Source organism: Canis lupus, chromosome 7, assembly GCF_048164855.1.
Source record: "Canis lupus baileyi chromosome 7, mCanLup2.hap1, whole genome shotgun sequence".
Classification (NCBI taxonomy): Eukaryota; Metazoa; Chordata; class Mammalia; order Carnivora; family Canidae; genus Canis; species Canis lupus.
In genome coordinates, this window is record NC_132844.1 from 15,317,085 (window position 1) to 15,461,263 (window position 144,179).

Sequence of the window (144,179 nt, forward strand, 5' to 3'; positions counted from 1 at the left end):
GAAGTTCTGTATGCTTCATTTCCGCCACGTTTCTATTTACAAATACACCTCAAAATACAGAGGTGTGCCAGGGAGATTAGGTGAGCCTATGTGGATTTGTAACCCACATAGGTAGTGACTTGCTGAACATTGTATGACAACCTGCCGTAGAGACGCATAAGGTGAGGTGCTCCCACACAAGCTTTCCTTACCTCTATTTTCTGCTCTCGCCCCTGCTGCAGTTTAAAGCCTCTTCTTTCTCAGAACCAAGATGGAACTGTTCATTTGGAAAGGCCAGAAAGTAATCACCGGAAGAGGTTCTAAACAAACCCCAAACTATAGCATGTTTTCCCAGCGTAGAAGAAAATATGGAAGTCTCGTAACTCTAAACTAGGGGTGATCAGTCCTTTGTGTTTCTTTCAGTGAGACTGACATGTTTTTAGGTATGTACGCTGTTACCCAAAACATACAAATAAATGTAGTCATTTTCACTGATAGAACTTGAGCATTCGAAGGAGTGTTTTTATCAGAAGAAAAAGTAGATTTCCTCCTGTAAGTGTTATGTCTGTGAAGTGGAGGTTCTCAAGTAAAACCTTGTCATCTTGCTTGGATCTAAACTTTCTCCACAGAAACTTTCCACTGGTAGAGCTGTGGTCGCAGAAGAGAGTGTGCTATTGGAGAACACCGATTCCCAACGCTGCCATATCTTCCTGGGTGGGAGGGCCACCCACGAGGAAGCTCTCAGCCTCTCTCTGCCCTGTCACTCAGGGGCCTCTCTGGCTGGCGCACTTGAGGAAAGCCTGAGCTCTCTCCCCTGCCTAGCACTTCGGGGTGCCTCTGCCTGGCTGCCTGGAGAGACTGAGCTCCCATCTGCCTCTGGAGTGGAAAGGTTAGATCTCCAGCCCCTCCTGAGGCCGAATGACCAAAGCTGTGCCTGATTCTGAGTGGCAGCGTTAGGAAGCCTGTTGTTGCCACGCACCAATGCCATGGTCTTCATGCTTCTGTCAGAAGTTTGATCACCTTCCTCTTGACTCCTTGATCTGTCAGTTGGTTCAAAACTTGGATGAGCAGGAGAAGTGTATTCATATGAATAAACAATGAAATTTATTTCATTGATAAGACCTTGATTTCGGGAATACATTTCTGAACAAAATAGCACAAATACATTAAAAGAGCTCGAACTCAGCTGGCTCTGGTAAGTTCAGAGATGCCAGGGTTGAACAAAATTGAGACGGGACCACAGTAACACACAACTAGCTTTGCTGGGGAGTGCTGGGACAGGCAGCCTGAGAGGCGAGGGACCTTCCAGAAACAGCAGCCGGAGGCCACCACCCAAAAGAGGAAGAGGGCAAAGGAAGTCCTGGAGAAGCCGGGGGAAATCAGAGTGGGGGCAATGTGTTTATGTGCTTTCCTTTTCAGTGGTAAGGTAGGGAGTTTCTGGGTCAGAGAACTCTGAAGGGCAACAGGGGGTTGGCTTCGTTTAATAGCTACAGGCTTTGTCTTATCTATGGTTAGCAGATATTGGGTGCAGTTTCACGGGGTATGTAAAGTAGGTAGGCTCCAAGTGGCTAAAAATATGTTTATTTGGATTCTACTTAAAGCAATTCAACGTGTGAAAATTTGAGTTTGGGCCTGGCAGGCTTTGGGCTAAAGGTCTTAGCCTGCTGTGAGGAAGTAAATAGCAGTGGGGCCATTTTAGGCTATCTGGGGCTGTCTCTGGCTCATTTACATAACTCTAGCACAGTCCAATTTGGTTTCTTTTACATGTAAAAAAGTCTCTGTAGGACTGATGCACCAAGCTTTGTTCTCTCACTGCACAGAAATGTCTCTAGGAATGGGAGCTTTTGCCTTAAGTTGTAAGGTGCATGAAAGGCCTGAAGGGGAAAGCACTTTTCTGATCAAATGAAGACAGAGTTCTGAAATCACTCTAAGCACTTGGCTGCTCATTTCACTTCCCACAGGGGCTCAAAAAGCACATTTCTTGATGGAAAGCTTCCTGAGGGTAGGGGAGCCTTAGGGATTGGAACACATCATTCCCCTTCAAAGCTATGACTTTTGCCTCAGCTTCCACTAGAGATTCGCAGTTTTCCTTTGACACTGAGATTACATGTGTGAGTTTGTCGAATCAAACCTGGGTTGGACCAGCCATGTTTCTCATGCTGTCTGTAGTCAAACGTTGGAGGCCATAGCTGCTCCTTGCAAGAAATCATCTTCTTTGCAACTGGGCTTTTGCTGAAAAAAATTGTCGCATCTTGCATGGCAATTGCAGTCTACTGCAATTATATGATAAATATGAAAGGTGCTGCTGTTCTGGTTTGTCCCCCAAATATATCCCCCTACAAGCTTGTCTTCATCCAGGTGACTCTCTATTGAAATGTTTATGAGGTCATCTCTAGATGAGAGGATTATGGGTCACGGGTTACCTATTTCTTTAGCCTTGTTTATGTTGTCTTTCTGCTTTGCTGTATTTATTTTATAATCAGAAAAAGATATAGATTATAGAGTTATAATAAGGAAAAAAGAATCAAACAATATCATCAGTTGCTCTCTGGCATCTCTCTTTATGGCTTGTGGATAATGCAGAAATACATATATTGGTCTCTGCTCCCAGGTCCTGACACAGAGCTCCTAAAACCCTCAAAAACTTCTAAGTGATAAGAGCACTAGGAGCATCTTTCATCCTTTTGAGGTGACTGTGGGTGGGCTCCTGGATGGCTCCTGGATAAGGGCTGGTTACTGGAAAGACCAAGCCTTGATTAGAAGCTGGGAAAAGCCATATTTCCAGGGCTGCTCCTCATTCTCCAGAAAGAAGAGGGGCTGGAAATGCAGTTAATGACTGATCATGCCTCCAGGAGAAGCCTTTGCAAAATCCCAATAGTAGTGGGTTCAGAGAACTTCTAGGCTGGAAACGCCTTCATATCCGAGAAGGTGATGCACCCCCAATTCCACAGGGAAAAAAGCTCTTGTGCTCTGGAGCTACCCAGACCTCACTCCATGTATCTCTCCATCTGGTTGTTCACTTGAATCCTTTATTATATCTTTCAGTAAACTAGTAAATGCAAGTAAGTGCCTTCCTGAGTTTTGTGAGCTGCTCTAGATAATTGATTGACCCCAAAGAGGGGGTTGTTGGAATTGGCCATCTATAGCCACTTGGTCAGAAGCACAGGTGACAGGGGCACTTGGGTGGCTCAGTGGTTGAGTGCCTTTGGCTCAGGTCATGGTCCTGCGGTCCTGGGATGGAGTCCTGCATTGGGCTTCCTGCAGGGAGCCTGCTTCTCCCTCTGCCTCTCTCTCTGTGTCTCTCATGAATAAATAAATAAAATCTTTAAAAAAAAAATAATAGAAGCAGTGCAGGAGACAGCCTGGACTTGCAACTAGTGTCTGAAGGGGCAGGGGTGGGGGAGAGAAGGAGAGTATATTCTTGTGGGACTACTACCTTTAACCTGTGGGATCTGGGATTGGATATTATCTCCAGGTAGATAGTGTTAGCGTTGAGTTAAATTATAGGATAGCCAGCTAGTGTCACAGAGAATTGCTTGCTATTGTGGGGAAAAATCTCGACACATTTGATGACCTGAAGTGTCCAGAAGTGAAGTGTTCTATGTGAGTAGTAAAGGAGACTCCCAAGGGAAGGCACTGGGTTTTTCTCTATTTAAGATGGTAGAAAACCGAGTTTCTCCAGTGCACTGTTGAACTGTGTTTCATCTTTGTTGATCTTATTCTTGGACTTGAACTCTTCTTGTGGTTGTAAGCTGGCTACCAATTGCCCTTGGGGAATAGTCTTCATGGCTCACGCCTACCAGGGAAGTATGAGAATATTTGTTCCAGCATTTTCATTAAAAGTCGTGACATTAACTCTGATTGGACCAAGTGAGGTCATGAACCCACCTCTGAACCAATCACTGTAGTCATGAAATTTGACCTATTGATTAGTTTAGTCCTGAGTTTACCCCCTCGGGCCAGGAAAGGTCTCATCCGTCCTCTGATAATAAAAACTAAAAGTAGAGAAGAGATGCGTCATTAATCAAAAATTATCCAAGCAGTGGATACACGTCTACTCTTTCTGGCTACTTTCATTTGCAATGATCAAGAGAATATTTACTGAAGCCACAATGTTGATAGCTGTCTTATGACTCAGCATATGCCTGAATTACCTTTCCTGTGTTAGTGACTATGATTTTTGTCATGAAGAGTTTTAGATGTGTGGTTTTTAAAAAAGATTTTATTTATTTATTCATGAGAGACACACAGAGAGAGGCAGAGACACAGGCAGAGGGAGAAGTGGGCTCCCCATGGGGAGCCTGATGTGAAACTTAATCCCAGGACCCTGGGATCACGACCAGAGCCAAAGGCAGATGCTCAACCACTGAGCCACCAAAGCACCACTAAATGTAATTTTATTTTCTAGAAATTTCTTATCATTTAGTGTGTAGCATCTTGAGTCCCTGTTGCAGGTTTTTTATTTTTTTCTATAAGCCTTCAAAAATGTAACACATATATGGTCAGTCTACTTTTTTCAGAGGGTTAATTAACAATGATAATTAACAATGGTAATAAACTCTTCACAATCTAACAGTGACTTTTCTATCCTACATATATCTTCTTATAAATCATGATAGAAATTTTAGGTCACATTTGGCATATTTAGCTAAAAGTTTTGACAAGAGAAGGAAACGCCCAAATTATTCATATAACAAATTTAATGAGGTTAATGCTTAGAAAAATCAGCATATGTACTCTAGATGCTTCTAGAAGTGAATTTTTAAAAACAGCAATTCATTAAAGTGCATGTAGGGCCTTGTAAACCATGGAGACCTGCTAAATCATCTTTTGATAGACCTATACTGCAAGATTGAATATGCACACAGGCCATGGCCAGGCCATATGTAAAAATAGAACTCTGACCCACAATGTGCAGCAACCAGCCCAGGCAGTGCATCTATCACCCACAGTAACTAGCCTAGGAAGTTAATCTGCCCTAAATCAGACCTGTGGAAAGTCAGACCACTCCCCTTAGCAACCAATCCAGGAAACCAAACAATCATGTCTGTAACAAAGTGGCCGGGACTTGATTAATAACTGACAGCTTCCCTAATTTTTGTCTCTGCTCCCAACTAAAGGCCAATCAGAGAAAACCAAATATGCACTCTAAACAACTCCCTTAGGATGTTCCACTTCTAGTTAGCCTATAGCTTCCCGATGTTAACAGCCTCCAGTTAGAGCACACCTAGAAGTTCCCTTCTTTCTACTATGGCATTTTCCCACTCTTTTGCTTGCCTTTGAGTCTCTGCCACAATGCAAGTGATGGTGGCTGACTCCCTTGTGATAGCAAGTTCTGAATATAGAGCCCCTGTTTGTTCTCATTTGGGTGGTCTTTGGTTTTTTTTCCATAACAGTTACTGGAGAAGTCACCCGATTGTCTAATATGCTAATGCATGTATCCTATCATGTTTTCTATGCATGCAATGAAAACTGTAATTATGTTCACTTAACTTATATTTTTCAGATGCATGATATCAGATGTTCTTAAAATATTAATTAATTCTACCAGGATCCTCATACAGGTATCTCTATTTTACAAATGGAGCAACCTAAAACCACTAAATTGAGTAACCTGTAATAAATGAAAGGCAGAGTTAGAATTCAAACTTGACATTTCCGTTTCACAACTGATCTTTAAACAAACATGTAATAGGAATTGTAAGAGAAAAATATAGCTAGAACTGGATTTCATTTTTCTTAAATCAAAGTCTGAGGAGAGACAAGATTGAAGTTTATAAAATAAAGAAAAGTCTGTTTACCATGGGCATCCTCTGATATTTGAAAGGCAACATAAGGACAAATGAAAGAAATTGCTATTTTATTTGACTGCTTATAAAACATATTTCTTAGTTGCTGTGTTCTTTGGACTGGTAAAGCATAATAGGCAAGTGGAAAAATTGTGTATTTAAGTAAAAATCAAAGACCTAAATCCTGTCCCAGGACTGATCATATCTGCCTGAATAACCATGGTCATGAGACTTCACCTCTCTGGACCTCAATTTCCTTGGCTTCTAAAATGAGACTTATAACCTCTATCTGCCAGGCTATTGTAGGAATTAAATGAGATAATGTGTAGCATCTAATGTATAGTGGTTCTTCTTTCCTCTCTATTCAGAGTGCTCTGTCATTCGCAGAATCATAGCTGTATACAGATCCTAGAGTATCACTGTTATTGATTTGCCAGCCATTTTCTCTCCAGATGGAACTCCTCCAGGATAGTGACAAAGTCTTACTCATGCTTGTGTACCCAGTTATACCTAACTGCAAAGGCTATTTAAATATAGATGAACGATTTCAAACTTTAGGAAGCACATACTCTATGAGAAAAGCGTAACATGCATGATGTAATAAAGGCACGACACAAGATAGCAAATACTCAAGGGATAAAATGTGTGGCCCTCAGTGAATGAACCAAAATAGGTAAGTGAATTTAAGGAAAACATCACCAAGGATAGATGAACCAAGAGGTAGACCTTAGCGAAGGGGAGGATTTTGCTATCGGAATAAAAATACAAAATGTGGTGCCATGTGGAATGTACAAAGGCATAGAGGTAGAAGTAGACAGGAATGGTTTAGCAGGATGGTGCAAATAGAGCTTAACAAGCAGAAAACTCATTTGGGAGATGAGAGAGTGAAGAAAAGTTTGCATAGGAATCAAAGGTCAATTATGGTTTGGAGTTGTCAACGGGTATTTCAGAGTACCTATCCATGCTTATGCTTGCAACAGCCTACATTCTCTGCTAAACCCCCTAAAACCTCCCTCCTTGCTGTTTCTGGAACATTCTAGGCAGCACTCAGTCTTAGGGTCTTTCCCTCTTCCTGTTCCCTCTGGCTGGAATGCTCTTTTTCTCAGTTATCTTTCTGGTTATTTCCCTCACCTCCTTCAGGTCTATTCCTCCGTAGCCTACTCTATACTTTTCTTGTTCTCAGAGAACTAATCACCTCCTCACATACCATAGATATGCTAACTATTATGCTTATGATTTTATATCCCCACTCAAGCATAAGCTTTATGAGTGAAAGGTCTTAGTTTTTAGTTACTGAAGTATCCCTAATACTGGGCACACAGTATGCCTGAAAAAGGAGTTATTGAATGAATAAATGAAGAGGTGGAAAATATTCAGTTTTACTCAAATGAAAACAACACTGAGGTCTCAAATTTAAGTAAAGCCTCTGCCAGCCAGTGTTGGGATGATTGACATTTTAGCTTCCCAGTTTATGACTCTGACCATTTTGGCAATATCTACTAAAATCTAAACACAATCTAGACTTGTATTTATTCACCTGAAAGTCAGTTGAACTTTATAGAGGTCAGAGGAAAAAAGAGAAAGCAATGGATAAAGAGTGACAGACTTCACACTGACACTGGGTGAAGCTGAGGAGCCAAATGCAGAACAGAAAGCTCTCAATCAATGAGCTTAGTTTCAAATGTGTATTAAGAAAGCTTGAAGTCTTAATTCCTTTTCTCAGAGATGTAGAAAGGTCAGGAACCTTTGTGACAGAATTTTGTTTGATCTCCCAGCTGAAGTTTCCAAATGTTTTTCAGATATTTAAATGTGGATAAAAGGTCAAGCATCTCCAACCAGAAGTTACAATCAGGCTTTAAAACTTGATGCTTTAAATGGTTACACAAACTAAATCCCCATTCATCAGGGAGCAAGAGTAACCTAGAAACAAAAGCTATGGCACTTAAACATCATCAGCCCAAACAGGAATTTGGCAATCAGCTCAGTTCTGGGCAAGTAAACTTCTTTTCCCAATGGGGATAATGGTTGTAAGTATAATGAGACTTTTCTGCCAAATGGAGAGAAATGATTTAGCCATACAACAAAATTCAAATTGAAGTTTCTTATTGGAATTAATAATATCATTCATCCATGGGACTCCAGTCATGTAACTTTGCTGCTTTGCCAGGAATTAAAAGTTGGAAGTGTGACTCATCCTCACTGCCCCCCACCCCCCTTATACATTGTATTCTACTAATCAATCATCAGAACTTATGGATCTTTCTTTTGAAAGTTCAGTAGTGCTTATGCCTTCTCTTTCTGTCACACCCGAATCAGGGGCTCTCAAGTTTTGATTTCACCTCTCTCTGGGGTCTGGGACTTAACTGCTTTCAGAATAATTTTCCTAAAATTCCTCTTCCAACAATCAATAAAGATGTCATTAATCCCTCCTATGTGTTGTCCACCATGCAGATGTTACACCTTCCTGTGTATTCCCTCCTGGAAACCCGAGACTAAAGCATTCTCTGTCTTTCTCTCATCTAACCCAGAATGTGGCCATTATGCTAGATGCTTTCCTGCACATCAGTTTTACTCTCTGAATATCTCTCCTCCAAACTCCTCTCCACTCCTACGGTTACTGTCTTTGTTCAGTGCTCAGTGTTGGCCTTAATTAATGCAGCAACCTCCTAAATTGGTATCCACTCCTGTCTCCCTCCATCCTCACTGTGTTCAGAGCAATATTTTAAAAATATAAACCTTAGTCTGCTGTGGCCCATGTAAATTCCTCCGATAACTTCTCACTAACTCCAGGATAAATCCAACGTCCTTAAAATGACACACACTATTTTTCTTGGTCTGGCCTTGTCTAACCTGAAATATCGAGGGTGGGCCTTAGGGGGTCATTAAGAGTGGCATCATTCTCAGCCCCACCCAAACTTTTGTGTCCTGAACCCAAATATTCTGGTTATGAGACAGATGGGGTATTGCCAACCTAGAGTACATGCTTCGTTCAGTAGGGTCAAATCCTACTTAGCCTTGCAAAGGATCTAAGGTAGTCTAGTTCAAGATTAATATTTTGCTTAGTTCCAAAGAAAGAATTGAGAGCAGGTTGTTTTTTTCTAACCAAATGGATCTTTTCCCAAGAACTCCAACTCACCAATTCCCAATCAAACCCAGGCAAGCTTCTTTATGGCTTCCCTGGGCCAAGGGGATGAGGAGGGGTTGCATTTCTAGCCCAGAGGATAGTAGAGGGCTTCATTTTGCATCTCTCCCAGCAGGGTACAGTGCTAACTAGAAGTAAGGATGAGTTGGGGGAGTTGGAGTGATGCCACCCCAGGAATAATGAAACAACCTAGTATGAGCAGAGAAGGGTCAGCATTTTAGCCACTGGGCGTTTCCTGTTTCTTCAGACTGCCTGGGAGAAAGAGTGCTCTTTTGCTTCTCATACTACTTGGTTGTAGACCAGGTACTTACCATAGCAGCTGGGTGCTCAGGACTTGAGCTATGGGAGCAGAAAAGAGTTAACTCAGCAGAACTCATGGTTCAAACTCCGCACATTCCAAAACCAGAGCTGTCTTCAGGGCTGGCCCTTGGCTAACTGCTGGGAGATAACTTCTGACACCTTAGAATAATCTACCTAATTGGAGTGTTTTTTGCATGCCCAAGGCCTTGGGCCATGCTTTACCTGTTTGACCAAATAAGGTTCCTCTAAAAGTGTGATTCCTATAAGGACCTACAGGAACTCTCATTCGTTGCTGGTGGGAAAGCAAAAACCAAACAGCCATTTTGAAGATGGTTTGGCAATTTCTTACAAAACTATACATATTCTTGCCGTGCAATCAAGCAATTGTGCTCCTTGGTATTTACCCAAAGGAATGGAACACATTTCCACAGAAAAACCCATACGTGGATGTTTATCACTGCTTTTTTCATCATTGACAACACTTTGAAGGAATCAAGATGTCCTTCAGTAGGTGAATGGATAAATACACTGTGGATCATCCAGATGATGGAATATTATTCAGTGCTTCAAATAAATGAACAGGCCACTAAAAGGTATGGAGGGAAGTTAAATGCATATTATCAAGTAAAAGAAGCCAATTTGGAAAGGATAAATCCAAATGGGTCCAACTATGTGACATTCTGGAAAAGTCAGAACTATGGAGACAAGTATAAAGATCAAAAGTTTCCAGGGGTTAGGGAGACAGAGGGATGAATAGGCTGGAAACAAAATATTTAAGGCAGTGAAACTACTCTGTATGATACTATAATGGTGAATACTTGTTATTACACATTTTTCCAAACCCATAGAGTGTACAACACGAAGAACACAACCTAGTGTAAACTATGGACTTCTAGTGTTAATGGTATGTCAATATAGATTCGTCAATTGTAACAAAGGTACCACTGTGCTGGGGGGGTGTCTTTGCACATGTGGGGCAGGAAGTATATGGGAAATATTTACACCTTCTATGCAATATTGCTATGCTTCTAAAATAGCTCTAAAAAGGGGCGTCTGGGTGGCTCAGTTGGTTAAGCGTCCTACAGCCCTGCATGCCTACATGACTGACCTCCAGTAAAGACACTGGACACCAAAACTCCGTTGAGTTGTTTACTTGAGAACACTTCGTAGGTGCTGTCAAACATTGTTACTGAGAGCATTGCATGTGTCCCTGTGCAGTTCCACTGGAAGGGGACACTTGGAAGCTTGTGTCTGGTGTCTCCCAGACTTTACCTTACGCTCATGTTCATCTTTATCTTCTCACTGTAGTAAACTATGGCCATGGGTATAAAAGCTTTCTTGAGTCCTGTGTGTCCTTTCAACAAATTGTTCAGCCTGACAGTGGTCTTGGGACTCTTGAAATAGCTGCTTCTGCATGCAAACCACCAAAGTGTGTGTGTGCGTGTGTGTGTGTGTGTGTGTGTGTGTGTATATATATATCTTTATATATATATAAAATATAGATATATACATATATATTTAAAGATTTATTTATTTGTGTGTGTGTGTGTGTCTGTGTGTGTGTGTGTGTGTGAGAGAGAGAGAGAGAGAGCAAGGGGAGGGGCAGAGGGAAAGGGAGACCAGCAGATTCCCCACTGGGTAGAAAGCTGGCCACGGGGCTGGATCCCAGGATGCCAAGATCATGACCTGAGCTGAAATCAAGAGTCAGGCTGCTTAACTGATTGAGCCATTCAGGCATCCTTCAAAGTGTAATTTTTTAAAATTGTATTTATTTATTCATGAGAGACAGAGAGAGGCAGAAATACAGGCAGAGGAGAAGCAAGCTCTCTGCGGGGAACCTGATGCGGAACTTGATCCCAGGACCCTGGGATCACAACCTGAGCCAAAGGTAGACGCTCACCACTGAGCCACCCAGCTGCCTCCTAAAGTGTATTTTTAAAAGGTAATCACGGGATCCCTGGGTGGCGCAGCGGTTTGGCGCCTGCCTTTGGCTCAGGGCGCGATCCTGGAGACCTGGGATCGAATCCCACGTCGGGCTCCTGGTGCATGGAGCCTGCTTCTCCCTCTTCCTGTGTCTCTGCCTCTCTCTCTCTCTCTGTGTGTGACTATCATAAATAAATAAAAAAATTTAAAAAATAAATAAAAGGTAATCACGTGCTTAGATTTCAAGCATCATCTTGTCACTTCGATTTATATTCATTGCATTATAAACAATTTTAATCCTCTACTATTAGTTTAATGCCTGCAGGCTCCACTCTAAGGCTGCCTTTGCTTCTTATACTGTCCCCTTCCCCTGTCAGCCACTGCTAGAGTGGCAGGTGGCTTTTCACCTGAAGCCAGAAGCACATCTCATCCCAGTGCTTGAAGAAAGAAAAAAACAAAAACAAAAACAAAAACAAAAAAACAAAGCAGTTCCAGAGACTCTCCTTAGGAAGTGGCCGTGTACCTGCAGGCCCCAAGGTCTTCAGCACATCCCTCTCTCTTTACCTTACAAATTCTATGATGAACTGAATTAGAAATAAATATCCCAAACTAACGCGCAGGCCTAGTGTGGTTCCAGGGGTGGCTAAGGTAATGATTTTTGTCCTGCCACACTTTGGATGCTCTTCTTATACTGAGCAGGATCAATGCCTTTTTTTCCATTTCCCACTGTTCAGGTCCTCTCTCACCTACGCTAAGGGATCACCTCTTCACACCAGAGCTGTAATGTCAGTTCCAGAGGATGAACAGCTCTTGCATTGGCATTTGCTCCATCAGTTGTATGTCTCCCTGACAACATGCTCATTAAAATGCCTGCCGATCTTCCTGCTTTCCCCAAGTGGGGTTTTTCTATGTGGCCGGTGTTCTGTGCTCCCTGCATCGTCTATACCCACTGTGCTCCAGGGCAGTGCTGTGCAAGGGACTTTACCTTTCAGTTTCCATTTCTGGGAGGAGAGAGTTAGAGTTGGACTGAAACAGCCTCCTCCCCTGCACAGAATATGTGAAGTTTATGATACCTGGTGACATCTCAGAGCATCTCCTTTAACTATTTCATACCCATTTTAAGAGCAGGTGATAATTATGCCAAGCACGGAATATCTGTGCATTTTCTAAGTTCAAGTTTATAAAAATAAATGCCTCTTCTTTTTTTTTTCAAGTACAGGATAATAATATGATTTTCCTTTTGATCTATTAATATATTTTCCACTATTGAACTATCCTTGCATTTTTGAAATTAACTTTGCGGGGTCATTCCTTAACATTTAAAACATTTAAAGTAAATGGGTTTATCTTTCACTTGGGAGTTTTGTGTCAGTTCCTTCAAGGGCGATTGGTCTGAAGTTTGTGCTCTCCTTGTTAAATGGATGCTAACTTCATATAAGGAAAAGAAACAGTTTCTTTCTTTATCTATGTTCTGGACCAGTTTATATAACATAGAAACAATTTGTTCCTGGAAAGTTTGAAATAATTCATCTGTAAAACCATCTGGGTCCTGCACATTTTTAAGTAGTAGTTCTGTGACAACTTTATTTTTTTCCATGAAAATTGATTTATTTAGATTTACTACCTCTTCAAGGGCCAATTTTGGAAATTTATATTTTCTTAGACTACTGTTCATTTCTTTTAGGTTTTATTATTATAGAGCTGTGCAAAGTATTTTCTTGGTGTTCTTTTAATATCTTCTTTGTTCTCTTTTTCATTTCTAACTTTGTGTATAGGGCACTTCTGACAGCATAATTGGTTCTTATATGATTGTTAGAAGTCGAGTCATTCTTAGACAAATTCTTTTCATCTTATAGATCTAACATTACAAATCAGAGCTCTAGTCCTCTTTATACTATAAAAATATCACTGTTAATCATAGAAGTAAACACCAGGAAAATACAAAATATAGTTGTTAACTAGAAGCAAATAGTTATAAATTTAAAAAACAAATATTTAGAATAAAATATAGGTTGCAAACATCCCTTTTGGAGGATGTTTTCCCTGTGGAATTATATGAGGTAAATTTTCTTTTCTTTCTGGAAAAGAATGCAGGGCTTGAAGTCAGTCTCTGAGATCAAGACCCAAGCCAAGATCAAGAGTAGGACACTTAACACTAGGTAAACTTTCTTAAAAAAAATAGAGAAAGTTTTTTTGGCATAGTTTCTTTTTTTGTTCTTTGAAGCTGATAGAGATGGTCTTTGTTGATTAGGTTAAAATCTTCTGCCTTAAAAATTCCATTGTGCCAAGGTTTTGAATGATAAATTCTGTGGGGGGGGGGATTATTTCATGATAAATCCGTATGACTGATAATAGGGTACGAGGGGTAGAGATGAATCTGGAGAGTCATATATGCTGTGTACTATCTATAGAATTTTGGGTTAGATCCTATAGATCATGAAAAGCCACTGAAGAGTCTTAACCATTTGTGCAATACACTCATATTGCATTTTACAAATGTAATTCTGGTAGCAATGGGTTAGGAGGGAGAAAGCATGAAGGCAGAGAAATCAGTTATGAAGGCAGGGAAATGAGTTAGGAGGCAGAAGGGATGGATTAGAATAACATTTACAAGGTAAAATGGCGACTCTTAAAGATCAATTAAATGTAAGGGGTAAGAAGAGACATTTAGGTTGGTTTCCAGATCACCCATGGCCTGAATGATTGGGTACATGATGGCATCATTAGTTACAGTAATTGGGAAAGGAACAGGTGTTAGTGGGAAGATGATAAATTGCTTGGCACACAGTGAATGTTCAATGAGTGTTGTGTAGAACATTCAAGAAGAGCTGTATTTGGGACCCAGCTATATATACTAAAGCTCAGCAGAGAGGTTTGAGCTGGATTATGAATTTTGACATGATTAGAATGTGCTAACCGTAGCCACAAGATGGGTTTATACAGAGAGATTGTTTGGGGGAAGAAATGCAGAGGGCTCATGACCAAATCCTGGGAAATATCAAAGTTTAAAAAACATTTATATTTAAATAAAGCATTTTCATTATTTCCTTCCCAAATAGAGTTCTCTCTTCTGAAAAATTTCTTTTTTTTTAAAGGTTTTATTTATTTATTCATGACAGAGAGAGAGAGAGAGAGAGGGAGAGGCAGAGACACAGGCAGAGGGAGAAGCAGGCTTCATGTAGGGAGCCTGACGCCAGGATCACACCCTAGGCTGAAGATGACACTAAACCGCTGAGCCACCTGGGTTGTCCTCTTCTGAAGAATTTCTTTTCAAGTACTCAGGCTCAAACTTTGGGGTCAGAGTCCTCGCTCTCCTTTTGTGTACAGTTTTTAGTTACTATTGAGTTTCCTTCTATTAAGTCTCTTATCTCTGCTGCTTACTTTCCATTCTCCCTGCCTCTGCCATAGACTCCTAGCATCCCTCACCTGGCAAGAGCCCTCCAGATGGAGAAGGATCTCTTATCTCAGATCATTGGGACTAATGGCTTGTCAACGTTGTTTATAAGTCTGTTTCAGCAAAGAATTATAAAAAAATGATACACTTATACCTTGTGAACATATGATAATGTAGCCATAGCATTTTCCTGAATTAATCCATTTACTGGTATTCTGCTTTTATTTTTTAATTTTTAATAGATTTTATTTATTTATGAGAGACAGAAAGAGAGAGAGAAAGAGAGAGGGAGAGCATGAGCAGAGAGAGAATCAGACTCTCCCCTGAGCCAGACACCTGATGTAAGGCTCATTTGCAGGATCCTGGCGCCATGATATGAGCCAAAGGCAGACACTTAATCCACTGAGCCACCAAGGCGCCCCTGCATTGTCCTTCTTTTAAAAGTCATATTCACGGTGCATAATAATAATTAATAATAATAGCCTTCTTTAATGCTTTCTATATAATGGATATTCTTTTATGCACTTTATTAATTTTAACTCTATTAATCCTCATACAAACTATGATATAGATACTATTAGTAATTCTGTTTTATAGATAAGGAAACTGAGGCATATACAAAAAAAAAAAAAAAGAAAACTGAGGCATATAAAAGTTAAGTAAATTGCCCAAAATCATATAGATAGTAGATGATAGAATTGGAACTGGTTTCACTAAATTTAGCTTTATGGGCTCTTAACCACTGTGCTATACTGTACCATCTACTCTGAAAGAGCAAGACTGGCTACAGAATCTTTCCAGGTTTTCATTTTTTACCTCAATCTTTTACCTTTCCATCCACCCTTAGTCCAACAGTAATTATTAAACCCTTTTTTAGTCTTTCCCAAAGCAGATAGTTTGGTTTTCACAGAACAACAACCTTCTTTCCTTTCACACCTATCATTACATTTGTTTTAAAATATTTAATTAAATTATGTAATTGAAATTAAAGCTCATAAACAGATTTGGGAACAAACATCCTGACTCTTGGTAAGCAAGCAACTCATCTGGAAGGAGTAGGAATACAAAGGAGTGTTAGGGTATGTCTTACTGGTCTCAGCATCCAGAGTGTCCTGCAAATCAGTCCATGGGTTTTGGAGACAGCATTGAGAACTAGAATCAGTTAGGCATTTCTGTTAAGAGGAGGTCAGTTAAGGGGCACCTGGGTGGCTCAGTGGTTGGGCATCTGCCTTCAGCTCAGGTTGTGATCCTGGGATCCTGGGATTGAGGCCCACATCAGGCTCCCTACAGGGAGCCTGCTTCTCCCTCTGCCTATGTCTCTGCCTCTCTCTCTGTGTCTCTCATGAATAAATAAATAAAAATTAAAAAAAAAAAAGAGGAGGTCAGTTAAAAGAATTTCTGTTTTATTTTGGTGTGGTCCCAACAGTTTAATTTTGCTTTTGTTTCCCTTGCCAGAGGAGACATATCTAGAAAAATGTTTCTATGACCACTGTCAAATAAATTATCGCTCTGTTTTCTTCTAGGAATTTTATGGTTTCAGGTCTCACATTTAGGTCTTTAATTCACTTTGAGATTTTTTTTTTTCTGTGTGTATGGTGTGAGAAAGTGGTCTAGTTGTATGCTTTGGCATGTAGCTGTCCAGTTTTCCCAAGAAGACATACAGATGGCCAACAGACATATGAAAGGATGCTCAGCATCACCCATCACCAGGGAAGTGCAAATCAAAACCACAGTGGGATATCATTTCACACCTATCTGAATGGCTAAAATCAAAAACACAGGAAACAACAGGTGTTGGCAAGGCTGTGGAGAAAAAGGAATACTTATGCACTGGTAGTGAGAAGATAAGTCAGTGCAGCCACCATGGAAAACAGTACGGATATTCTTCAAAAAACTAAAAATAGGGATCCCTGGGTGGCGCAGCGGTTTGGCGCCTGCCTTTGGCCCAGGGCGCGATCCTGGAGACCCGGAATCGAATCCCACGTCAGGCTCCCGGTGCATGGAACCTGCTTCTCCCTCTGCCTGTGTCTCTGCCTCTCTCTCTCTCTCTATCATAAATAAATAAAAATTAAAAAAAATATTAAAAATAGAATTACCATGCGTTCCAATCATTCCACTCCTGGGTATTTACCCAATGGAAACAAAACACTAATTTGAAAAGATATAAGCAAAGCACTCCTATGTTTATTGCAGCATTATTTACAATAGCCAATATATGGAAGCAAACCAAACATCTATCCAAGGATGAATGGATAAAGAAGATGTGGCTATACACCAAAACAGAATATTACTCAGCTATAGAAAAGAATGAGATCTCACCATTTGCAACAACATGGATGGATCTAGAGAATGCAATGCTAAGTGAAATAAGACCATCAGAAAAAGACACTGTATGATTTTACTCATATGTGTATTGAAGAAATAAAACAAATAAAGAAAAAAAGACACAAATAAAAAACCAGACTCTTAAATATAAAGAACAAACTGGTAGTTGCCAGAGGGGAGGTGGGGGGGATGGGTGAGATAGGTGAAGGAGATTAAGGGTACACTTATCATGATGAGCACTCAGTAATGTACAGAATTGTTGAATCACTATATTGTACACCTGAAACTAATACAACACTGTACTAATTATACTTGAATTAAAAAAAGAGAGCTTCTGTTTTCTCTCAGTTTCTAATTCCTGCCCGAGGCCTTAAGAATGTCTCATTTTCCTAAATGATTATGTCACTCACCTGATCCAAACTCTGCAGTCAGTTCTCCACTGCCACAAAACCAAGTCCCAAGTCCAGCGTAAAACCTAAATTCTCAGCATGACATTTAAAGTTCTCAATGATTTATCCCAAGCCACCTCTTCAGATACTTTTATCCTTCCCATACTCCAGGAATATTAATCTATATTGAGTTTGAATTTTGAAAACTCATAATAAGCTAATAACCCATAATTCTCCTAAGCAGCGTCCAGACTTATTAATCCTCTGTCTCTCTCTTCATTTAAGAAACCACCAACAGTTACAAAGGTATAAGAGAGGGAAAGAGAGGGATGGGCAATAGTATTTGTTCTATGAGCTCTATAGGGCCCTGTGGCAGATCCTTTTTCCAAATATGACTATAGCAGTGTTTCTGGTTTGACATGCTCTTCAGAACCTTGCCATTCTTCCTCCCAAGAGGTGGTGTCTCTGTTTTCTCACTTTGGATTTGGGCAGGAGCTTGCAACCACTCCCACAGGTAGCATCACAGAAGTGATGCTATATAACTTGCAAAGCTAGGGCGCATAAGGACATGTGGCCATATGTGGCTCTGTCCCTTAGGATGCTTGCTCTTTAAACTCTGCCACCATATTGTGATGAAGTCAAACGAGCTTTTTTGCAGAGAGACCACAGGTGGAGAGGAACTGTCCAGCCAACAGCCTGCGTAAATGCAAGATATTTGAGAGAATGAGCCTTCAGCTGATCCAGTTAGTCCTCTGCTTTCAAGTCTTCCAGTTGAGGCCCAGATAGTATAGAGCAGAGGCAAGCTAATGTCAAAAACTTGACCCACAGAATCTGCAAACATAATAGTTATTTTTCTCCATGAAGTTTTAGAGTAACTTGTTATACAGTCACACTAAGTGGAATAGGCCCTTTGAGCAAATAAGTCAATAAATAGTATGTTTGAGGGTTTTATTCCCAGAATCTTGAGTTAGAAATGGTTGAAGAAACACCTTGGTTTCAGCAATATTTGCTCCATGCCATCCCAAACTCCCAGTCCCCGTCACCACAGGGCTTCAACTGGAGTATGAATTGGTACTTGGTGCCTGGACTTGTGTCTCAGTTGGCAGATTCTCATCCAGTGGCCTCTTAGGCTTTGCCGGTCATCTTCTCTGTGCACTGGGTTGGTCACATGGTTGCCAACATCATATTATCAGATGATTCTTTTTTCCTTTTGGGTACTCCCTAGGCCCCCATGAATGTTTACGTTAGGTAATGCCATCCTCAGTTGTCTTTGGTGATTCAGAGCAGTGAAATTATTGTGTATGTTCTCCCTGGGGAAATCACTTTCCGCTATAGAATTTCTTCACATATCAATCTGTATTCAAAACCAATTTTTCACAGCATTGATGAAAAGGAGGTAAGATTATCACAAAGTGCTCTGTGTAGAAAAGAAGTAGGAGATACCTGGATAGTCTTTGCAACTCTCTCTCATCACCAATCCCAAAACACTTCTTGCTTTTTTTCCCCCCGCAAGCTTTTTTTTTCATGTTGTTCTCTTTGCCTGGAAATCCCCGGAATTTTTTTTTTTTTTTTTTTTTTTTAGCCCAGTTAACACGCCAACTCCTTTAAGCAGCCATGCTTAGTGACAGTTTTGTTCAACTTTATGCTCACACAGAATTTTGTTTATACTGCTTCTAAGCTGTCCTCTTGTGATTAAGATATTTGTACACATGGATATTTGTACATCTAGATAGTGAGGTCCTTGCTGGTTTTTATTTACTCCACAACATTTAGCAGAGTGCTTTTCACATTATAGATTGTGATATTATAATGTCACAATATGATATTATTGAATTAATTTCTAAATGAAAAGGAATGGCAAAATATATATATATATATAATGAAAAGCTTCAGAAATGTAAAACTGATTAAAGGCCTCAACTTGAGTCCAGGCTGTGCGTGTGTACACTTATATATAGGAATACATGTACATACATATATATGTACATGTGATGTAAACTGGTATCTCATCTCACTCAGCATTTCTATAAATTATTGTTCCCACTATTTGGGTTTCCTTTTGCATATAAAATCAAAAAAGGCTCTGAGAGACCTACCTGAAATAACTAAGGGATTTTAGTGATGGCAAGCTATCACTCACATCTAGTAGTATTTTATCCGTATAGTTAGTGAAGTGTCCTGTAATTATCCAGATCTGATCAGGAATTAATAAGACTGACAGTGATGATGTGAAAATTTGAACACAGGAAGTGATAGAAAACATAGTAAGAAGGAGCGAGGAAGACATTTCAGTGTTTCAACATAGTTTTTGCTTTAAGTTAAAAATATGCTAGCATAATTCCATTTCAAAATATTTCCTAGATACATTGAATAGCTTGTATTTTGGAAGTGAGATAAACTACATAAAATAATTGTTTAGAACAAGTACATGTGAATGAATTATTTCTTACTAACAATATGATATACATTTTCCATTCAAAGATATTAATATCAATCCTTTCATTATGCAAGATTTTTTCCAGCTACAGCATTCCAATTAACATACCCATCTATTTCCATATGAACAGGGATCTGTGCTAATTTTACACTAATTCCTAAGATGAATAATTGAGATATTGGAGTCAATGTCTCAAAAAACTGAATCTTGTTTGGTGTTTGAAGTAACAAGTCCTGAGCCATGAGTTAATCAAGAAAACTATACATAGGTCTTCATTAACATACTAAGAATCAGCCTACCAATAAAGAAATCACTGAACATGCACATTTCATGGTATAAAATTCAATCAAACTCAACTCAGCCTGAAAATATCAGTATCTTAATAATTCCTTATATTTATATAGACTAGAACCTTTCCTGTGGAGAGAGCAAAGTTCTTTTGCATATCTTCTTTGATTAACCACATTTAAGAGGAGATGCTATTATCCACACTTGACAAAATATCAAAAAGGTGAAGTAACTCAGCCAAGGTCACATTGCCGGAGAGAAATCTAAATCAGCTCTAGACGTCTTGGCTGCAATTAGCACTCTCCTGAATCTAGAAATAAACAGGACAAAATATATTTCTATCCTTGGATGCTTCCAAGATATTATAAGGTCTCATTTGGTCTCACCAACCTCTGCTTCCCTCCCAGTGCTGTTTGTGATGAATGAGGAAGTGTGAAAAGAGATGAAGGAGGCACCTGACAGGAGTTTTTGATTCTGGAAAAGGAATTAACTGGAAACCAGAGATTTATCTATGTGTCCCACTATTGTGAGCTGTGGCTTGGTCATAAATATTTTATAGTATGGTTCAAAGGTTGCTGTAACATAATCATTCGGGCACAAAGCACCCATAGTAATATGGACACCTTTGGAAATGCTAGAGGACAAAGGCTGCTGTGGAAGTGGTTCTGAGAAGCCCCAGGTGCTTGGTTAATAATGGAATAAGTAGAAGAAGTTTGAAGGGAAGTGAAATTGATAGAGTTGTCTTAGGCTCTTGATATGACCCTAATCCTTCCTCAGATCTAATTTTGAGGTCTGGTTGGTACTTGTATCTAGGTAGAGAGTGTCAGATAAAGAAGAAAGAAAGAAAAGAAAAGGAAACAAAAAACAAGAGAAGGGAAGCATGGACTAGAAGTTAGGGTTGTTACTAGTTCTCTATCAGAAAATAAAAGGCATATCTGCCTTCGTTCCTCTGTCCTATGACACTAGAAGTGAAATCTATGTTATCCTGGACTAGATGCTCTTTAGAAATCCTTCTAGTTATATCATCATCTTATCCTGCTTAAGTAAAGAGCTTTAAAAAATGATAGAACAAAATTTATTTCCCACATGCTATATTCTGTTAATTACCCTCCCTGAATGCCCAGAAGTGCGTTTTTCCTTAAGTGATAACTTAAGGCAAGTGAAGTACTACAAAGTCATCTCAGCAGCAACAGGTAAAAGGGCAAGATGTCCTCTATTTAGATATGTCAACAGCAAAGCTCACGGAGAACGTGAACTGACTGATTCAACACGTCTCCAGAAGATGAAGGTATATTAAAGTCCTGAAGAAAACAAGGCTGAGAAAACTTTGCCCATAAATCAGCAATTACTGGTAGTTAGTCAATATCACAGGTTTGATAAAGTGCCAGAGCCCACTAATGGTATGAGAACATTAAGTCTTTGGTCACAAAGTCACAGCAAGACCTTGCTCAGATTTACTTTGAAGCTGTCTGGGCTTGGAGCTGTTGCTGTGAATAACAAATCTGATGTTTTTCTTATGCCCTCATTTCCCTGCTACACTTGAGCTGGGTGAAAACAAAGGCACGGTGGAGCAGAACAGCAGCTGGAGACATGACATTACTGGTGGACAACTTTGACGTATAAAAAGTTAAATTGGTCAAGCTCATGCAGTGTTGGCATATGTCAGAATTTAACCCCCAAACTGTTCTATTATTGGCTGCTGGATTTCTCAATTACCCTGTAAGATGGGCTCACCACAGTCTTCTGAGCCTAAAAGGATGCCCGCTTACGGCAACACTTCATAGATTTTTCTCTTGAACCTTACTTTTCAGTAAAACAGAAAGAGAATATGGATTACCTGTCCCTATTCCCAAGGAAATCTAAAACCATCTAAAGGAGTCAACACAAATGTTTAACAAGATTCTATCCATTTACTTTATTTGAGTCTCCAGTTGAAGTTGAGGTATTGCTTTGTAATCTTAGTACCTATTCATGGTAAGTCTTCACAGTTCAGATATAATCCTCTGCAGGTGAAATGGCCTAAAGCTTTCTACTGAAAGTGTATTGCATGTTTCAGTAGCATCTGGATCATCTGGGAGCTTGTTATAAGTTTAGAACTCAGGCTCCATCCAATGAGAATCGTATGATTCTCAGGAGATTCATATGCACATTTAAGGGTTTTTTTTTTCAATGGATGAATTGGATATGTAACATTGTGTGAGTTTAAGGTATACAACGTGTTGACACATTTATATATTGTAACAGGATTGCCAGTGTAGCAATATTTATGGCATTACATAATTATGGTGTAACACTATTATCTGTATTCATGATACTGTGCATTAGATCTCTATGGTTTATTTACTACCTGTTAAAAGTTTGTTCTCTTAAACATCAGCATTTTAATCCTTCCCATTCCATTCCCTGGTAACCAATATTTTGCTTTTTTTTTTTTTTTTTTTTACAGGTTTAACTTTTTAAAATTCCACATGTAAATGGGGTGATAGTCCTTGTCTTTCTTTCTCTGACTTATCTCACTCAGCATAATGTGCTCAAGATCCTTTCACGTTGTTACAAATCAAAGACTATCTTCCTTTCTCATAGCTGAATAATATTCCATTGCACATTAAAGTTTTAGAAGTATTGACATATAGGACCATTTTTACCTAAATTGTATTTGTCAAGTATTCCATGGAAAAGAATGCTTGCTTAGATTTCTGTTTGTAATTGGAGGCACAGACAAAATTGGAATAGAAAAAAACATCAAGTACAATTCGTATGTGAATCCCAACTCTCAGTCTAAATGAACATAAATTATTTGAAGAATGAAAACTAATATTGCTCATAGAAATATCAAGGTGCCTCTTCCCATCCTCAAAATATGACCTTCAAAGGAAGTAGCTCAAAGACCCACTCTTCTAAATTTCAAATACTTGTGTTGGTTCTCTGAAGAGGTACTTTTGAGCAATTGCATTAAGCTTGTTTACCAGCTGCACTAAAGGCTATGGAAAAATATTCATTATTAGGGAAATAGGACATGCAAATATGAAATTAGCTCAAGATATCTTATCCTATAAAATAGCCCAACACTATATGAATAGCAATCTACTTAGTAAATAGTAAATAAAGTGCCCAGTTCCATAACAGATCGATCCCAACTGACCATCGTTAAATCTCGTCTGGCCCATCTCCAAGTTGTTTGTGTTGTGCTGGCAGCTGCAAGCATTCTCAGGGGGCAGGAGGCCAGGAGGCGAGCGGAAGGGGGGGAACACTGCCAGCAGGCCATCCTGGCTTCTCACCCTCTTCTCTCAGTGACTTGCTTTATGACTCATTTGATTTAGAGGAAAAGACCCCTACTCAAAAGCAATCAAATCTCTCACCATTAGAGGCTGAAATGATAAGCAAGGAAAAAAAATAGCTAGAGAATAGTATATATTAGGGAGCTTTATCTGAAGTAACATTCTGAGAAACCTATTAAGGAAAAGTCAATTTCTCCTGGAAATTCTGGAAACCTTCTACCAATTTATAATGGGGGGTGGGGGTGGTGGGGAAGGCAAGCCTTATTAGTAAATTTGTTTTCTATGTTTCTTTTTAAATAACTTTGAAATATAGGGATTTTTCTCAGTAAGGCACTGAGGAATCTAACCAAGAAATCCCAAATGGAGTATCTCAAAGAATGTTATTTATTTAAATATTTTATTTATTTATTTATTTATTTATTTATTTATTTATTTAAGAGAGCGAGTGGGAGAGAATATAAGGGGGTATTGGGGTGGAGAGAGGCAGGGGCAAAAGCAGACTCCCCACTGAGCAGGGGGGGCAGAGGACAAGGATGATGAGGGGCTCAATCCCAGGACCCATGAGATCATGACCTGAGCCAAAGGCAGCTGCTTAACCAATGGGGTCACCCAGATGCCCCCTCCAAGAATGATGCTTAAAGATGTACTTTTAGGGAGCTTTTTGCCAGATGACCTTTGTTCTTTTATACACTGTCCATGAGAGATGCAGGATTGTTGGATGAAAGAAGTGCCTCAGCAAAGAGTACTGGGTTTCGTGGAAGCTTTATAATAAAAGTTCAGCAATTGTAAGGATTTCATTTTAAATTATGCTTAATAAATTATTCTTGAGTCATTTGTATTTACTATATACATTTTATTACTCCTATTAACTAGATGGGGAACATATTTATGGCTCAATAACAAAAATAGGATATACTTCTTTGTATTCCAAAGGATTTGGGTTACCCAGAAAATAGCATTTTCCATTTTTTGTTTTAAATATACAGCTTATATTACAGTGAGGAAGGGACATGCACAGTTGTGCAAGGGCATGAATAAATAGGTGAATGATACGTGTTTATCTGGATAATCCAGTCCCCTCAAATCATCCATTGAGGACAAAATAATTCTGAGGGATTAAGGACTGAATTATATGGAACATTAACATTGAAACTCTCAGATATTTGTTTTACCTGTATGGACAGAAAATCTTTGCTTTTTTTCTATTGATCGCCATGTCACTCTGTGAATAGACCACAGGGTTCTGCCTAATATAAATACGCAGGAACTCTTTCAAAAGCACCTTTACTTAAAAAAAGGAAAAGTAGGAAGAAGAGAGATTGTAGCCTCAGTTGGCCTTACCAGAGCCCCTGCCCACAAGCATCATTTTCGTGGCTGTGTTTTCCATCCTCATAGAACAATAGGCAGGAAGTTACATCAGGAAGAGATTCGATTTGTCCACTGTCTCCAGTTGGTCTTTCTCCTACGTTAGTCTCAACCACCGACATTTTTTTTTTTTAAGTTGTATTTATTTATTTGAGAGAGAGAGTGCACAAACATGGGGAAGGGTAGAGGGAGGGGGAGACGCAGATTCCCCACTGAGTCAGAAGCCTAAGTCTGGATCACCCAGGCACCCCAACCACCAAAGATGTTTTATTAATGCAAAGTTTTTAAGTAAATGACCCAAGATACAGGAAAAGGAACATTACAAGGCAAAACAGCACAGACAGTATGAGTTAGACAAGCATTTATTTTTAAAATATATTTAAAAACTACTTTTGAAAAGTATTTCAAGATATCACTTCTAGGCCTGTGTAAATTCAGTCTTAAATTTTATCAGGTTGTTTTAAGCCATCTTACTGATAGGTACTTAGTGTTCACTTATCAAACACATTAGAAGTTCATTGAAACTGCACGTTGGGAGACCTAATTCAAGTCTTGGTTTGCCAGCAACTTGCCTTAAGTCTTTGGATAAATTATCCAGTCTTTCTAGGGTTTTCCCTCCTCTGGTAACAATTGAAAGGATTAGACTAGAATGGACGTGAAAGTTCTATTCTGACATTTTGTGCTGGAAAGATTCAATTTCTTATCCTCAACATGTTTTAATAAATATTAATAATATTCATGCATCTGCATACTACTTTATAGCTCACAAAGTGCCTTCATATATATGATCTTTTTGAATCTCTCCAGTGCCTGTGAGTTAGGCACATTTCATTGAATTGAGAACAAGCTCAGAGAAGTTGTAACTTATCCAAGATCACAGAGTTACTTACATAGCAGAGCTGGAGACACGGGTCTTCCTACTCCCAAGTTCAATTTTCTTCTACTGTATTCAGAGTACTTCAAGGTTATGGTAATAGGACTAGTTAAGCTTCTGTTAAATCATAAAGTAATGCTGTATTGTTAAAAAAGAACCCTCCACATGTAAAGTCAGAGAACTAGGTGTCATGGACAGTCTGATAGAATGTTTTGGAGAAGTCAATCTCTCTGAGTCTTAGTTTTCTCATCAGCAATACAGGGGTTTGGACTACATGACTTTTGGGCATACTTGCTTAAAACTTATTTTTTTTCATCAGGCTGTGACTGTTTCTAGGTGAATATTGTGGTAGATTAATATTAAAATAAAACTTGCTATAGATTGTAAGAGGTTTAAGAAAGTATGCCAAGAGATTACCCTAAATGGCTCTTATTCATGCTGTTTGGTCCATGGCTTAATAAAAATCTTGGCTAATATTACTCACCAAAAGCCACTCTTCAACAAACTAGTTAACTTCAGATTTCACAAAGAGGTAAAAAAAAAAAAATATTTTTTTTGGCTGACTTAGGCAGAAAATGTATAGAGTTGCATTTTCTGAGATATCTTGACTGGACAGGAGACCTTACTTGGTACCAATGATGGAAAAACATTTTTGATTCTCTCTGCAGTGTGCAGAATAGATGCTATCTCTGCCCCTCTGATCCAGTGTTTTATTGCCATGCATACTCCTCACCCTGAAAGTTTATAACTGGCACATACTTCCTTTTAAGATAAAGACAAATCACTTGAAACGGGAGAGGCTATGATGGTGAGTGTTTTAAGAGTTAAGAGACAAAGAAGAGTTTTGAACCTGCTGCTTCTTTGCCCGCCTCCCCATCTGAGTAGAACATTGTAACTTTTGAAGCGAACATAGAATGGATCATAACCAGCTTGCTGAGCTGGTTCTTTATGCACAATTAAGCTTTGTTGGGACTTTCTTTATTTGTAATAGTGCTGTTATGGCGTGGGATGCTATTCAGCTCCAAACAACATTCCATTTAATAACTAGTTCACCCATTAAATCAGCGCCATCACTAACTGATAAGTATCACCCCTTTCCTTGGCCCTACTTGGCTCTTCTGCTCAGCAAATGAAGCAAGGCAATGTTATGGCACTTGAGACAAGAAGGTTGGAGGGAGGGTAAATTGAGCAATGATGACCGAAACTCTGGTCACAGAAATGGAATTTTGCCCTAGTCTTTCACTTTCCTAAAATATAAACTTTTATACTTTCCAAGCAGCACCTTAAGTGCCTTAAAAAAACCAAACCAAACCAAACCAAAACACTAAACAAATAATAGCACCAACTACTATATCTCTTATACACCAAGGAGATTAAAATGTATGGGGGGCATGCAAAAGATATGCAACAGAAGATATGAATAAGAATGTCATAACAGCACTGTTTGCAATAATCAAAACCAAAAATAGCTCAATGTTCACCAGGAGTAGAATAAGTAAGTTATGGTATATTTATACAATAAAAACTCAAGAAACCACTACTACACACAGCAACATGAGTAGCTCTCATAGACCTAATGTTGAGAGAAAGAGGCCAGGCCCCAAAGAGTATATAATGTATGAATGCAACTACATAAAGGCAAGAATCAGTCTAGTATTTGTCAGGAAAATGTTTACCTTTGGGGAGGAGTAAAGGATAGAGATTTAAGAAAATAAGTTGGGGTTTCTTCTTTTTTTTTTTTTTTTAAGATTTTATTTATTTATTCATGATAGAGAAAGAGAGAGAGAGAGGCAGAGACACAGGCAGAGGGAGAAGTAGGCTCCATGCAGGGAGCCTGACGTGGGATTCAACCCTGGGTCTCCAGGATCGCACCCCGGGCCAAAAGCAGGTGCTAAACTGCTGAGCCACCCAGGGATCCCCCATAAGTTGGGGTTTCTGAGTGCTAGTAATGATCTTTATTTTTTTTTAAAGATTTTATTTGGTTGATAGAGAGAGCAAGAGAGAGACACAAGTAGGCAGAGGGAGAGGGAGAAGCAGGCTCCCTGCTGAGCAGATAGCCCATTGTGGGGCTCCGTCCCAAGACCCTGGGATCATAACCTGAGTTAAAGGCAGATGCACAACCAACTGAGCCACCCAGGTGCCCCATGATCTATTTTTGGATCTTAGTGATAAATACATGGGCATGTTCATGTTTCATCAAACTTGACATTCATATTTTGTGTTCTTTTCTGAATACATTTTATAAAAAATATATTTTTATTAAAAAATTAGAAATAATATATTTTTAAAAATTAGAAGTAAGAAACTGTTTTAGTTAGACTGGGTCTGAGTGCCTAAAGACATCAACTCAATTAAGTCTCATTGGCAATCATAAAAGCAGGTTTTGTTTACTCATTAATAAGTTTATTTGTAGTCCACGTGTGATTTTAGAATGGACTTGAGATTTGCAGAAAAGTTGCAATGGTGGTACAGAAGATTCTACATACCACTCATCCATTTTCCCTTTACTTATTAACATCATATATTATAATAGTACATTTGCTACAATGAAGAAAGCAACATTGGTACATTACTATGAACTGAATTCCTATTTCATTAGTTTTGCTACTACCATCCTTTTCATGTTCTAGGATCCCATTCAAAATACCATGTAACATTTAGTGGTCCTATCATGCAAATCCCCATCTGGTCTGTGACAATTTCTCAGTTTTTTCTTGTCTGTTTTGTTATATTTTTTTCCATTAACCTGACAGTTTATTCAGGTATTTTGTAGGTTTTTCTGGGTTTTCTGACGTTGTTTCAAGGCCAGATGGGGTTTATGGGTTTTGAGGAAGAATATTATGGAGACGAAGTGCCTTTCTCATCACACCATATCAGAGTGCATACTATCAACTTGGTTTATCATTGATGGTGTTAACTTTCATCTGACCAAGGTAGTGTTTACCAGGTTTCTCCACAATAAAGCTACTTTTTCCTCTCTTCCATATTCTTTGGCAGCAAGTCACTAAGCCACCCACACTCAAGGGAGATTGGAGATTAAGCTTCAGTTCTTTTTTAAAATGTCCAGTTTTGCGTACGATTTCTACTGGACATCATGTATTCTTTTTAAAAATGTCCAGTTTTGTGTAGAATCTTTATTGCACATCATATATCAGCTCAGTTCATATGTGTGCTTTATAAATAAATATATTATTTTGCCTCTTTAGGGGCAAATAAATAGCAAGTGATGTGTTAACATCTCTTCATTTTTCAATGTTTTTACGTCTTAATAGAAATCTTGTAACAAGATCAGTATAATGCAAACTTTAAAAAGTTGATGTTAGATACAATATCGACTGAATTAGATACAATATCTAACTGTATCTAACACTGAATTAGATACAATACCTACTGAAAAGAAACAACAGTAACTGAGTAGGGGAGACGTGAGATCATCTTGTTCATGAGAGGTTATGGACAACAGTTTCCAAATGTGAGGGAAATGAGCTTGCAGGATGGATTCGTATCTGGGGCAGAAGAGGTTTGCAAACTTGGTGAATCAGGCCCTCCAGAGCACCTATAATTTTGTTTTCCGCTTTTGCTCTGAGGACCTTAGGCATTACCCGGCTCGCCAACTCTGGACTGCAAAAGCCTTGGCAGGACTACACTACAGACGGCGGCCTGGTGCAAGGAACGCGTCACTCCCGCAGTGGATTTCAACCACTGCCTGCTGGGTAGTGAGTGAGCAATTTATAGGGCGCGGCTGGGGCTGGGGAGTCAGTAGGAAGCTCCTCCCCGCGGCCTGGGAGGGGGCGGTCCTGGCGGACGCCGCGCGGAGCTCCAGCTGCGGCGGCGCCCCGCCTCCCCTGGCCCCGCCTCCCCGCTCGGCCCCGCCCTCTGGCCCCGCCTCCCCCGCTCGGCCCCGCCCTCTGGCCCCGCCTCCCCTGGCCCCGCCCTCTGGCCCCGCCTCCCCGCTCGGCCCCGCCCTCTGGCCCCGCCTCCCCGCTCGGCCCCGCCCCCCCTCGCGGTCTCCGCGTCTTCCTTCCGGGTCGCGCTGGGCCGGCCTCTGAGCCGTCGCGCCGCAGCGCGGGACTCTGGGAGCCGCCCCCGCGCCCGCGTCTCCCGGTGCCGCCTGGGTCGCTGGTGAGGCCCAGGGCGTGCACCTCTCCCGGACCCGGCAGGGTACGGCCCTTCCTTTACCTCTTTTCCTCCGGCGGGTCTCCGTCTTCCTCCCTGAGCGCTGGGGCGGGGCCGGGCCAGGGCGGAGCGCCGCGCTGCGGGGAGCCTGGGCGCGGGCCGAGGTCCCCGCCGGCCGCCCCTCCCCCCGGGCCCGCGCCCGCGCCCGCCCGCCCCCCGCCCCCCGCCCGCCGAGCTTGCCGGGCCCCCGTGAGCGGCTCACGCGCCGTGCGTGCGGCTTCTCTGCCCCAGCGTGTCCGCACGGCGTGCGGCGGCGGCCCGACTCCCACCCCGCCGGGGCCTGTTTACCCCGCGGGGCCCCCGGGCCCGAGCCGTGAGTGCAGCCCGCGGCGGCCGCCTGCCCGCCCGTGTCCTTGTTGCCCCCGTGCGTGTTGCCTTGATTTCCCCGTAGCATCGCTGCTTTGCGCTAACCAGGCCCGTGGTCTAGGACTGCGACAAGATACCGGGCGGCAGCCCTGTTCCCAAGTGCAGGGGTGTCCCTGGGCGTAGTGTTGGCGGTGACCACCCCCTCGGCCTCCCCATCCTCATGTTGGCAGTGGGAGAGGTTTGGGGTCGCCCTGATGGTTCCCAAGGGCTTATTGGCACATAGCCGTGGGCTGCAGTCACTAATCGGGATTTACGAACAAATAGAAAGTCAAGGTGATTAATAAGCCTGTGGTCAGGTAGCGGCGTTGACGGGACACCGTGATTGGCACCTTGCCCTGGAGGATCTGACGCCAGGTGCGGTGATCTTGATTGTTCCACTTGGAGGACAGCAGCTGCCTTTCCTGCTTCCTGGCGTGCGGTTCCTTGGGTTCAGGCACGCTGTATCCTTTAAAGAGCTCGCTTAATGCCTCTGTAGGTCCGCACTCCGTATTGTACCTGTTGGTGAAGTACAGGGAGATTTTCCTAATGCACCCACGATCCTGCAGCTCCTCAGGAGCTCTTTTAGGTTATTGGGGGCGCCCCGCGGGCGGCGATGTGCCCCATCACCCTGGTGGGCACTCTCGAATTGCTCATTGAGTTGGATTCTTCTTTTCATACCTTTTTTTTTTTTTTTTTTTTTTTGAGTACCAACTTTTTAAGCTCCGATGTTGGCTTTTCTGAGCCCTTCAACTTCCGGCGCTTCTCTCCCGGTTTTACGGACTTGAAAAATCAGAAATCATGCGCAGTGGTTAACTTTCTTCTCTATAACGCCGTGATCGAGTAATGCAGTTATCGTACTGCTCTCACCGTGGCGTCTTAAAATATTGCTAACCGCTGTCTTTTACTTTCAAATATAGTCAGCAAAAACTGTCCCTTTGTTCTCTGCCGTCTTAGTCTCTGCCTCGCGCTCTTAAATTTCCTGGGATCAACATGCTGGTTTTACTTCATGGAGCTGTAACCTTGGAGAACTGCAAATATATATGTACCCACCTATTTTCTTCTAGTACTTTTAAATTTTTTTTTTTAAAGATTTTATTTATTCATCATAGACACACACAGAGAGGCAGAGACACAACACAGGCAGAGGGAGAAGCAGGCTCCATGCAGGGGGCCCAATGTGGGACTGGATCCCGGGTCTCTGGGGTCACGCCCTGGGCCGAAGGCGGTGCTAAACCTCTGAGCCACCCAGGGATCCCCTGTTCTAGTACTTTTAATGAACTTAGTCATCATCCAAAACTCTTTAACTTGCCTCACGTATAATTTAGCGTGAAAAAGGAAGTAAGGCGCTTCCCCCACCCAAAATTGTGAGCCATGGACCCCATCATCATTTGTTGGATTCTGTTTTTCCCAGCTGATAACAAATACTTTATTTATCCAAGGTCCTTCCTCATTCTTGTGTGTTCTAAGGACGTTTTCTGAACTTTTGTTCTGTGATCTCTGGCTTCCTGTACTGATCCCATGCTGCTTTTCTTACTCTAGCTTTATAGTGTGTTTAATGTCTAGTGATTCAAACAGTGTCTGGCATATTGTTGACCACTAAATATTTTTGGAATGACGACACTTAGTGGGGTTAAATTGATTTCCTTTTTTATATACCCCCTTTATTTTAAAAGAATTTATCTATCTATCTATCTATTTGTTTATTGTGGGAGCAGTGCTCTAAATAAATAAGGGGCAGAGGGAGAGGGAGAGAGAAAATTCAAGCAGACTCCACACTGAGGGCAGAGCCTAAACCAGGGCTGGATTCCCAAGACCCTGAGAGCACGACCTGAGCCAAAATCAAGAATTGCTCGCTCAACCTACTGAGTCACCCAGGTGCCCTGCCCCCCTTTAAAGTTTCTTCACTATTCTTGAAATTATTATTATTTACTTTTAGGTAACCTATTTCATGGTACGTTGAATCATTAACCATTGCTAAGTAAATCCCTTCTTTTGATACCTCAGAACTGGTGCCGCATAGAGTTGCTCCTTAGAGTTGTATGTAGAAAAGCAGCTGTTCAAAATCTGCAGGTCTTTTAGCTTTGCATTGTGTTGTTCAGAAGTATAGGCTCTCCTCAGCCATGACTCAGGACTTTCTGTACGTGGTTTCAGCAGCTCTGAGGAATAAATGCAGATAGAAGTAACATCCAGGGCAGCCCCTTGTCCATTTGTATTTTACTATCCTAACTGTATGTCTTAGGTGTAAAAACTTAACAGATACTTAGAAACTTTATTAGATTATAAAATGTATACATTCTTCAAAAAAAAAAAAAAAATCAGGTAATACAGAAGTAGCCAAAGGAGAACGTTAGTGTTGTGTGCCCACCTATCTCACCTAATTTCCCAGAGATCATCATTAATCATTTGTTCTCCTTTCAGAGACTAGAAATACATGTGTACAAATCTCCATTTGTTTCATAAATGACAGTGTACTCTATGTAATTTTCTATAACTTCCAGTTAGTAATAATTGATGAGCATCTTTCAGTATCAGTGCATAGAAAATTGTTTTTTAAAGGTCTTTTTTGGTATTTCAGTGTAGGAATAACCTAAAACGTGTTTAACTGATTCCCTATTGATATTTAAGCCATTTCAAATTTATTTCTATCACAGACAAACTGCAGGGATCATTTTTGTATTTATCTATTTGCACATTTGCTTATTTCCTTGGTGTAGATGCTTAGACATGTAATTGCTGGGTCAAAGGCTATATATATTTTAAATAATGATAGATCGTGCCATATTGCTTTTCAAATGTAAAATTTGAGTGACTTGAGTAAATTTTTACACTTTATAAGAATGCTGCCACTGCCATATCATTGCCAAGAATTGTCACAGATCTTGAGATTTAACCCTACTTGTAAGCCAACAGTTTCATGGACACTGGCAGAAGACATGAAACTCTTGGGCCAGAGACAAAGCACAGCAACAGCAGTAGCCAGAGTATTGTCATTTTCTTATGCAGCTTGCTTGAACTCCAATTTCTTCTGGGTGATGTGGTAAGGACAAGATGACTCCAGCACACACAGTAGATTACAGGACAGGAACCCTGAGTTTGGAGAACCTGAATCGTTCATAGAGGGCTGCAAGTAAACTTGCTTAACCTTTTCCCTACAGAGAGGCATTATATTTATAATGCTACAGACTTTCCCATTACTCTAAAGGGAAATCTCTCTTTATCTACCATGGATGTTTGCTATATAGACATCCTTGAAAAGATAGTCTGGAACAAAGGCTATCAGTGCCCCCTGCTTATAAGATGTGCAGAAACATGAGAGACCTGTCAAGAATTGTATCAACATGATACAATCGTTTCTTACATTTTAGAAATTTTATGGATGAAAAATGCTGTTTTTACTGTTTTGATTTTACATTTCTTTATTGATAGAGTTAAAAATCTGTAAATGTTTATCAGTCATTTGCATTCTTTTTTAACTTATGTGTTCATCTTCTCAGTTTTCTATTGAAGTGTATCTTTTTCTTATTGGTTGTAATGGCTTTTTATGTGTTGTGGCTATTAGTGACTTGGTACACCATTTAATAGTATTTTTTTTCATGGTCTATTGTTTTAATGCTGTTTCTGGGAACTTTACAGAAATTTTTATAATATTAATGTTGTCCTATTATTCTCTTCCTTTATACCTCTTAAGTTTTCACCTCAGGATTATTAAAATACTTTGTACATATTCTCTTAATTTCATATTTTGTATCATAAATTTAGATTAAAAACGGTTGCTATGGTAATATTCTAAATTATTTTTCTAAATGTCTGGACATTTTTCTAAAACATTTATTTTGATAAGCCATCCTTTCCCTGTTGTTTTCCCTGACACACTTATTATACTACATTATTTATTTCCTCAAAACTGACAAATCAGTAAGCAAAATATGTTGGTTTCCTACTGTGACTATGAATTTGGTTGAATTCATCCTATGTGTAATTATTTGGATTTTATTCTTACAAAATATAATATACCATTTTGCCATGCTTAATTTTTGCCTGGGAGTCTATACTGTCTGATATTACTCTTGCCATCTCTATCATTTTGTGTATATCAGATCTTTATTGCCCATATTTTTAATTTTAGTAATTCTACATCATTTTACTTGCCTCTTGTAAACATCAAACATCATATACCTGGACCTTTATTTCTTATTCTAGTCTTCCCTCCTCCTAAATTGAAAGTTTGTCTTTGGGTTTTTTTTGTTTTTTTGTTTTTTCATTTTAAAACTTTTTTTAGAAAGATAATTATTGAGGGGTGCCTGGGTGGCTCAGTCATTTAAGCGTCTGACTCTTGATTTCAGCTCAGGTCCTGACCTTAGGGTCATGAGATCAAGGCCCTTGTTGGGCTCTCTGCTGAGTGTGGAGCCTCCTTAATATTCTCTCTCTTCCTCTCTGTCCCTTCCATCCTCTGAAGGAAAAAAAAAAAAAAAAAGAATTATAGATTCACATGCAATTATAAGAGAGAATATAGAGAAATCCTATGTATCCTTCACCTAGTTTCCTCTTGTAATAACATCTTGCATAAAACTACACAGTACAGTATTTTACCCAGGAAATTGACATTGGTACAATCTACAGACTTTATCCAGATTTCATGACTTTTACATGTGCTTGTGTGTGTTTGCATTTAATTCTTTGCTAAGATAATTTTATGTAGATCTTGTGACCACTACCTTGGCCAAAATATAGAACAGTTTCATTACAAAGATCCTTGTGCAAAAGGCTTTATCTTTTAATAGGAAAATTTAACCTATTCATATTTTCCTTTTTTTCCTCTTCCTTGCAATTTCAGAAATTCTAAAATCATCTATAACTGTTTCCCTTATACCTCCATTCAATAGTGACTCCTTGCCTTCCCTACATTCTTTAGGTTTATTGATTTGATTTCTTTTTTACATATGTTCTCTCCCCCCCACCCCTCCACCCCCAGCCATCTTTTTCATCTTCACCAGTACTATATGTGTAAAGATTTAAATTTGACTGTAAGGTCACTAGTTACTTGAATATTACGTCTTTCATTTTAAAAAATAATTTAATTCCTTTGTTTTTTGACTGGAATACTTTCTTCAAGATATTTCTTTTTTTTTTTTAATTTTTATTTATTTATGATAGAGAGAGAGAGAGGCAGAGACATAGGCAGAGGGAGAAGCAGGCTCCATGCACCGGGAGCCCGATGTGGGATTCAATCCCGGGTCTCCAGGATCGCGCCCTGGGCCAAAGGCAGGCGCTAAACTGCAGCGCCACCCAGGGATCCCTCTTCAAGATATTTCTTAAGAAGAATTTGGGAAGTATATTTGTATGTCCAAAAATATTTTTCATTGTGTTGTTTTTCCTATGTGAATAACAGTTTGAGTCAGGTTTTTTCTTTAGAATTCCTGAAATATACATTATCTTCTAGCATTTCCTTGAATTTCCATCAGCTTCAGTCTCTTGCATTTATATAAGCATTAGGTTTCTTGCATCTGTGTTCTAAGTCACTTATTTTTTCATTTAAAATTGTAATTTACTGCAGCCACCATGTTTTTAATTTCAAAGACCTTAAAATGTTTTAAAATTAGTTTCTACTTGTTTTATGAATTCTATACTCTATTAATTCACACTAAAGATAACAATTATAATTTTAAAACTACTCTTCTATTGTTAATCAACTTTTATTGGAGACCATTTGCTCTAATTGCCCAACTTATTTCTTTGTCTTTAAGATGGATAATTCTGTGCCTACCTATAAATGCAGATCTATGTTGGCTGATTTGTTCCTGGTTGGGAATCTCTGTGAAGTCATGAAGGTCACTGTTCTCTCTTCTAGAAAGGTAGTTCCCTAAAGCCAGGTGAGTGGAAGAGTCTCTGTGATCGGGCTTTGTCCTAGACACAATGAATGGGCAGGACATGTCAACTAATAGATATCTTTCAGAGTATGCTGGTCAAGAACAGACTAATGAAGTAGGACCATAAATAGGCCAATGTGGGGATATTAAATCTCTAGCTTGATTTTGTTTGGTCCAAAACAAAGACTGCAATCAATAGCATACAGGATAGTCCTATCACCCTAGGAATTCCTTTGTATGGACCCTTTGTAGTCATTGGAGTTAACCCATCTTTCCTTTGACTTCCTGGCAATCCCTGATCTGTTTGCCTTCCCTATAGTTTTGTCTTTTCTAGAGTATCATATAAATGAAGTTATACAATATGTAGCCTTTAGGTGTAGCTTCTTTCACTTACAAAATCATTTTAAGATTCATCCGTGCTATTTGCTGAATCAGTGGTTCATTGTATGGATAGATGTATGATGGTTTATCCTTTCACCTGTTGAAGGACATCTTGGATGTTTCCAGGTTGGAGTGATTATGAATAAATAAACATTTGTATATGGGTTTTTGTTTGAAAATAAATTTTCAATACACTTGGACAAGTAATATAGGAGTGAGAATGCTGGATGGCTTGGTAAGGGTTTGTTGAGCTTTATACTACACTGCCAAAGTTTTCAAAAGTGGCTATACCATTTTGTATTCCCACCAGAAGTATTTGCAACATCCAATTTGGTATCATCTTAAAATTTCATTAATCTGTAATTAACTCGTTCCAGGTTTAAGATATTAAATATTACCTGTCCCAGAGTTACCCTTTTGAAATTATGCTTGACGTTGCTCTCAAGTAAAATGTTTGCTAGGATACCCAAAAATATGCCATAAAGGGAAAAAATGATAAATTGGGCTTAATAAAAATTGAAAAGTTTTTTCTTTAAAAGATATTATCAAATAGGGACACCTGGGTGGCTGAGTGGTTGAGTGTTTGCCTTTAGCCCATGGCGTAATCCTGGAGTCCTGGGATCGAGTCCCACATAGGACTCCCTACATGGAGAGAATGCTTCTCTCTCTGCCTGTGTCTCTGCCTCTCTCTCTCTCTGTGTCTCTCATGAATAAATTTTAAAAATCTTAAAAAAAGAAAAAAAAAACGGTATTATCAAACAGATGAAAAGCCAGGCACAGACTGGGAGAAAATGTTTGTAAAACATTTATCTGATAAAAAACCTTGTATGTAGAATGTGCAGAAACTCTTACAACTCAATAATAAGAAAACAAAAAAACCTGATTTTTAAAAATGGGCAAAATATACATTTCACTAAAGGAGATACAAATGGCAAATAAAGACATGAAAAAATGCTCCACATCATTACTAGTCAATTGATATTTACTACCCACCCGATGGAACGGCTCAAGACTGATGTTAACTGTTGATGAAGATGTGGAACGACTAGAATTTTCATATATTGCTGATGGAAATGTAAAATGTTGCAGACATTTTAGAAACATTTTGGCACAAGAAACAACCCAAATGTTTATAAACAGGCGAATGGGTATGTCTGTATCATGAATATGATTCAACAATAAAAAGGAGCAAACCGTGAATATACATAACAACAGGGATAAAGATAGGCTGTGCAAAATAACCTAGACACAAAAGGACACATACATATTATTTCACTTATATGTAACTCTAAAGGACAGTCTGATTTATAGTTATATAAACTTCTTGTTATCTGGTGCAAGAAGTGGCTGGATGATTGGGAGGGGGCGGCAGTGAACCTTTTGGGCTGATGGAAATATTCTCTATTTTCAGTTTTGGAGGTGATCGCATTGGTATATATCTTTGTCAAAACTCATTAAACTATATACTAATTTTTTTTTTTGGAATGTGAATTACACACTAAAGTTAATTTAGCAGTACTACAACATTTTAGTTAATTGCTCTTTTAGTATGAATGGTTAGCTGTGATGTACCCATGATCTTTTAATTGGATTTTTGTCAGGAAGGCTGAGTATAAATTCAATATATTTCTATTAGGTAAAATGCTCTATTTTACTGTCCAAAAATGTATAGTTAGTATTTGAATAAAGTAAATTCAGTATACTTTATGGTTTTAGTAGCTAGAGAGTTTTTTTTCTTCTCTTCAGTGAGTCCATTTAAATTGCCCTTAGCCAAATATCCCTAATATTTTAGATTTTAATTAAATAATACATTGTGATTCTGCCAAAGTTTTAGGGTTATTCTAAATTCACAGTTCTTCCCATTCAGATGATTTATTCTTACCCATCATTAACAAGAGAATAAAAGATAAAGATAATATGGCATGGTGGCAGCTTATCTAAAGTACTTTATATATCATACCTGTGTTATTAGAAACACGTCCTTCCTTGTCACTTTGTGAGATGGTGCTTTGGGCAGGAAGAGGGTTTTCAGGTCCACTGTGTTAAATCACCAAACATCTTTCCCTACAGCTCTGCTTTTTAAAAGAAAAGAAAACATTGACTCCTTGATTCCTTTCTCTACTAAAGAAAGTTCATGAAATATTTCATAAGTTAAGATATGCTTGTTGTTGTTGTTGTTTTTAAGATATGCTTGTTAAAGTTTAGGAAAGAGGAGAGAGAACTAACCGTCATCAATTTCTAGGTTAAATTGATTTTAAATCTAAATTTTTTTTAAAGATTTTATTTATTTATTCATGAGACACACAAGAGAGAGAAGCAGAGACACAGGCAGAGGGAGAAGCAGGCTCCCTGAGGGAGCCTGATATGGGACTCTATCTCAGGACCTCAGGATCATGACCTGAGCCAAAGGTAAACATTCAACCACTGAGCCACCCAGGCTCCCCTTCTCCGTTGTTTTCTGACAAGGTTATTCTTGACTTGATTTCTTATGCACTTCTTAACATGGTCCTCACCATTTGTTCATGAACTCAGCAGAAGTTTGGAAATGCCTGCTGCTGCCATACTTTTTCTATTTTTGAGTTCTACTTTGATTCCTGGAAGAGAAAGAAGTACTCTTGGTCTTTTTGTTTTTCAGGATTTTTCCTTGGCCTTTAGGTTTTTCCTTCCTGAGTGGTTCAACTGCCTTTTTTTACTCTATTTGTCTGGATTTTCAAGAAGCTCTGAAGCAGGCTAGGAGGCTGTATTTTCCCTGTCCATACACATAGTTCAGTTAAGAAGTTTATTCTATATCAGAGTCTTGTTGAATAAAAACTGTGATCAGAATAAGTGTTTTAACTGGAGGAGAATTTACTTAGAGGAGGAGAGATGCATGTAAAATCGTAATATTCCACTTCCAATAGTCTCCTTACTGACAGTGGTACATTATTTTAACATAGTACATTGAAATGTAAATAATTACTGTGAAGAAAAAGAGCTGCTTTGCTACCACTCAGCCTTTGCTCCTCCCTAGCTCGTCTAATACCAGAACATATCAACCTGTCTTTTTACCCTTGCTCTTTTATTATTGCCTTCCCTGTCTGGCTTCTGCCCTCTTGTTCCTAGGTTATCACTTTTTCTAAGAACTTCTTTTCCACTCATAGTTTTTCCTGTTCTTCTTAATCATTCTATGGTCTTAACATAGATTTGGAGTGTTAAAAAAAATTCATTGTATTTGAGAAAATAGTTTCCTTTTACCTCTCCAATCATCTCTTTCATGAATCTTTCTTTAATTTCAATCAGAGTTTCTTTGTAGCCAAGGTCAAGTCTCTTTTATGTGTTCAGGGGCTGCTTTTGTACTAACGGAGGTTACTACTTTTTTACATTCTCTTTGAACAGTAAAATTTCAATATGTATACTATTCCTTATTGGATGGCTTCAAAGAAGGTCATACATTTGATTCTTACCTATTGTGTTTCGGTTTTTATTATCCACTTTTCCCCTCTTTTGCTCTGTATCAAGATATGGAATTTTTTTTTGCTTCATTTTTCGGTCGACGTGTTCTTATCTTGAAGAGTCCCTGGTTTCATTTCTGTGTTCATTTCTGGCCATCTTCTCTGCCAGTCTTCAAAAAACAGAACAAATGCTTATTGAGCATATATTGGCATGTGCTAAGCCCTAAGGGTCTAGTTATGATTAAGTCACATTCTCTGAACTTGAGGAATTCATAGTCTGTTAGGATAGAAAAAATCTCTCACCATGTAAGAAATGGCACACAAGAGTGTAAGAGCAGAGAAAAAGTGAGTGGTAGACAAAGTCTGGACCTGACCTTAAAGGATGAATAGAGGGTGCCAGGTGGGAAAGAACAAGTTGTTCCAGCCAGCAGCCCAGCCTCAGTGGAAGACTTGAAGATGCTGAGATGTGCAAGCACACGTGTGGTTGGGGTGAGGCATATATTCTACAGCAAGGGTGCTGAGTGTGGAGAAGTGGAAGGGAAGGGGAGAAGATAGGTGCCAAGGTAGTTGGAACATTCTTGGATCTCATTTTATCAAAAGACAGTCTTCTCTTAATGGTACCTCTGTCTATTTGAGAATGAAGAGGAAGAAGGCCCAGGGAGAAGTTATCAGACAGGCAGAAGGAGACCTAAAAGCATGTGGTGTGTGTGTGTGAGGGGGCAGGCCAAGAAAGAAGGCCGGTTGTGAGTGGCAGCTCTTGTACTGGATTCAAATATAATTCCCTTCTTCTTGATATTTTCTCCATTCACTGATGTCTTGATTCCTAGACTTGTCCAGAAAAGTCCTTTCCTCAAAATAGTGTCTCTTGATCAGTTTCAGCAGGATTCAGAAATGAGAACATTACCAGGTTTGGCCTTTTTTTTTTTTTTAACTGATTTCTTACCACATTATGCAACCCTGTTAGGTTTGGTGTGATGCTGTGGAGCTGCCTAGGCCCTCGTCTTTCCTCTTCACTTCAGCGACTTGTCTCTGTGGGTCATTCTGCAACAGGACTGTGTTGTGGCTTGCCTTCAGTATCTGGCCATGCCTTATTGCCTGTCCTTTTTCCTTTTCTAGATCTTTTCACCTTAAGTTGAGAATCCTCTTGGAGTTGTAAGCTTGTTTCTAGGTTCTTTCATTGCACTGTGAACCTAGCCTTAGCGTGGTCCTGGCTCGAGTTCATTCCGATGGCCTCCTTTTGTTTATTTTATGGAAAGTCCTTTTCCTTCCTCCTCTTTCCTGTGCTGGAGCAGGAGCCGTCTTCTCTGCAGTTCCTGCCATCCTGCTTCTCTCCGCCTCATCGACTCCCCATCTCACTTCAAATCTCAGTAGAAAACATATGTTCTCCCTTGCCTATACCTCTTAATTTCTCTTTTCCACTGTTATTGCTTGCTCTGTAATTGTATTATTTAACTTTGTTAAGCATTTTATAATATGAAAGATGTAGTTGAAAATAAAGTTGTATTATAATAAAATCATGTCGTGTAGAGCAAGTTGTTTCCCAAGGAGTATGAAAGTCTCAGGATAGAAGTTAAGATGACTGTTGTTCTGTATTCCTTGATTGTGCTGGTATAAAGGTTCCGTGTGTTGCGGAAAATTTTTCCCCTCATAGCCATTGTTGATAAGTAATTGGATTAGACAGCTAATAAAATAGCAATCACCCTATTTCTAATTCTGATTTTTTGTTAAATGGAAAACAGTATTTTTATATGTTGTGAGGGTTTTAAAAAGTAAAGTAGCCCTTTGAATGAACTGAAAAAGAACATATCTCTCGAAAGGTATATTTTACAATCACCCCTTTGGACACTTTAGTGTACCAGGTTAATACTTATTTATTTGCGCCAGGTGGGAAAAGTCATTTTGACTTTGAATCCCATTCTCCTCGTAAAGTAGTTATTGTATCTTTTGCATTTGGTTCATTGCCCATTGGGATATTCATTGGTTATCACAAATTGCCTCTATGCCTTGGCAAAAATCCAAACAGTACTTGGACAATTTGGACTTCAGCATTGGCTGTTGCTGCCCACATGAGTCCTGAGACTATGGCTCTATTCCCCTTTTCAGCTTCATTTCCCAGGGAAAAGTAGAGTGAGCTATTCTTTCTCCTCCATATGTTCTTCTCCACCCCACCCCCAAACACTTTTATAGTGTCATCTTAGTTGATTGGAAAGGAGTTGAGAATCAATGAAGGGTGTTAACAGTGGGTTTGCACACTTCCTGTTTATATTTCTATGCCCTGTTTATTTTCAAAAACAGTTTTTAACTTTATTACATTTTTCTGAGCAGTATTGCTGGAAAAGAATAAATATATTTGCTTGTTCAGTGTATCGTACATTGATTTTCCTTCTTTCAAAAACTTGTCAGTTTTAGCTTTATCTTACAAAAAATAATGATTTTTTTATTCATAGTTGGAAAAATCAAGCATCCATTTATATTGCTCTTCTACTCTGCAGAAGTTTGAATATATAATACGTACATTTACAGTTTATAACTCACTTTTACATATGTTGCTTCAGTGTAAAATTTTACTTAACTCTAACGCAGCTTAAAAATGATATTGTTTGTATGGCATTCTTGCTACTTTTTATATTATCTCATAAGTTATAATAGTAAAAGCTAGCTGGGAAACAAAGTCCATGGCTTGGTATGTCAATTAGAATTTGACTTTCAAAAAAAAAAATTGACTTTCACAACTTGTCTCCATCTTTTTGGCAAGAATGGTTGTGAAAGTTCACATGAATGATGATATCTTGTTTTGCAGGTATTCCTTTGGTTTTATAAAATTTTTACTTTCTGATAAATGCAATTTTATAAAGAAAGTGAAAGTAGCTCCTGAAGCAGGCCATAGACTGTGGAGTGAGAAGTGATGTCCAAAGATTATATAGCCAGGGGGCTTGGGTGGCACAATCAGTCGAGCTTCCCACTCTTGGTGTCTGCTCAGGCCATGATCTCAGGGTCATGGAATTGAGGCCCCCTTCCATCTCTCTGCTCTGGCTCTGTGCTCTGTGCAGAGCCTGCTTGGGACTCTCTCTCCCTCTACCCCACCCCCCGCATATCACCCCCCTCAAATAAATAAATAAATCTTAAAAAAAAAAAAAAAGATTATAAAGCCAAACTCATCCATCCACTTTGGCAAATGGAATTCTGTCCTTCTCATGAAGATTTCCAGGAGTAAAACAGGCAGTCTTCTGTCAATTGAGTTGGATGCTTACCAATTGCTTTTTATTTCCTAAATTTCATTTTTGCAGTTTATTTTATCCTTTTTCTTTTAAGAAAGAGAAGGACCAAGTAAATTCTTTGGGCAATTACCCGTGTTAATATACCTGCGGGCCTGTTCTGAAATAAAGTGTATATTGTAAAAGGTGTATCATTTTAAATTTTGACATTAAAGATTTGAGATTAGTGCATTGGTAATTTGTGACAGATTTATACTTGTGGTAGGTGAAATATTTGAATAAAGAAGTGATATACTAGATTGTTTCTTTCCGACACTTATAACATGATCTATACTTTAGCACTTGGTGTTCTATTTCCTGAGGAGAACCTGACTCTTGATTCGTGGTACATCAGCACTAGGAACGTGTGCTGCAGAAACACCTTATTTATTTTAATACATATTTTGTTACTCTTCTCTAGAAAATGTCTTGTTCAGACTGTTCTATTATGTCTTGTTCCTGGGGTGCAAATTCCTCCATTTAGTGAGTCTGCCTACTGAGTGTCCTTTATCGTGGTTCCTTTTCTCTTGTAGTCTGTGAGTTTTTACTGTGATGTATCTTTAGTAAGGGTTTAGTCTGTCTTGTGTCATGTGTCATGAAAGTATCCCTGCAAAGAGGTTTCATATCTACCCCTAATAGGTTCTAAAGTTTTACCAGTTCAGGACTACTTTATCTTTTTAAATTCTTTTGGCTTGGGGTTGGGGTGGAGATTCTAAATCTCATATGAAAGTAGTGTGAATTTAGGTCCATGTTCTGTGCATGATATATGCCTAATAGGATTCTGTTTTCCCATTGGTGACTTTTCCCCATTATCTAAATTGATGTCATGTCTCCTTAGGCTTCCTGGGCAATGAGTTAAGTTTTCACATTCCTGGTTTCATAGATAGGATAATCAATCTTTCCTGATTTTTTGGCTTTATGAAGCTCTTTCCACATGTGACCTATGGCTTGAAATAACCTTTTTGCATGGATGTTAGAAAGTCCCCTTGTAACTATTAAGGCCTATCTATCTATACCTGATTCCAGGAGTTGTATTAACTTCAGCTCCTGCTCTGCACTTTGACTTTCCTTTGTTTCTTATAACTGTGGATTTTCCTCACTTGTTTCAAGCTCAGTTCTTTATTTACTGTTTCACTGGTTATGTTTTGTCAAGCATTTCAGTGTGTTTGAATTTGGCTGGGATTAAGATGCACAAGAATGCTGTTATATAATCTTAAATTATTTAAGACTTTTATAGTGTGTTTTATTTGTTCATCACCTTTCTATCAACACATCAACTATTATGTGCCTACCACATACTGAATACTTTGAGAATTGAAGATCTTTGGCTAGATCCTGCCTTCAAGAAACAGTCTGATTAAAAAATGGGCAGAGGACCTGAAAAGACACTTTTTTGAAGAAGATACACAGATGGCCAACAGACACATGAAAAGATGCTCAACATCACTACTCATCAGGGAAATGCAAATCAAAACCACAGTGAGATATTACCTGACACCTGTCAGAATGGCTAAAATCAAAAAGACAAGAAATAACAAGTGTTGGTGAGGATGTGGAGAGAAAGAGACCCTTGTGCCCTGGTGGTGGGAATCTAATTGGTACAGCCCCTGAGGAAAACAGTATAGAGGTTCCTCAAAAAATTAAAAATAGAAATACCATATGATCCAGTTAATTCCACTACTGGGTATTTACCCAAAGAAAGCAGAAACACACAAAAAGATGCATACCCCTATGTTCTTTGCAGCATTATTTACAATAGCCAAGATATAGAAGCAACTTAAGTGTCCATCGATAGAAAGTAAACACACACACACACACACACACACACAGGAATATTATATGGCCATAAAAAAGGATGAGACCTTGCCATGTACGTGATAACATGGTGGGACCTAGAGCACATTATGCTAATTGAAATTAGAGAAAGACAAATGATTCCACTTATATGTGGAATCTAAAAAATGAAAAAACAAAATCAGACTTATAAATACAGAAAACACTGATATTTGCCAGAGGAAAAGGGGGTAGGGAATAGGTAGAATGAGTGAGGAGTGAGAGACTCGGGCTTCCAGTTATGGAATGAATAAGTCATGGGAATAAAAGTCACAGTGTAGGCAATGTAATCAATGATATTGTAATAGGGTTGTATGGTGACAGTTGGTAGCTGCACTTGTGGTGAACATAGCATAATGTGTCGAGATATTAAATCATTATGTTGTACACCTGAACCTAATGTAACGCTGTGTGTCAACTGTACTCAGAAATTTTTTAAAAATAAAAAATAGGGCAGCCTGGGTGGTTCAGCGGTTTAGCACTGCCTTCAGCCCAGGGCGTGATCCTGGAGACCTGGGATCGAGTCCCACATCGGGCTCCCTGCGTGGAGCCTGCTTCTCCCTCTGCCTGTGTCTCTGCCTCTCCCTCTCTGAGTGTGTGTGTCACAAATAAATAAATTAAAATAAATAAATAAATAATAAAACAATGAGATCAACAATACTGTTTGGTCCCTACAATATATGTCTGCCCACACACTTGGATCCATAAGCTATAGGTTTGTATTGTTTATATAGAAAGGGGTCATTATGATGTTTTTATGACATTCCATCATGAAATTTTAAAATTATAGTAGTAATTCAGAATTGTCCACAAAGTCAGAAATATGTGACCTGTTCAATATGAAAGTTCTGCTTAACAAGTAGCTGTTGTTATCTGTGTTTATCTAAAAGGTGATCTATAATCCTTTTGGGATATTTGACTTCCTAAGTTGGAAATAAAAATATCTTCTAAAACTGTTGTCTTATAGGTAAAAGAATGTGACATTTCAACATTTGAACCTGAAATCAGCATGCAGATTTCAGGCCACATGGATGAATGCCAACTTTTGCATTTCCTGTGTGTATCCTGTGACCATTCTCTCTGGGGTGAGTGATTTCTAAGAGTATCTGGCAGCAAACCAGATGCCAGCCAGCCATGGAAAGCCCTAACAAATACTGCTAAGAGTTATAAATTAAACACTGTCTGGTGATCTGTGATGTGTAAGGCAGTTAATTTAGTTGGTCTGGATTAACTGTCAGCTCCAGAAAACTATATTCCCATAATGTGAAATCTATACTTAGCATGTTTGGAGGTGAGTAATAATTAACAATAGGGCATCATTTGTTAAAATGTGAAGTTATAAAATGCCTTAAGGTTCTTTTGGATTTACAGCAGTGTTTTAGTGGTTGGCCATATTTTTGAAATGATTTTCATTTTAAAAGTTCAAGGACTTTAGTGTTTTCTGAAAGATAGTTATAACTTGGTATAAAATAGGTTTTTTTTTGGGTCATATACTTTCCATTGCCTTATATTACCAGTTTTGCTTCCCATATAGCATAAAATTGTATACATTTTCGATATTTAGGTTTCTTGAAAATTTATTTGATAAATTGTACCAGAGATTTATATTTACAGTGAATTTTGCTTTTTCAGTTTTATTCTGGGGGATTACATTGGGGGAAAAACTTGATTATTACCGTATCCATGAATTTTTCTGCATATTTAAATTATTTTACTTTACCAAGCCATTCATTTTTTTAGAACATCCTTCAAAGAGTTCATGCGTCTTACTGAGGACACCTGACCTTTTGAAGCTTCATAATTCACACCTAGATGTCACCAGTCTTTCCCATGTTAACAGTTCTGACTATGTTTTATTATATATGCCTTCGGCGCCGAGCCAGGACAGCTGCAAGAGGAGAAATGATGAACAGCCATAGAACTATAGAATCAAACAGCCGGACTTCCCCTCTCAACGCAGAGGTGGTCCAGTATGCCAAAGAAGTAGTGGATTTCAGTTCCCATTATGGAAGTGAGAATAGTATGTCCTATACCATGTGGAATTTGGCAGGTGTACCAAATGTATTTCCAAGTTCTGGTGACTTCACTCAGACAGCTGTATTTCGAACTTACGGAACATGGTGGGATCAGTGTCCTAGTGCTTCCTTGCCGTTCAAGAGGACACCGCCTAATTTTCAAAGCCAAGACTACGTGGAACTTACTTTTGAACAACAGGTGTATCCAACAGCCGTTCATGTTCTGGAAACTTATCATCCTGGAGCAGTCATTAGAATTCTGGCTTGTTCTGCAAATCCCTATTCCCCAATTCCACCTGCTGAAGTAAGGTAAGACTCATTTTTTTTTTAATGACCATGGTATATGGCTGAACGGCTTTGGTTGTTTTACTATTAGAAGTCTTTTTGTATTCTTTTAAGTAATTTAAGTAGTTTAGACAAATTGGATTTTTAAAATTTTCCTTGGTTTTCTAATAGGGAAAGAAAGACCACATGTTTAAAGATGTAATGCATTCTTTACACCTTGTACCTTAATGTTCATAGATGGTGAGATTTGTGTGTCACAATTTACTATAAAGAAAATGTGATTTGAACTAATTAGGATGTGGGCAAGTCTGTGAAGTTAGTAGGAAATATGACCTACAAACAAGCATCATGTTATTGCTTTTACATACAGTGAGTAACTCAAAGTAGATCTATAAAGTGATTGTTTTAGGGAGGGTACTTAGGGAATTAGCTTTAATGTTAGGGGATATCTTTGTAACAAGCATATTCATTTAAAAACAAATGTTGCTTTCAGAAATTCATGCATTCTTTCTAAAAGCCTATTTATTTATATAAATTTGGGTAGCAGTGCCTCGTTCTGTCTCTTTTTCTCTCTTTTTTTTGTAGTTCAGCCTCTTCTTTTTCAAAGAATATAATCATTGACCTGGTAATATATTCACATGGTTCAATAATCTAAAAAGTACATAATGCAGTCTTGTATGTTCTCTCTTCTCCATATGCCAATGACCCAAAACCGCTTTTATCCACTTATTTTTTTTACAGTTTCTTTATGCAGGTACAAGCAAATACAAATATATTTTTATTTTCTTTATATGCAAAAATAAGCATACTATTCATGTCATTCTATATCTTGTTTCATTTAGTAGAGTATACTGTATCTTTCTATGTAAGTGCAAAGAGAGGTCCCTCATTCTTTTCTGTGGTTGCAAGTAATGCACAGTGTATATGTATCCCAACTTATTAACCAGTTTCCTTTTGATGGGTACTTAGTTTTCCCATACTTTTGCTACTATGAACATTAATGCAATGAATAACCTTATTTGTCATGAATCAGTTCACACGTGTGTGGGTTGGGTTCCCAAAAGAATTGCTGGGCCAAGGGGTCTATGTATTTGTAATTTTGATATATAGTGCCAAATTTCTCTTCAAAGAAGCTCTGCTTATTTATATTCCTGCTAGCATTTTTTATGCATACATGTTTTGTCCAAGCCTCACCTACAGAATATGTTGATAAATTTTAATATTTTTGTCATTTTGATAGGTGAAAATGTTATCTCATGTAAACCTTAAGTTAAAAGACTATTGTTATCTCTAAGGTTGAATATGCTTTCATGTTTAAGAGCCATTTATGTTTCCTTCTCCTTGAACTATCTGATCATGTTATTTGCTCATTTTTTTATTTGTTGATATCAGTTTTTAGATCTATCACTTTACTAATTCATTCATTCATTAAAATACATGTGTGTCCACCATGTGCTAAGCATTGATTTGGGTATTGGAGATACATCAGTGAACAATGAACAAAATAGACAAAAAGCCCTGTGCTTTTGAGCTTATTCTAACCCCAGAGCTGTTGGTGGGCACATGTTAAACTGTGAGTCCCCAGCTGCCACTGGAAGAGGAGTGGGGACAGGATCAGTTACCACCTGATACACTGCTTCCTTTAAGTCCTTTGTGCCTTCAACATTAAGGGAGTATAACTCCCCAGGGTCAGGAAACATTTGCAGAGTACAGCTCAGCTCAAGCTGGAAACTGCTGGAATAATCTTTACTCGTTCTTTTCAGAATGTCCTTGATAATTTATCGTGAATAATAGTATTAATGAATCTATTTTTTAAAAAAACAGAAAACTAGCATCCTTTAATATACAGATTTTTGGTGTTTTTTTGTTTTTTGTTTTGTTTGTTTTTTTCTGAGAGAAAAGGTGCTTTGGGCAGGATCCTTTCTTACGAGAAAATTGTTTTATTAGATTCTGTCATTCTGGGATCCCTGGGTGGCGCAGCGGTTTGGCGCCTGTCTTTGGCCCAGGGCGGGATCCTGGAGATCCGGGATCGAATCCCACGTCGGGCTCCCGGTGCATGGAGCCTGCTTCTCCCTCTGCCTGTGTCTCTGCCTCTCTCTCTCTCACTGTGTGCCTATCATGAATAAATAAAAATTAAAAAAAATAAAAAAAAAAATAAAAAAAAAAGATTCTGTCATTCTTTGTCTTCTAATGACAAATTTACACACTTTTTCCCTTAAAAAGCTAGTCAAATTTGGGAATGAGATCTATGAAACATGTAATATCTTTAATCTAAACCCTAATGTCTGCATAACTGATTTTAAGTATAAATCATGCTCTTGGATTCCTAGCTGAGAGTTGTAGTATATGGTTTAATTAAAGCGACAACTTTATTTACAGATGTATATCTAATTTGCTTAACTGATTTTTAGCTATATTCCATGGAAAATACCATCAAATTTTAAGAGAAAAAGAATCTAATATATATTATTGCAGGATAAGAAAAGAGACTTTTAAATTTTACTGATTATGAGATCAATAGATATTTCATTGTTTAAAAAAGCTTGTTATAAAAGATCAAGAAAGAAAATACACACAAAAAGCCCCCACAATTCTTCTCAGATTCAGTAACTGTTAATATTTGGTGAATTTCTTTAAGCAGTCAGAAACACCAAACACCTTCTCTGTCAGTTCACTGCTGGGAATGGAACAAAGAACCAGACAAATATGGCTCTTGTTCTTTGAGCTTTATAGGCCAGCCTGGAAGAAGACTGGGAGATCACAGGGAAAGTGTGCTGGTGGAGGGAAAACCTAATCTGTGGGCCTCAGACAAGCCTTCCCTGAGGAAGTGACTTAACTGAGATCTGAAAGTTGAGTGAAGCTTTAGTTTGGGTGGGAAAGGTGGAGGGAGAAGAGCACGTGCAAAAAAGTGAAATCATGAGGTGGGGTCTTGGTGTTTAAAGAAGTGAGAAAGGTTTAAATGTAGAGAACAAGCTAGAGGAGGGCCACAAACATGGAAGTGCCATTCTTAAGATTTAGATGACTGGTTTCTAGACTTTGAGAATCCCAGGGGTTTTGGAACCAGTATCCCAGAAACAGACCTTGAGAAGGTTGTTGTTTCACAGGTGATTTGCCATGAAAAGGCTCCTGGAACCAGTAAGAGAGTGGGGTGAGTGCTGTAGGGAAAGGAAGAAGTCCCAGCCAGCCTGGAGGAAAGGTTGCCAGGGAGCTGGACTCTTATACTTCTGTACCCGTCTGTTTTGGACTGTGGGCTGGGGAAGTGGGAAGGAGAATGGGAATGAGGATCTTCCAGGAACATGCCACCCTCTGGATGAAGAGGCTCTAGGAGCCCAAGTAGTTCTCTGAAGAAGGCTGTAGGTGGAAGCCCTTAGCAGCAAAGCAAGGAGATGTGGAGGGTGGGCCCACAGAACTGACCAGGAGGTCTAAGTGGAGTACAGTAGAAAAAGTTGGCTATCATAAACTAACATAATAATAATAATAAAAATTAGAGAACTGATATAGGTTGTCAGATTATTTACATTGCTAAACGAGTACATATAAAAAGACAAACAAATGAAATACTAACATAATTTATCGTCACCATCACTTCATAAAAGAAACCTCAGTTTATAGTGGGAAATTGGCTAGATCAGATCTTAAAGAATGGTTGGCAATTTTACATGTATACATGTGCATATTTTCATGTATACCAATACGTTCCTTATTTTTCACATTTAGTCGTGGAACACTCTGCCACACGCAGTTGTTTGGGAACCATTGGACTGTACTGCCTGTGATTTTAATTGAGCACATGGTTTTATGCCCACCTTAAGAGTTAGCAAACGAGAGAGTGTGTTGGAGTGGCTCAGGAATTTGTTTGCAGGAAATGGACTCGTAGTCCCAGAGTATTCAAAATTTAAAAGCAATCTTTCCCTATTTTGTCTGGTTGCATTTTTTTGTTCAGTAAGTGAAGCAGACAAGTTACAGGTAGTTCTATAAGATCTCACAGTCTCCTGACTTCTTGCCTAGTGCCCGATTAAGAGAAAAGAAAACAGATAGTATACATGTCCTGGTCCTGAGGATAAGATCTTAATGTATGCTTGTGTAAGAGTCAGAAGTTAGGCTAGCACAGGGTTACACATTGGAAGGAGACAGGAAAAGAGGAGAAAGAAAATAATAAAATGAGGTCATATTAAAGGAACTGATTGGAATAAAGTTATTTGGGGATAAAACTTAGTGGTATGGATTTTTGAGTGTGAAAGCACTTAATTATATAATACTGAAGTCAGAGAAAGCAGGGAGAGAAAAAGTGGCTGTCACAGAGGGAATTTGCTGCCAAAGGAAGTTGCTTAAGCAACAATTTCACAAATTGGTCATGGTCTAGTCCTGACTTTGTAGGCCAAGAAGCATAATTTTGTTAAAGCAGATGCTAGTCAGTTCCAATTAGAGATGGGCTGCGAGGCAGGGAGTGAGTAGGTGTACTATGGAAATACTTTTCTTTTGTTTCTGTTGGTGTTCCTCTTCTGTCTCTTTACTTCCAGCTGATGAAATGAACAGTGTTGGCAAGAGAACCTTCTTTGTGCTGGCTACTAGATACGCTTACTAACCAGGCGACATCTTGGTTATAGAGAAGTTTTTTGCATCCATGGGCCTGGCTTCCAACCTAAATGCTCTGGAAAACTTGCTTTCTCTGGTTTCCATTGGTGAATGTCTCTCTTTCTCTATTTACCAGTTGCTTCTGGGGAGCCCTAGAGAAACTCTCTCAATGGGGAAGCAATAGATCAACATCACATTTGTTTCTTTGTTTCTAAGAACTGGACACATAGTAGGCATTCAGTGCAACCAACAGAGAAGTAAGTGGGCTGATGGAGAGAATGCTGTTGGTTACCATCCCAGAATTAAGTGGTGGGAGGTCACAGGCACATGGGTGGCTTAGTTTTTTATTAGGTGTCTGTCTTTAGCTCAGGTCATGGCCCCAGGATCCTATGATCCCTGCTTTGGGCTCCCTGATCAGCAGGGAGCCTGCTTTTCCTGCTTCCTCTGCCACTCCCCTTGCTGTGCTCTCTCGCTCTCTCTCTGTCAAATAAGTAAATACAATCTTTAAAAAGAAAGGATTTTTTTTTTGAAATTCCAAACTGAATTTTACATATGTGATACTGTAGATTTAAAATACACAGGACTTTGGAGTTTGTCAGATTTGTCCCACATACATGTAGAGAGTGTGTGTGAGCACATATAGTAAACAGTTTAGTAGCATGACTTAAAGCAGTTTAATTTCATTAACACTGCCCTGGGTCTAGAGGATTAAGAGACTTGGGGCCATCTCACAGAAAAGTGTGTGTGTGTGTACACCCACAGGTGTGCACATGTACATTTGTATTTGCTTGCTTGTTTTCAGTGACTAGATTTTAAGATTCTGGCTTTAGTTTTCTAGAATAAAATAATATGGGCATATTCTCTTATGGAATAAAATAGGTATCTTTCTCGTTCTGACTTTGAAATAATATATTCTAGTTTTATTAGGAAATTTTAAATAATTCATTTTACTGTAGACACCTCAGGATCAATTTGTATTGGTCTTATAGTTAATGTTAGTTTAATTCAGAAGGCCACAGACCTATAAAATAATTTTTTCTCTTTTTATAATTTTTGTTACTTTTCAGGTTATCAAGAAAAAATAAAATATAAATAATTCAGATACATGACAGCTTTTCTATTTAGATATATTTTAAAATATTTCTAAAAACTGATGATGTTGATATTGCTCTTTATGTATGCTGTCATATTTACAACTTCAGATATATGTATAAGTAAGTATATAATATTCATGCTACATAGAAGACACAAAAATGTTGTTATGATAGCATTAATCCTGGTATGTTTAAATAAACTAAAAAGGTTAAAGAAGTCAATTTAAAGCATCATCTAACTTGTGCATTTTGCAAGGTAGGTAGTGAGGACTTTAGTAGATTAATTACCGTATTATAATTAACCTTATTAAAATAGAATATTTCTGCTCTAGTCAGTGCTTTTCTTTAAGCTTACATTTGTAAATTTATAATGTAATTTACATGATAATACAGTTCAAAATAAACATGAAGAACACATTAGTTGTGTATTTATTTATTGCAAAGGACCTGGCAAAGGTGATTTCTACGTCACATTTTCAGTGTTTCTGTTAAGCCTCATAAAAACTTCCCACTGAAGCTAAGTAATAAAATAGACTGGTTTAGAGCATGTGTGTTGTAAACCAGTATGGGCAATTATTTCACAGGGTCCCATTTGGTCCTTATTTCCTAGACACAGGACATTCCTCTAACATTCTCTAATGTCATTTTACTGTGGCAACAAGTAGTAATAGTTTACTATTTACAAATAGTGAAACCATTTACCTCATGATTTTTGGAAATATACTGTCTGAAATTAGGAATGCATTTTCCCTTACCAACATGGTTTTAAATGATTCATACCTCAGTTCCTTGTACCTGTATGGGTAGCTCTATTTAACTGCATAGATTTACATAAGAGTGTTCAAATCAATTCTATTGTTAGAAACCCTCAAGATTTTTGCAGTTAAGCTCATGGGGTATCTAGGTCTAGCCTTCTTTTTGTCTGATGGGTTTTATTCCTCATTGTCAGGAGAGAATCAGCAACAGTAGCAGATACGAGGTGGTTATAAAGATTCTAGTGATTCCAAAAGTTCCTACTATAAGGATTAGTGATATCCTTATATTCCCATGAGCTTCTGCTATATGCTTTTATTCCTAAAGGTAGAAATTACTATATTTTCCTTTTGCATTCTCCAGGATGGTGCTGTATGCCCTTCTTGCTGCCATCTTGGCCTAAAGACCGTTAGGGTATGTGCATGTTGATGACTTCTACAGTTTTGATTCACACTCTTCTATCTATTTCAGTTTCTTAAATGCCTTGCTGTAATCAGTGTTTACTTAAATCTTAATAAGTCAGGCCAAGGAAACGAACTGGCAATGTATTAGAAAAAAAACTCATATGATTAGTAAATTTATGGAAACATTTTAAGTGTTACTAATAATCACATATAAATTATGTACCATGGCGATAGACTTATCATGAAATTACGTATTATTTTCAAAGATAAATAATGCTTTCAGTAGTCATTCTTTAAAAAAAAAAAAAAGATTTATTTATTATTTGGGAGAGAGAGAGAGCCTGTATGAAAGGGGAGGGGGAAGATGGAGAGGGAGGGAGAATCTCAAGCTGAGCACAGAGCCAGAGCAGGGCTCAATCTTAGTACCTGGATATCATGACCCCAGCTGAAATGAAGAGTTGTGGGCTCAAATGACTGTGCCACCCCGTCACCCCTCAGTAGTCATTCTTATATGCTATTGGCATAAACTTTGAAAGCAGTTTGTATTGAGGACTTAGAAACACTTAGTCTTTGACATAAAATCTGTATTAAAAAAATTCTGCTAACTAAAGTAATCAGTAATGGAAAGATGCTTATTGAAGTATTTTTTTGTGTTTCTAATTTTCTCTGATATATCTGGAAACAATATTAGAGAAATAGTTACTTATAACACATATATATGAATATTGTATATCTAACAATGCTATGTTACGAAGAATCTTTAAATAATTTTGGAAAGTAGTTTTATAAGGAGACTTATATGAAGAGATGGAATGTGAGTTGGGCCATGAAGAATAATAGATGGGCAGATAATTGCATATTGGGCATTTCAGTGTGGGGAGACAGCATGAGCAAAAACACAAAGGTGGAAATAAATTTATTATCTGGAAGATAATGATTATCTGACTGGAAAGTAAGGGTCAGTTTGGAGAAGTAGGAGAAAATGTTATTTACCTGATATGTGTTAGGTACTTGCTAGATAACAGAACACACACAGATGACTAAAAGAGAAAAAATGGGAATTTAGAGGAAGAACATATAAAAGCAACAGCTTCACGAAAAATTTGACAAAACTTAATGACTGGATAAAAGAAAATCAGAGATAGCAAACGTTTTCAGTTTGTATGACACTGATAACAGAAGTGGAAAAGCTGGAAAAGGAGACTCTGGTGCGACAAAGTGCTCTGTCTAGTTGGGTTAGGATATATGCACACAGCAGAGCTTTATTCATTCTATATGTCTTGTTTTGACTTTGAGTTTCTTTTTTTTTCTGAATGATGTTCTTCGTGTAGCTCTAGTTATGCCACTTTCTAGCTGACCAGTGTGAAATTTGCCAAAAGGAACTTTCTAGGAAATTATAAAAATAGTTTAAGTAGTCCACATTCTTTCAAGGTCTATGACATTTAATTAATTATTTTTTTAATGTACTAAAAACAGTACTTGTGTTTGATTCTGTTCATCTTATTTAATACCTTTGTGCGTCGCACTGTAACATATTGGGCATGGGGCCATATCCTTAAGATGACAGTAAATCTCATTCCAAAGTGTATTATAGGTAAGTTTCTTTCTTTGGCAGATGGGAGATTCTTTGGTCAGAGACACCGACGAAGGTGAATGCTTCCCAGGCTCGCCAATTTAAACCTTGTATTAAGCAGATAAATTTTCCCACAAACCTCATACGGCTGGAAGTAAATAGTTCTCTTCTGGATTATTACACTGAATTAGATGCAGTCGTGTTACATGGTACGAAGGACAAGCCAGTGCTTTCTCTCCAGACTTCACTTATTGACATGAATGATCTAGAAGATGATGACTATGAAGAAAAGGATGGTTGTGGCATGGACAGTCTTAGCCAAAAGTTTAGCAGTACTGCCCTCAGGGAAGGGCCAAATAATGGATATTTTGATAAACTGCCTTATGAGGTAAGCCAAAGGTAATCAGCAGCAGTACTGGACATACCACTGTACGTTTTAAATGTTCAGATATTAATGTTTATTTTGGTAGGTATCAGAGAAATACAAGCACTGGTAAAGGGTACATTATCTAATGTATTATATACAGTTAACCTTTGAACAACACAGGTTTGAATTGTGTGGGTCACTTATACGTGGTTTTTTTTTTTTTTTTTTTTTGATAGTATAGTACTGTAAATGCATTTTCCTTAGGAGTTTAACATTTTTCTCTTCTCTAGATTAATGTCATTGTAATAATATGGTATATAATAAATATAATACACAACTCTGTTACTCAACTATTTGTGTTGTATGGCTTCAAGTCAACAGTGGGCTATTTGTAGTTGACTTTTGGGGGAATCAAAAGTTATACATGAACTTTCAACTGTGGAGGGGGATGGTGCCCTGACCAGAAGAGGATTGGAGAACAGAGACTGTAAGAGATGAAATTGGATGGAGGCTCAGAGCTGCCTTGATGCCTGACTCCACAGAACACCATTCATGTAGATGACAGTGATTGAGACATCCTACCATTGACAGTGCACAGCCTGGATCAGAGAGGGCTTGTGGGTTTTACTGAGAGATTTGCATTTTATCCCTTCAGCCAGTGTTCCTCAGGGTATTCTGTGTCTTCAGGACACAGCAAAATTAATCGGGGGTGGGAGTGTCCTAGTAATTGAGACCTTATATAAATAACTTTTGGGAAAAAATTGGAGCAGATCCAAGATTATAGTTTCACACTCACTATCTTGTGTTCTCTTGTAGTTTTTATAATGCTTTTTTGAGTGGGAGAGAAAGTTATGGCATAGCTAACATTCCAGGAATTACCCATAATATGTAGTCATTTTTTGCACATGTCTTGGCTCACAATTAGAAAAATTGTCCAGGTGTTTGGCCTTCATGTAAATTTTGTCTTTTATATGTGTCATGGTATAAAAAAAAGACTGTACACCTTTTCTGCAGTCAGTAGGGAAACATCAAAGGTTTTATTTTATTTGTTTTAAAAATGAGAATAACACAAAAATGAGGCTTCTGGCTTAGTTTACTCTGCTGGTAAATGAAGAGTAGACCAAGAGGAGATCAGGGTGGGAGGCAGGGACACCAGTCACGAAACCACTGCTGTAATTGAGGGAAGAGATGTTGAAGCCTGGATATTGGAAGATTTGGAAAGGAGATGGATAGGAGAAATATTCCACAGATCAGAAGGTAGAAATTGAAAGTAACTAGTAAATGTTCATATCTAGATGAAGCAGAACATCAGAGAGACTTTCAGGTTTCTGGTTAAAATGACTAGGTGGAGGGACATGCCATTAATCATAAAACAGTGAGTGAAGGTGAGAAGGATATACTGACTTTGAGGTGCCTGTGACTCATCAAAGCATCTCAACTGGTTGAGGGCAGTAGGCAGTTAGTATTTCAGTTTGAAATGCAGGAGGAAGATCTGAGTTTATATTTGAGGGAGTCTACTTGAAAGAGGGGAGGGGCACCATGGTAGATAAAATTAACTGGTGAAAGACTGTAGAGTATGAATAAAGGGTCAAGAGCAGAATTCTGGGAATACTAACGTATAGTCCCATAGAGGAAGACCCATCAGAAAAGGCGCTTGGAATAAAGATGAGAGAGTCTTAAAAGCAAAGCAATAGGAAGAAAAGAGACATAGAAAACATAAAAAGGACATAGTCCACCCTGTTGCTGCAGAGAGCTAAATTACAAGTGCCCACAGGTTTTGGTTTTTGGGAGTCTTTGATAATCCTTTATGATTATTAGTTTAGTGGAGCCATGAACATAAGGTAAGGGATGAGAAAATCTTACCAAATTCGGTTAAGGCATGAAGGAAGGTGAAAGAAAGTTTATTCTGAGTGTAAGCAGAAAAAATATTTTTGCTAATATACTCTATGGGCTGTACCATGGAGAAGACTGTTCACCAGTAATGAGTTATCCTTGTCATCTTGACTAACACTTCACCCCTTTGTGGTGGCACTCAAAAAAGGTATATCAAAATGAGGGAGAGTGAATTATAGGAATTATCTGTGCTAACTTCCCTTCTGAAAGAAGAAAAGAATGGTGGAGGAAGCAGCAGGGTAGTAAGGTTTTTGTTTGTGATGCAAGTTGGGAGAGATTTCAGCATGTTTCTATGCCAAAGGGAAGGAGGCAGTAGAGAGGGAAACCTTCCAGTACAGGTCAGGGGTTTGATCAGTATAACAAAGGAATATGGAAGAAACCTGGAGAAAGAATCTGTAGTCCTGAGGACTTTAACTGGCTCTGACAAAAGCAGAACACCATATCAGTTAATGCTGCAGGACACTGAATGATCTCTCAGTGACTCAAAGGAGAAACTTAAAAAAAAAAAAAGTTACCCAAATTCCTTTAAGATAATCCAAATTATTTAAAGTGAAAAAAAAAAAAAAAACCCACCCCATATTTAAATATGTCAAGTGACACAGTGTTTCCATAGTTGAAAATAATTGGATTATTGGTAGAGTGGGTTTTGAGGGTAGATAGATCAATTATGTTTTGGGAGTCCTATATTCATTGTAGTATCAAATGATTCTTCATGCTAGGATGCCCCCATGTAAAAACACATTGTGATAGATACTAGATACTAGATATGTAATGATTAATGGATATTGTCTTGTAGGCCTGAAACCAGTTATCTCTTGTTTAATCAAAATCCCAAAGTGTTTTTTCACACATCAATGTCATGGTCTCAGTGACTTTTCGTTATTCCTTTCCTATTTTAATATTTAATTAAAATGTAATATTAAGTATTATAGAATGTTTTCACACAAAATACACATCTTTTAACATTGGTGACTTTTGTTTGGAACAATGCCAGAAGTTGCTGGGTGTTATTTAAATTGCAAATCATCTGGAAAAAGTGAATTATTGATCCTCTGATACAGGGATATATTTAATTTTTAATGCTTTTTGCACTAAATACTTAAAAATTCTCCTGATATAACTTTTAATATTGAAGTTAAAACAAAAGGATTTTAATTCATTCTACAGATAGTTAAGGTCCTACTGTTGCCAAGCCTGGATGCCTCTCATAGGTTCTTTCAAACATTTAAGAAACAGATAAATCTTGTATTATTCAGACTCTTTCATGGTATAAAGAGAAGGAAAGTTTTCAGCTTTTTTATAAAGCCAGCATAATATTGTGGCACAAAAAAAGACTACAGGACCAATTTTACTTCTGCAAACAAATACAATAAATAGAATTATTTTAAAAGATAATACAACAGAATCATTCAGGATGTATTCCTGGAATTCAAGGGTGTTTTGGTATTAGAGAGTTGTTTTTGGTATTAGAGAATTATAATACCATAGTACTAGGTCAAAAGGAGAAAAATCCTATCTCATCATAGCAGATACATTAAATTGGTTGACAAATGACAGCTGGATAGATATCCAAATTTGTTATCCATCTATGTTTAAAAAAATACCTAGTTAAGCCATTCAATAGTAATTGTCTACTACCAGATATTATTAACAAAAAGCTAATATCATATCTAATTATCCAACACTAGAAAAGCATTGTCCAATGTGGTAGCCAGTAGCCACATGTACTATTGAGCACTTGAAATATAGCTAGTCTGAATTGAGATGTGCTGAAAATATAAAATACAGGATTTCAAAGACTTCATACAAAGAAAAGAATAAAATATCACAGGAGTTTTATATTATTACATGTTGAAATGATCATTTTTAATATATTATTAAACTCTATTGAATTAATATCACTATTGTTTTGTCTGTATTTTTAACTTCTTTAAGGAATAATTGACACATATAATTGTATATATTTAAAATGTACAACACGATTTCATATATATATATACACACACACACGCACATTGTAGAATGATTACCAAGATTGAGATAAGTAATACATACATTACCTCATATCACTAATTCTTTTTTTTTTTTTTGCTTGTGTTGAAAATGCTTAAGATCTACACCCAGCAACTTTCAAGTTTACAGTACAGTATTATTAACTATAGCCTTTTGACTTTTTAAAAAATCTCTTTACATACATACATCACATTTGTGGCTCACATTTAAATTAAAGTAGGAACAAGACAGTAATGTTACTTATCATTGTTCTAGAAGCATTAGCCAGTGCTGAAAATATGAGAAGGAAAAGGAATAATTTTTGGAAAGGAGGCTATAAGATCAACATCGTTTGCAGGCAATATGACTATGTACTAGAATTCTTAGGAGAATAGACTAAAACTAATAGGAACAATAAGTAAGTTGGCAGGTTACAAAGTTAATAGATAAAAACCAATAGTGTTAGGAACTCTAGGAACATAAGAGATCATTAAATGATAAATCATACCATGCCCTTGTGTAAGAAGACACAATAAAGTAAAGGTGTCAGTTTTCCCTAATCTTTGTATTCAATGAAGTCCTAATTAAAATACAGAATTTTTAATTGTTTTTTAATTTGAAAGTTTACCTGAAAAAACATGAAAATACTCAGGAAAATTCTGGAAAAGCGATGGAGGGAGCACTAGTCCCACCAGATAATAAAGTGTATTCTGAAGCTGTGGGACTGATATTTGTGGGTCAACAATGAAGATAGATTCTCATTTGCAACCAAACATTCCAGTGCATTTCAATGTGTAAAGTCTATGAAAATTAGAACAAAACTCATTTGACTCAGAGTTCTATTGATATGAGAGAAATAATGGATAAACAAATACAACAGAATGGAGTCCAGAAACAGATCAGCATAAAAGAAAGAAACATTGGCAACTCCCTTGGCAAAGGGTTATATTTCTATAGTTAAAAAAAGAACAGCAAAAAAAACAAAACAAAACAAAAACAAAAACAAAAACAAAACAGTGCTATACTGTTTTTTTGTTTTCTTTTTCTGCTCTCAGAATGAGGAAATTTGTTGATACCAATGCTGTCTAGGTGACAAGAGAATGGATCCTTTAAAAAAAAAAAAGATTTATTTATTTTTAAGAGAGAGGGCTCAGGGAGAGGCAGAGGGAGAGAATCTCAAGCAGACTCCCCACTGAGCAGGGAGCCTGATGCATGGCTACATCCCAAGACCCATGAGATCATGACCTGAGCTAAAGCCAAGAGTCGGTCACTCAACCAACTGAGCCACGTAGGTACCCCTAAGGGGGTACTTTTTTACACTCTTTGTAGTAAATTGATGCAAACACTGAAGGGCAATTTTGTGTTTATGTCAAAACTTAAAAGCATGTAATTTATACTAAGGTATATTTACATCATTTGTGAAGATATATGTACATGTACATACGTGATATTGCAGTATTATTTGAGACAGGGAAGAAAAAACCAGGATCTACATCAGTAAGAAATCAGTTGAATTGTATATATACCACATCTATAAGAAGGAATGGGCTGGATTTCTCTGTGCAGATAAAGAGGTAACTACAAGATGGATGCATCATTAAATGAGAAAAGCAAGGTATAGAACAGTGTATATAGTATCATTCTTTTAGTGCAAATCCAAAATGGGATTTCATAAGTATTTATTGGAAGAGATCAGAAAAATGGTAAATGCTTATCAATGGAGAGAGGGTTCATTAGATTTGAGGATAGAAACTTTTCGTTTTCTACCTTTCTTCAGTGTTTGGGTTTTCTAATGTTTTTGCCCATTTTCTTTTGTTGTTTGTATAATACTTTACATTTCAGCAGTTTACATGTCATCGAAGTGATGAGATTTTAGACTAATTTTTAATTTCCTTTTATTTTCCTATTATAACACATATCTTTAATATTTTTTAAAGTACAGTTCAGTCTTAAGAGCAAAAACACCCCAGCCTTACTGAACACAATCTATGTATTAGTGAGCAATGCTCATATTTTATGTACCTTTTAAGCTTATTTTAAATATCACGTCACTATTTTGTAATTTTTTTGGCTAAAACAGTGTAATTATGTCCTGAAATTAATATTGGGCTTACATGGTCAAATAAACTGAAGAGCATCATTTAGGTTAAAGGGCATATTTGCAAAACAAAAAGAGTAGCTAGACAAATACACTGCGTTAAGCAAGAAATGCAGTATTCTCTTTCATCTGAAGATTTTTAACATTTAGCAAACATTTGATCTTTTTTCCTTTGTTTCTTGGTCCAGAATAGGCTATTTTTAGCAGTAGTTCTAGAAAAGTTAGTTTAGAAGCCCCAACCTGTTCACCATCAAAAACAAACAAACAAACACCAAATCTTGGACTAGTTCAAGGAAACTATTTTAATTAGAGCTAAAAATAATTTAGATTCCTCCTCTTACTACTTTTTGTATCTGTCTGCTGTTCCATCATCACTGCCAGCAGGCCCCTGTTTTCTCTTTCCTCCGGGAATTCTGTAACAGCTCCTTGACTGGTTCTCTTTCTGCCTCCCTGCCTCCAGTGGTATCCCCTGTGATGAGCTTTCCAAACACAAATCTGACCGTGTCATTCTGCAGTTTAAATCCCTTCAGGGGATTTATTGCCTTCGGAATAAATTCACGCTCCTCTGTGAGGCTCTTTGTAACCCAGTCCTTAACCACTAACAAGTCTTTCACTTAGTTTGGCTCTCACCCTTTAAAGCTGAGCCTTCCTGGTACAAGTATACTCTCCCTTTGCGGTTAGGCTGGTATCTTCCGGAGCAGCCTCTGTTCTTCTCTTTCAAAGCTATTAAAACATGTCATTGTGCTTACCAGGTCCCCTCTGGACTCTGCAAAACTCTGAAAATGGGAACTCTCATCTATCACCATGTTGGAGGTGTAGTAGATGTGCAGTTGTTGTTGAGTCTATGAAAAACTGTATTAGATTACCAAAATATATGTTTGTACTATAAAAAAAATGGGTCAATATGAGCCAATATGCTTTAAACAGTTTGAAATGTAATATATATTATCTTATGTAAATACGGTTTCTTCTGATTTGGATAATTATGGGGAATTGTGATTTAGTATGTAAAAATATTGTTATAAAATACATGATACTTTTGTTCTTTATTAGACCATATAATACACTTAAGTGATATTGTCTTTCAATCTGTTTGATGTAGCTCATTCAACTGATTCTGAATCATCTTACGCTACCAGACTTGTGTCGATTAGCACAGACTTGCAAACTACTGAACCAGCATTGCTGTGATCCTCTCCAATACATCCACCTCAATCTGCAACCGTACTGGGCAAAACTGAATGACACCTCTCTGGAATTTCTGCAGGCTCGCTGCACCCTCGTTCAGTGGCTTAATTTATCTTGGACTGGCAATAGGGGCTTCATCTCTGTTGCAGGATTTAGCAGGTGAGTGCCAAGCCTCGTTGCACATACTTTACCAGCAGGCAGTACTTACTATGGAGTAGTTTCCGTAATAAGAGTGTGAAAGTATCTACCATATACTTTACACAAATAAAAAGGAAATCCATTTTGTGTATCATCATGTTCAGAATGCTTCTATTTATCAAAGTGAGTGAGTTTCATCATCCTGTTCAGCTAAACTTCACAATAATATGAAGGGAAACTTTCCCCTTTACCTCCTTTTATTTAAATTTTTTTAAATCCTAAGTAACTTTCAACAGAGCTCCTTTTTTTCTTTCTCATATTTTCAGCACAGATGATTAACACATTTTATTTTTTTTTTTTTTTTTTTAATTTTTTTATTTATTTATGATAGTCACAGAGAGAGAGAGAGAGAGAGAGAGAGAGGCAGAGACACAGGCAGAGGGAGAAGCAGGCTCCATGCACCGGGAGCCTGACGTGGGATTCGATCCCGGGTCTCCAGGATCACGCCCTGGGCCAAAGGCAGGCGCCAAACCGCTGCGCCACCCAGGGATCCCCTGATTAACACATTTTAAAAACTATTTCCAAATCAAAATCCACCTCTCTAATGTGATTTGTCAGAAATGGAAAACAATTTATTATAGAACATTTTTAATTAAATCTTAATTACATGTGCAATACATCACCCAAATTTAGAAGCTCATTTAAACTAATTATGTTGAAAATGCAATTGCATGCTAAGTAGGCGACCACACTTGCAGACCTGCCCAGGTGTTTCTGCTCCTTTCTATTTAAGCATTTCGTTTTCTTACTATTAAATGTCACCTGTTAAACATTTGAAAGCTTACACAAGTGCATATTCATTTAGTAATGCTGTATTAATTTTGCTTATGATACAAACAGGTGTTTTTCTCTTAACCTTGATGAGGGTTATTCTCATTGTACATTACAGTATAATCCCATCATTTCATTAAGTTAAATAATGAAGGAGTAGAAACTTTGGGGAAATTACCTGTTATTTTTGATTAATGAATAATCTTCTATCCTGTTTTTAGAAGTTAAAAATGAGCAACCACTCTCCTTTCACACATCCTCAGTGGATACATTCTTGCACAGTGGTTTATGAATTAGAAATTAGTATATTGAGCCTTGTTTTCCCTTGACTAGACTATAAAAATAAAGATGCAGTTCCAGAAATAAATATTTGATGCCATAAGATTCGGATGAAATAATAATGTTTGGGATAGTAACAGTGTGTTCCAAGTACTAATATTGATAGTTTCTGTATCAAAATAAAAAATAAACACAAGCTGTAATGGCTTACAGCACGTTTTGAAATGTGGATGCACTGAGTTCCTTTCTTTCCCGCCAAAAACAGCCAGGGAAAGGAGTTCTTAGATAAAGCAGTATGGTATTGTGGGTCAGAGAGTACACAGGTTTTTTTTTATAGCATGTTATGTATATACAAAATGTTTTCTATTATGTAAATTTGCTTAAGAGGAGATATCTATGGTTAAAAAAATAGGCATTTCTTTTTTAGCTTGTGATTTTGGTGAATTTTTATAGAATCCACATTTTTAAAAATTGCTTGACATTTGACAGCTACCAATTGAAACAGAGCTTAATCCTTTCTACTTCCCCTTGCCATCCCCCACCCACTTCATTTGAATTTTTTCCTCTCTGCTAATAGGGCCAAGAAGAAGTGAAGCTAATGATGACTGTGGGTATTTAGAGCAGCTATGGATCATATAAGTCAAGACTGACTTAGAGTAACTATTGTCAGTAAGCATTATTTTACATTATAAGGACCTTCCAGGTATTTTAATTCCTCTTATAGCTCCTTCCTCGATGTTCCATAGTACTGGGAATTTATTGTTTATTTTCACCCTTCGTGCATAAGGAATTATAGTGAGTGTCATTGGCCATGTAAAGAGACATTTAACGTAGTTCCTACATCAGGCTACAGAAAAGATAAAGATATAAGGATAAACATGTAAACATCCTTCCTGTATTTTTATTAATAGAATAACAGGATGACAATTCATGAGTGTGGACTGTAAAGAAAACGTTGTAGTGAACAGCTGAAGTCCAGCTTCTTTGGCAAAATGTTGCATGTGACCGTGATATGATGACTAAAATGTAGCAGTAATATTAAATCATTGTTTCAGAACTCCCTTTATTTGACTCATTCTGGTGCAGGAACTGAGACCTAACTTGTGAGAAGAAAGTTTAGTAATGCTACTTTTTAAATTTTAGACTCATAATGGATAAAGATCTTCTTTTGCAAGATTAAAGCTCCAATCTACTTTCTCACCAGCAATTTCCTTTCCATTTTCAATTCAGCCATGTTAGTTGCTGTGGGGCTGTTTGAATAATCATAAAGGTACATACATAAATTTAACTTTTCCATATTTTACTGTAGTATTTCAGCCAGTAAAACTGAATCTTGATAGAATTCCTTTATGCATAGTCCTCATTCCCATTAAGAAAATAAAAAGTTTACATACCAGGGAGAGAGAATTCTTTTCTGGGTGGGAGACATTGGAGTTTCACCTACTGATTGCTGGTGGCCCCCTTGACTTGACTGCTGAATCGATAGTCATTATGGCTTGTAGGCAGCGTTCCCAGAATAAACAATAAATATTCATGGCTTGATTATTAATGAATAATCTATGAATAAGTATGGTCTATTTATGCTCATTACTGTGAATAAGACTTATTTATAATATTTTAAAGAAAAAAAGTACATTTTTAAACTAGAGCCCAGTGATGATCAGCTGCTGCTTTTGAGCAAGTCTTTGGGAAAAGTTTGATACAGTTTTATCTTTGTTGCCAAAAAACCTTTCCTCACAAGTTGGAACTGTTTAACTGGATTTCAAAGAACTTTTAGGAATTTATATTATTCAAAATAGTAGGAAAATAGGCTGAATTGGAATAGCAAGAAGTTAAAGTTTTAATCAGTTATTAAAATCCTATTCTATCTCCAGATTTGTGATTTGCAACTTCAGGTACTGCTCATGCATATCATTACTCATTAGAATTGCATCTTTTATAATTCCACTTTTCTTTTATAATACAGTTCCCTCAAGTCTTGGGTATTTCTTTGCCCCCCTGCCTGTTTGTGCTTTGAGGTTTAATCATATCACTCTGATGCTCAAAAAGCCTTGGGTTTATTTTTCCACTACTATGTTTCTTCGGAGAGTTGCCCAAATTAATCACTTTGATCTCTACTTCAGTTATGTAGATATTCTTACCCTTGACTCCTCTAATTGTTTCCTTCATAAAACATTCTTGGATGCTTTTTAGATTCAGGAACTTTATTAGATGTTTTGACACAGAGCTAAAATTTTATAGGATAAAGAGCTTATTGCTTATTTGTTTATTCAATTGCCTACCCATGCTTTATACAGTTGTCTCTTTTAGAATATCAGTTCCCAGAGACTTGAGATAATTTTAAGACTTTCTTTCCCCTGCCAACAAAGAGTTTTGTTTTTAATGGCTTTATTTTGAATCAGATGTATTAAATAAAATTCCAAATTTTATGAGATTAAAGATTGATCTTAAATATGCTGTTTTATAAAACTCACAGTCAGCTGACAAAATGTACCATTAGCAATCAGAAGCCATAGATGTTTATGTCTAATTCTCCCCTTACCTTTTATTTTCCCCCCTACCTTTACACATCACACAAGTTGAGAGGATTGGTGTCTTTTATTTTGATGAGTAAACTCAGATTAAATAATTTATTCATATGATTTTATTATTTCATTGTGCAAGTTTACCATTTAGTAAATTACTTCTTATGTACCTACATTACTCTGGACAAATTAATTCACCACATAAAGATAAGCCATTTATTTCTTTCCCATAGCAAGAGACCTAGTTTGGGATTATTCATTTGAAGTTAGATCTTCTCATAATACCCTCAATATCAAGAAATACATTGTGAGCATTCATACCATGGAAAGAATAGGCTGTAGGAAATGAAGCTGTAGTTCTCCTTTCAAGTGACTAGTATCACAATTGAGATGAATAAATGGATGACCAAGACAAAAACATGCATGTAATTATGCATTAAATAAGACTTACAAGAGGAGCATTAAGAAACAAGAGTTGTGTTAAGCTAATTGAGTCTGCTGTTACTTCTGCCTTCTTGAACTGTAGATCATGAAAAAGTAGATAGTGTAGATCCTGTAAGTTTAGGAAGATGCAGTATGGGGATATTGACCAAATAATCTGCTCAGAGTAAAAATATGCAATATTGAAAAAGAGAGGGAAAGTCAGAGAGGTAGTATAAGCATGATCATTATCTTTATTGTGCTTTCAAATTTTGTCATTTATTAAAACAATTTGGGGAGTTTTCTTTTTTTTTAAGATTTTATTATTTATTCATGAGAGATACACAGAGAGGCAGAGACACAGGCAGAGAGAGAAGCAGGCTCCATGCAGGGAGGCTGATGTGGGACTCCATCCCAGGACTCCAGGATCATGCCCTGGGCTGAAGGCAGACGCCCAACCGCTGAGCCACCCAGGCGTCCCAGTTAGGGAAGTTTTCTAGTCTGTTAACGAGTTGCTTTCTGCTGATTGGCTTGACATCACTCTGTACATTCTTTAGAGGAAAAAAGTTCAATAATGAGAGTAATGAGAAAAGAGGTGTTAAAGTATTCCAAGTCCAGCATGAGAAATAATTATAGAATAAACTGCTTAGCCAAATAGTGAAGACCTTCAAGAGATAAGGTGCCTGAAGATTTTGAGTTAATATACTCACTTAATTTTTGTAATCTGCAAATACTTGTAGAAGTATCAGATAAAAATAGAATAGTCTTTAGTTCTCTGAAACTCTACATCCATTTCTAGGTTGTAGCTTACAAAAATATGAAGAAGTACCTATAATGTTTATACTCAAAGTTAGGTAAAATTGTTAATTTTGTCGTATTTCTTGAGAGTAGTTTAACTGTAGTAAGGAAAAAATACCCTGAGTCCATAGAACTTAGTCTCTTCTGGAGTAGAGGAAAGTTAAATTTGTCAAGTGAATTTTCATAATTGAAAGGTACATTCAGTAAACTCTCATCAAATGTTTTTTCCATTCCTGACCTTGTGCTGTTAGGTTCACCAAAAATCTGTTTCAGTTGCCAAAGGATTTGAGGCAGCTTATAAACTCAGTATAAACAAATTAGTGGGGAAGGAAACTGTAGTTAAGAGGGAAAAAAAAAAAGTAGTGGTTGAGGAATAGAGGAGTCTGAATTCAGTTCAGTGTAGAGAAGATATGTCATCATTTAGTATACATTGCCTACCTTTGAAATGGATCCAGAATCCAAATATTGTGCACCACATTCAGTACTACCACCTGGATCCAGTGCACCCTCTTCTCTTTCCTGAATGTTGTAGTGGTGTCCCGACTGTCCCCCTGTTTATACTCCACTTCCCCTTCTGTCTGTTCTCTACACAGAAACCGGAGTGACCCTGCTAAAACACAAGGAGGTTGCGTTACTCGTCTGCTCAAGACCCTCTAATGATTGAGAATGCCCAAAGCCAAAGTGCTTATGGGACATATACTGAATGAACTGCCTCTTCCTCCTCTGACCTGCTCCTCATCTCTCCCTTACTTTGTACCTCCTGCATTAATCTCTTTATATTTCCTCGCTCTATATGGTGTCCTGCCTCCAGAGTATCCTGCACCAAAGCTGCTGCATTTACCCTTCCCTCAGTCTGGAATGTTCTTTCCCATACTTTGCTTTATTTACTTCCCATACTTGCTTTGGGTCTTGTTCCTCTTCTCAGTGATACCATTGATACTTCCTATTGCCTTGCCCTGCTTTTATTTCCTCCTCGACACTTTTTACTTTCTAATACAGTATTTGTTTTACTCGTTTACTTATTTATAGCCTGCCTCTCCTACCAAAATATAAGTAAGTTCTATGAGACCAGGGACTTTGTTTTGTCCACTAACTCCCATTAGAGTAATATCTGGGTCAAAATAGGACCTCAGTAAGTATTTGTTAAATGAATGAATGAACATGCTTGATGCAAACTGCAATTTAGCTAATTCAACTTAGCAAAGGTAACAGTAGTGAAACAGGTGGGCAGAAATCCGGGAGAAGGAGTAGCTTGAGGAGTGTTGGGGAATTTTAAGGAAGGGGTAGGCAGTTGTGTGAAATGCCACAATAAGTCAGGTAATTCAAGCACTGAAAAGAAAGGGCATTGAATTTGGCATTTAAAAGGAAAGGGCAAATTTTAGGGAGAACAAAACACATATTGCAGTGGATTAAGGATAAATGGTTGTTCAGGTATAAATAAGATATGTGAGTAATAGTTATTTTCAACATTTAAAATAAATTTGTAGCAATTGAATTTTTAATTGTATAATGTGAGTTGTCCAGGATTCAACTTTTATGTTTGTGGGGTGCTTTGACCTTTACCAATAGCTTCACATATTGTTTGATGTTCAAAACCATGAGGCAGCGTGGTGAGTGCTATTATGTAATTCTAGTCTGCGTTTTACAGCGGAGAAAGTGCTGAGACTTGGCTAAATGCCTTTTCCAAGGGCATATGCCAGGGAGTGGAACAGGGCAAAGTATTAATCTTTTGACTTAGAAGTCCAATGTTACTTCCTTTATTTTCATAAGTGATTGATTTAGTCAATTTTACTTTATATGTATACTTGAAAGCTAATTAATCCATTCAGGAAAAAAAAGATGTGGCATAAATAAACTAATGGCATGTTACTGATGTGGCCCTGTGATAGGCAAGAAAATGTCAAGAGTCCTAGACAGGGATGATTGGTGCACTTAAGTGTTTAATATGCTTAACTGATCAAGTTTCATGGATTCAAATATTCCTAGACTCACATTTAGTTTTATATTATTTTCAGATGATGATTATGGACAGGACTGTTGCCCTCATCTGTACTGCAACTAAGATAAATATTGTTATTACTATTCTGATATAGAGTTTTATGTCTGCCATGTTGAATTTTTCTGTGAATTATTTTCTGTGTATTTCTGCAATTGAATATCTTGTATTAATTTCAACATCAGTCTAGTAAATAGTAACAGTTACAAGGAACATTACAGTAGTACAGTTAAACCAGTTCAGATATTTCTTTAGTTGAGAGGAGGCTAGTCTGATTTATTTTAAGGTCATTTAATTAAAGCTTTCACCTTCTGTGTCGCATTCAAAATAAATTATCCAGAACTGGGTGGATATTGTTTAGGGGAAAATATCTTCTAAGAGGTTTGTTATGTTTTTGGTTTTTGACCTTACCAACTCAGATGTGAATTTTAGATAGAAGATATACATTCTCTGCTTTCTTAATTTTTTACTTAGCAGTAGCTCACTTTTTATATGATGGAAATACATCTTATCGTATCAAAGTGATTTATTTTAGCCTAATCATACCTATTTTGATAGGTAGTAAATGAGAATTTAAGTGAAACAAGTTTAACATTTTCTCTAATAAAAATGCATTCTTCTGAAGGTGTCTACTAAGAGTTGAGGTAATTCAATGTACTTGCAAAAATATCTTTTACTATGCAAAATTCACACGTAACATTATTTTTACAGGTTTCTGAAGGTTTGTGGATCTGAATTAGTGCGCCTTGAATTATCCTGCAGCCACTTTCTTAATGAAACTTGCTTGGAGATTATTTCTGAGATGTGTCCAAATTTACAGGACTTAAATCTCTCATCCTGTGATAAACTACCACCTCAAGCTTTCAACCACATTGCCAAATTATGCGGTCTTAAACGACTTGTTCTCTACAGAACAAAAGTAGAGGTATGAATATCACCATTCACATCTTTGCTAGTGTGATAGCCAACTGAATATTTAGTTGCCTGTAATTGCTCATGATAATATGCTTTCTGATTCTTAAATAGATTTTGATGCCACTTGAGTATTCTAAAATTAATAGAGCTGATTTAGTCATTTAAAAATTATTTAGAGTCTAATCTGTTGTTTTTATAATTACAGGAAAATGTTCTTCTCTATGTTCTTAAAATTTTTGTAATGTTGTTCATGTTTTCAGGTAAAGAATTAAGCGGTGAGCTTAGGTGAGCTGAAATGCTGACAAGGAATGAATTAGAGAAGGAGATAGAATGATAGTGTGCAGGAGAGAGGAAACCCAGTGGAATTTATCCAGGGCCAGACTTAGGAGTTAAATTAATTCTCAGTACCATAGTTTAGGAGTCTCATTAATGAAAAGTGGAATCTTTTCATGTATATTGATCTACTTCCATTTTTCACCAGTATCTCTAGGACTTCTTTCCAGGTGACTACATACAGCATTTGACTCTTTTCATTAACTGTGTAGTATAGGTTATACCGTAATCTGTTCCACCATTCCCCAAGTGAACAACGCTCAGGGTTTTCCAGTTCTTTTCCTTTTATAAATTATCTAGCAATAACATTCTTTTTTGCAGAGTTTTGCATACACCTACTGCTATTGCTCTAGAATAGAGTCCTGCAAATGGTATTGCTGGATCAAAGAGTGTGTGCCTGGGCCCCTGTAGTAAAGACTCACTTGTCATATACTCGTTTCCTTTACTCCAGTCATGTTGACCTTCTTTTTATTACTTGAACATTCTAATCTGGTCCCAGCTCATGGCTCTTGGCTTTTCTGCCTGCCTAGAATGTTTTTCCAGCTTATTATGTGGCTACCCTTTTCTTAGCTCAGTGTTCAATTCAAGTTTTTTTTTTTCAGAGATCACTTTTTGGACATTTATAAAAAGGTAGCCCTCTTTCTGGTTTCTTTCATATTATCCAGTTTTATTTCCTTCTTAGCAACTGTATCACTCTTAAGTGATTTTGTTTTCTTATTAATATCTGTCTCCTTACACTGGGATATAAATTTCAGGAAGGTAGGAAGGAGCATTGTCTGTCTTTCTCATTGCCATTTTTCGAACATCTAGGATGGTACTTGCTAAGATTGGTCATTTGATAAATGAAATGAATGAGTAAAATAACCAAATTACTTTTCCAAAATTGTATACCAGATACTTCCTCATTGTAGTGAACCCTTGACTGTCTCTAATGGTATCTTAGTCAATGTATTTAACCTGTGGTATTTCAGTTTTCTTTTCTCTAAAATAGTATAAAAAAATACAGATCTCAGGGCCGGGGCATTGTGAGAATTAAATCACATGTAAAATGTTTAGAGGGTGCCTAGAATATAGCAATCTCTCAATAAATACTAGCTGCAAAAAATAGTAGTTGGTACAAATAGTTTCATCATGGGGCAGTTTTGTGGTATGTTTTACTCTGTGGTAGGGAAAGTCTCATCTCTATTTTTACACGTTTGTTAATCCTTGTACATTCTTCTTCCAGTTGTATCTTTCAGCAAAGATTTTATTAAAAGTACATTCATTTGATTTCATTTTTCTCTTTAATACGGCTTCCATCATTCATGTATGCCTTGTTTTACATCCAAGAGCATGTTATAGTTTTCTTCACTTAGGTTTTATATCTTTCTGGTTAAAAGATTTCTCTCTTGCATTTTATAGTGTCAGATACAGTTTCCTCTTCTATTTAATTTTGATTGGTTATTGCTAGTTTAGAGTTTATTGTTTTTTGTGTATTTATTTTGTATCTGCTTACCTTACTGAATGCTCATAATTGTTCTAATAACTTTTTATTTATGCTTTTGTATTTTCTAATACAATTACATAATCTCAAAATTAATACTTTTTTTTGTTTTTCAATGATTAAAGTGTTGCTTCGTTAGATAGAACTTACTAAATATAGAGTCATAGCAAGTATACCGGTCTTATTTTTTATATAGTAGGAATTTCTTTAATGTTTCATTTTTAAAATATCTATACAACAAATATTTGTCTACCTATTGTGTGTCAGGCACTGTTTTAGGCACTGGAACCTTAGTATTGAACTAAAGACACAGTCCCTCATGCAGCTTACTGATTTTATATGTTGTTTGATACTGCTTTCTAATAAGTAATTTTTATCATCCTTGTTTGATTAAGAATATTTTATCAAAAATATGTATTATTTTTAAGGCTCCATTAATGCATTCATCTTTTTTCTTCTTTTATTTATCAGTATGATGACTTATGTTGAATAGTGACTCTTGTATCCCTACATGCTTTTAATTTAATACAGCACTAAGCTAATTTCCTAATATTTTGGAGCCAAATTGCATGAATTTGAACTCCAGCTCTATCATTTATGAATTATTACCTTGAGGAGGTTTCTTGATCCCTTATGCTTCAGCTTTCCCTTCTATAAAATGGAGATAAGAATAGTATGCATCACAAAGAGTTTTTGTGAGGATTAAATGATTTAATATTCATGAAGCGTCTGTAACAGTGCCTGGTTCATAGTAAATATTCTTTAAGGATTTATACTTAAAAATAATTTTTATATCTGCTTTCTTAAGAGCTGTGGTTTTCTTTTTTATGCTGTTTTTATCAGGTCTGAGGCTAGGATCATGACAGCATAGAACAATGATTTGGGAAACTCCCATTTTTCTTTCATCTGGCATCACTTGAATAGATGGAAATTAACTGTTGCAGAATTTACCTATAAAACCATCTGGGTATATAGCCTTTTTTAGTGGTAGATCAGACTATATACCTTTTTACAGATGTGATGTTTTTTTCTAATCTATGGAAGCCTGAAAGTATGAGTATAAGAGCTTCTGTTTAATAAAATATTTTCAATTTGGGGGCAAAATGTTTAGCTAGAGTTTAACTGGTGACCTGGTCGGGTAGAAAGAAGACTGATTTTAGTTCTGGCCCCATGACAAACTTAATGATCTAGGTTGAGTCACATAGTCTCTCAAATTCCTAGATTCATTTTTTTGTAAAATGAAAGGACGATTGTCCCTGAATGCCAGTTTAAAGACAATGTTAGCCTATGTTTTCATTGGTCTGTTGTGAAATGACTTACCATTTGTGAGTATAAAATTGTCAGCTGTCTTTTCTTGGGTAGGTCCATCCATTCTTAGAGTATACCATACCTTATTTTTACTGATATATTTACTATTTTATTGGCCTATGTATTATAAATCTGAGATCCTCTGAGCAAGATAATGCCACATTAAAATTTTTTTTTGTTATATTTAACTTTAAGAAGAAATATAGCAAAGTTAATTATTAAATGAATCTTCAGGAAGAAAAATAGGGGGAAAACCCAAGAAATTATATTAATTTGCTATGTACCTTATTTAAAAAAGATATCCCATGGGATACTTTTGAAATGTTCTATATTAACATGATCCAGGTTTTAGGAAATCATTAAGTGGTCCAGCTTTCTTTAATTTACCTTAAGAAACTGATAGAATATAACTATATAGTCCTTAAATCATTTTCTTTTATTTTTTATTAGTTTCAGGTGTACAGTTTAATGATCCAACAATTCTATACATTAGTACTCATCATGTTAAGTGTACTCTTAATCCCCCTTTTCCTTTTTACCCATCTTCCCATTCACTATCCCTCTGGCAACCCCCAGTCTGTTCTTTTTATTTAAGAGTGTTTTTCTTCTTTGTCTTTTTTTCCCCTTTGTTCCTTTGTTTTGGTCCTTAAATTCCACATATAAGTATATATATATTTTTAAAGTGTGGTTTATAAAAGACTGAGAAGATTTCCTATCTCAAGAGTGGAGATCTATATATATGTATCTAAGTCTAGATAGCATCAGCTCCAGCTTCCTTCAGTTACTTAAATATAGATGTAAAATCATATGACTCCACTAAATAAAATTTGTGTTGTAACCTACATTACTACCTATTAAAGTCTATTTTTATTAGTCCATTTGCTATAATATTACAAAAATAATTTATAAATTTATACAATTTTTCTGACACTGAATATGTAAAAAATTCATAAAATTAAATTTTAATGATTTACAGTTGACTTACAATAACATAAAAAATAATGCCATTTTAGTGACATAAGAAATTCGAAACTGGGAAAACTTAGCCAGGCAGTGTTCTCTTTTCCTACTTCTGAAAGTCTGTATTCAGTGCTCTCTACCTATACTCTGTTCACCTCTGTTGTCTTCTCATCCTTGGGCTCAATATCAGACACTGACATGGGTACTCAGTAGCTGACAGGAATAAAGGGAGAAGGCAGCACGATCCGCTGGGCTCTTAAGCAGGAGCTACTACAGTGGTATTCATATCAATCTGCCAACACCTCCTTTGTCACTTAAGCAAAGCATCATGTCACTACTTTTTTCTTCAATGCATGTATATTTCCTGTCCTGTTCTCAGTTGGTGGATGAAGAGCAAACAGGGAATAAGAAGACACAGTTAAGGGGTTTGGATTCTCTCTAAGCCTTCTACATAATTGTTGGCAGTACATTTAGATGTTATAAACTATTTTGAAAAAAAGGAACAGCAATTAATTTTAAATGCCTCTGTTGGCTTTAAGGAAATATACGAGAAGAAAAAGAAGATACAAATTTGAACTTCTTCGGAGAGTTTTTTTTAAACAAGGAATACAAATTATCCAGTGCCACTTTTACCCATTTTTCTAAATTCTACAAAGCTCTAAAATAAGCAAAAATTATTATTATAAAATGTTGAGTCTGTTATAGCATTTAACTTCAGAGAGGTCAGATTTATGATTTGGTAGAGTTACACTTTATGTGCCTATATATAATTTACACTAATAAACATACATCTGTGCCATTTTGTAAGACTTAAGTCAGTCTGTGTACATAGTAAACAAAGATTTAGGGGATATTGGAGACCTGGGTTTTAGTCCCAAAGTTTCGGAAAGCTTCCTAGTATATTATTTGCTGGCCTAGACATTTTGCATGTAATTTAATTCCTTTTTTGGAAGATTTTATTTATTTATATATATATTTGCTTATTTATAATTAATAAAAATTATTAAATATTCATTTATTTATATGAGAGAAAGAGAGAGTAGGAACAGGAAGGAGGAGTGAGGGAGAAGCAGATATCCTGCTGAGCAGAAAGCCCAATGCATGGCTCAATCCCAGGACTCTGGAACCATGACTTGAGCCAAAGACAGACACTTAACCAACTGAGCCACCCAGGCATCCATATAATTTAATTCTTTACACTAGTCCAATGAAAGTAGGTGTCACTCTCATCTTACAGATGATTAAATGAAGGTCCCAAAAGATTAGTAACTTTCCCAGTGGCACAGGGCAATAAGTTAGAGTTGGGATTTGAACCCAGATTCGGTGGTTTCAGTGTTAAGTTAAAATTATAAGATAGGGGATCCCTGGGTGGCTCAGTGGTTCAGCGCCTGCCTTTGGCCCAGGGCATGATCCTGGAGTCCTGGGATCGAGTCCCGCGTCAGGCTCCCAGCATGGAGCCTGCTTCTCCCTCCTCCTGTGTCTCTGCTTCTCTCTCTCTCTCTCTCTCTGTCTATCATAAATAAATAAATAAATAAATCTTTAAAAAAATAAATAAAATTATAAGATATATAAAAGCATAGAATGGTAGTTATTCTAATAACTTGGCTGCCTCTATTTTTTTAAGATTTTATTTATTTATTCATGAGACACAGAGAGAGAGGCAGAGGCATAGACAGAGGGAGAAGAAGGCTCCCACAGGAGGACTCGATCCCAGGACTTCGGGATCACACCATGAGCCGAAGGCAGACGCTCAACCACTGAGCCACCCAGGTATCCTGGCTGCCTCTATTTAAAGCATAGAGTTTATCTTACTACCTATTCCTTTTCTAGTTTGCAATTGGTAAGGAAGTACAACATTAGAACTAACATATACAATGTCATGATCCAGTATAAGATATAAACTATTAATTTATATTCTATAAATATTTTCTAGTTGAAACTACTACAGGGAAGTGGAATTTTGGTCTTTTATTTTTATTATGAACAAACTTACTTTGAAGTCTTAGTTTTGCATTTATAAATAAGTTATTTAAATTATATTTAGAAATATTTAAGTAATAGTTTGTGGAATCAGTACATAATAAACTGCTTTAAGAAAACAGTTTATATGGGATCCCTGGGTGGCGCAGCGGTTTGGCACCTGCCTTTGGCCCAGGGCGCGATCCTGGAGACCCGGTATCGAATCCCACGTCGGGCCCCCGGTGCGTGGAGCCTGCTTCTCCCTCTGCCTGTGTCTCTGCCTCTCTCTCTCTCTCTCTCTCTCTGTGTGTGTGTGTGTGTGTGTGTGTGACTATCATAAAAAAGAAAAGAAAAGAAAACATAGGCCAGTTCTCAATATTATACCATAGTGGACAGTAGCACTGGGACAAATAATCCCACAAATAATTCTGGTATATAAAGTGATGTGTTGTTGTTGATATCTAGTGGTGTGTTCTTAAGTGGTTAGGCATACCAGGCATATTATAGGTCTGATTACTCAATAAGACTGAGGACCCAGGAGGATGAAAGTATAGTAGGGTCAGAATTGCCTTACATGCTGGTAGGTAGATTCTGGTGTGCTGATGGGGCCCCTTCCTGAGCCCCTGGTGAAATAGGCAATGAGCACAGGGCAGTGGGCTTCTCCCTACCTGACACATTTCACCATCAAGGCTGCTGCATTGACCGGTGAGCCTCGTGTGTCACCTTGTCAGAAACTGGGGTTGTATCCTCTCTCTCTCGCTTTTTCCCAAATAAATAAAATATTTTTTAAAAAACAAGGGGATCCCTGGGTGGCTCAGTGGTTTGGCACCTGCCTCGGCCCAGGGCATGATCTTGGATCAAGTCCCACATCGGGCTTCCTGCATGGAGTCTGCTTCTCCCTCTGCCTGTGTTTCTGTGTCTGCCTCTCTCTCTCTGTACCTCTCATGAATGAATAAATAAAATCTTAAAAAATAAAATAAAATAAAATAATAAAAAATAAAATACTAAAAAATAAAAAAAAACAAGTTTACCCTATCACATTGGCTATTGAGAAGACAAATTAAGGTTATATGTTTAAAAAAACTACACACCTTGTGTAGAAATTAGATAAACTTGTGTAAATGTGAAAATGGTAGTTTAGATTTACTCAAATAGATTTGCTCAAGTATTTCCACCTCCATGAAGTATTCTTATAGATCTTCCAAAGTAGGAGTATCTTTCCCATCATGTGCTAAGGGAAATTTAGGCTAAATTCTCTCTCACCTTTTTGATTTATTTCTGGTACAAGGAATGTTGATTCCTAAATTACGAACTCCATAATTAGAAGGACCATGTTTGACTATATACTTCTTCATGACTAGTACATAGAACGGTGTCTGGTGCTTACTGTAGTGAACGTATTAGTAGGTATTCAGTACATTTGTGTTGAATGAATGAGTAATAGCTAGCTCTTATCGGTTCTTTTTTTTTTTTCATTATTAGATAAGCACATGTATTAAGCAGATGGATAGGTAGATCTGCAACTTGAAAAACTTGTAAGAAAATATTTGAACTGTATTTGTTCAGAATTTTTAGCTCTAAAAGATAGTGAAATATAGTTCAGCTTGTTTTATTCATTTATTTCATGAGATCTTTTTCATTTTTTAGATGTGTTTGCGATTGAGATGAAAAATTGTTTCATCAGAGAAATAACAAATGTCTTCTTATAACTCAACCAAAAAAATCACTAAATAAGCTATTTGCTGAGTTAGTGTTATACATTTGTTGAACTTCAGTGGATGCAGAGCAGTAAACATACGCCTACTAAAGAACAAGATACTATTATGATAAAGAGAGATAAAGTAGACTGGTGTGCAGTAAGCCCAAATGCATACTAAGAATGTCACCGGTTTGTGCTTCGTTGGAGAATGACCCTTGTTGGGCAACCTTTTTAGATGCAGTGGCCCTTGAGCCAAGACTTATGCCTTATTTTACTATGTGTACCAGAGAAACTAGTGAAATGGATTGGCAAATAGGGTAGTTTTCTTTTTAATGAATTTGATGGATCTTCTAGGGTTGTATAGACAACATTTTAGGCAAAAGATGGAAACTTAGAAAAGAAACTTCTATTGAACTTAGGTTCTTCTGCTATTCATGATGAAGAGATAATTGTAATAGACTTGGATATATAATGATGGGAATGACTTTGTTTTGACCCCACTGGTCCTTTTCCTCTCTGTTCACAAGATTCTTATTATGTATGATAAACATTAATTACAAGTACTACTTCTGCCATATGTGATGATGTATTTTCACAAGAGGAGGACTGTAAAAATTTAACTCATTAAATAGACTTTTAAATACTTAAAAGTAAATGTTTTATTTCAAAGTGATTTTAGACTTTAAAAAAGGTAGCATAAAAAGTAGATTCTCCTACCATATGCATAATTTTTTTTTCCTGAACCATTTGAAAATAAGTAGAAGATACTTTACTTCTAAAGGGGCATATATCTGCAACCTACTCTTAAATACTTGTGTTCTGAGCTGAATTGTCTCTCCCTCAAATTCATATGTTGAAGTCCTGTCCCCAGCACCTCATAATGTGACTGTATTTGGAGGAAGGGTCTTTCAAGAGTTAATTAAAGTTAAATGAGGTCATCAGGATGGGTCCTAATCCATTATGATTGGTGTCCTTATAAGAAGAGGAGATTAGGACACAGATATACACAGAAGGAAGAGCATGTGAAGACGGGAAGAATACGACCAGTTTCAAGCCAAGAGGAGAGGCTTTAGAAGAAACTAACCCTGCTGACACCTTGATTTCAGACTTCTAGCTTCCAGAATTGTGCAAAAATAAATTTCTATTGTTAAAACACCTAGTCTATGGTACATTGTTCCAGCAGCCCTAATAAACTAATACAGCTTATAGAGGATAGCATAACAATAACTTTTTAACATATTGCATAAAAAATATCTTTAAGAGAAATCCTGTGCATTTACTAAAACAATCTGGATTAGTGTTAGAAGTTGGAGCCTGTTTACCTTTTCTTTGTTTGTAAAAAAAAAAAAAATCTGGAATGGGTGTAAGATGGGGCATGATAGTAGCTCAGTAAGAATGTCATTCTGTTGCTTAGCAGCAGACAAGAAAACCAAGTGTGTTTTTTAAAAGTTGGAGTTATAAATGGAACACCTGCATCCAGTTTTGATTGCCTCACTTCAAGAATGATAGAGCATAAATTGAAAGAATCTGAAGAAGTGAAAAAACTGATTATAGGTATTGTGGGGGACTAGTATATGACAGTAATCCGCAAGTCTGGTTTGGCAGCTGTTGACTTGGCCTACTAGGCAGGGACGACAGTTTCAAGGACCCCACTGCCTTCATCTTCATCAACTAGAAGACAACAAAAGTAGCCGATCTTTACTTCTGTTGCATGTCAGCACTCTTCTCATATTTTCTGTCATCTGTGCCAGTTTATTTGGCAAAGAAGAGATACATACATGAAAATGCATACCACCCTGTGCCTCAGCTGTCCCACAAAGGATACATACACTGTCTTTTGAAAGCAGTATGATTTGATTTAGTGCCATGAATTTGCTTTCTGACACAGAGATAATGGTGGTCTCCTTACCACATTCTTATTTGATTTAAAGAACATGTTATTTTATACTGGTAAGTAGAAGTAGAGATGGCCTTGCCTTGAAGGGAGTCAGTGCAGCTAACAAACTTAAATGAAAGAGATGGCCACTCACGTAACAGAGCTGGTGTGGGTAACAGTCCAAGAAGAGAAATCGAGATAGGAAAAACCTATGTTGGTCACCTAAATCAGCTAATGCAAGTGGTCATTGGCTAACTGCCACTTAAATGCAGTCCACTTCAGACATACTAATTTGGCTAGATAATGTATAAAACAAAAGGATATTAATAATTTCTTCTTACACAGGATTAAGAGTTAAAAATTAAAGTAAACAACTTTTAAAGTCTTTAATATATGTCTCCAGACAAGAATATATCTATACTTTTTTTATCCTGATAGGCTTTATAGAAGTGCCAGTGGGAATGTGAATCTTTTGGTGGGGTTGATTGTATGTGACCCGAGAGAATAGGCTGTGGTTCTTTCAGGGTCAGGGTTCATTTAGGGTCAAGAAGTCTGACTTGTCAGTGCAGTGAGGTGGGATGTGGGGGTAGTGTCATCTCCTGGGGATCAGACTCATTATCATCTACCAGTAAATCAGATATAAAAAAATCTACCCAGAAAGGACATCATTCATTAGAGATAGCTGATTAGCACATTCTCTCACTGTTGGCATATCATAAGGGAAACCAAATTATACTTATAAAACTTATTTGGTGAGTTTAGAATGAGAACACTGAGAATTAGTTATGTGACTTAAATGATTAAAGGCATCAGCACAGAACAGGTTGACATTTTCATCCTAACAGGAAAGAAGATAGATAAAGTTTTTGGACTAGTGTGCTCTTTTTCAATGGAACAGTGTCAACCAATATATGCCTCAGACTCCTCTTACATGCTTCTTTGACAATCCAACCCTTACTCCTCTGATTGAAACTATATATATATATATATATATATATATATATATATATATATATATATATATTACATATAGTCAGTAAGGTCACTATCAAGTTCAGCTGGTATGGAAACTGCCATGACTTTGTAACTGCAGATCTCTGCCATCATCTATTATGGGCTGATATGGAAATTTGTCAGTGTAGTATTCTGGGAGCAAAGCTGTGTTCAACTGTATGATTACAAAAGAGATCCACAACAGGGGCAAAAATAGGTTTTGAAATGAGGCTTCAGGGTGGCCAATGTCTGTGATTTAGTCCAAGATTTTGTTCTATCATACATTTGACCTTTGGGAATTTAATAAATTATTTGAACCATATTCTGATATTCAGTTGTGATTATGTGTCATTATATAACCCATATCACACTGTATATTTAAACTGTATAAAAGAGAACAATTTGTTGTAGATGGTTCATAGCAAATCTCTGTAATTGAATTTAAATATTCTAGAATAATGATTGTCTCTATATATAGTTTCAAGTACTTTAATCAGTTCTCAAAATACTTCAATTTTTATTCTATTTCCCTTCCTCAGATTTATTGAGATTAGAACATTGGGGCAAAAAAAATTAGAGAAAGATTCATACATATATGTGGTTTTTTTCTTTTCTTTTTTTTTTTTAAGTAATCTCCATGCCCAATGTGGGGCTCAAACTTATTACCTGAAGATCAAGAGTCAACATGCTCTACCAACTAAACCCATCAGGTGCCCCCATACATATGTTTATTTTAAATTATGCTAATTGATTGTGTTTTTTGGATTTCTTTGGTGGAATCTGTTATGCAAATTTATGAATTTTCACATAGTGAATATACTTTTATAAAATCTCATTTCATTACTTGTAGATATTATTTTGATGTTTTTGAAATATAATGATCAGTGAAAGTGCATTTGTTTGTGATCAGGTGATGTCACAAGTCTCTATTTAGCTAATATATTTCTATAATATATAAACTTTTAACGTTCCTTTAGAATGGTTTCTAGGAATCATTTTTTAGAGTAGAGAATACTGATTTGGAATCCTACTTTCCTATATTAAGAATATTATAATTAAGGGTTGCATTCTTTATTATAGATAAGCAACAATTAATTTTAACTGAGCAACAAAGGTCATAAACTAGTTATAACAACTATAAACCTGTATTAATATAAAATGGTGAACACAGTCCTGCACACATTGATTAAACAATGTCTCACTGTATTATAAAATGTACATGCCATGCATAAATATGACTCTACTAAGCCATAAATCTGGACTGTCTAAAACTTACATGTGAGTGTAATAAACTTTAGTTATCATCTTATTAAGTATTGTTGGTTAGGACTTTAGAAGTCTGGAGAATGGAAGGTTATGTAGTTTATAGGTTGCATTTCTTTAAAAACTGTGAATGAAAATTTGAATTTCCTTCTTTTACCTCTTAATAAATTTCCTTATAATGAGGAGAGGCATTAATAATAATTCTCTATGCCATATAGTTATCCATTGGATTTTGAAGCTGGTTTGTAGTTAGATTTTAGGTGGAATGCAAAAGAATTCTTTCTTTAGGAGCATATATTCTACTACTAAATGCCAGCCTTCACCTACAGTATGTTTTGATAATTCTTTTTTGTTGTTGTTGCTGTTTTAAGATTTTATTTATTTATTCATGAGAGAGAGAGAAAGAGAGAGAGAGAGGCAGAGACATAGGCAAAGGGAGAAGCAGGCTCCATGCAGGAAACCTATGCAGGACTCAATCCCGGGACCCGGGATCATGATGTGACCCAAAGGCAGACGCTTAACCACTGAGCCACCCAGGCACTCCTGTTTTGATAATTCTGTAGGAGAAATTAACATGGATCCAGTCACTCCTTAGTGAATTCCTTTCCATGGTGATTTAAATAAGGTTGGGCCTTTGTTTGAAAATTACAAACTCAATTGAAAATGAATCAGCTGTTTTGCATTATTAAAGCTGAAAGCTATTTAAATTGTATTTTAATTTTATAGAGCTACTCTTGTGCTTCTATTGAATTTTACAGAACTAATCAGAATTTGTGGACTTGGGGATCTAATAGATATCTTAAGTCTTAAATAAGAGATTCATACAATTTTTCACTTTTTATTTCTGAATTCCTTTTCTATAGCACATTTGATAATGTAGCTTTAATCCATCCATTTATGTGTTCTAGACCTGTAGAAATGCTGAAAGCACTCATTACGGTAGAATCGTTCTCTTAAGTAGTGGCGGACAAACTTTTTTCATGAAGGCCCAGGTAGTAAATACGTTAGGCCTTGCAGGCTATATGGTCTCTGTTACAACTACTTAACCCTGCTGTTGTAGTGTAAAAAACAGCCATAGACAATACATAAATGATTGGGTGTGCCTTTGTTCCAATAAAATTTTATTTACAAAAGCAGGCTGTAGGCTGGATTTGGCTTGCTGGCAATAATAGTTCGTCAACTCCTGCTCTAAATCATTGAATCTGTGGTCTTCCCCAAATCGGGCCCTTTTATATCTGGAAACAAAGAGTTCATTTTTCTTTAGTTTCTCCTAGTTTCTCCTCTTCGTTTCAGCATCTCTAGCAGTCCTTTGATTCTGAATTGCATAGAGAAAGAATGTCCTAAAGATACTCAGGGAGGAAATTAGTTAATTGGACCTAGAGAAATTGCACACTATTGTTGTATTCTCTAAACCTGGGTACTCCCACAGTTTCTGGCTTCTCATGAGCTCTTCTGGAGAAAGTCATGAAACTGTAAACTTGTACTTGTTCACCTCAGTGCTACCTGTTTGTCCTTTTGTTTATCTGTTTTTGATTCCTGGTTGCATTCTTCACAGCATCTCTCCCAAGGTCATCCTTGTTTCCCATAGCCATCACTTCCATCCCCTTGTATGGGAGTCTCAGCACTTCAACTCCCATCTCTTATTTAGCAAAGTTGTGTAATATCATTTGACATGAATCTTTTTTATTCTGTGTTCCTTCTTTAAGGCAGGTATGAAAATAATAGTTCTCTCTACTATTAAATGAATTTTTAATCCCCAATTTGTGCATACTGTAAGTTATTGTAAAATATTTGCATAAATATGTATGGTATGCCATGAATTCCTCTTCTGTGGCTTGAAATTCATCCAGAATGCATCTACCCTTACACAAAATATTTTCTAAATATATAATTATGAGAATTTTAATTCAAAAGTATGTTGCCTGTGCCTCAAAGTCACAATCTTTAAGCTAAACGGTAAGCAATAGATAGGCTCCTCTCCTTAGAGAGGAGTCCAGACAGGTTGATATGCTGTTCTTGGCAACACATTTTTTTTTTTGTCTTACTCTTAATTTTAATTGGAAGAACTTATTTAATAGGAATGTACCTCAAACTTCTCAAGAGAATCTTCTTGTCCCAACATGGGGGTAGTTGGAGCTAGGTGAGTGTGTTAGATGGCTGTCCAGGCCACCCCAGGGATTGGATGGAAATCTTAGAGAAGGGAGGGATTTGGGCCTGGGCACATATACCAAAAAGTATATAGTACCCTGGCATGAGTTGGACCTTGTGGTCAGAACTGAGCCAAGCCTCTCCTGGTTCTGCACTATCCCTAGTACCACTGCAGAGCAGGACCACTGCACTTTCAGTAGAAGTGCTAGTTCTGGGTGGGGGCAATCTGCAAGACTATTAGACAAGGAAGAATAAAAAGAGTGAAGTCAGGGAATAGGAGTTCAAAGAAGTAAATGAAAGCGTCTTTTAAAATGGAACAAGAGAGATGCCTGGGTGGCTCAGTGGTTGAGCGTCTGCCTTTGGCTCAGTGGTCCCGGGATCAAGTCCTGCTATGGGGAGCCCGCTTCTCCCTCTGCCTATGTCTCTGCCTCTCTCTGTGTATCTCACAAATAAATAAATAAAATATTTTTTTAAAAAAGGACTAATAAATTATAGAACATAGACTGAAATAGCAAGAACAAATAGTTGTGGAAAAGAACTAGTTAGGGGCACCTGGGTGGCTCAGTGGTTGAGCGTTTGCCTTTGGCTCAGGTCAAGATTCCCAGGGTCCTGGGATCGGGTCCTGCACCAGGCTTCTCGCAGAGCCTATGTCTCTGCCTTTCTTTGTCTCTCATGAGTAAATATATAAAATCTTTAAAAAGAAAAGAACTAGTTAGAAATGTAGGAAATAAACAATAGTCATTGTAATAAAAATTAAGTTCTACATTGAACAGAGAGATAGAATTGCTAAATTAGAAGGAGGTTTGAGGAATGCACTTAAACTTAAGTGCATTCAAAAGCTCTGAATGTCGGGCACCACTCTCCATTGTTTGTATAATACACACACACACACACACACACACACACAGTTAATCATCATCATAATCCTATTCATTGATTTAATAAATATATATTGTGTCTACTCTATGCCAGTCACTGTATTATTTATTTATTGTTGTATATAGATTACCCCCAAACTGAGTGGCTTAAAACAATTGACATTCATGATGTCACACAGCTTCTGTGGGTCAGGGACTGGGAGCTGTTTGGCTGAAGAGTCTTGGCCCAGGGTCTCTAACAAGGTTGCAGTCATCTCAGAGCTTGACTGCAGCTAAAGGACTAGCTTCCAAGCTTATGTGCATGGCCATTAGCAGACTTCTTCCTTAGCCATTGGTCAGAGGCCTCTGTTGTTCTCTATAGTATGGGCTTCTCGATAGGCTTTCTGTGTGTCCTTATGACATGGCAGCTGGCTTCTCCTGAGTGAGCATTGGGGGAGGCTGGAACCAAGAGGAGCCATAGACCTGTTATAACAGTATGAGGGTTCTCCAAAGACACAGTAATAAGAGGTGTGTGTGTGTATGTGTGTGTATCTTTATTCTAAGGAACTGGCTCACATAATTATGAAGGCTGGCAAGTCAGAGGCCCACAGGGTGAGTAAGCAAGCCAGAGACCCAGAGGAGCCAATGGTGTAGTTCAGTCCAAGTCTAATGACCTGAAAACCAGGAGAGCCAATGTTTCCAGTCTGAAGGCTGGCAGACTTGAGACCCAGGAAGAGTTGATATTTCATTGTCAGTCTGAAGTCAGGAATAAGCTGATGTGCCAGGTTGAAGGCCATCAGGCAGGAAGAATTCCCTTAACTTGGAGGACGGTCAGCCTTTTGTTTTATTCAGATCTTTGATGCTTGGATAAGGCCCATCCACATTAGGGAATTACCTGCTTTCAATCTACTGATTTGAATATTAATCTCATCTGAAACCACCCTCTCAGAAACACCCAGAATAATATTTGAGCAAATATCTGGGCACCCTGTGGCTCAGTCCAGTTTCCTATAAGTTAATCACCACAGTAACCTAACATACCATCATTCCTACTATGTTCTTTTGTTGGAAGTAAATCACTAAGTCCAGCCCCCACTTGAAGGGAGAAGAACTAAGGAAGGAAGAAGTATAGAATAATTTGTGGACATATTTTTTATTTTTATTTATTTATTTTTTTGTGGACCTATTTTTTAAACTACTGTAGGCACTGGTCTTGGGAGACTCCAGTGTTCATTATTAGGAGTTCCAGAAGGGAAAAAAAAAGGAACAAATGATAGGGAAGCAACATTTTAAGAGAAAATTGTTAAGAATCTTCATCTTTCTTGATGAAAGATGTCTTTGAATCAACAATGTTTGCTCAGGATACCAAACAATAAGTGAAAATAGATCTTTAGATACATTGTGATGAAACTGCAGAATATGAGATAAAGGGATAAGAGCTTCTAGAGAGAAAAGAAATATTACCTACAGGGGAAGACAAGGCTAATGATAGACTTCTTATCAAAATAATAGAGGCTAATAGGTAATGGAGTAATACTTTTAAAGTAATGAAAGAAAGTGAGTATCATCCTAGAATTTTAAGTCTGAATAAATTTCCATTTAAGATTGAGGGAAAATATAAAGACAAAATAAGGTATTTAACTTTCTGTGACTTAAAGGAGCACCTGGGTGGCTCAGTCAGTTAAGCATCTGACTTTGGCTCAGGTCATGATCTCAGGGTGCTGGGATCGAGCCCCTCACTGTGCTCCATGCTCAGCAGGGAGTCTGCGTGTCCCTTTTTCTCTGCCCCTCCCCCTGCTCATGCTTGCTTTCTCTCTGTTTCTGTTTCTCTCAAATAAATAGGAGCCACCTGGGTGGCTCAGTCTGTTAAGTGTCTGCCTTCAGCTCAGGTCATAATCCCAAGGTCCTGGGATCAAGGCCCACTTCGGGCTCCCTGCTCAGTGGGGAGCCTTCTTCTCCCTCTCCCTCTGCTGCTTCCCCTGCTTGTGCTCTCTCACTCTGTCTAAAATAAATAAATAAAATCTTTTAAGAAAGATATAAATAAATGGGAATAATGATATGTACCTTATGGGTTATTATCTGCTGTGTTTACTGATATATCTCAAGTGTCTATACAGTCCCTAATACAGAATAGACATTCAATAAATATTTGTTAAATGAGTAAATGAGTGTATAGGGTTGCTGTGAGGACTAAACATAATAGGGTTGTCGCAAAGATTAATATATATAATTATAGCAGTACCTAACATGTTAATAATGACTGTAAATGTGTGTTAAGATTTTACCACTCGCAGACACTAAAAGAACTATTAAAAATATTCTCTAACAAGAGAAATTCAGTGAGAAGTTTTCATATATAATCAGTTGTGACACAGAAATTATTAAAATGCCAATAAATCAAATACAGTTGACCCTTGAAGAACTTGGGTTGACTTATATGTGGATGTTTTTCAGTACATATAGTTCAGTAGTCTGCATGCATTTTTCTCTTCCTTATGATTTTCTTCATAACATTTTCCTATATCTAGCTTGCCTTATTGTAAAAATACAGCATGTAATACATACAACATACCAAATATGTGTTTAACTGACTGTTATTGGTAAGGCTTCCAGTTAATCATAGGCTAGTAGTAGTTAAGCCTTGAGGGTGTCAAAAATTATACTTATGGGTTTTTGACTGTGCAGAGGTCAGCACCCCTAACTCTCATATTGTTCAAGGATCAGCTATAATGACCATGGGGGAAGAAAGTAAACTAATCTTTTCTGTATTTTAAAAGTTAGGCTGAAATCTTTAAGATGATTCTAAAATTCATACAAAAGAGCAAAGGACCAGGAACAATTAAGAGTTTTGAAAAATGAAAAACCTTACCACATTTATAGACTCATTACGAAGTATAATAATTAAGATGTAAGTGTTGGTGCAGAGAGAGGCAAATGGACAAGAGGAACAGAATGACCCAGAAATAGACTCATTCACATATGGAGATGTGAAAATATGACAAAAGACACCACAAATGGGTGGATAAGGTAGAAGTAGAATCTTCAACAAATTGAACCAGGAAAAGTGGTTATTTTTAAAGAAAAAAGTGAAATTTGATATCCTGCCATGTATAAACATCCATTACAGTTGGGTTAAAACCTAAGTGTAAGAAAAAGAAAAACTTCAGTGCTGTCATTTAAAAAGAAGAATATTCTTCCTTGGATAACGAGGAACTTTTTAGAAAAGACAACAGAATACAAACAGAAAGGAAAAAGATTGACATGACTATATTAAAACTTAAAATTTCATGTCTCAGAAGCTTCTGTAAACAAAACAAAAGCCAAGTCTCACATTTAGAGAAGATACTTGTAATGGATAGAGCGGACAAAGATTCATATCCAGTGTAGAAAAAAATTCCTACAAGTCAAGAAGGAAGAAACAGCCTAATGGAAAAAATCAGCAAAGGATATGATTAAGCAATTTATGGAGCAGGAAATAGGAGTTGCCCATAAACATACGAAAAGATCTTCAGCCTTGCTAGTAATCATACTAATGCATATCATACCATTCCATGCTCATCAGGTCGCACACGTTAAAAAGGATGAAAAGACTATGTTGGCAAAGATGTGGAGACCCAGCACTCTTGCTTTGCTGATGGGAGAGTAAATTGATGCAGGCACTCAGGAAAGCTGTTTTGCAAAATCTAATAAAGTCAAAGCATACTGTAAACCTAGAAATTCTTCCTTTGGTATGTGCTGTAGAGAAATATTCTTCTATAAAAAGCACAAGAAAGCACTTATAAAAACGGTTATTTTAACATTCTTTGTTATGATGAAACATAAACTTCATCAAATGAGCATATATGTTGTGTAATATATTTGCATAATGGGATAGTATACAACCGCTAAAAAGTCAGTGAACAAAAGCTGTGAGTAGCGACATGGACCTCAAATACTTGTGAGGAAGATGCAAAAGTATATGTGCATTTATATAGTACCCTTTGTATAGAAACCATGTAGAACAATATATGCTATTTATGGATCCATAATGTGTAATAAAATTATATAATTTTCAAGCATATTTTTAAACACCAAGTCATGATAAAGGTTGCCTCCAAGGAAGTATGTGAATGGTTGTAGGGATTCAGCAATAGAGAAGGGTAAGCAAACAAAGTAAAATGTTAAGGTTTGATAAATCTGAGTTACAGCTAAATGGGTATTCATTATATTGGATTCTATTCTTGTCTTGAGATTTGCCATTAAAATAGTTTAAAAATAAATTCCCAACAGGTTCCTTGAATGAGATGTGTGTATATATATTTTTTGTGAGTCCTCATCCACGAGAATATATGGAATTCTCTAAAAATTCTCTAGTATGTTCTAGATCTTGCTTATGAGAAAATCTTAACAAACAACCTTGTCATACAGATCTGGTATTTTAATAAAACAAACCTAATGTCATTTTACCATCTATTAGTAAGTTAAAATAGCTAAATATTATAGGGAACCTGAAAATTAACTTATCTTCATAGATCTCAGCATTCTGAGAGCTACATGGTTATTAGCTACATGCTTATAAATGTGATAAGTGGTATTGAAACTCAAGCATAAAATCATAAAATCAAATAAGCTTTTTTTTTTAATCTTTCTTTTTTTTTTTTTTTGGCTAAATTTAAAGAAATACCCAACAGTGAAACAATTAGCCTTGAATTTGGTTTTGTTCTGGGACTGTTTGAACTATTATTTTATTTTTGCCTTATTTACTTTATCTGTATTTTATATGAAATAGCTCATTATTTTGTCAGTGAGAATCTCATCTGGGTTTGAACTCCTGTTTTGTATTGTCACTGACACATTCTTCATCCTTTCCCTGACCGGTACTTTTCAGTTTCTGAACTGAACAGATTAAACAGAGGTGGTCCATTATCATTTTCATTTTAATTGGATAGGATTTAGTTAAAATGTTTAAAACGAAATTTTGCCACATAAGTTTGAGTAGGTTTTTTCCTACAGATTAAGAAAAAAAATGTGAATGCTTTGCATTTTTTTTTTTTTTTTTTTTTTTTAGTAATTTTTCCTGGCAGGCATTCCATCGAGATATTTTAGGTACGTTGATTATGTAGCAGTCCAGCATACCTTTGGGTTTCTTTAGTGGTGAGACCGTTTTCATTGCACAGAGCAGATGGGCTTAAATGGCAGGAACATGACTAGAAAGTGCATGTTATATATGTTCCGGTCAGCATGTCGCTGGTGACAGGTGCTCAATGGTTGTTGGTATCGTTGTCAGCAGAGAGAATCCTTTGACATTAAAGTCACCAGCTCAATCCTGATTTGGGGTGACTCTATTGGCAGCTCCATCAGGCAGCAGCTGATCAGTGAATGTCAGAGCTGCCGCTGTTCTTCAGAGTGGCATGAGCCCTCTCTGGGTTTTGGCTTTTTTTTTTCCTTTTTTTGAGGGACAGCCTGTTTAGCTTGTCTTATTGTTCAATCTTAAGGAGACTTTCGAATTGCTTACCTTTGGGAAATGGGCTGAGAGGTCACAGGGAATTATAGGTTTCGGTGGGGCATGCAAAACCATATACGAAGTGGCGACTCACATGGAAACTGTAATGATTACCTTGACTTCAAGCCAATCAATGGTGAGAGCACCTGGGGACTCATTAAATGGCAATTGTGGTATCTGTAACTTAGGTTTTCAGCTCTATTCCAGGAAAAGCAGTGACAGCCTTTAATGTCTAATTGACCTCTTCTCTTTGTTTCACTTTCTTTCACCTTCCATATTTGCCACCAACGTGGTCCCCGATGGCAGCAAACAGCACTGCTTAGCATTTTGAACTTCTGTTCAGAGCTTCAGCACCTCAGTTTGGGCAGTTGTGTAATGGTAAGTATTTGACAATTCTTTTTGCTCCATCGCTTGTTCTTTTTCTCTTCCCGTGGGTGAATTTTATCCTGACCCACCCACTCTGCACTCACCCACAGCCTTTCAGATTTATGGTGAACTACTGTGTACCCTGCTTTCAAACATTTGTCTTAAATTGGAGAGCATGTCTTTGAAACATTGACATTATTTATCTAGGAGAGCAAGGAAAGAAGTGTATGTGGCAAAAAAAAGTTTGGTTCTGCCTCAGGCCAGATGTTATTTCAGACAAGCTGTTTGCCTCTCTGGGTTTCTTTACAAAATATCAGTTATGCCCAGATGACAGGAGCTCAGTAAGTTTGTCACAAAGCTGATTTTAAAGTTCTGAAATTCTTTCCTGGAAATGTCGATGATTTAGGTACATTTGGTTCCTGTTTTTTGTTTGTTTGTTGTTGGTTTTGGTGTATGTTTTATTGTCCTTATTGGTTAAGATAAAAAGGATGGATACCCTATGTTAGAACTCAAATTTTTTTGAAACGTTACTGGTCCTTTAAACCCAAAAGCATAGGGACGTTGGACTAGATCATCTTTAAAGTCCTTCCGGATTTAAAATTATGATTTGATGTGCCATTGAATGATATAATGGAATGAGCTAAATTTTTTTCATCTAAATTATGTGGCTTATGAATAAATACTGAGACTCAAGGGACAGTAGAATTTTTGGTATTTGTATGCACACCTTAGGAAGTACATCTCCCACTGCAACAACAGTCCATCCTTCTTTACTTTCTTTTTTTTTTTTTTAGATTTTATTTATTTATTCATGAGAGACAGAGAGAGAGACAGAGAGAGACAGAGACACAGACAGAGGGAGAAGCAGGCTCCATGCAGGGAGCCCGATGTGGGACTCTATCCCGGGTCTCCAGGATCAGGTCCTGGGCTGAAGGCAGTGCTAAACGGTGAGCCACCCAGGCTGCCCTCTTTACTTTCTTACAAAAGTAAACCAGATTCAGGAGATTCCAAACCATTCCAATTTTGTGTCCACTTATTAGGAAGACAGACATGTGTAAGCAGGATGGTTGCTAGATCAGAGAAGTTCTCCTGGAGTCCTGAGCTTGGATTCAACCTAAAAGAAATCCCATGTGAATACCTTTTAGAGCTCAATAATGGCTTCTGAGATGCTCCAGGATTTGGCAGTGTGGGCTGGAGAGGCATGTTATGGCCACGTGTTTATGTCCATATCCCCATGTGAAAACCATCCTGGTGGTCAGGCCTGATTAAACCCCAGGTATGGGCTTAGGCTGACCCCAGTATCTGGAAACAGTCTTGGGAGCCCACTAACTCAGCATTAGGCTTTCCTTACTTTTGATCAAATTCTTACCTTTAGCAAGCCATTTCATGGGCTACTATTGGGTCCCTCTGATGACTCTTCTAGATGGGCCTGGTGACATTTGATGGCACTGTCTATGATTACAGACCAGCCAGTTCCTGCCACTTGGATCTTTGCTATTGCTCACCCACCCGTTTTAGATTGAGAAGCACCTTGCTTAATCATGGCTAGAGATACTTTTTCTGCCTGTCGTTTACCTCCCCTTAAACTGGAGCAACATCCTCTAGAAAAGCAGGCCTTTGGCCACAGACACTTTGTATTTGGAATTATATTTATGTTTGTCTTTAGAATGATATGTATTTTAAGTCAGCATTTTCAAGTTGACAATGGAATATTAGTCCTAAAAGATTTTTGATCAAGAAAGGATGTATATTAGGAGGCAGTGAGGTAGGGATTCCTGGTCAAAAATAGGAAATAATGCTCCTCTATCTTCCTCCTGGAGTTTTCAGTGGTATGTCCTACAACAAAGAAACTATGCCTTTGTGTAAGCCAGTGTTTTCCAACTTTACCTGACTACTACTACTACTAATCTCTTAATATATGATATACTGTAGAAAATGCTACTTAAGCATTACTTTTCTTAAGCATCAAGATAAATAGGCTATTTTATTGGTTTATTTATTTTTTAAAGATTTATATATTTATTAGAGAAAGAGTGCAAAGCTGGGGATGCAGAGGGAAAGGTAGAGACAAACTTTAGTAGACTCTATGCTCAGCAGGGAGCCCAAAACAGGGCTCCATTCCATGACCCTAAGAGCTCCACCTGAGCCAAAACCAAGAATTGAATGCTTAACTGGCTACACCACCTAGATGCCCCCCCAAATTGGCTATTTTTAAATTAAAGTATGTAGTTATCAGTAAAATATGGTTGCTATTGATATTTGGTTGTCAGGAAATTAAGTTTTAAGGACTTGACATTGAAGTTCAGAACTACTACTAACATTGCTGATCCCATTACTAGCATTGTGGCTGAAACATCCCGCACCTGTCATAGAAATACTGTTCGCATTTCACAGCAGGTCCAGGGTTCACCAGAACAGTAACACACAGATCTTTGTTGACACTTTAATACCATGTTTATTACAGTTTCTCTTTTGTCAGTTGACCAAAAGGGAGGAAGATTCCTTTGATTTTATTTTTGAGTATCAAAATAATAGCAATCAGAATTATGGGTTTTGGAAAGTTTTAAAATTACTTCTTTATAAAGAATTGGCTGCACTAATTTTCAAAGCTACGGGTTTGTATTGTTTGGGTACAGTCGAGTAGTTACAGTCCCCTCAAATCTGTTACTCATGGTCTTTTGCATGATTCTCCCATACACAGTTCCTGGAGATCAAAACCTTAGAAATCATCACAACGACATCAAAGCCATCAGGCCTTAGTTCTGACTCAAAATCTAGCCCCAAATCTGTCCAGCAATTCCACTGCTGCAAGCTTAATCCAAGCCTTTGCCTCTCTACACTAAGCTCATGCAGGCCTCTTCTCTGGGTTTTTTCGATTCTTACCCACCATCTACCATCCAAACCAACCCTTCTGTTTTAATGTAAATCATATTTGTCTCAAATCCTCTATTGTTTTCATGGCCTGATCACCTGGCCCCTGCATAACTCTCTACCCTCACCACTTCTCTCCTTACTCCCCTTGGGTCTCCTCACTCCCCTTGGGCCGTACTCAGTCCTATTTCTTTTCCTTGAATGCACCAGGTTATTTTCACACCACTTATCACTCTGAATTTATTTTGCCCGTTTGTGTACATCTTTCCCCAAAATGTGCACAAAGTCTTTGTGTTTTGACTCACTGTTGTTCCTAGCCCCTGGAGTGGTGCTGGCACATCGTGGTTGAAAATATGAATAAAAAATGAAAAAGGAAATAATAATTGGACATGTTAGCTGTTTTGTTTCCTTTTGACTTCTGGTGATAATTTTGATTCCTGATTATAAAACAATCAAATGAAACTCTTAAACCTGTTTTGGGATGCCTGGGTGGCTCAGTGGTTGAGCATCTGCCTTCGTCTCAGGACGTGATCCCAGAGTCCCAGAATTGAGTCCCGCATTGGGCTCCCTGCATGGAGCCTGCTTCTCCTTCTGCCTGTCTCTCTCTCTCTCTCTCTCCCTCTCTGAGTCTCTCATGAATAAATAAATAAAATCTTTAAAAAAAAAAAAAGAAAGAAACCTGTTTAAAGAAGCATTACTAAAGCATATAAAGCCCGTGAACTGAAAGGTTTAATCCTTATTTAGTAGAGGATTATCCCGTGATTGTGAAGGAAATTAGCGGACACCTGCAATAACTGACACCAACCTATCATAATCTAAATTATTTTTGTGTTGCATATTCAGTCCCCAGATGCCTCATTTAACCCCAAACTAGTATCATTATTAGTACTGTCAGCATATTTACATACTACTTTAGAGCCTGGTGAAGGGCACACCCTCATCAGGGAGATCTTCTATACCTACCAAAGCTGATGGATTATATATATAAAATAGAAGAAATGAGGCCCTGTCATCGAGGAGCAGCAGCAAGGTGAAAATGTAAGGCATACAAGAACAACACAAAATCCTCAAATCCTTTATGAGGGACTGAGGATTTCATACTACTTTGGGATGTAATTCATAAAGTCCTCTGTCTGGAGCTGTGGTAAATGGATTTTTAAGTAAGTGATTATTCTTGCTGTTTTATGAAACAGTGGCAGATCTGTGAGATGAGTGGGCAGATGTGTATTAACAAGAATATGGGTCTGTTTACATGGAAGCAAACAACAGGAGATGATTAAGGATGCTTCAATTTAAAAAAAAAGAAAAGAATGTTTTAACTTGCTCTACACAGTTTGTATTTCTGAGCATAATATGTAAGAGACTGGAATGATTTGATTTCCAGATTGAAGACTATGATGTGATAGCCAGCATGATAGGAGCCAAGTGTAAAAAACTCCGAACTCTGGATCTGTGGAGATGTAAGAATATTACTGAGAACGGGATAGCAGAACTGGCTTCTGGGTGTCCGCTTCTGGAGGAACTCGACCTTGGCTGGTGCCCCACTCTGCAGAGCAGCACCGGATGTTTCGCCAAACTGGCACGCCAGCTCCCAAACTTGCAAAAACTCTTTCTTACAGCTAACAGGTCTGTGTGTGACACAGACATTGAAGAACTAGCGTGTAATTGTACCAGATTACGGCAACTGGACATACTAGGTAAGCGTACAGTATATAAATTTATTTTAAAGCCTTGATGTAAAAGCTAATCTCAGACCTTTTGCAAGGAAAAGACCACCTCTCGGATACAAGAAAATTTCATCCTGGTGAGACTGCTTGGTTTGAGGAAGTGCAAGATAGGCCAATTGATACGGAGAGTAATTATATCTGTACTTAAGTAAAAGGGTAAGGATAATAACAGAATTTTGCAGTTGAACTAACAAAGCTCTAAATAAACATTAATTCTTGGTCTGGTAAGAAGAGTGAGAATTTATATGAGCTGTGTTCTGCATTTTTATGAAAGAAGAAATTAATCCATTTGTATAATGAATTTTATATATATGCATAAATAGATACATTTATGTATATACAAATACAAATGTACATAAAGCTTCTTGATGTTAAACTTGTGATTAAGGAAAATTGCCAAATCTTCATTCCTGATAATTCTAGATTTTAGGAATAATTGTATACCAAGGCAGATCTATTGAGAAGCCTTCCCAGTTTGAGATTTCTTGTGTCCCTATTGCAGCCCATCAGCTGGGAGCCCAGTGAGGTTATGTTACTTCCTACTTTAGCCAGGAGTGCTGGCAACACCATGGCTCAATCGTGCATACAGTTGGTACTTTGTGAACTCACATAGCACTTGCACTGTGTTCTCTGGTCATCTCTGAGTGTTCACAGGTTAGCCCATGAAGTGCTAATTATATCCTTTCCTGTTTATTAAACATTCAGCAACAGGAAAACCTGAAGATTTTCAGCGTCTGAATTTGTGGTTTCCTTGAAAATGCATGGTCCAGGTTTATAATACATTTGTAGGTGTTGCTTATATGGTTGCATGTTTCTTGTTCAAGCTACTTGTAGGCAGAAATTCTTGCCTAAAAATTTAGGGGAGGAATTCTTGCCTGTTACATATACACTTTGGGCTAGATAGATACCTCATCTATGTTATATTTTCTTTGTTCTTTATAGCTCAGGGAATTGGATATCATCTTTTTGTTTTGTTTTGTTTTGTTTTCATTGAAGGGGGACTGAGCTCAGCAATTAGTATATGGCAGAGCAGGGTTGTTCAAATGCCAGATTTGGGGCCCCAGCTGGTACTATCTTTTCATACCACCACAACTGCTTTTCTTATTTCTTTTCCCTCCTACCCACATTCCACCTTGAATTAGTCTAGACCTTTTATAAGGGGAATATTCTGGGAAGTTCAAGAAAATGAGAGAGAATGAGGAAAGGGGACTGAGGCCTTTATTTTTTGTTTTTAAGATTTTATTTATTTATTCATGAGAGACACAGAGAGAGAGGCAGAGACACAGGCAGAGAGAGAAGCAGGCCTCATGCAGGGAGTCTGACATGGGACTCCATCCTGGGTCTCCAGGATCAAGCCCTGGGCTGAAGGCGGCGCTAAACCGCTGAGCCGCCCGGGCTGCCCCGGGACTGAGGCCTTTAAAACTGGATCACTAATTGCATTAGGCTTCACTTCAGAGGATTGGTGGTATTGTTGGTTAGTCTCAGTTTTACAGCACTCCCACTCAGTAGAGATGAAGAGTAGCCAGCCTCTGAAAGAGATGCTACAGAACCACAAAGGTAGTTGGTAACACTGATCCTACAAGGAAAGCACAATTGTGGTGAACAGGGGGACTGGTTGTCAGGCGGTCTAACTTTAGCCAACAAACGTATAAATTACTTGGCAGAGACATAAAAGAAAAATAAGTAAGAAGTATAATGGCTTCTTCTTGAAAACATTTGTAACTTTCCTAAACATAAGAGCAAGGAAATATGGAAGGTTCCAGTCCAAGATGGCAACATAGGAAGACCCTGAACTTCCCTCCAGGGAACACAGCCGTTTCTACCTATTTATAGAACCATTCCTCCTGAAGAAGAACTGGGGGCTGACTGAACAGCTTCTGCAGGACCAAAGATAGAACAGCAAAAAAAAAAAAAAAAAACTGAAACACAGTAACAAAAGGAACCCCGCCCCTGACAATGCCAGCTGCAGTGGGGAGCAGTCTATCCTTGGGCACAGATAAAAGGCCTCCAAATAGCATATAAATGAGACAGCACTGAAACTCCCAAACTGCATTGGAGCTGCGTGCTTACTCTCTGGGTCAGAGGAACTAGATTCCCACCCCGCCTCCAAAGCCTTGACCCCAGCAGGATCTGGACCAATGGTTGCAGCCGTCACAGTGAACCAGGTACCGCAGTGAGACCAGGGTCCACAGGCCACACCCGCCTTAGGGGTGGTGGTGCTGGAGCATAGAAAGTAAGCTGTGTGGGAGTTTTTGTCTGGTTTTGTTCTTGGTTTAAAGAGTCAGCCCTAGAACTGCACCCAATATTTTGGGGCGGGGGCTGCTAGAATGCTCTCAGTGGGCAGAGCTGACGGACATAGTCTACACACCCTCTCCCCCTTAAAAACATAGACCAGTATACGATCTGGGCCCCCTAAATGGCCTGGTGCCTCAGTGAGCCCTGGGCCCTTAGCCCACACCAGCCCCCCTGTCCTACTAAGGCGATCACAAAGTGGTGCACACCAAGGACACCCCTGGTCAGTGCTCACTACAGCCCCGGCCTTCACACCAACATGACACAGGGGCACAGCACCCCAAAACACTCCAGGCCTATACCGCTTTGGCTTCAGATGGCTTGCTAGGGTACCCACAGTACAGAGTGGTTCAGACCATCTTGGCTGGCATCTGCTTCACACCTAGCCACTCTGCCAGGGTACCTCCTATATGGAGCACCCCAAATACCATAGGCCCATGGCTGCATTGATTTCAGTCCAGGACACACCCTGTGTGGAGCACCCAGAACACTTCCACCTTTGCCGGGCTCAGCTGCAGCCACGCAACCAGGGCACTTGCTCCATGGGATACTATGGGACAACCCGACTTACACCCAATTCAGTTTCAGCTGTCCTGCCAGGACATATTTTGTGTGGAGACCCCAAGGACTGCATTTTAGTTTTAGTTGTCCTGCCAAGATGCCCTCTGTGTAGAATGCCCCAGGACCTCCCAGCTCATACCCATCTCAACTACAGTCACCATTCAGGGCACACCCTCCATGTGGAGAATCCAGGAACACTCTCAGTTTATATCCATTTCTGCTTCAGCTGTCCTCTGTGTGTAGAGCCCTGTGTGCCCCTGACTTGTGCCCACTTTAGTTTCAGCTATCCTGCTAGGGCCCCTCTGTGCAGAGAGCTCAGGACCTCCTGGCCTGCATACATCAGTTCCAGCCACTCAGCCAGGACAGCCCCTGTGCAGAGCACCCTGGGACACCCATTTGAACATTAGCTATCTTGCTAGAGTGCTATCAGTGCATAGAACCCTGGGACACCCTGGCCTACATCTATTTCGGTTTTTGCTGTCCTGACAGGGCACTTACTATGTGGAAAATACCCCACCTCCCAGCCCCAGTCCATGCCAGCCACAACCCCAGCCAGCCAGCAAAGTCATCAAGCACACAGTCTACATAGGGAATGACCAAACACAAGATCATTCCTTCAAATTTAGAAGTAGCTGTTCAGCCTAATCCATAGAAACAAACACAGAAAGCAAAATGGGGAGACAGAGGAATATGCTCCAAAAGAAAGAAAAAGAAAAAAAAAAAAAACTCAGGAAAAGGACTAAATGAAACAGGAATAAACAGCATGCCTGAGAAAAATTTAAAGTAACGATCATAAAGATACCAGGCTAGAGAGAAGAGTGAAAGAACCCAGTGAGAACTTCAATAAAGAGATGCAAAATATAAACAAGAACCAATCAGAGTTGAAGAATACAATAAAGTACAAAACACACTAGAGGGAATCAACAGATTTCAGATGCAGAAGAATGTACCAGAGATCTGGAAGACAAGGTAATGAAAATCACCCAAGATGAAGATGAAAAAGAGAAAAGAATTTTTTAAAATGAAGATAGATTAAGAGATCTCTTGGACAACATCAAGCAAACAAACATTTGCTTAATAGGGGTCCCAAAATAAGAGAGAGAAAGGAGTAAAAAACTTATTTGAAGAAAGAATAACTGAAGACTTCCCTCTTCTAGGGAAGGAAATAGACATACACATCCAAGAGAGTTCCAAGTAAGATGAACCCAAGGAGGTACACACTACAACACATTATAATTAAAATGTCAAAGGTTAACAATAAAGAGGGAATCTTAAAAGCAAGAGATAAAGAGTTAAAAAGAGTTAAAAAGCAAGAGATAAAGAGATAAAAAGTTGTCTACAAGGGAAAACCTATAAGAATATCAGCAGAAACTTTGCAGGCCAGAAAGGAATGACATGATACCGTCAAAGTGTTGCAAGGAAAACACCTATAATGAAGAATGCTCAGCAAGGCTGTCATTCAGATTTGAGGGAGAGATAGTTTCCCAAACAAAAAACAAAGGAGTTTATCACCACTAAGCCAGACTACAAGAAATGTTAAAGGGACTTCTTTGGGTGGAAAAGAAATGGCCATAATTAGACATAAGAAAATTATTAATTAAAAGATATAAAATAGGACAACATATTCATAAAATGGGGGAAAAGAAAAAAATGTTTTGTTTTTACAATGTGTATGAACTTAAAGATCATGAAATTAATATAAACTGCTATATACTTAAGATGCTATATATGAGAATCATCATGGTAACCACAAACCCAAACCTATAATAGATACACAAAAAATAAAGAGAAAGAAGGCCAAACACAACACTGTAGAAACTCATCAACATAAGAAAAGAGAGCAAAAGAAGAAAGGAACAGAGGAGAACTACAAAAACAATCAGAAAACAAATAATAAAATGGCAATAAGTACATGCGTATCAATAATTACTTTAAATGTAAATGGCCAAAATGCTCCAATCAAAAGCCATAGGGTGGCAGATGGATAAAAAACAAGACTCATCTTTATGGTTACAAGAGACTCCCCTCAGAACTAAAGAATACATATACTGAAAGTGATGGGATGGAGAAACATTCACTATGCAAATGGAAGTGAAAGAAAAGGAGAGGGTAGCAATACTTATATAGGACAAAACGAACTTTGAAACAAAGACTGTAATGAGACAAAGAAGGGCATTATATAATGATAAAGGGATCAGTCCAACAAGAGGATGTAACATTTGTAGATATCTACACACCCAACACTGGAGCACCTAAATACATAGAGCAAATATTAATGGACATAAGAGACAAATTGATGTAATACAGTGATAATAATTCCACTTACATCAATAGATAGATCATTCAGGCAGAAAATCAACAAGGAAATAATGTCTTTGAATGACGCATTGGACTAGATGGACATAACAGATATATACAGAACATTCCATCTGAAAATAGAATACATATTCTTTTTCATTGCACATGGAACATTCTCCAGAATAGATCATATATTAGGCCACAAAATAAGCCTCAATATATTTGAGGAGATTGAAATCATATGATGCATTTTTTTTCCCAATCACAATGGTATGAAACTAGAAATAAATCACAAGAAAAAAAAACTTAGAAATAAATCACAAGAAAAAAACTAGAAAAAGATGCAAACACCAAGACTAAACAGCATGATACTAAACAACCAATGAATGGGTCAATGAAGCAATCAAAAGAAATTTTTTAAAAATGGAGATGAATGAAAACAAAACATAAATCTTTGGGACATGGCAAAAGCAGTTCTCAGGGAAATATATAGTGATACAGGCCTACCTCAAAAAACAAGAGAAATCTCAAATAATCTAACCTTACGCATAAAGGAACTAGAGAAAGAAGAACAAACAAAACCCAAAGTGAGTAGAAGAGATAAAAGAAAGATCAGAGCAGAGATAAATAATATAGAGACTTAAAAAAAAAAGTAGAAAAAATCAATAAAATCAAGAGCTGACTGAAAAGATAAATCAATGAATGCATAGCCAAGACTCTTCAAAAATAAAAGAGAAAGGACTCAAATAAAATCAGAAATAAGAGAGGACCAGTAACAACTGACACCACAGATATAAACTGAGAATTATAAGAGAGTATGTGAAAGCTTATAACAAACTGGACAACCTAGAAGAAATGATTAATTCCTAGAAACACAGTCTTCCAAAACTGAACCAGGACAAAATAGAAAATCTGGACACACCAATCACAGATAACAAAATTGAATTGATAATTGAAAAACTACCAAAAAACGAAAGTCCAGGATCAGATGGATTTATAGGTGAATACTACCAAACATTTAAAGAGTTAATATCTATTTTTCTTCATATGTTCCAAAAAATAGAGGTAGGAAAGCTTCCAAATATATTCTATGAGGCTAGCACTACCTAATACCAATACCAGACAAAGAGAACATGAAAAAAGAAAACTATGGGCCTATGTCCCTGATGAACATAGATGCAAAAATTCTTAACAGAATATTAACAAACCACATACAACAGTACATTAAAAAGATCATTCACCATGACCAGGTGGGATTTATTCCAGGGATGTAAGGATGGTTCAATATTTGCAAATCAATCAATGTTATGCACCACATCAACAAAACAAAGGATAAACATCAAAATTATCACAATTAGAGGCAGAACAAGCATTTAACAAAATTTAACATCCATTCATGATAAAAACTCTCAACAAAGTGGAATGAACTTACCGTAACATAATAGTAATTATTAAGTGGGGAACATATCTCAGTGTAATAAAGGCCAATATGAAAACCCACAGCTAACATCATATTCAATAGTGAAAAACTGAGATATTTTACTCTCATATCAGAAATAAGACAAGGATGTCTGGATGTCAAGGATGTGTCTCACCGCGTTTAACATAATACTGCAAGTCCTAGGCACAGCAATCAGATAAGAAAAAGAAGAAGTTGAACCCTTGCTATTTGCAGATTTTATATAGAAAGTCCTAAAGATTCCACCAAAAAACTAGTAGAAGTAATACATGAATTCAGTAGAGCTGCAGGATATAAAATTAGTACCTAGAAATGAGCAGTATTTCTATGCACCAATAATGAAGTAGCAGAAAGAAAAATTAAGGAACATCATCATTGACAGTTGCACCAAAAAGAATAAGACACCTAGGAATAAAGTTAACAAAAAAGGTGAAAGAACTGTACATTACTTAAAAACTATAAAACACTGAAGAAAGAAATTAAAGATGACACAAATAAATGGAAAGATATTCCATGCTCATGAATTGGAAGAATTAGTTTTATTAAAATGTCCATATTTCCCAAATCAATCTGCAGATTCAGTGCAATCCCTTTCAAAATACAAACAGCATTTTTCACAAAACTGGAACAAGTAATATTAAAATTTGTATAGAACCACAATAAACCTCAAATAGCTAAAGCAACCTTGAAAAAGAACAAAGCTGGAGGTAACACAATTCCAGATTTCAAGATATACTACAAAGCTGTAGTAATCAAAACAGTGTGTTACTGGCACAAAAATAGAGACATAGATCAATGGAACAGAATAGAGAGCCCAGAAATAAACCGAGGATTCCATAGTCAATTAATTTACAACAAAAGAGGCAAGATTATACAATGGGGAAAAGGCAACCTCTCAATAAATGATGCTGGGAAAACTGGACAGCTACATGTAAAAGAATAAAACGTTTTAATACCCTACACAAAAATAAGCCCAAATGGATTAAAGACCTAAATGTAAAAACCTGCAATGACATAAATCCTAGAAGAGACCATAGGCAGTAATTTCTCTAACATCAGCTGTAGCAAGATTTTTCTAGATACATCTCCTAAGGTGAGGGAAACAAAAGCAAAAATAAACTATTAGGACTATATCAAAATAAAAGGCTTTGCACAGCAAAATAAGCCATCAGTAAAGCAAAAAGACAACCTACTGAATGGGAGGAGATACTTGTAAATATCCTGTAAGGGGTTAGTACCCAAAATATAGTAAAGAACAATACCAAGAAAACAATACAATTAAAAAATGGGTAGAGAGTTTGAATAGACACTTTTCCAAAGAAGACATACAGATGGCCAACAGACACATGAAAAGGCTTCAACATCACTAACCATCAGGGAAATGTAAATCAAAACCACAATGAGATACTACCTTACACTTATTAGAATGGCTAAAATCAAAACCACCAGAAATAAATATTGGCAAGAATGTGGAAATAAAGGAACCCTCATGCATGCACTGTCACTGGGAATGTGAATTGGTACCGCCACTGTGGAAAACAGTATGGAAGTGCCTGAAAAAAATTAAAAATAGAATTACCATATGTTCCAGTAATTCCACTATGGGGTGTTTACTCAAAGAAAACCAAACTACAAATTTGAAAAGATATATGCACCCCTATGTTTATTGTCGCATTATTTATAGCAACCAAGATACAGGAGCAATCTATCAATAAAAAAAAAATGGATGAAGAAAATACAGTATAGAGATAGACAATGGAAAGTTACACAGCTATAAAAAGGGATAAGATTGTGCCATTTATGATAACATGGAGGGCATTTTGTGACATGACATGTCACACTGAGAAAGATAAATAACATTATTTCACTCCTAAGTGGAATCTTAACAAAAACAAAACATGAATAAACAAAAAGCAAAATCAGACCTCTAGAGAACAAACTGATGGTTGCCAGAAGAAAGGGCACTGGAGGGAATGGGCAAAATGGTTGAAAGGGAGTGGGAGGTATAGGCTTCCAGGTATGGAATGAGTGAGTAAATCATGGGAATAAAAGGCACAGCATAGGGAATGTAGTCAGTGATACTGCAGCATTGCGTGGTAACAGAGGGTAGCCACACTTGGGGTGAATGGAGCATAATGTGTAAACTTGATGAATCACTACCTTGAAATTAATATAACATTGTGTGTCAACTCTACTCAGAAAAGAAGAGCAAGGAAGTGTCATTATTATGCCAAAACAAATTTTAGATGGGAGAGGGCCATCATGCAAATATATTAGAACATCTTATTTCAAATGTGATCAAGTCCCGCATCAGGCTCCCTGCAGGGAGCCTGCTTCTCCCTCTGCCTATGTCTCTGCCTCTCTCTGTCTCTCATGAATAAATAAATAAAATCTTTAAAAACAAAACAAAACAAAAAACCAAAGCTGAGTTAGATACAGTCTCTACCTTCAGAGAGTTTATAATGTGGCAAACAAAACAAAACAAAGCAAAACAAAACAAAACAAAAAAAACCCAAAACAAAAAAACGGGAAATCAATATATAAATAACTTTAATGGAAGCCAGAAGCGAGTCCATTTGGGGGCTCAAAGAAAAGAGAGTATCTATAATTAGAGAAATAAGAAGTTTAATTAAAAAGGTTAATAGGTATTTGAAAGGCATCATTGAAAAGTGAATAGGAACTAGGGGGAGGGGAGCATTTTAAGCAGAATGAATAGTATGAAACAAAAGCATAGGAATCAAAAATACAGAGTATCTTCAGAGAATAGGCAATCTAATTTGACTTAGAATGTTAGTATAATGGAGGCTTTCACGGAGAGTTTTGAACACCAGAATGAGGAATCTGCACAAAATTAAACAAGGACGAGCTATTATCAGGTTTCAATTCCGGGCATAAGTGATATATTTAGAGCTGTGTTTTAGAGATATTAATCTAGAAACAAGTGGTAAGTGAATTGGAGAGGGAGGAGATCAAAATGAGGGAGATTAGCTGCAGTCATCCATCTGATAAGGATCTAAGCCAGGGTGATGGCATTGGGAAATTAAACACCATCCCTTCATCCCTTCATTTATTACACACTTATTGAGCATATACTGTGTCAGGCATCGTTTCCAACACTGGAGATAGGCCCGTGAACATGAAGGAGGTGGCCCCTGCTCTGAAGGAACTGAGAACACAGTTGTGTCATAAGTGGATAAGAAACAAAAGCACACAGTGCTCTGGAAGAGAAGACAAGGTGCCCTTGTCTAGTTAAATTTTCATCTCCCAACTTCCTTCCCTGACATTCTCTTAGGCTTTTAGGAACTTCTAATTAATCAGGAAACTCAGATTGTGGGACGCCTGGGTGGCCTAGTGGTTAAGCCTCTGCCTTTGGCTCAGGGCCTGATCCCTGCGGAGAGCCTGCTTCTCCTTCTGCCTGTGTCTCTGCCTCTCTTTGTGTGTCTCTCATGAATAAATAAATAAAATCTAAAAAAAAAAAAAAAAAAAAGGAAACGGAGATTCTAATGACCAAGTCTGTCAAACAGAAGATAGCCACAGCCGTGGGTAAAGAACACCACATAGCCAAGTGTCTTAGTTGAGGTTCTCTGCGCTTGTATAACAAAACCCACTCAGGCTAACTTGTACATAAGGGAAAGAAAATTATTATGGAGATAGAGCTGTCTCTCTGAGATCCACAGGCAGAAGCTAGCTATGGTCAGACCTCAGGACAGACTAGAAAGCCATCAAAAGGCAAGGAAGCTGTTTTCTCTTTTGTTCTTTCTTTTCCTGTCTTTCATGCTCAGACACCTACACCCACCCCCTCTATCCCTGTACACTCACAGATGCTCTTAGGTCTGCTTCTCCCTTTGGCTTTGCCGCCTTCTTTTCTTGTCATGCTGGCCATCTCTGTCTTTCTAGGTACAGGTGGCTAAATATGACAGCCCCAACCAGATTCTTGCGTCTTTAGTTCAAGAGATCTATGGACAGTGAAGGCTTTACTGAATTCCCATTCTAAATTCCCAGGAGGATCTGGGGGGCCAGCCACAGTCGAGATGGCAGTATAGTTGCCACTTCTGGAACCCATGGCAGAGAGGGGAGTAGAAGGGATTTCTCAGGGAAAAGGCATAGGTTAACACTACCAACACTTTGGTCCCTGTCACAGTAGACGTGCATGTATATGTGATATAATTGTGATTTTTTTTCTCTCTAGAAAACCTGTAGTTAAAGTAAGGTTTGTTTTACAACAGATGATATCTTAAAAGCCTACTGGTATGTGATATTTGAGTACCTGCTATGTAGCAGGTGCTTTTCATAATGTATATAATTTAGCTTCTATCTGAATGTCCCATAATCTCATCAGATTTGACATGGGCTACACAATATTCATCATCCGTCATTTGACTTCCAGTAATGCCATTTTATACCTACCACTTACTGTAAAACTCACCAAACTGTATTGTAGTTATTTGTTTCCAGCTTTGGTCAATGAGCTCCTTAGGGCAGACACATGTCTTACTCATCTTTGCATCTCCAGGGCCTCACACAGAAGTTTCTGCAGGGGTGGTTGCGTAGTAATTGCACTGCATGGAATATGAGGTGGAATCACTGTAAGCCCTTCTGTCTGATTTGACCTATGGGTTAAGGAAAAGTTGGGTGACAGAAATAGGAAGGTGTGGAGGAGCTGATTGGAAAGGGTAGGAGGTAGGAATGAAGATAGTGGGTAGAGTATGGACAAAATCTAGGTCCTAGATACCAAATTGGCTAGGAGAATTCAGTTTGTATTTTTTTACAAGACTGTTTCAGTATGTCTTTTGTTTAAAATGCTTTTAATTTTTAAAAGGCAATTTATTTTAAGTGCATTTTAAGCAATAAAGGGTTTTTATCAGGATATCATATAAATATTATATTGATGGTATTTTGTTTTGTTTTGACAGGAACAAGAATGGTAAGTCCAGCATCCTTAAGAAAACTTCTGGAATCTTGTAAAGATCTTTCCTTGCTTGATGTGTCCTTCTGTTCACAGATTGATAATAGAGCTGTGCTGGAACTCAATGTGAGCTTTCCAAAAGTGTTCATAAAAAAGAGCTTTACGCAGTGACTTAATATGTGTTCTATAATAAAATCAATGCGCTTTTGTAGGGTTTTATTTTAGAGTTGGTTTTGTTTAGTTTTTATGATGGTGGGAATGTCTTAATATTCCATTAAGGCATTTGTAGATTTTTGAAGAAAAAAATATGAAATTGTCCATTAAATCAAGTAAAAATGTAAACAAGTGTTTTGAGAAGATATTGCAAGCACTTTTCTTGAAGAATATGTGAGTGGCTCACATTATGTGTACCTTATGTTAATCAGTAATATTATTCTTTAGTCAGTAATTACCTGTGTAATAAAAGAATAATATGGAAACCTTTTAACTTATTTTTAAAGGAACATGTTGAGCCAGAAAGTATCATGATATTTAAAAATAAAAATAATTTTTCACACCTCCATGTAAGGATGTCTTATTAATAAGCCTTATGACCTGGCCAGTGTTTTGTTTGGGTGTATACAGAATTTCCAGACTTAACTGGAGAAATTAATGTGCTATGATTAATTTTTAAGCTGATAAATCAATTCTTCAACTTGAGAATTTTAGTTTTTCCATTTTTCTTCTGACATATATATTTTACTACTGGATAATACCAGTATAAAAATATGAGCATAATCAAGAACAGAGGTAAACTACTAAAGAAAACAACTTTCCAACTGTTAAGCTGATGCCTTAAAAATTTGCCAGAGAGAAAAGTTTAAGACTTCTGAAATATATGTGGATTTCATTTATTTATATATTTTTTTCCTGTGCCCCAGCACCTTAAATAATTAGAAAGCTGTTACAGCAGATAAAAAAACAAACAACATTGTTTTGTTAAATAGTGAACTGATTTAGTTCTGCTGCTCTGAAAGTAAACAGAAAAAATTTTGTGGCATAAAATGACAAGGCCATTTTGAGTAGAAAACTAATATTAAGGATACAGTATACCAAAATTTATTTTCCCACATAGGGCAATATGTTAAATTCCAACATCTGCACACCCTAGAATAATCCTGGAGAACTCTGCTGTCCAGTATGGCAGCCACTAGCCATTTGTGGCCATTTTATTTAACTGCAGTTAAATGTAATTAAAAATTCCATACTTCAGTTGTGCTAGCGTTCAGGAGTCACCGGGGGCTGGTGGTTATCATATTGGACACCATTACTGTAGAATTTCTTGGAGTCATTTAAAACACACACACACACACACACACACACACATTTAGCTAAAAAAATTAGCATGATTAATATTTGTCTCTAGGCAATTTTTGAGGGTATTCTCAACAGTATACATATGAAAGCATTCCCCCCCAAAGTACTTAAGCTAGTGAATTTATACATATGACAAATATTAGTCATTCCGTAAATATTTATTGAATAAGAATATATTATTGAGTTAGGCCATACAATATGTCAAACTTTAAAAATGTAAAGGTTATAAATTATTACTAGTAGTAGTGCTGTGTTTATTCTTTTATAGAATATAAAGAATGTAATATCATGACATTTAAAATATTAAAATAGTAATACAGTCTCCTCCATGTAAGAGACCATCTGTATGAGGATTGCTGTCACGTGTATGGTACACCCTATTTTCCAGTTCATGGCAGAAGCAAGGGGCAGTTGGGAAAGGGCTGGGTTGACCTACATTGTTACCTTCATGCACTTGGATTTGCTTTTCACTGACAAATGTATGTCAACATTTTAAATGTTTTATCTGGTGGAACTTTTAGGAGGAAGAGACTTATGAATTGACTACCAACTGGGTGAAATAGTACTTTTATCTTGAATTAGCAACTGGCATGGAATTAGTGCTTACTTTTGTGCCAGATGCTCTGTGTGCTTTGTGTTTACTGAGTCACTGAATCTTCACAACTGCGCCATAAGGTAGATACCATACTTACACGCCATAAGGTAGATACCATTACTTACACGAACTTACAGGTGAGGAAACAAAGAAAGATCGAAGAACTTACTCATGTTCACATAGCTGCTAGTGGCAGAGCCATTATACACGCCTCGGACATCTGGCTTTAGAGGCGGTGCTTTCACCCTATGTTTTAAGTGTCCAGGGTGGCTTCTGATTCTAGAGCGCAGGTCAAGCGAACATTTTCTGTAACGGACTAAGAGGCAAAATTGAGGTTATTATATAGGTATTATAGTAATGATAGAGAAAGTGAATTTCCACAAAATTTTGAAGGACAGAATTCAAAACATAGTAATTGAGAAAATTTTTTTGTGATATGGTTCCACTAACAAGTAGAATGAAATACTCTTGGGGAGGATAATATTTCACTTAGTTGGGATTCAGAGTTACTATTTCCTGTCATCAGAATTGATTGTAAGTATTCATCTGGTAATGTTGATCTCTGGTATGATTTTACATATTTTTGTCTTTGAAAATATCTTTTCATACAGATAAGTATTGCCAAGTACATATGTTAATCCATGAGAATATTTTCACTGAGCATATTTATCGCTTGGAAGACATTGATAGAATTCTATTAGATTCCTTCTTCTCTTGGTATTTTCCTTTTAGCATGCCATTACCTTGCAGATTAATCGCTTCCAGTTGAAGGTTGGGTGGAGCTCCTCAATTGCACAATTGAATGGATTTGAAAAATGGAGATTTCCTTCATATTTGCATCGGGGTTCAAAAAACCCACTGCTGGACGTATGGTTTGAGCTCAGAAAAATACATGCTGCAGATTCCTGTGAGAACGGAGATATTGCTTCTTGTCTTACCTTTTGGTAGCACAGGAAATGTATAAAGCTGCTTGGTGTTACTTTGTGATTCAAATTATATTAGTTGTCATCAAAATTACTTTAGTGTAAGTTTCGCATATGAACACGGTTTTGCTGGCTCCACCTCCAGACCTTCTGATTCAGTAGAATTTGCATTTTAATGAGCAGCCAGTGGATGCTGACTGCTGCTGGTCTGAGGGCCACCCTTTGAAAAGCACCACTCCAGAATGCTCTTTGGGTCCGGAGGAGCCCTTTCCTGAATCCCACATACGTGGGAATAACTGTTCCCACTGTTTTGCAGTGTTTCAATTTTGGGTTGAATTCATTACAAAACATGATCAACTCTGCAAGAAAAGCTACGTTCCAAAGCCATTTGGCGTTCTGTAGTTGTGGTTGAGGGTATTTCTTCTGGTCCAGAAAAATTGCAATATCCGTTCTGAACTCAAAAACTCACGATAAAACTACCACTGTTAAGCCAACAGACTGCAGTGTGGTAGGAGAGATCCGAGTATTCAGCTTCTATAGCTGACGGGTGACAGCTGAGGATGGTTCAGTGGCATTCACTGCCTGCCGAGAGCACTAGGTCATTAACACAAGGTCAAGTCACATATATTCCACAACTACTTGCCATAAATAGTACAGTAAATAACCTTAGGTTTTCAACACTTTACGTTTTCACAAGTTCTTCTAAATTTGACCAACTAAGTCTTTTTTTGCTCCACATATATATATATATATTTTTTTTTTAACACATCTTAGCAGATTCTACTTCAGGGTACACCGAGGTCCTATTTTCTTAACTTCTGAGAAATGCTCTTGCCTGAAGTTGCTCCACACAGACTGTTTGTAGAAAATCACTCTCCCGTCACTTGAGCCTTAGCACGGACTTATCCAATAAACAACAATAACGGGGCAGTAGCAGTAACATCTGTTGACTCAGCAAGAGCCAGGGAAAACCACTCAGAATCATGTGCCTTGTTTTTTTTTTATTGACTATTGATGTTGTTCCCAGTGTTCTCAACTCTTCGAGCCACTGTCCTTGCCAAAAGCCTAATTACATAGTCTAAGCAAGTTTACTTTGGACACTTTTCTTTAGCTGATGAATCAAAAACAATTTAACTCACCATTGGTAAAAGGCTTTCCTCACGGGGCTAATGAATGAACCATGCAGAAGCTTGCTTTGGCTGCAGCTTTTTCATTTTTTTTTTTTTTTAAGAAAAAAATTCTGTAATGAGATACCTTGTTTCAAATTTCCTAATTTTTCTGGCCACTGTGATCATTCCATTGTATGTATAGTATTTTTCCGGAACAGTGACAGTGTCATGGCATGTTAAACACAACCTTTGCCATCTCATGTGGCAACAAAATTATCCATACTGTCTTAAACATAGGAAACTTGGAAGTCCACATTTCTTTTTTTCCTTTTCCTTTTTGTTCTGGCACAATGGGTGTCCACTGGTAATAAGAAAACATTGTGGTATGGCAACATGTGTGGCATGCAGAATGCAGAAGAGTCGTAACTGCATCCCTGCCATTTGTAACGTGCGGAGCAGCAGTGTGGACCGCCGAGAACCCGGTAGGTGTGTGCTGTGGCTACTCACCGCTTCCACTGCAGGCCAAAGCAACCATAGACCTGAATGAATGAATGTGGCCGCATTCCAATAAAACTCTTAGTTGCTTACCGACACTGAGAGTTTAATTTCATGTGATTTCCGTGTGTCATATAATACTCTTCTTTCTTTGATTTGATTTTATTGTTTTTACCATTAGAAAATCTAAAAACCATTTTCAAGTGGCAGTCTGAATCTGGCCGGTGGACCAAATCTGTGAACACTGTTCTGGGATATTCGCAAGTCGTTACTGAGCTCAGGTTTGCCCATTTCTAATTTTATACACTAGTCTCAAACCTGTTCTCAGCCTTTATCTTTCTCACTTTACCACTTAGATTTTAATATGAAAAACAGTATTTTATTGACTTAGGAAAAAATTTTTACCATTACAGTGAGAGAATTTTGTATTTTTTCTTTTTTTCTGAGGTGTATTTGGCCAGTAAGAATTGTATATATTGAAGGTATACAATTTGATTATTTGATATACATTGTAAAGTCATTACCACATTCAAGCTAAATAAGGTATCTCTCTTCAGATAGTTACCACTTTTTTTTTCTGATGGTGACAACTGAGCACATTTCAAATACACAATAAGTTTTGTCAACGATAGTCACATTGTACATAGATCTCCAGAACCTATTCATCTTGCATAACCAAAACTTTTTACCTTTTACCCAGCATCTCTCCCTATTTCCCTTCCCTTAGTTCCTGGTAACCATTGTACTTTACTTCTATGAACTTGTTATTTTTAGATTCCACATATAAATGGGATCATGCAGTATTATCTTTCTGTGTCTGGTTTGTTTGACTCAGCACAACGTCCTCCAGGGGCCTCCATGTATTTGCCAATGGCAGCATTACTTTCTTTTCAAGGCTGAATACTATTGCATTACCATATGTGTGTGTTATATATGTTATGATATAATAACATATACGTGTGGGCTGTGTATATATAATATATACACACACCCCACATTTTCTTTATCCATTCATCTGTTGACAGACATTTAGGTTGTTTCCATATCTTGCCTATTGTGAATAATGTAGAAATGATTATGGGAGTACAGTTATCTCTTTGAGATCCTGATTTCATTTTCTTCAGATATATACCCAGAAGTGGGATTGCTGGATCATATGGTAGTTCTATTTTTAATTTTCTGAGAAACCTCTATACTGTTTTTCATAATGGCTGTACCAATTTACATTCCCACCAGCAATGTATAAGAGTTCCCTTAACAAGAGAAAATATATAGACTGTCCATTAAAATTTGAAGCCGAATGACCCATCACTATTAATATTGTCAGTTGACTTAAAATTTTTAATATTAGCATTTTGGTAAGATAAATTATCTTCCCAGTGGCTAGTAATAGATAAAGATATATCCCTAACTCTGTGAGCATAAGTAAAGGAGCTTCTTAATTTAAACTGCCCTGAAATAAGACCCTAAAAATACACAATATATAGAAAAACATTTAGACAGCTAATATTCTTCCTTTCTTTCAGGGTGATTAATTTTCAGCCAATATGTAGCAAAGAAAAAAGTGAATTTTTAAAAGAAGTGTTTCTATTTTTTTGGTGTTTCCCAGGAATTAACTAAAGACTGAAAACTCATATTTACAAGTATACTAATACTAACAAAGAGATATGAAATGAAATAAAAAGTTCACTTGGTTACCGTGTACATTAATAATGAATGACTTTTCATTTTTCACTTTACAATATTAAAGGACACCATTTCTGACACAGTAATTTTCATTTTCAAAGCCATTTATCACAGTTTTCAGTGTTATTTCTAGTTTGTCCCCTTTCTTAGCACATTTAATACTAAATTAATACTTCAGAGGAAATTTTTTTTCAGCCATTCTGAAAATTTTGTCAGTGACCCTTAACACAGTGTTAGCTATTGCTAAAAAACTATTCTAGCAGCTGTGATTTTATCCATGCAGCCCAGTCCTCTAGCAGTACATTAATGTCAATAAGCAAAAGAGGTGATGATTGACAGCAATAGCAACAAGTCAAAAGGGAAAAGATAAATTACTTTAATCAAGGATCATGATTTATTATATATGTTTTATAAATGTGGATAGAGGCCAAGATTTTTCCTTTGGCACAGTGGAAAGTGTATTGAAGATTTTTGCCTATAAGTCTGAATTTTGGGCTTGAATTTTTATACGCATGAATACTATTAATGGTTTATTACGTTTTGAAAGGAAAAAGGTAATTATGTTGAAAGTGACACTTTGAGAGGAAGGAAGATTTTTATCAGTGTATTTGGCGAAGTAAATTGGTGCAGTCCTAGCTATAAAATTTTCAAGGAAAAATTTAAAAGCAAAGCAGTCATATGATCAGATAAATTGAGTAGATTACACCAAAGATAAAACAGCTCTTTCTGTTACAAATGAGAATCTGTGCAGACAACTAACTGAGATGTTTTAAATTTTATTTGTATAAAAATGCTGTTCAATGTCTAATGATTTTTATTGTTTGTATTATTCTGTACTTCAGAATAATAAGATAAGCTTGAGTATCTCATTAGCTCACTTTCAAAACTGATCATTTCAGGACACCGCTGAATATAATGGAAGGTTTGGGTAAATAGGTTTGTGTCACAGCCTCTATGAAATTAGACGAGGATAAGCCTGGTAGATGAACCATCATCTATGTGCTAAACACTCACAATCCATCCTTATGTTATGAAATGACATCAGCTCATTTTAAACTCTAAAATTACACGAATCTGCAATTAAACTGCAGACTGCATTCACACTGTTATTTATTTCTCTCTCCTTTCTCTGTAATTCCCCCAAATACGAATTTATTTAAAGTTTGTTTTGTTTGTTACTCAAACCAGAGTTTGATACAGTGTTTTCCTGCTTTTACTTAGAAGGTATCATGTACTGTGGCATTTGCTTTCTCTGAAAGCGAATCCCTTCATTACTAATTAGCCCCCAGATTCTACAGTTCTTGTTGCACCCCAACTATTTTTGATGAACTAGAATGGAAAGAATAACACAAGATTAAGACATATTCATCCATCTGCTTAGTCAACAGTATATACAGACAACAAATATATGTGGAGATCTCTGTGCTAGGCACATATTCAGGTGGGAAGGACCAGATGTATGGAATGCACAGAGATAATCACAGAGCAATTTTTATTTTTATTTATTTTTATTTTTTAAAAAACACCTAATTTTATTTATTATTTTTTTTAAGATTTTATTTATTTATTCAGAGAGAGACACAGAGAGAGAAAACACAGGCAGAGGGAGAAGCAGGCACCATGCAGAGAGCCTGATGTGGGACTCGATCCAGGGTCTCCAGGATGATGCCCTAGGCTGCAGGTGGCGCTAAACTGCTGGGCCACCAGGACTGCCCCACAGAGCAATTTTTAATGAGTGGTCAGGTGCCAAGAAAAAATTCTATGGTGAAAAAAAATAATGAGATCCCATGGTTTCAGCACAGTTAGGCAGATTTCTTTGCTTCTGAACTTCAGAACCTTTACTGTCTAGTGGAGGTGAAGAGGTAAGGTGAGATGAGGTAAGGTTTGTAGTATTTCCCAATTTTCCATGGAATACTGGTCAATGGTATTGGAAGCGATAGTCTCTCAGGGTACAGTTTAGAAAGTACTAAAGCAGTATTATATGGTGTCTTACAGAAAGTATTCACTACAGGGGCGCCTGGGTGGCCCATTCGGTTAAGAGCCTGACTCTTGATTTCTGCTCAGGTCATGATCTCATGGTTGTGGGACTGAGCCCAGCATACGGCTCCGTGCTCAGCGGAGAGTCTGCTTGAGATACTCTCTCTCCCTCTCCCTCTGCCCCTCCCCCCGCTTGTGTGCTTTCTCTCTCTCAAAATAAATAAATCTTTTTTAAAAAGTATTCACTACAGTAACTTTCAATATATTTCCTCAAGATCATGCATTATAATTTATTTCTAATAAAAATATTTTAAATGTATCATTTAAGAGAAAGATTAGGAAGTTGACTAATGCTTTGGTGATGTGATTTAAAAAATTTCTGGTGGCACCTGGATAGCTCAGTGGTTGAGCATCTGGCTTTGGCTCAAGTCGTGATACCCGGGGGTCCTGGAATCGAGTCCTGCCTTAGGCTCCCCACAGGGAGCCTGCTTCTCCTTCTGCCTATGTCTCTGTCTGTCTCTCTGTGTCTCTCATGAAAAAAATAAATAAAATCTTTAAAAAAAATTTCTGAGCACGATTACTTTTTATTTTGGCCAATAATTTCTAAGTTAATTTTTCTTCCTTTATTAGATCTTTGGAATATGTATTTATTTTTGGTATCCTAAAATTTTGTGAACATGATAGTCTAGTCATTGGGAATGGCTAAAGGAAATGCTGTACCATCTGAGGATTTTTAATATTTGTAGGATTTTACTGTTATGCTCCTTATTCAATATTTATATGTTGTGCTACTCCATAAACTATTCTAATCATCAATTCTGTAGCAATAGAAAAAGAAAATCTACATTAACTCCTGATTGGTGACTACTTAAAAATATTGAATATAAAGTTAGAGTAACAACAATTCAGAACTAGCACCTGTTTTGCTAAAGTCTATGATAGAAGTTGGTAATTTATTACAAGATCAGGGCGCCAGGATGGCTCAGTTACTTAAGCGTCTGCCTTTGACTCAGGTCATGATCTTAGGGTCCCGGGATTGGAGCACATCAGTCTCCCTGCTCAGCAGGGAACCCGCTTCTCCCTCTCCCTCGGCCCCTCCCCCTGCTTGTGCTCTCTCTCTCACTCTCTAATAAATGAATAAAATCTTAAAAAAAAATTTATTACAGGACACCTGGGTGGCTCAGTGGTTGAGCATCTGCCTTCAGCTCAGGTCATGATCCTGGGTTCTGGGATCGAGTCCCACATCAGGCAACCTGCAGGGAGCCTGTTTCTCCCTCTGCCTGTGTCTCTGCCTCCCCTCTGTGTCTCTCATGAAGAAATAAATAAGATCTTAAAATTTTATTTTAAGATAAATTTTAAATAAATTTTAAAAATTTATTACAAGACTGTTTCTTCCCAAAGAGATACTTTCATGTGAACCTTATTGTATGTGTAGTCACACACACACATGCACACGCACACACGCACATACACATTTCAGTCTCCTAGGCAAATATGTGTTTAATTTCGTTAACTTTTTTTTAGTGGGAAGTTATGCTTCCTCCTATAGAATGTTTATAAATTGCTGCTAAGATTACAACCACAAAAGCTAGAGAATTACTAAGGCTAACACAGAGTCTGGCACACCATTGTTCTTATTTGAGATGTTTTTGCTGACAAAACCCCCAAATACAGGATTGATAGTGCTGAAGCCCTATTTCCTCTGTTTAAAAGTTCTAAAAATTATTCCACCCAGTCAAACCTAAAATAAATATTCATAAGTCCTTATAATCAGAAATATTCATAAAATTGAAAGACCTTAAAATGTGTGTCTCCAGCATATGTTTCCTTGGCATCTGTCCGTAGTGTCTGACCACGTGTAGCTAAGAGAAAAAAAAATCTTAAGACTCTTTGACAACTGTTCTGCTTTCGTCTTTCAAAATATCTGCTGATCGCCCATCTATGTACACGCTTTAACCAAAGTCAGGGGTCCCGTGTCCCACCCTGTTCCCTCCGTCGTACCACGGTGTCCAGTCTGAGCGGAAGGGCCTTCCTGGAGCATCATCGGGCCCTATTCCTCAGCACCAACAGTCCTAAACTCTCAGAGCCACTAGCTCCGGTTTTCACCCGGTAGCCTCACATCCTCCCTCAGAAATCAAATTAGGCCATCTATTTTCTGATGTTTTGAACATTAAAGTATCAAGTGTTAAAGAACTTTTTAAGCCTTTTGATAAATGTTTAACCACTAACTCTCTGGTGAGGGGAGAAGCCCTGATTTGTAGCACTTTCCAATTTTTGTCATGTAAATATTCCCAGCGTGACCCATTTCAGGCTTTCCACGTGAAGTCACTGGGTGCTGAGTTGGGAGGAGATGCACACTGTTCTTTTGAGTTCATGTGAACTGCCTCCAGCTCTCGGCTGCCAGACGGAGAAACAGGCATCAGAAGCTAGAGCTAGTTTCTCCGCAGAGGCTGTGTCCTCTGTGGTCAACTGGTCCTTCAAAATCTATGAAGTTCTTCCTTCCACTGAATACACCAAAAAAATTAAGTTAAAATAGATTTTCCTAAACTATTATCAGATCGTCACTAGTCAGAGAATTAAGAATACTAAAAACTTTGCAAAAACTTATAAGGAGAAGCAAATTCTTGTTGCTGATGTCAATCTGACACTGGTCATGTAAATGGATAGAGCAGTGTGTATTTGTGGGATTATAATAAAAAAAAAACTCCCCTGTATTTCCATGGACTTTGAAAATTATATCCCCAGATAAATTGTGACATTTCCCTTCTGCGTGTTGCTGCAATTTTACATTACGAAATTGTCATGGAGATTCATTACACCTATTTTCCAAACACAAATGACCATAACTCAAATATGTACCTATCATATACTGAACTCTGCGTAAAAACATACTATCACTAATGGATATGCAGGCACGCTGATGAGACACGTCTACATTTTTATAACAAAGATTCTTGGAACCTCAGAATTTTTAACTTTTGATATCTTCCTGCCTCAGGTACTGGATTTTTGACCCAAAGTCGGAAGCATTTATGTATTAGCCTTTATCAGGCTACAGTGAACAACAACCTCAAATGTGTCAGTGGCTTCCAATAACACATTCCTCACTCATGTGGCGTGTTGGCTACTGTGAGTTGGATGCCATAGCTGTTCTCCAAGGCTTGGTTCAGGTTCAGGTCTGCTCCAGCCAGAACCCAGGCTGAAGGAGAAGACCCTAACTGAGATGTGCCCCTCTAGTGGCAAAGGGCACTGGCGGAAGGGGGTTGGCAGCAGGGTGAAATGCATCTCAAAGTGTTCCGGTAGATATACTGCTCATTGAGCCTGCTCACATTCTGGTGGCCAAGCCCAATCATAGGGCAACAACACTACTCTCCTTCCAGGGAGCCGTTATACGTCATGGCCAGAGGTGCTGGGAACAAAGAATTCTGAACAGTAATACCCCAGGTACCACAATTTCCCACAAATATTTGAGTTCACTCTAGCCAAAGTAGGTCAAAATAACATAAAAGGAAATAACATCTTAATTTTTAAAAAAGGAATCCGTTGGTTTAGGTTGAGAATTTTTAGAAGGATCCTCACTCTTTGTATTTCATCCTTTAAAAAATAAAAAGATTCCCCCAAATATGACCTAATTGTGTGGGAAATAAACAATATGATAAACTAATTGGAGTGGCCCAGCTAATTGATGCGGTAGTCATGGGAACAATGGAAGGGAAACAGGAGGGGATCCCTGGGTGGCTCAGCGGTTTAGCCCCTGCCTTTGGTCCAGGGCGTGATCCTGGAGTCCCGGGATGGGGTCCCACATCAGGCTCCCTGCATGGAGCCTGCTTCTCCCTCTGCCTGTGTCTCTGCCTCTCTCTTTCTGTGTCTTTCATGAATAAATAAATAAATAAATAAAATCTTAAAAAAAAAAAAAAAAAGAAACTGATTTAAAAACAAAAAAAAAAAAAAAAAAAAAAGGAAGGGAAACAGGAGTCCCAGGGAACCCAGCCAGGGTCTGGACTGTGCTACTTTGTGGCCGTTACTTAACTCTTCTGCCTCTCAGGTTCCTCATGTGTAAAATAAGAAAATTGTTCCACAAGCTTCCTAAGGTCACTCTTACTATAAAGCTCTCATTCGAATGCTTTTTTATTGTCATCTAATTAACAAAGCATATCCTTCTGCAATTTATATTATGGTTTAACTCGTTGTTTTTCCTAGAATTATAGCAGAGCAATGGAATCTTAATTTTCTTTTATTCATATCCCACCCTATTAAAAAAGGGATTTGAGATAAAGTAATAGAGTACAACTCTCCTTGTTTTTAATCTTAATATTCAAACTGATATAATTCCATTACTCTGAGCTTTGCTGGTTTAGGCAACATTATATATAAGAATCATTGGGGAGCTTGTTTAAAATGTAAATTTCCAGCCCCCAAACCCCCAGGGACGCCAAGCCTAGACTGCATCCAGAACACTACATTTCTAACAAGCACCCCATAGGTAATCGCACGCTTCTCAATTACACATTCCTTGTCTGGTGGTTGTATTTTGTGAATTTAACTTTAAAAAAACCCCACACATTTAGCATATCGGACCTCTGTAAATGATAGGATTATGTTCAGAAAGAAATTTTAGAAACTTGGAAACCAAATATCTTAATATTCCTTTAAAAAATTTTTTTAAAGATTTATTTATTTATTCATGAGAGACACACAGAAAGCGGCAGAGACTTAAGCAGGGGGAGAAGCAGACTCTCTGCGGGGAGCCTGATAAGGGACTCGATCCCAGGGCCCCGGGATCATGACCTCAGCCGAAGGCAGACGCCCAACCACCGAGCCACCCAGGTGTCCCTCTTACTATTCCTTTGAAGTGAAAGTGCTTTGATTAGTATTAGATTCTCCAAATCCATAGGGTAGACCCACCTCAGGTTGAAATACTGCAAAATTGGAATGGCTGTTAGATGGTGACGTGCACTCTCCCTGCTTCTTCCCTTGTTCCCTCACAATCGAATCTCCACATCCACATCCTCACATCATGTCCTTTCTCTGCTTAGAACCCTGCAGAATAAAAACCAAAACCTTTGTCCTCTGGGATCTTATCTCCCCAACCTCCGCCCTTGCCTCTGCACCTGCTCCTTGCTGCAGTGCTCTTCCCCGTGTGTCTCCTCCCCTGCACAGCTTGCTTTCCTCGGGGCTCTGCTCCAATACTGACTGCAGAGAGAGCCCCTTATTGACACTCTGCTAAAGTAGCATATTCTCCCCCACCCATCAATCACTAGCCTTTACCCTGCATTTTTGTTTAGAGCACTTACAACGATTTGACATACTATGTGTTGATTTATAACCACCCCTCTATGATTTTTATCTCAATGAGAACAAGAGCTTGGTTTGGTTCTGCTCTGTCCCCTGGGAATTCAAATAATACCTGGCACAGAGTAGGTACTCAGTAAATATTTGTTGAACAAATGCTGGAGATTATACACAGCTTGGCCTGTCTCCAGTATAAGCCAAGACTATTAAGATCCACGCTTTATAAAACAGGAATGTTTTTAAAGGCAGTTTTATTTTCTCTTAATTTCCATCTATTTTGAAAGTCATTTTAATTTATTACTTTTAGATTTATCATCCCTTTTGCAAACTCTCTTCTTTCCATCTTTCTTCTAGTCTATTTTTTAATTATGTGTGATACTTTATTTTGAATTATGGCAATTTAAAGATGATATTTCATTTCAACAAGTTTTAATTACTTAATTGAAATATGAAACTCCAACTATGAATTCAATGCTGGTGAAAGGCACCAGATTTACATTCCCATAAAACTGAGCACTTATCTTCATGTGATACATATATGGGATAGGTATATGAATGTGTAATAGCACTCAAGATTTCCTCTGAAAACTAGAAATCTTCTTGATTAAAAAAAAAGAACTAAAAGGATAACTGATTTCTCAACACCCTCTGATACATGCTCTCTAAAACCAACATATGTCTGGTAGAGGCTTTTATGCCATAAAAATACACCTGACTGGGGGCAGCCGGCTGGGTCAGTCCATAGAGCATGTGACTCTTGATGTCAGGATTGCAAGTTCAAGCCCACACTGGGCATAGAGCTTACTTTAAAATAAATAAAAATTCAAAAATAAATAAATAAATAAATAAATAAATAAATAAATAAATAAATAAATAAAATATAAATAACAATAAATGCCTGGCTGGAATAGAACTGAGGTTATTAAGACAAGAGGTCCAAAGCACTGAAAACTGAAAAAAAAAAAAATAGCTGTTGCAATGCTTACATTTTTAGTAAAATAAGATTAGACCAGGGGCACATGAGTGGCTTAGTTGGTTAAGCGCCCAACTCTTGATTTTGGTTCAGGTCATATCTAGCCCTACATGAGGTGCCATGCTCAGGGTCAGAGTCCACTTAAGATATTCTCTCTCTCCGTCTCCCTCCTCTTCTGCTCCTCCCTCACTCATGGGTTCATGTGTTCTCTCTCTTTCTCTCTAATAAATAAAATCCTTAAAAAAAGGAAAAGATTAGACCACATTGAAACAGTCCACCTATTTGGACATTACTCCCTCCCTGGCCCAGATTTCCCTAATTGTTACCTACCTCCTGGTCTGGTGCCTAGAATTTCCTGATGTGCCAGTACACGGTCAGGAATGAAGGTTTGGGTCACCTTATCACATTAATAACCAAGACCAGCAGAGGTGCTTGCTAAAGGAAAGGGGGAAAGCCATCGGGTAGAGGAAGGAGGTAGTCATGAATCCCAGCTATGACCACGTGACCAGTTACAGAAATAAGGACTGTAATTGTCACGAGTACTTCCTCTTTATTTCATTATGAAAATGTTTGTGTGCATATTTCTAAAGCATTTAACTTTGTTTTAGTCTCTCTTATCTCCTTATCATGTAATATAAGCTTTATTGACTTTATATCATGGTATTTAAGTATTGCTAATTTTACATCCTAGTATTTATATTACAGGATATCAGGAAGAGTAAACATCATCTAAGAATGGTGTACTTCTCTTTTGGGGAAACGGTTAGTGGGTTTTGGTTGTATGCAGGATAGTTGCATCATGTGAGGTGGAATTTCGACCTCATTTTCTTTATTTAGAGATTAAGCATAGTTTCAGAACATATGTATGGATGCCAAGTGTATAAGGGGTACACTACAAGTGTGGTTAATTTTGTGTGTCAAAGTGGTACCACCAGGTGCCCAGATATTTGATCAGACATTATTCTGGGTGTTTTCTTTGTGTTTCGATGAGATTAACATTTATACTAGTAGACTTCGAATAAAGCAAAATGCCTTCTGTAATGTAGGTGGGCCTTATCCAATCAGTTGAAGGAAGGCCTGAATAGAACAAAAAGCTCAGCTTCCCCCAAGCAAGAGAGAATTTCTCCAGCATGCTGCCTTTGAGCTTTACTTGCAATGTTGGCATTTCCTTGTTCTACAGCAAACCGTCTTTGGAATCAAACTGGAACACTGGTTCTCTTGGGTCTCTACCCTGTCATCATTCCCTGCAGATTTTGGGATTTGCCAGCCTCCATAATACCATGAGCCAACTCCTTTTATTATTGTACAAATATTTATACATATATACATACATACATATCCTGTCAGTTCCATTTCTCTGGAGAGCCCTGACTGATACGCTTCCCAACAAGACCAAAAAATCTTGTGACCTACAAATAACGTATGAGAAAATAAAAACTTTTTATTAACTGGAATCAAAACATTGTATACATACTAACGACCATGTCATATGATCATTTAAAGCTAGCGGCAGTTCGGATTATATAAATTTTATTGGAGAGATCTAGTCATTCACTGAGCTTTAAATCACCATGCACTTGCCTATCTTACAAATATCTATTTTAAAATAAACATCATTTTTGTAGGACTTTTGTTTTTTTTTTATGAACCTGAGATCCAAAATATTGAGGTTACTTTATCACTGCAGACATTTTTTTGTAAATTCTGCAAGTTAACACTGATGCATAACAAAATCTATTTTCAACTTTATGTATTCTCAATACTGGTAACTTAATTTTTTTCTTATAAAATAGTAGAAAGTGTTTTTGTTGTGTATGGTCCTACCTACTACTTGTAGGATAAATACAAACTAGGAAGACACATAAACATCAGATTTAAATATGTTAGCTAGTATGTTCTTTAAATCAATTACATGTGAAATTGAACCACAGAAAAAGGTAAAACAAAACAAAACAAAAACAAAAACAAACCTGGAATATGTTTTCTGAATCATTTCAGAAACTTCTGTGAGATACTGAGGCTCTGTAGGACAGTTTACAAAACAACATACAAGAAATTAGAGTATTAGCATTAGGAGGCTTCCTACAAGAAAAAAAAGAGCAATTTTTGAAGTTCCTTCAAGGACAAAAGATAATGGATGTTTTTATAGTTTGCATCTGGACTAACTCTATTAGCATCATTAGTGGTAATGTATTCCAGAAGCCATTTAATGTAATTATGCAGATAATATTTTTTCGTTAAGAATGTTGTGGAATTTCAAATAAGTACATTTTTTAGATGAAATCTTTTAATCTTCTAAAAGTAGTTTCTTAGAAAAGTCTATTCTCTCTACAGTAAGAAATGAGGAAACTATAGGTTAAGAGACTAATAACGTTCACTTTTGTAACTCACTTAAATTATGATATAACCCAGTTTTTTTAAGTTGCTAAGTCAAGATAGAAAAGTAAGAATTCTGCAAGTACCTTTACTTTTAGGTCTTAGCCTAGAGATGTTTAAAATATAAGCATACCTGTATCAAAAGTACATTTATTGTAAACACCTTTTTTTTTTAATTCCTTTTTTTTCCTGTTCACACTACCTTTTAACACTTCTTGCACTACCACCCTGACTTTCTTTGGGAAAAAAACCCATCTCAGACTCTAGGGACATATGATTTAGATGGAGCTGATTCCTTGGTTTTAGAAGTTATCACGTGAACTCAGGACTGACCTATCAGAGCACTGCAGCTCTTTTTACGCATGTGCACACACACACACACACACATGCACACACACACTACACACTGACTGTTTAAAAAGAATGAGCAGTAAGACTAATTCTTGGCCTCAAGTGGAACTTTTCAGGATTAGGCTCTTTGTAGTACCGGATACAAACCTGACTTCTATCCTCAAGCCAGCAGTTTTGGTCACCAGAATGAGTTCACCTGCCAGGAGACGAAGAGAGCCTGACTCCGTGCTGATGATGCCATTGGTCCCTCTGAGTCAAGTCATTTAAGAAGTTTTATGTGTTTTTTTTTTTAAAGATTTTACTTATTTGTTCATCACACACACACACACACACACACACACACACACACACACAGAGGCAGAGGGAGAAGCAGGCTCCCCGCTAGGAGCCCAATATGGGACTCTATCCTGGACCCCGGGATCACGCCCTGAGCCAAAGGCAGACGCTCAACCACTTAGCCACCCAGGTGTCCCTCAGAAGTTTTATGTTGCATGATCCATTAAATTCCTTGGTGTGTGTGTGTGTGTGTGTGTGTGTGTGTGTGTTGTGGAGGTGGTCAAGCCCACTTTATTTAGTTTCAGTGACTTGCAAAAGGAAGAGTTCTAATAGTCAACTACTACTACTTTGAAGAAAATATTCTTACAAGGAACTACTCCTCCCACCCGTTTCCTATAAAGGGCAAGTTTCCTTTGCCTTTTCCAGGTTTTCCCTCTGTAAAGTATCAGCCCACTTCTGCCAAAGCACATCACCTCATCTTCTTAAAGGCTGCTAAATTGTTTTCTTATATTATTCTTCTTAGCTTTGAATTCTCCTCCAACTAAGAATCCTGAATCAGCTTACACATAAAATTCATATGCTTCCGTTGTCCTGGAAATTGGTCTGGATTCATGTCCTCGGATGCTACACTCCTTGTGGCAGTTATAAATACTACTGATGCCAGAGTAGTTCAGGGTTCCCCACACATTTAGCAATAAGTGCAGTGCCATTTGGACTGGTTATTTGAAAATTTTCATCTATGATAAGTCAAGTCTCTTTCGCTCACAACTGACATACCTCAGAGGTCTGTGAGTTGGGCGGAAATGGCACCCTAAGAATTTTTTATTTTTTTATTTTTATTTTTATTTTTTTTAAATTCTTTAAATATTTAATTTCACTGAGATACAGAACTGGTAAGACTTTGTCTTGTGAGCACTTTTTATGACTTCCCTCTACAGCGCAAATATGCCAGGCCTATAGCGCAAACCCATTCTCCTATTACTCTCTCTTTCAGTTATTTATGACTGCATTGTAGTTAGTTCAAAATGTATGGCTTGAAACAATAATGATTTATTATCTCTCAAGAGAGATAAATAAATAAATAGATAAAAAAACAAACAAACAAATAAGTCTGGACCGTTTGGCCAAGTCTTCTGTTCTTGCCTCTAATCACTCATGGCTTCATTCAGCTAGCTGACTGGGCCAGGCTTGGGTTCAGCCAGGTTGTTGGCTAAGGCACCTCATCTCTCCTCTCCCCTGGGGGTTCCAAGAGCTCAAAAATAGGAGTTACAGGGACTCTTAAATCTTAGTTTTGCAAGCCATGTGGAGTCGTTCCCATGGTCGCATTTTCTTAAGCAAAGCCAGGGCCAGCCCAGCTTAGATAGGATGGTGGTAGGGGTTAGTAACTCCACCATGTGAGGAGAGAATGGCAAAACCTCAGTGCAGAAAGTGTGCAGGATGGGGACTATGGTTGGGGCCATCTCTGGAAACCACCTGTCGTTCTCATTCATAATTGGAGAAACTACCTCTCATATCTGAATTCTCTTAATACATGCAAGTAGGAGACTCCTTGAACCATTTAATACTTTTCAAAGTACTGAAAAGGAAAAAATAATACCTCCATTGGGAAAGAAATATTTCTGAAGTGACAAGTATTGGGGCATATAGCTATTTGCAAGTTCACACATATGGTAGTATTTGGCTTAATATACACGACTAAGCTGATAATTTATAAAATATGTAGGTTTTGCTTATTGAAAAAGGCAAAACATAAATATTACAATTGCTATTCATTCTACCTTTTACAATATCATATGGAGCTTCAGTTTTTAAGAGCATAACTGGTTTTAAACTGGGTGGCTCAGCGGTTGAATGTCTGCCTTTGGCTCCAGTTGTGATCCCGGGGTCCTAGGATCGAGTCCCGCATCTGGCTCCCCGGAGGGAGCCTGCTTCTCCTTCTGCCTGTGTCTCTGCCTCTCTGTGTCTCTCATGAAGAAATATATAAAATCTTAAAAATTAATAAATAAAGTAAAAGCTGAACTGGTTTAGAATAGCCATACAGGCCTTTGAAATAATATATTGCATTATGTAAGCCTGAAAAGGAGAGCAGTATATCCGAAGATACCTGTCTTTTGCATTTGAGGTCTTTAAAATTTATTCTACAAAGTGTGGTGTATTCAAAAGTTTAAAATCATTTATAGAAAGTTTTAAAAACATGAAAAACTCTTAAGAATTAAAATATACTTTGGGGCACCTGGCTGGCTCAGTTGGTGGAGCACGTGACTCTTGATCTTGGGGTCATGAGCTCAAGCCCCACCCTGGGTGTAGAGACTACTTAAAAATAAAATCTTAAAAAAAAAGAATAAAAATGTATGTGTAAAGACATAAATTAATGGGCGGAAAACACTAAATTCGGGATAGTGGTTACCTCTGGTGGAGAAGAGAGGAGAAAGCCACCAGGGAGTCATAACTGAGAGGCAAATAACATACTGAAAACGTTTGATGTCTCAGGGTGCGGGAGGGATGCGGGGATTTGTGATGTATTTCTTTAGATTTTTCTATATGAAATACTGAAAAAATTATAAAGAGAATTCTATACTTTATCATCTGATTAAGATACCATTCAAATCTACACTCCCTGAAACTCAGGAATATTTGTTTAATGGGTTTCTAAAATGTTGCTTCACTCTACAGGCAACTAAGAACTCAGCCCCCATGCTGTACTATTTAATAGTAGCTCTTTCTCTTTTTTCCAAATTAGCTGCGTGCTGATGACAGGCAGAGGGGACAGACAGGCAGCATGGGCAGCGTCTGTGCTCTACGCACACATCCTCTACCTCAGGACCAGTCGCCTCACCTGCTCACTGCGTTACCCCTGAGAGATTTTTACAGGATGCATTTGGTGAAGTGCTTCAGAGGCTGGCGTGGGCTGCGAGTAGAACATCTGAAAAAGTGCTTGGGAAAGGACTCTGGAAACTTTAATTCCCTTAACAAATTAGGATTAAATTTTATTCTGACAAATATGGCTGAAAATAGTGTCTCATTCCCATCCCCCCCATATCCCCTAAATATTCATTTCTAACAAACATGTTCAGGTGCAAAGTTCTTTTCTGAAAAATGGAGCTCCCAAGGGAAAAAAAAATCAAGGACATCTTGATTTTACATGGGAAGTGGAAAATAAAAGCATTGTAGGTTGACTGTCTGTGGTATACAAAAGAGGAAGAGAAATTATACGAAGTTGGTTCATGTTCTGTCTTTTAAGCTAGGCAGTCTCGGCTGCTGTACACCACATTGGAGGGAATATTGGCGGACTCCTGGGCCACCGGTGTCTATTCACATTGCTCCCTTCTTCCTAACGCAGAGTAATCTAGTACACCATTCTCAGTTTTTGCAAGGCTAGGAAATCTTGGAGAGGCATTTGCCCACTTTTATTGGGGGGAATCTAGCATTAAATGTAAACAAATATATTACCCCCCAAGTCTAACCCCCATTGTTTTAGATACTTGACATGTTAAATAAGGGAAGTTTCATGTACATCTAAATTTCTTCAAAACAGACTTCTTAAAAAAAAATAAAAATAAAAAAATAAAAACAACAACAACAACAACAACAACAACAAAAAACAGACTTCTTTAACTCCCTTAGAAGCAAGTAAGGATTCAGATGAAAAATATGTGGTAGGAAATACATGAAAAAAAAAAAAAAAGCGACATGGCTTACACAGGCCTCCTTCTGGGAAGTTACAAGAACCCTGGCTGTGGTCTGTCTACAAAGGTTTCTGCACACGGTTGGCACCTTCTATGTACGAAAAACTTGTGACTTCTGATATATGTTCATTTTTCTCTCCCTTCCTATTCTTTCCAGCTCGGTGACAGAGACGTCCTTCAGGAAAGGGTCTAACATCTGAGAGGCGCTTCATAAAAATTTGCTGAATTGAAATTAAGTTGATTTAACCAGCTTAGCCTTAGAACCTACCTTACAGGTAGGTTCAACACATAGATAAGTATTGCTGCAAAACCTGCTACCCTGATGGCTTTGTGATACTGTGTGTGTGTGTGTGTGTGTGTGTGTGTGTGTATGTGTGTAAGAGAGAGAGAGAGACTAGTGAAACTAGTACCTCTCAAACTGAGCACAATTTCTTTGTTCCCGTCTGTCTCTCCTTGTCCATCTGATCCCCCAAGAATGTAATCATGGTCTGGCAATTTTTTTTTTATCTCCCCTTTTAGCGCCTCCAGCCATGTCAGCACCATCATCTGCCTGCCTGTCTCAGACTTTGAGTCAGGACTGCTCCCCGCAGCCCCCTCGCTAACCTCCCCGCTTTTCATCCTCTCCAATCTATCTGATGCACGGGCGCCAACTCTCTTCCTCTCTGAAGCATTATTTTCATCGGATCACTCCTCTACAATGGCTCTTAATTGCCTTTTGAATCTAATTAAAACTTCTTCAAGACCCTCTACCAATTAACTCTGTCTGCAGGCTCCTTTAGCAGCCTTCTCATGCCGGCGCGGCTCCTGTTCTCAGGCCCAGCAGACCAAACCTGCTCACCCTCTGCCTTTTCCTGCTCCCCCTGCCTTGCCTGGTGCCAGCCGCCTCCTACCTGGAGGGCCCGCTCCACTTGCTGCTTCTTTCTGCCAAAGCACTCTCTCTTCCCCCCTCTCTCTCTCTCTCCCCCAAAAAAGAAAAGAACAAAGAAAAAAAAAGATTGCTACATTACCTTTCCCTTCCAACTTGGATTATTCTAAGAATCCTAATGGATTGAACATGGGTCTAGCCTTTGGGAAAGGCGTGTGCTCTCATGCACCTGCGCTATCAACGCCTTGCTGCAGGGAGCAGAGCCCACACATCTTGGCCCAGGGACTCCACGCCCTTGGAAGAAGTCCTGGCTCGCTCTCGGGCTGGTGGCTTGGCTTGTCCCGCCACCAGGTGAAGGGGCACCTAGTGTTCAGCCTTTGGCTCAGGCCGGATGGATGGGCGCGGTCGGGGACGTGCTGGTGCCACCTCACTTCTCTCCTTCGCCTCCGGGGGCCTTGGGCAGCCTGGGCCTCCTCTCCCTCCCCAGCCCCGTGAGCCAGGACAGGGGAAGCCTGGGGGCGGGGGGCTGGGGCGCTCAGTAGTAACCGTCTAGGCGAGAGCCCCGGGAGCACCGCCGGGACCCCAGGGCGGCGGATCGCAAGGCGCAGGGCGCTTCCCGGTCGGGCCACCTCCTGGTCAGCGCGCGGTGTCTTCGCCGGGTCCCGGGGGTGCCCCGATGGTGGCGCCCGGGGGCGGGAGACAGAGGAGACAGAGGGTAAGAGCGGCCCCGCGGTGCCAACAAGGAGAAGGCCGGGGAGGTGGCCCGGGGCGCAACCCTTGCTCCGCCCGCGCCTTCGAGTCGCCAGCGCAGGGACCCGCGATCGCGCCCCGGGGACACCGGGCCGAGGCTTCCGCGCGGGCGGGGAAAGGCCCAGAACCTGTCCCTCTACCCCGGGCCGGCTGGGCGCCCCAAGGGGCCGAAGGAGGGACTGGCCGGGGCCACAGGGAGGCTGCGGGACGCTGCGCGTGGGGTGGATCTGCGGAGTGGCGAAGGGTCCCCCGGAGTGTCGGGCCGGCTCCCTCCACAGCGCCCCTCGGGGGCGCCCCCGGGGTCGCCGACAGCCTTCGGGATCCGAGCTGTCTTTATTTCCTCTCCACAGGGGGGAGGCCTGCGTGGGCTCAAGCTAACCTGCGGGTGGTTGGTGCCCTCGCTGCTGGTGCTGCTTTATGTGGATGTGGGGCTGTGCAGGCTGCTCTAAATGACACCGAGAGAAGGACGCTGTAAATGTCAAGAGGTTGTAAGATGTTAAAGTGGGGGGGGGGGGGCGGGGGGGTGTTGCTGGAGTACTAGGCTGGCCCTGGCACCCCAGCGGAGCTACAACCCCCTGGGATTGCTGTGGTGTGGCGCTGGAGGCCTTAATGATGGTTTTTGCCAGAGTCTGAACATCCTAAATTAAAAAAAAAAAAAAAAAAAAAGTCCCATGCAGTGGAAGTCCTGATTTAAACCTAATCAGTTCAGTAGTTCCTTTCGGAGATAATGCAATTGAGATGGCCATCCCTGCATTTTTTTTTTTCTTTCTCCACACTGATGAGACCTAAAGCTACGTCATTATTTTTAAGCTAAAAACATCTCTTGCTGGACAGTCACAGCAGGGGCTCCAGGGGAGTTGGCGACAACAGAAGGTCACATTGGTATTGCGCTTTACATGCTTTCCGGTGCGTTATTTCATTTGAGCCTTACTTAGAACCTTGTTGTAAAGAAAGAAGTGGTATTATCCACTTCTGAGATTTGAACAACTGAGACTTGGGGGTGTCTACTGACTTCTGGGTTGCTCACACATAAGGGCAGAGCTGGGACACGAATGCAGGGGTTCTGAGCACAGGCCCATTTCCAGCTCCAGGAGTACTGCTGCGAGCTGCTGCTGCTCCTTGCTCTCTTCTCCCTTCTTATAATGTTACTTGGGATAAAAGCAGAGGGAGAAATTATCGCTCATGGCGAGAATGGTCTATCGTGTGGGACAAGGACTAACTCACTGGGCTCTGAAGGAAGCAAAGTTCAGCCCCCTATGCTGAATTGATACTCTTGGTGGGTATTTTTCAGGGGACGGTCCCTATTCTGGAAGGCTCTTCCATGGATAGGTCTCTGTTCCAGCAATAGCTAGAAATTCACTTTTGAAACCTAAGACTGAACAAACCTACTATATAGGAAGCAGTCACAGGTGTAGCCTGGGCGGGCGCATTAAAATAGCCATTTACTGGGCACCCTTCCTCCTGATGAAGCTTCCTATTTAATTATCAACCATTGCTTCTAACCTGCTATTCTGGTCTGGATGCCCCTGAAAGCCTGGGGGCTTCTCTGAGAGGCTGAAGACTTGCCAAAGTCCAAACATGTAAGGACCAAGGGTTGGGGAGGAGTTCTTTCTTCTTTCCTTTTTTTGGGGGGGAAGGAGCGGGGGGGGGGGGGACCTTTCCGGTCCTGAATGTCTGATCTCTCCAGGTGAAGCAGTTCAAAACCCTACTCAGGAACTACCTAGAACTGGATGCTGAGAAACCTTTGTAGGAGCCGTATGTATAAAGTCACCTTCCCAAGTATGTGGCTAGGAGCAGTTGAGGGAAGGAGAGCAGAGCGAGGAGGGAGAGGAAGAGGAGGGGGGAGGCCCCCGGAGCTGAAACAAAACCCTTGCACAGATCGGGAGGCTGGAGAACCGAGAGTAATTCCGAGCCGGTGCCACTGTGGGGCGCCAAAGTTCTACTCGGCCCAAGCCTGCGGCCCCGGTGCGAGGTGCGAGGACACAAGTCCTGGCGAACAGATGCACTGGGGGAAGAAAAGAGGGGGGAAGGAGGGGAAGGGACAGGAAAGGAGGGGTGGGGCTGGGGTGTCCTTTATTCTCCAGTTAACTCGCCGGGGAGACTTTGTTACATAACAAGTCCGTGCGTGGTGTTAGAAGACTTTGTTGGGAGGGAAGAAGGAGGGTGCGAATGGGGCGAAGCTCTTAGGAAAGACGACGGTCCCGGACCACTGAGCTGACCCTTGGCACACACGCTCCTCCTCGCCCCTGAAATCCTCGGGCTTCTTCTCAAACTGGGGCCGCGACCTCTTTTAAGGGGGAGGGGGCGGGGGCTTGGAGAGGATGTGCTCCCCACAAACACACCGGCCACCCCGCCCCACTTCCTCGCCCCCGCCCCTCCCCACCCCACCCCCGTCTGGGGGCTGCAGCCCCCGCCCGGGCCCCGGGGCTCGCTCTCTCCCCCTGGGCGCCGCAGGGTTGCCCAGCTCCATCTGCAGCCCCCCGAGGACGCCTCGGCCCGGGATAAAGGGCGGCCTCGCTCAGCCTGCGAGCGTCCTGGATGCTCAGCCGTCAGCTGCCGGGAGGCGCTGATTTCATTCCCGCGCGGCTGTGGCGGCGGGGGCCGGGGGGCGGGGGGCGGGGGCTGGAGGGGGGCGGGGTGGCTGCGGCCCAGGCCGCGGAGGCTGCACCGCCCGGCCCCGCCTGGGTTTATTACATCCCAGCCACCCGCAAAGGTTAGGAACGCGCGTTTAGAGACGGGATAATCCGAGTTTAAATATTAACAGTAAAAGCAGAACCGGTGGAATATTTACCCAGAAACTGAGCGGATCTCCCTTTTGGCAGGGGAGAGGCGCGCCGAGGAGGCCCGGCTGCCCGGCCTGCGGGGCCCTGGAGCGGCGCCTTCCCGGGGCGTCGCCGGCGGCCGGGACCCACCTCGGGAGCCTCCTCGGGGCGCTGCTGGAGGGGGGAGGCCGCGGACCCCCGCGTTTTGCAAGTCGATCCGAGTCTGCGGAACTCGGTCCAAGTCTTCTGCTTTGTCACAGTCTCCTTTTTAAGGGTCTCCCCGACCAACACAAAAGGTGGAGGAAAGTACGTTGGATCAATAGCAAAGATTGTTATTTAGATAACGAATTAATCTCCCTGTTATAATACTTTTATAGTGAACTTTGCACCCCTTCCATAAGAAAAAGGAATTTAAAGGGGGGAAAAAAAGTCTCAAACAGGATTAAGGTTTTAATTACAATTCCCTATCGAAATAGTATGTTTGATGAGCTGATCTTATCAATTAATAGTAACATTAAAGCTCAAGAAACAGATTCACGGAAAATACGCTTAAGGGCGTCTTTTAAAAGTAATCGCAGCCGGGGAACTGGCGGGGCAGCGGGCCCGGCGCTGCGGCGTCCAGGCGGGTTTCGGATCCGCGTCTGCTTGGGCTCGGCCAGCGCGGGGCGCGCATCTGGGGCTCCGGATGGGGCGGGGGCGGCGGGCCTGGGAGACTCGGGCCGCGCGCGGGGGGTGGGGGGGTGGTGGTGGAGGGAAATAATAAATAACAAACGCCTCTTCCAAGCTGAGGCCCACATCAAAGTTGGGGCCCCCGCGAGGGCCGTGCAGTTCACTGCGTTTGGGTCAGCGTTATATTCCAGGGGCAAATAAAGTAATTTGAACATGCACCAACAGTTTTCCATAAAATACGAGTTAAAAGAAGTAATAGAACTAATCACTGTCTCCTCAAATCAAGTAGAAAACATTTCAATGCACTAATTAGAGTAATTAGAATAATAAGCCTCTGCCTATATGTGGTAAGACAATGTGTACAAACAACTTTATTTAATGTATACTGGTAATCAGCGATGCGTGCCTGCTTGAATGCTTAGCGCAATAAAACTACCCTCCGTCCGCCCAAACAATCAAATACAAATTAGTTTAATGATTGTGCCTGCTGAATGTCTTAGAAATCCACAGGCAGAGGCGAGTAAATAGAAGCATCCTTGTTTGCGTGCGTCCCCGCCCGGGCTGGCCGCGGGGCGCGGAGAGTGGCCTCGGGCCGGCGCGGCGGGAGCGAGCGGGAGGCCCAGCGCGCCCGAGGAGCCCGGCCCGGCGCCAGCCCCGACCTGCGCCCCGCCCCGGCCGGCTCCCCACCCCTCCTCGGCCAGCCCGCCGCCCCCGTGGCCCCGCCGGCCCCCACCCCCCCACGAGCCCCTGTTCCCCGCCAGGCCTCACCTCCTCCGGAGGCAGAGGGCCGCATTGGAACTCGCGGCGCCCGTCTACGAGGCTTTTAAGGATGGAGTGACTTCCTCCCACTAGGCGACTCCTCCCAGGCGCCTTGGAGGGTTAGGGGTGGGGGGTGGGGGGTGAGGGAGTGGAGGGGGGCGTCCCCCCCGCGCTGCAGAAGCCCGGACTGCAGAGGAGAACCCCAGGCCTCCGGGTGGGGGGGGTGCGCGCGGCCCCTCCCCGCACGTCTCCGACTTGGGAGCCTGGGGTGCCCAGAGGGGCTCCCTGGTTCCCTTCGCTGGGGAACTGCTTTTCCTCCCGCGTAGATGAAAGGGCGACCTGAGGCCCAGCAGGGAGCGGTCGGGGTCCGGGGTGGGGGGGTGCTGAGAGGTCAGCTCTCTTCCAGGCTCCAGCTCTTGGCGGGTAGGGTCTTCTTCCCCGGAGGCCGGGAGCGGGGGTCAGAGGCAGCCAGAAGTTTGAGGGGTGTGGGGTGTGGGCTGGAGGGAACGTGCTTCAGAACTTCGCTCGCCAGCTCGGGGCTCCCTGGCTCCGCCGCTCCTGCCCCCCGCCCTGCTCGCCCCCGGACAGATCAACGAGAAAAGGCCAAATTACAGCCCCGGGCCTCCCTCCCCAGTTTCCCTGCGCGGGGGGCGGGGGGCCTGCCCTCTTCCCTGGGGGCACCTTCCCCCGCCACCGCCTCTGTGGTGCAGGAGCAAGCGGGGGGCCCGGGCCCAACTTTGCAGAGTCAGGCGGAGGAGCCGCGCGGCCCGAGAGATGCGCTCGCCCCGGAGCCCGGAGCCCGCAGCCCCCTGGGCGCCCCTCGCATCTCTGCCCCCGCCCGCACGCGCCCCCAGAGAGGCCCCGGCAGCTCGCCGCGACCGTCCCCAACTCCCCCAGGGGCGGCAGCTGCACCCAAGGCATCTGCCCTCCTCCCGCTAGCCGCCACCTCACCCCTCAGCCCCCACCGATCGTCGGCTGCCCCCCCCAGGGTGTCCCCGGAGAGTGAGAGTGATGGACTAGCCCGCGACGTCGGGGCTGCGATCCCTCCCCCTAGAGATCGGAGGTGGGAGCCGCGGAGTCCCCCGGTTCAGGGGCCGCGGCGGGGCTGCCCGGGGTCCCGGAGCGAGGGCCGGGCTTGGGGTCCGGGCCCCGCCCGGCTGCCGGCGCCCCTCTCCTCCCGACGCCGGCGAGCGGGGCGCTGCGGGCCTTCCTCGGAGCCGCGGGGCCTGCGCGGAGGCGGGGGGCGCGGGGGGCGCGGGGGGCGCGGGCGCCGAGCACAGGCCCGCCTCGGCCGGCCGCTGGAACAACTTTGCAGGAATATTTTGTTAGGGGAACAAACAGACAGAAAGTTATTAGTGTCAAATCACGGTCTCCAGAGTCGTGTGCTGTGGAACGTAAAGATTCTTCGGACGGACTGAGATTTCCAAAACTGGGAGAGGGAAAGAACTCTGCACCCTTTGCACGAGGCTTTGCCTGAACCTCCAAGCCCAGGGATTTACAACAGGCTAATCTGTGTTACAGACCCGCAAGAAACTTTTTCCTTTTCTCCACCCACCCCCCACCCCACCCCACCCCCGCCCCTCCACTCTCTTGCCAAACTCTGGCCATATTTTTGTGCGTGTGGCCTCCCCCCCCCCCCGTTTAAACAACAAACCCAGAGGAAACACTGGTGGGAGGAAAAATATATGCCCCAAATCAAAAAGGATGCAGATTCAAATTTACTCCACAGCGAGGTTTCCTATTGCCGTCGTTCTGCACACCGAGAGTTAATCGTATACAATTTATAACAATCAAAATCCCCTCCATATTGCTCAGATGGGGTCCTAATGCTCCCCTGTCTTTCTAAAATCAGTGACAAGTGAGTCTTTGTGGGGCATTTATTTCCTTCTTTTTTTCTAGATGACAGCTCCCCATTCTGAGAGCAGGGAGCTGTTTGCCGCCAGCTACAGACCACTCCAGAGCCCAGGCTCTTCACGTACGAATCGCATATGGAAGTTTTTGCCCCCCTCCCCCCAAATCCCAGACAAAGAGCTATAAAAACTCAGAAAGACGTGAAAGGAATAAACTTTAAGATATAGATGCACTTTTACTGGTGTATTAAATAACATTTCAGACATTTTTTTTAAAAAAAAGAATTACATCTTCATGTTATCAACAACCAGAATTCTAACAATAAGAGGCCAGGGTTGTTTTGATGGGATATGATATTGTTTCTAAAACCTCTAACAGCTAAGCCAAGCAGAGTTGTTATTAAGGTAAAGTACTACGTGGTAGAGTTAGTTAACTTTTCTTTTTCTTAAAAAATAAAGGAGGAAACAAATTTCCTAGCTTCCCACAAAACACAAGAACAATGTGAAAATATTCTGATTGTTTATCTCCATAACCAAGCGAAGCCTTTAAGAAAACTAAAAAGCCATTTTTCTGGCACTCCTGTACCCGCCTCTAGATGAGGAAGCATTGAAATAACTCTGGCCCAAGTTCTACAGAGGTGGGCAAGTTTATTCCTTGATTTTTCTAGCCAAGTGGCAAGCCCCTGCCACTTTTGCATTATTTCCTGTACTGAACCAAGTGGCCAGAATAGGTACCAGGAGCCCTGGTTCTCTCCTACCACCCTCTGCCCCCAGTTAAGAGATGATGCGTCACTGAAAAAGTAAACTTTCTTGCATTAGGGATACTGTTGGTATAAAATTTAGCTGAACATCCCATTTAGTCATATTGTCAAGATTCACTGCTAGTACCTCCAGATGCATTCTTCACTTTAAATAGACACTGTCCCTTTTGCCTCGTTGAAATATCCAAGCAGACCCAAAGAAACCCTTTTACCTTTGACCCTCCCTTCACCATCCTTCTTTTCCTGTTAAAAGCTCGGTTCTTTATCTCATTCTTTAACTTGTCTAGGAATTCAATAGAATCTAGAACAGGGTTCTATAAACTGATTGAAAAATCAACAAAGACAAATCACAGAAACCAGTGACAAAACGGTAATTTCTCTCACCCAGCACCCCAGCACTACAACAAGCTGCTTCACAGGAAGGCAAATGAGAGGCAGAAGAAGGCAGCATTTACACAGACGTGCACAGGTACCAAAGGACTCACTTGCCATATTTCCCCATTGTTGCTGTCGCATCTCTTTACTAGTTGCTCTTGGAGAAATAAGAAGATGAGAAAGGTGAGTGCCTTTATTAAAGCCATGTCATCGGAAAACCCTGCCAACCAGTGTGTGGCCTCCACTGGTAGGAGCAGGAGGTGAAGAAGAGTGCTTTTGTTGCTGCCATCTCAGATATACAGGAGGTAACTTCTTGGGAACCGAGAAATGGCTACAAGTGCCAAGCATAATATTATTTGTGGCCATTCCCTCTATCTGACCTTCACATAACTCTCCCACATGATCGTTTCTCCCCCATCTTATGCCATAGATTTTAAAAAGTGACACATTTTGAGGAAACACAGGAGCTCTTTCAGGATGGCCGCATTCTGCATTTATTGTCTTTGGGGGGAAAGAAGGGGTTTGTCATTGTGGCTAGCCAACATCTTAGGGAGGACTGCCCCACACATTTCTTTCTCCCAGTGGCAGTGATAGAGGTTTTCACTCTGGCGTGTAATACATTCCCCCAAACCGGCATTGAAACTGCCTGAGTAGCTTTAGGATCTGAACGGCAAGCATGGGTCAAAACCATGGCGTGTCCGTTTAACACGTGATGGTTTCCAGTCAGTAGCCCCTGTGGCTAAGAACAAAAACCGCCTTCTCAAGGTCCACTAAAATGCCCTGCAGAGGGCAGATGCTGCTTGTTTTCTGCCTACAATGGAGGAGGATATTGACCCAGAACTCAAATCTATACCCAGCTTAAACATTTTACCCATCAGCATGTCTGCGGTCACAAAACACTTCTTCTTTCTGTCACTTCTCGTTCAGACTATTGATAAGATCATTTGGCTGAATCTGTTTGGGACCTGTGTAATATTGACTAGGAGTTAGAAAAGATGATCAGATGTAATAAGCCCAGAAACTGCCTTTCAAAATGGACATTTATACTTAAACCAGTGTTCCAAGGAGGACTTTAAATACATCAGCAAACTTGTAAACTAACCCAACACTGCTTGGATGTGGCACTAACCTTAAGCTGATTTTGGTAAGTATACTGTTCCCTCTAAGAATATCTGAAACAATCTGCTATTAGCATCACAGCCTTGAGTGTCTTCCATACATTCTTTCTTTCGTTTTTTTTTTTTTCTTTTTTTTTCTCTCTCGCCCTGCTTTGGAGCCTATTTGCTTGCCCGAAGAGAAAAAGACACTAGTATATAAACCATTGCAAAATCCATTTTTTTTTCTGTAAACCTAACAGGCATCATACATGGGACCCACCAATAATCACTTGGTAAACACACATCTTGCACATTGTCAGAGTTATTCTTTGTTGAAAGGTATTTGTTAATGATTAAAAAGAATACCTTTAACTAAGCTTTGCTTTTAAGATCCCAAATTTTGTGAGAACATGTGGGTAAAGATTAAAGTCCACCTAGTTCCATTGATGCTCTCCAAAAAAAAAAAAAAAAAAAAAAAAAAGCACAATCAGTCAAGGTAAAGGTAACCTGGAAAGAAGAAGACGTAGGGATATCTGCATATATTTAAAGGGGACAAACATCTCTTTGTCGGACCATGAAATGGCAAACAAATCGAGGCTCAAACCCAATGACCATTTCAATTTAATGCTATAGGTGTAGTGACTGAAAGGTCTGGAACTGATAGTTTTTTGCAAAGAAAAGTGAATTAGAATCAGAACAGTAGTCTCTTAAAAAAAGAAAAGAAAAGAAAAGAAAAGAAAAGCTCTGAAAGTTATAAACATGAAACCTGGCAGTATACGCATAAAATTTATTCCAAAACTTTATGAAGTATAAAGGAAGGGAAGTATTTTACACACAACTCAACTCAGTCAGTATAAGGTCTAGGGTTTTCTCCCCCCCCCTTAAAACTTGGCACTATCTTTAAAAATAAAATAAAGATATTTCAATAATTAGAACAAACTATGAAGGTATTGTGCATTTCTGTTTTATGTAGATAATAAAATATTACTTTAACATAAATATATAAGGATCTCTGCGTTTTTATTTTCCCCACAAGCACAACCAAATGTACCAAAACAAAGTATTCTTAAAGAGACTGAACAAAAAAAAAAATTACATCCCATATAGATTTTGCTCATCTACTCATTTAAAGCTACAGAAAAACAGTTTCCAGAACCTTTTTGCTTTAAAAGAAATAAATATACATTGAGGCAGGCCACTTAAAAATGATATGAAAATATTTCCCTGGGTAGCATTAAAAAAAAAGAAAAATAGACAAAGAAACATTTAAACTATTTCTGCATTTCAAAAGACAGATATTAAACATATATACATCGTGGTAAGGTTCAGTGGTAACTTTCATCTTAGTAAACCTATGAGAGTTAGAGGAGCTATAGACTCGTCCCCTGAACTCCAGCATCTGACCTTACCCACTTGGTAATAAGAATCTGAAAATTCATTTCCTCCCTTTACCATTGGCTATCTGCCCTGCTCTGGATTGCTTCACTAAAGGCCAGTCCCCACACCTCAGGAACAAGCAGCGTGATGCACCCCGAAGCAGCAGCTCCGTGCCCATCTCCTTGTGACATTCGTTGGGGGAAATGAAATACAGGCAAATAAATATGCCCATTATAAGTCATCATTTATCTTGCAAAAACATTGAAAATGAAACAATCACAGGTGTTTGAAGAGACAATATAAAGCATATTTCCTAAAACCTTAACTACTGAGTGCAATGCTAATCTGATGCTGAACCATAATTTTATGGTATTGAGAATTTAATGTCTTAAAAGAAAAATTTGCCTAATATTTAACCAGAAAAAAGCCCCAAACTTTGAAGATTAATAAAAAGTGTTTTCCCTTTGAGCGCCCTTTTGTGCTGATTATTTTTAAATGTTTTAACTGATCACAGTTTAATGGTATTTATTTTCAATACAGTTAGAAGTTTTTTTTTCACCTACACTTCCCAGTAGAGTCTTTTGTTATGGGAGTTAACCATTTTCCATCAAGATAAGGTAAAAAACGCACTTAAAACTATTAACAAAGGGAGAAAAGGAAGGATAGAAAATAGCAATTTTTTTTTTCCCCAGTTCATTTGGCTTCCTTAGTGAAAGAGGGAGAAAAAAGCTGTCCAGGTCAAACTGGTATTTTCTGTAATAAATTATAAGAGAAGAGGGTGTGGGACCTTAAATATGATTTGATAAACAAATGAGCTAGTGAAAACAAAACCAGTCTAGAGTGGAGATATCCTCTGTATGCATGTGGGTATTTGTGTGGTAAGACACAGTCTATGCATACACCATTAAGTTCCCAGATTATTTTCTTTATGTTAAAAAAAAAAAAAGCTATTAGAGGAACAAAGTTTAACTGCTGCTGTCAGCACAAATAATTCCTCCTAATTAAGTTATTAAAACTGAAGGCAGAGAACTATACAGGGGCTTCTGAAGATATATATTTCCCTGGTTCTCTTCAAAGTGCCACTTTCTGTTGGACAACTCTGGAAATATATTTAACCTCCACATTTCCTCTGAGCTCTTTCACAATGGGCCCGCCTGATAAAATGAAGCAATCAGTCACTCACTATCGATTTTTCTTTTTCTCCCCTCCTGCAACCTCCCCCAGAAACACTGCCTGAAAATGAAGTTTACTTTGTGGCTGGTAACAAAAACCAATGCTTGACTCATTTTTGTATTCCAAACTGGATTCTTGCCTTGGATAAAGCGGGTAGACCATGCACGTTTCCTGAAAGCAGAGAAGGATTTATTTTGTACGAAGCCAATCTTTTTTTTTTTTTTTTTTTGCTTTGGTAAAAGAAGCAAATAGATGTTACACCAATGTTGGGGTGGGGTGGGGGGACCGAAAGTAACCAAAGTTCACAAACAGTAAGAACAAGGGGGCAACGCGACAACGTTAGAAATGGAGAGTAGCCAAGGGCTGGCTGCAACTCTCTCTGCTGGATAAAACAAAACAAAACAAAACCCGGCAATTTCAAAATTAACGGTGGGAGAAAGAAAAATCTGTTCATGAATTTGTTCATGTAAACTTCAATTTTCTTGCAGTGCAAATTTATGTGGTTAAATTTTGACTACATCAAAGCACATGTGTATTTTTCCCTCTTTCCTGATGAGGATCCACATTAAATCAACACAGCAGCATGTGCCAACTCCGAGCATCAGGAAGCTGTTTTGTGTTTATCACGGTTTGGTGGATTTTTTTTTTCCTTTTTGGTTAATTTATTTAGTTTTGCCAGGTATTTAACTCAGTGCTTGCCATCTCTCTCTCTCTCTCTTGCTCTCTCTCTCTCTCTCTCTCTCTATTACACACTCTCTCCTCACTCTCTCTATGAGACACTCCACTCCATTGCCTGGGTACTAGCCTGTAAAGGTCAAAACACATCATTACACCTGCTACCGTTTAAAGGATAGTCCAGTGCTTTAGTTGCTTTCCTTATTATTATTAATCTTTTTTTTTTCCTTTTAAGGGACGGGGAAATAATAATTAAAATAAAAGAACAATCAGAAGTTAGAGAGGGAACAAGGGGGCCGGGGAAGGGCCGTGGACCGTAGGGGAGGGGGAGCCCCGCGCTCTGCCCCTCCCCCCGCTCGAGTTCACTGGACGGGCGTCTGCACCCCGTGGTGTGGTGGCGTGTCCCTACTCCCCCCGTACACATCCTCGGCGCCCGGCAGAGTCCCTCCGGGAGGGGTCATCCTTTTCTCTTTCTGTCTCCTGTTACAAAACCAAACTCTCACCACCTCCTTCTCCAGCTGTAAGCTGTCCGCGAGGGAGGTGATCTCCTGGGCCGAGGGCTTGGGGCATTTGAGGAAATGGCTCTCCAGAGCCCCCTTGACGCTCACCTCGATGGAGGTCCGCTTTTTCCTCTTGCGCCCCTGCGCTGCGATCTTGTCTATGCTCGTGGGGCTGCCCGAGGACGAGTCCGCCTCCTCCAACCACTTGTTCAACAAAGGCTTCAGCTTGCACATGTTCTTGAAGCTCAGCTGCAGGGCCTCAAACCTGCAGATGGTGGTCTGCGAGAACACGTTGCCGTAGAGGGTGCCCAGCGCCAGCCCCACGTCCGCTTGGGTAAATCCCAGTTTGATCCGGCGCTGCTTGAACTGCTTGGCGAACTGCTCCAGGTCATCCGAGGTCGGCGTGTCCTCGTCCGAGTGCGGGTCGTGGTGCGCGCCGGGGTGGCCCGGCGGGCCCTGCGGGGGCGGCGGCGGCGGCGGCTGCTGGTGCGGGTGCGAGTGCGGGTGCGGGTGGTGGTCGGCGTGGTGCGGCTCGTCGTGCGCGTCCCGCAGGCCGTGGTGGTGCAGCCCCGCCGGCTGCCCGCCGGCGCCCAGCATGCCGTTCACCGTGAAGCTGGGCTGCGAGTAGAGCAAGCCGCCGTTGGACGCTCCCATGGAGGGCGGGAGGTGCGCGGCGGCCGCGGCGCTGCGCCATGCCCCGGGCCCCGGGTGGTGGTTGGCGGCGTGGTGCACCAGATGCGGCGGCCGCTGCTGCTGCTGCTGCTGTTGCTGCTGCTGCTGCTGCTGTTGCTGCTGCTGCTGCTGCTGCTGGTGCTGCTGCTGCAGGGCGCCCGGCCCGTGCAGCTCGTCGCCGCGGCCGCCCTGCTGCACCACCACGGAGGGCTTGATGTCCGGCTGGCCCAGGGGGCTGGTGGACCACGGGGAGCCGTCGCCGCCGCCCCCGCCGCCGCCCCCGCCCCCGCCGCCGCCGCCGCCGCCCCCGCCGCCGCCGCCGTGGGACAGCGCGGTGATCCACTGGTGAGCGTGGCTGAGCGGGTGCCCGTTGCTCTGCAGCGCGCCGTAGTCGCCCTGCACCAGGCTCTGAGCCTCGCGGTAGCCCCCCGCGCCCTGCTGCATGCCGCCCGGCGGCTCGGCGTGCACGATGGAGGCGCTGGAGGTGAGCAGGCTGTAGTGGTTAGACGCTGCGGTCGCCATGACTCTCGGAGCCGGACTGAGCGCTCCGGTTAAAGGAGCCGCGCATTTGACAGTTACTTTTTCGCCTCGGGCTCCTCTGCTCGCTCGCTCCCTTTCTCTCTCCTCTCTCTCTCTCTCCCCCGGCGGGCAGCTCCGACGCCCGCTCCGACGCCTTCTGTGGCCGCTCCTGCTATTACCGCTGCCGCCGCCGCCGCCGCCTCCCGCCCGCCCTCGCTCTCTTTCTCCTCCTCTCCCTCCTTCTTGCTCTCGCTCACTCTCCGACTAGCTCCGCGCTCCCCCCTCTCCCTGCTCTCTCCAGCTCTCTCCCGCTCTCTTGGCAGCGCCAGCTCGCGGCGGCACGCGCCTGGGCCCCGCCCCCTCCGCCCCCTCCCATTGGCTCCGCGCCCTTTGATTTACGTGGATACCGCTAGCAACCTCCCAGGCCGGCGCCGCCGATTGGCGCAGAGGCGCCCCCTCCCCCTCCCGCCCCCCCTCCCCGGGCGCGAGTCCTCTCGGCCCTCCTCCGGTCCCCCCTCTCCACCCAATTC

The 144,179-nt window shown here is 39.2% G+C and overlaps 2 protein-coding genes across 4 annotated transcripts; one reads left to right on the forward strand and one right to left on the reverse strand.

Moving 5' to 3' along the window:
- Positions 1-29,488: 29,488 nt before the first annotated feature.
- FBXL4 (F-box and leucine rich repeat protein 4) lies at positions 29,489-108,312 on the forward strand. 3 transcript variants are annotated; one of them, XM_072831993.1, is made up of 10 exons: positions 29,489-29,644; positions 35,749-35,874; positions 45,738-45,855; positions 46,511-47,094; positions 55,512-55,857; positions 62,922-63,166; positions 70,706-70,919; positions 91,577-91,648; positions 95,892-96,204; positions 107,758-108,312. In XM_072831993.1, the coding sequence occupies exons 4-10, from the start codon at positions 46,583-46,585 to the stop codon at positions 107,919-107,921; spliced, it is 1,866 nt and encodes a 621-aa protein (XP_072688094.1). In that variant the 5' UTR covers positions 29,489-29,644; positions 35,749-35,874; positions 45,738-45,855; positions 46,511-46,582; the 3' UTR covers positions 107,922-108,312. The 3 variants fall into 3 exon arrangements, with proteins under 3 accessions (XP_072688094.1, XP_072688095.1, XP_072688096.1); XM_072831995.1 differs by having other exon boundaries at positions 29,508-29,644; positions 35,781-35,874; XM_072831994.1 differs by lacking the exon at positions 35,749-35,874 and having other exon boundaries at positions 29,491-29,644.
- Positions 108,313-136,716: 28,404 nt separating this feature from the next.
- On the reverse strand, positions 136,717-143,957 carry POU3F2 (POU class 3 homeobox 2). Its single transcript, XM_072831996.1, has one exon. The coding sequence runs from the start codon at positions 143,650-143,652 to the stop codon at positions 142,321-142,323; it is 1,332 nt and encodes a 443-aa protein (XP_072688097.1). The 5' UTR covers positions 143,653-143,957; the 3' UTR covers positions 136,717-142,320.
- Between the last annotated feature and the right edge of the window lie 222 nt (positions 143,958-144,179).

What these genes read in the sequence shown, in the direction of transcription:
- FBXL4 (XM_072831993.1), top strand. Translation starts at nt 46,583, where the DNA reads ATGTCACCAGTCTTTCCCATGTTAACAGTTCTGACTATGTTTTATTAT. An exon ending in TTGATAAACTGCCTTATGAG is followed by an intron (nt 55,858 to 62,921) that starts GTAAGCCAAAGG and finishes TGTTTGATGTAG; the next exon opens with CTCATTCAACTGATTCTGAA. An exon ending in ACGGCAACTGGACATACTAG is followed by an intron (nt 96,205 to 107,757) that starts GTAAGCGTACAG and finishes TTGTTTTGACAG; the next exon opens with GAACAAGAATGGTAAGTCCA.
- POU3F2 (XM_072831996.1), bottom strand. Translation starts at nt 143,652, where the DNA reads ATGGCGACCGCAGCGTCTAACCACTACAGCCTGCTCACCTCCAGCGCC.